At 40.6% G+C, this 124468-nt stretch overlaps 8 protein-coding genes across 18 annotated transcripts in view; 4 read left to right on the forward strand and 4 right to left on the reverse strand.

Moving 5' to 3' along the window:
- Positions 1-474: 474 nt before the first annotated feature.
- Positions 475-59103, reverse strand: satb2 (SATB homeobox 2). 3 transcript variants are annotated; one of them, XM_047601434.1, is made up of 15 exons: positions 59085-59102; positions 52984-53089; positions 39709-39921; positions 34869-35054; positions 22324-22450; positions 20526-20649; positions 19983-20085; positions 18751-18801; positions 17798-18393; positions 16449-16661; positions 15766-15852; positions 14944-15096; positions 12800-12994; positions 3087-3293; positions 475-2678 (listed from the first exon to the last, which is right to left on the reverse strand). In XM_047601434.1, exons 3-15 carry the CDS (start codon positions 39875-39877, stop codon positions 2202-2204), a joined length of 2688 nt encoding a protein of 895 aa, XP_047457390.1. In that variant the 5' UTR covers positions 39878-39921; positions 52984-53089; positions 59085-59102; the 3' UTR covers positions 475-2201. The 3 variants fall into 3 exon arrangements, with proteins under 3 accessions (XP_047457390.1, XP_047457391.1, XP_047457393.1); XM_047601435.1 differs by lacking the exon at positions 52984-53089 and having other exon boundaries at positions 59085-59103; XM_047601437.1 differs by lacking the exon at positions 59085-59102 and having other exon boundaries at positions 3087-3272; positions 52984-57219.
- A 15693-nt stretch (positions 59104-74796) lies between these two features.
- On the reverse strand, positions 74797-81900 carry dnajb11 (DnaJ heat shock protein family (Hsp40) member B11). Its single transcript, XM_047600999.1, has 10 exons — positions 81717-81900; positions 81235-81391; positions 80238-80335; positions 79890-80022; positions 79625-79767; positions 79365-79447; positions 79225-79282; positions 79011-79122; positions 78328-78487; positions 74797-75726 (listed from the first exon to the last, which is right to left on the reverse strand). The coding sequence occupies exons 1-10, from the start codon at positions 81788-81790 to the stop codon at positions 75662-75664; spliced, it is 1083 nt and encodes a 360-aa protein (XP_047456955.1). The 5' UTR covers positions 81791-81900; the 3' UTR covers positions 74797-75661.
- On the forward strand, positions 81280-87727 carry tbccd1 (TBCC domain containing 1). 3 transcript variants are annotated; one of them, XM_047600998.1, is made up of 9 exons: positions 81280-81418; positions 83222-83286; positions 83374-83640; positions 83913-84071; positions 84192-84308; positions 84762-85011; positions 85095-85281; positions 85683-86216; positions 86503-87727. In XM_047600998.1, the coding sequence occupies exons 2-9, from the start codon at positions 83224-83226 to the stop codon at positions 86699-86701; spliced, it is 1776 nt and encodes a 591-aa protein (XP_047456954.1). In that variant the 5' UTR covers positions 81280-81418; positions 83222-83223; the 3' UTR covers positions 86702-87727. The 3 variants fall into 3 exon arrangements, with proteins under 3 accessions (XP_047456954.1, XP_047456953.1, XP_047456952.1); XM_047600997.1 differs by lacking the exon at positions 81280-81418 and adding an exon at positions 82106-82302; XM_047600996.1 differs by lacking the exon at positions 81280-81418 and adding an exon at positions 82997-83057.
- Positions 87728-89704: 1977 nt separating this feature from the next.
- On the forward strand, positions 89705-91292 carry crygs2 (crystallin, gamma S2). The gene is made up of 3 exons (XM_047601912.1): positions 89705-89713; positions 89817-90071; positions 90898-91292. The coding sequence occupies exons 1-3, from the start codon at positions 89705-89707 to the stop codon at positions 91168-91170; spliced, it is 537 nt and encodes a 178-aa protein (XP_047457868.1). The 3' UTR covers positions 91171-91292.
- lcmt2 (leucine carboxyl methyltransferase 2) lies at positions 91276-101352 on the reverse strand. Of its 2 annotated transcripts, none has more exons than XM_047601784.1 (14): positions 101142-101352; positions 99254-99378; positions 98967-99048; positions 98575-98758; positions 98352-98502; positions 97630-97819; positions 96189-96296; positions 96027-96114; positions 95723-95938; positions 95407-95643; positions 93392-93489; positions 92692-92879; positions 92490-92625; positions 91276-92415 (listed from the first exon to the last, which is right to left on the reverse strand). In XM_047601784.1, the coding sequence occupies exons 1-14, from the start codon at positions 101193-101195 to the stop codon at positions 92251-92253; spliced, it is 2022 nt and encodes a 673-aa protein (XP_047457740.1). In that variant the 5' UTR covers positions 101196-101352; the 3' UTR covers positions 91276-92250. The 2 variants fall into 2 exon arrangements, with proteins under 2 accessions (XP_047457740.1, XP_047457739.1); XM_047601783.1 differs by having other exon boundaries at positions 98352-98511.
- A 1198-nt stretch (positions 101353-102550) lies between these two features.
- On the forward strand, positions 102551-107813 carry rab5b (RAB5B, member RAS oncogene family). 2 transcript variants are annotated; one of them, XM_047600767.1, is made up of 6 exons: positions 102551-102690; positions 104305-104577; positions 104697-104848; positions 105335-105457; positions 106598-106691; positions 107354-107813. In XM_047600767.1, the coding sequence occupies exons 2-6, from the start codon at positions 104412-104414 to the stop codon at positions 107467-107469; spliced, it is 651 nt and encodes a 216-aa protein (XP_047456723.1). In that variant the 5' UTR covers positions 102551-102690; positions 104305-104411; the 3' UTR covers positions 107470-107813. The 2 variants fall into 2 exon arrangements, with proteins under 2 accessions (XP_047456723.1, XP_047456722.1); XM_047600766.1 differs by having other exon boundaries at positions 102582-102690; positions 104308-104577.
- A 913-nt stretch (positions 107814-108726) lies between these two features.
- Positions 108727-112829, reverse strand: dbr1 (debranching RNA lariats 1). Of its 3 annotated transcripts, none has more exons than XM_047600765.1 (9): positions 112687-112829; positions 111797-112011; positions 111589-111713; positions 111416-111496; positions 111253-111338; positions 110939-111163; positions 110770-110847; positions 110547-110686; positions 108727-110381 (listed from the first exon to the last, which is right to left on the reverse strand). In XM_047600765.1, the coding sequence occupies exons 2-9, from the start codon at positions 111991-111993 to the stop codon at positions 109706-109708; spliced, it is 1608 nt and encodes a 535-aa protein (XP_047456721.1). In that variant the 5' UTR covers positions 111994-112011; positions 112687-112829; the 3' UTR covers positions 108727-109705. The 3 variants fall into 3 exon arrangements, with proteins under 3 accessions (XP_047456721.1, XP_047456720.1, XP_047456719.1); XM_047600764.1 differs by having other exon boundaries at positions 111797-112041; XM_047600763.1 differs by having other exon boundaries at positions 111797-112089.
- Positions 112830-113091: 262 nt separating this feature from the next.
- armc8 (armadillo repeat containing 8) overlaps positions 113092-124468 on the forward strand; it is an 18024-nt gene continuing 6647 nt past the window's right edge. The window contains exons 1-17 of one of the 3 annotated variants that reach the window (XM_047600729.1): positions 113092-113361; positions 114721-114797; positions 116255-116326; positions 117529-117671; positions 117761-117858; positions 118163-118255; positions 118670-118750; positions 118819-118894; positions 119433-119523; positions 119619-119679; positions 119757-119957; positions 122538-122633; positions 122733-122815; positions 122989-123070; positions 123452-123538; positions 123978-124070; positions 124284-124433. In XM_047600729.1, coding sequence (XP_047456685.1) covers positions 113317-113361; positions 114721-114797; positions 116255-116326; positions 117529-117671; positions 117761-117858; positions 118163-118255; positions 118670-118750; positions 118819-118894; positions 119433-119523; positions 119619-119679; positions 119757-119957; positions 122538-122633; positions 122733-122815; positions 122989-123070; positions 123452-123538; positions 123978-124070; positions 124284-124433 — 1629 coding nt within the window. In that variant the 5' untranslated portion in view covers positions 113092-113316. Of the gene's footprint in view, positions 113362-113716; positions 113998-114435; positions 114496-114720; positions 114798-116254; positions 116327-117528; positions 117672-117760; positions 117859-118162; positions 118256-118669; positions 118751-118818; positions 118895-119432; positions 119524-119618; positions 119680-119756; positions 119958-122537; positions 122634-122732; positions 122816-122988; positions 123071-123451; positions 123539-123977; positions 124071-124283; positions 124434-124468 lie in introns of those variants that run through there. The other 2 variants (XM_047600731.1, XM_047600730.1) reach the window with 2 other exon arrangements.

The raw sequence follows: 124468 nt of genomic DNA on the forward strand, positions 1-124468 counted from the left end.
CAAGGACTAACAAACTTTAAAACTAAAGCAGTGGCTCCTGACACAGTGACAGAAGAACACAACCTTGAGGGCCCCCATAACCCCATAAACTTTAAACTACAGCAGTGGCAGTGTTTTAAGTTTCTCCTTGATTTTACATGACTTTAAATGACAGCAATGGCAATGAGCTAAATGTGTAACAATAGTAGGAGAACTCCTTAATGGGCCCTAAGGATTCTAAATTCTGTAAGAGGCCCCTACCAGAAATAACAAACATTATACTGCAGGAGTCAGGGGAACACCCAACTGATGAAAAATTAAAGAATGAAAAGAATGTAAATGTGCTAAAGCTTTAGTTGTAGTATGAGATGGCCCTCAGCGGCCCCCCATCTGAAATGATAAACACTGAACTACAGCAGTGGCAATGTTCTAAGTTTTCAGTAACCCCAGAACAACCACTTGTCTTTGTGTACGAATGAATAAGGGTAAAAAGTGTAATAATTAAAAAAACCAAAACAGGCAAAAATTTAATTCACAAATTTTAATTCACTTCAACACTGGATGAACTAAGATCTCATTGGAACTGCATTTGAGTCAAACCCTGATTCCTGTCATACAGAAAAGCACAATATCGTCATACAGAGTGCAATCACTAAAAGGCAGGTCATCTGTTCGAGGATAGCAGCCGATCAGGACAGTCAGAGATGCTATCCGTGCTTAGATATCATTTCAAACATACGGTATACTTACATGACGGCACCAGACGTGGAAAATAAAAATAATAAAATAAAAAAACGACTGAATTCTCTTTAAGTAGTCTTGTAATTGAATTCGCCTGGCACAATAGACAATGAGCTGATTTCTCCAGGTCTCCAAACTGGCTCAAACACTTGAAAGTCACTCAGCAAAATAAAAATAAAAAGTATATCAATAACAATTTTGCCCATGTTGGGATATTTACAGACATTAAAAGTGAAGAAGATTCTTTAATGGCTCCAAAAAAGTAGATTGTCATCAACTGCAGCAAAAAAACAAAAACAAAAAAACAAACAAAACAAAACAAAACAAAACAAAAAAAAAACAGTGAAGCACAAGTTTGCTTCTTTGTTTAACTATTTCTCTTTTCTTATTTATATTTTTGGGAAACAGAACTATAAAAAAAGTTATAATACAACACTTTCCCCCCCTATTTTTATTTTTTTATTTTTTATAACACTCAGTAACTGCTTCTTTTTATCTTCCAAACAAGTTTGCCACCGCCCTTGCTGCCTGGTTCTGAAAAACAATATTTTAAAAACCAGAGAAATAAAGACTAAAAAACAAAAAAACATAGCACGCTTTGACAGCAATACTAACCACAATAACAACAATAATAACAATAATGATAATAATAATCATGGATAAAGATAGCAATAAATAGGGTTGGTGAAGGCTAAGTGCGGGCAGGTGTGGTGAAACACAAGACTGTGGGCACCAGTTAGAGAGATAGGAGGTGGACCACTGCACATAAAGTGACCGATTGTTTGGCTGTTGAATCTCTGCTCTGTCTTTTAAATGTTGTAGGGCGGTGTTCAGCCACATCCGCTGTCCTTCTGCCAGACTGTCCACCTCCTCTGTCGGACATCAGTTTGAAACCTCGCCCTAAGAGGGAGACAAGAGTGTGGCATATCCACATCTTGGTGAAGAGTTAAGTGCTTGATAGGACTGGTGGTGATTCTGTGGTAAAATTAGCATTAATCAGTGTCTGTGTCCTGAGGATTTTCTTTCTTTTTTTTTTGAGGGTTGTACAGGTCACTGGTTTGGTGGCTAATTCCCCCAGGATGTAGGGATGAAGTTCAGTGTGACTGTGCTGAGTTTAGAGAGGATGAGCAAAAATGTCTGACTCTTCAGGACAATTAGAGGATTGTTTCTGTTCGTAGTTTGGAGGATTGAGCAGCAAACGTCTGCTAATTGAATTCTTTTTTTCTTTTTCTTTTTTTTCTTTTTTTTTTTACTGGAAATCTTTCACAGTTGTACGACTACATGCTGCCAATCTTTTACTGAGGTAATTTCACTCATTGTCACTGTGAACATTCTGTCTGTTCATTTGTCAGGGATGTACAGCATGGTTTATTTTATTCAATGTGCCTGAAACAATCCAGCTCTCACACATCATTTAGTTTTTTTCCAGTTTCTTGTCCTTCCTTCTTCATCTCTATCCTCTCCTCTCGGTTTGTCGGTTTCTACCTCTGGTAGTCAGCTTGCTCTCTAGGACTGGATGAGGAACTTCCGGGCCCCAGAGGGCCACCAAGTCGGCCATGGCCCTTGTCCTTGCTGTCCTCTTGAGCCTGGTTGTTCCCTGAGGATGACTGGCTAGAATTGGAGGCTGGAGGTCCTCCTGCACTGCCGTTATTCCCCTCTGTGGTCTGGTAGATCTCCTCAGCTCCGTCCTCGCTGGACTCTGGGTCCTCAGAACCCGACAGCAGCTCTTCTTCTCGGTATTCGCTGACGTCAACACCGCCGCTGGCAGCAGCCCCCTCACCCAGCTCCTTAAGGCGGCCGTGGTGCTTGACGTGGTAGCGCTGGTTCTGGAAGAACTTGATGATGGTGTGTTTGGGGAGGTCAAGCTGGGCCGACAAGGTGTGGATGGCCTCCTGGTCCGGGTACAAGCCAACATCCTGGATGAAGCTCTGCAGGATACCCAAGGCCTCTAAGGAAATCTGGACAACAAAGCCATGATTCAGGAAGGAAAGACCCAAAGTATGATGCCATCTTCAACATATCTTGTCTGTATCTTATCGGTAACAGACACTAGTCCTACCAGTTTCTAATGAGTACAACCCACAGATGTAGCACTAATGTAGCAACTGAAGCAGTTTTTTGTTTCTTTCAAATTCTACCATTGCACATTATAGAATCCATAAAAAATATCAGTATTACTCTCTACATGGCTGTTGTACACAAATGTAACTTTTTTGCTAAAATATTTCCCATAGTTTTAAAGATTGGTATTTTGGAGATATTAGCAAAAAAACACTGCACACCCTATTGTATGACCTATCACATGAAAAACAAAGTATAATGACCATTTCATACATCCTGAAAGAGAAAACAGAGTGACAAACTACCTTAGTACGCGATCGTGGCTTCTTGTTGCTCCCAGCGTTGCTAACCGTGCCAGGTGGACATCCTCCTGCAGCTCCAGCTCCGGCCGTCTGTGACCTCTCCTCGTTCACTGTGGCCGATAACGAGTCCTCACGCATCGGAGACATGCGATGTTCCTTCATTGGGGCTGGGGGTGGTCGATGAAGCGCCTGTCGAGAAAGACAGAAGAGCTGATTAATGGGGCACAGTGACCCCTGATCAAGACTGCAGACAGGAATGTGTTATTTTACTTTAAATTATAAAACAGCCTACCCCTCCCTCTAGTACACAGTGGCCAGGGTGAACTGAAGGAGAGAAGTGTTTCACAGTATCACAGTCTATTAACCAGCTCCAAGGCTGCCGTTCCAACTGCTCTGTGTTCAGTAGACCTTTGACTTGTGTGTCAGGTTAGCTCTAGTAAAACACCAGTCTGCCGGGAAATTTCTAATTTACAAACTTATGACACTCGAATCACTATTTAACCAGTCCATTGAAGACCTGGAAGGGGACAGAAAGTGGAAGAGGCCGAACACATTTTATCCCTCTGGATTAGCTCTTGGATATGATCAGAGACAATTGCTGTGGAGAGGAAATATGATATATATTTTATTTAAATCAACACTGCTGAAGATATGGTGCACACAAAAAAGGCACATTTTTCCATCCATCCATCCATCCATCCATCCATCCATCCATCCATCCATCCATCCATCCATCCATCCATCCATCCATCCATCCATCCATCCTCATGGAACTCCATGTTGGATTTTTGTTTGGTTTGACATGTAGGAACTTTTGGTGTTGGTAACAATAGCAAGTATAATAGAATTCATAGGTCTAATAATAGCCTCTGTTAAACAATATGCACTGATCAGCCTTTTAAATGACTTATTCTGTATTTGGATGTCTAAACATAAAGTGCTAATTTGTGTATTAGTTATAATATTATTGGACCAATAAGTTAGAGGTTCTTTAAATGTAGTTTGGTTGAAGAAATACAATCAATTCTTCAAAAAACCTAGTCATGGTAAGCTTCCTGAATGTCTTACTGGTTATTGGGTTGTTCCTCTTAGTGTGATTAGTCTTTCAGGAGAAACAAAGAAGGACTGGTTCAAGAGTATCTGAGTTTGAGTCAACTCGGATTATTCAGTAATCCAGGTTAGAACACATGGAGCTCAATGTTTACCAGGATTTATCCACATGTGAGAGGATCTGTGACGGTGTACAAGTGTTAAGTTGGTGGCTAGAGCTGACGGAGAGGCTTGTCTATGAGCAGGACGAAGTGTTGGGACGAGAAGTGGGGGACTCTGGTTGTTTGTCGAGAGGTAGTGGCTGTTGTGAGAGCGTTGCGGTCGTGTCCCGCCTGATCGCTTTAAGAGCAGGGAGGGGCCTCCCCGCTGGAATGCCCAGCTATAAATCTGTGGGGCATTAAAATTAAAGGACCCACATAAAGATAATAGTCATTCGCTCTTTCTCTCTCTCTTTTCAATAATAACAGGGTATTACTTAAATAATATTGAAGGCAGGCCAGACCAATGAAAATTGCTCTGAAATTCATTCGCTGGGGATTTATTTTCAGGAGTGAGTGAATGACCAATTTACAGGAATAATGCAAGTTTTTCCCCTTTAAGATATTAACTTCTAGAAACTGAAAAAACACTGTAAGAATGCAGGCAAGCCAACAATGAGGCCAGAAAAAAAAAACAGATATGTGTCCCCACTGTAATGAGGACCACACAGCCACAAACATGCGTTGTACAAACTGACTGAGACACTTAATAGCCAAATTGGGGGTAAACCGTGGAGGGGATTGCGAAACCTACCCCACAACCCGACCTCCATCCACAGACCTTCATCATCTCTGAGCTTATTCGGGCTGACAGCAAGGACTCTTGGATCAATGGCTCTGCACACATGCCTGCATCGACAGCGAGGCCTGGTCTCCTTCATGCACTAATGATGATGTTAGAGAGCATAACCAAAACACTCAGGACTGGTCGGCCCCTTCAAACTTCATCTCAGTAGACTTCTTGTCTCTTCGACTCTTTTCTTTGACCTTTCTTGTCTTCTGCCCCCCACTCCACTATTTAATACATCAGAAAATTAAAGACATGGGTGCCAACACCTCCCTGCCCTCTATGTATTTGCAGTTCGACATATTTGCTAAAAATATGAAAAAAAGAAAAGAAAAGAAATCTGTTGCATAAATCTCTGGCACAATCACTTTCTTTTACTGGAAGTGTTGCAGGATGACTGGCGGTAATCAGTGTCTTCTTACGGGGCAGGCAGAGAAACAATGTCTGGGTGTGTCAGTGCATTAGAGTCCAGGTGAAAATCATTAAAATGATCAAAGCTTTTCAATAAAAAAAAAAAAAAAAGACTGATCTGAATGCTTTCACTGCTTTCCGATCTTGTTTCCTCTTTTTTACACCTTCAGAAATCAAAGGACCAAGTTAAATCCAGATGAAAATCATTAAACTGATAAATTATTTTTAATTAAAACTGAAAGAGCTTTTTTACGTCTTCAGAAATCAAATTGACAGTCAGAAAAATTATTCATGGTGAAGATTTAGGGACTAAAACTTGTCAGTGACATGTTGGTGATAGATCACGGTTTGGGTTTAAGCTCAGGAAAAGTTCACGGTCACGGCTTAAAGAAACCAACGTGGACTCTGTCAAAAAGCAGAAACATATGAACGTTGGTCTCAGTTACAGAAGAATCTAACTCCCAGTTACTCTCAATTTTAATGTTTTTAATAATTCACATAACCAAGAAGTTCTTGTCCAGTAAAACCTGCTGTCAGTTCAATTATTTTAACAACTACACATTAAACCAAACAAAAAATCTAACATGGAGTTCCATAAGGATCAATCATGGTCAAGTGTAGTTTATACTATGTTAACAAGTGGCTACTCTTCTGTAGGACTTGTTTTTAACAAAATTAATAATTAACATGACCAAAAAGTCCTTGTGTGATAAAACCTGCCGTCAGTGGAACTATTTTAACGACCTATAAAACTTCTCATAGCTGCTATGTTGACTTAAACAATATTTGCCGTATAATTAGCCTGAGCAACATAATATTAGCCATTTAATTAAGGACTGTAGTCTCAGTTTCCAGTTCTTAGCTGACAGGAGTGGCACAACAGTAACGAGTGGTTATTTGAGTTACTGTTGCCTTTCTATCATCTCCAACCAGTCTGCCCATTCTCCTCTGACCTCTCACATCAACAAAGTATTTTCATCCACATAACTGCTGCTCCCTGGATATTTTCTCTTTTTTGGACCATTCTCTATAAACCCTAGAGATGGTTGTGTATGAAAATCCCAGTAGATCAGCAGTTTCTGAAATACTCAGACCAGCCCGTCTGGCACCAACAACCATATCACGTTCAAAGTCACTTAAATCCCCTTTCTTCCCCATTCTGATGCTCGGTTTGAATTTGATTAGCTATTTGTGTTAACAAGCAATTGAACAGATGTATCTAATGAAGTGGCCGGTGAGTGTAATACCTGAAAAAATAAGATTCAGACGTTCAGAAGTTCTTACACTGACAGCTTTACTCATATTCTAATCCTGAGAAAAATATTGATTTTATAAAAATACTGATTTTTATCAGGATTAGATGTTACTTCATCCCTCTTTCATTCATCCCTCTTTCCTTTACACTTTGGAAGAGACTTCATGTCACCTCAGAACAACACAATACAGCCCTGCTCTCCCAAAACCACAATCCTTCCTTCAGGCCAGAGCAGCTCTTCTTGTGATTCAATATTCCTGAAAAACTTTGCCTCACTATTTCCCTCCCTCCTTTCTCTCTCCCTCTTCCCCTCTCTCTCTCTGGCAGCGTTGTGAGTGCACTGCAGTAAAAATGAAAAAGTTTCTTTTAAACGTAAATCAAGGCAAATTACGATGCAGAACTATGAAAGAATTATAGAACATGAAATATTCATCTTCTCCTTAATGAGCTCTGGTCCTCCAGGGCCTCTAACTCTAACTCTGTCTGTATTTCTGTGTGACCACCAGAGACGGCATTAACACAGAGATAAATATGTAATGAGGGGCAATAAAAAAAAAACACTTTTCTGTTAGTATTTTGCATGACTTCACCTTTCCTGTTAATCAGTTTTTTATATATATATTTTCCCTCTCTGCTTGCGTCACTCTTACATTTGAATTAAAGTGTGGTTTCATAAGGACTGGTCCAGGATAGAAGAACAGTTACGGCAATGCACATTCTCTTTTTTTTTCTCTTTTTTTTTTCTTAAAAAACATTTTTAGTTAAACGGTGTTTCTTTGATTAATAACTGTAAACACGTACTGTTACCAAGGCAGAGTGTTGGTTAAAATCGTGTGTGGTATTCATACCAGTTATCTATAATTAAACAATTAACTTAATTGTGGTTTTTCCAAACAGCCCAAACTCCACCCAGAGACGGGGAACAGAGGACGAGGCCACCGGGAGGAATCGAGGAGAGGGGGGAGAAGAGGAAGACGACAGCTTTCGCAGTCCTTTCCCTAAATGTAAGATCAGCCAAAACATTATGAACAGCTGCTTCTATTTATTTATCAAATAAATTGGTTCAGTAGAGGAAGGTGACTAAAGTGTTTTCAACATTTTCAACATTGCTGTAGACATGGATTCTTGGATGTTGAAAGAAAATGAGAACAAGAAGGATGAGGAAGAGAAAAAAGGGTTTTCCTTAACTTATTTGACAAGTCTGTTTTTACTTAATAGAAGAAGACGTTTTCAACATTGCTGTCAGTGTGGATTCTTGGATACAGACAGAAGGAGGAAGAGAAGGAAGAGGAAGATCAAGAACAAGAAACAAGTTGGAGAATAATGAGAAGAGGACAGGAACCAGAATAAGAACAAACAGGAGGAAGAAGACGGTGGAGAAGACATGGATTTGTAGAAGAAGGAGGACTAGAGAAGGAAGGAATTTTATTTCTAACCTTGAATTGATAGGGTAGAAAATGATGATCAAAATGTTTCTACACTTTTAACATTGCTTTCTATATGGATTCTTGGACATGGACAAAAGAAGAAGAACATGGAGGTGTAGGAAAAAAAACAGAAAGGTCAAGAATGAGGGAAAGGAGGGGTACGAAGAAGAATAAGGTGGAGAAAGGAAACAAGGGAACACGTTTTTCCTGATGTTTTCCATGTTGCTGCTAACATAATTAACACAGAAGAAGAATGTGAAGGAGAGAAGGGAAAGGAATAGGATGGAAGGGAGAAGAAGCAGAAAGGCAGGAGAAGAATTAAAATATATTGCCCTCTATGTTAGCATCCAGTCCTGAATGTAGAAGAAGGCGACCAAGATGTCTCCATGTTCCCAACACTGCTGTCCACATGGATTCCAGCTTTGGTTCCTCTTTTCAAACACTTGTTTCAACACTGGTTGTTTTTCTAGCTCCATGTTTCTGTTCCTCCTGGAAACTCCTCACCTGATGTTTACCCCATGCAAACATTTTCAGAGCGAATGGATTTATTTCAGCACTGAGGAAGCATTACCACCAGAATCTATGATTGAAATTTCCTTCCATTCTGGTTTAGATTGTTATGTGGTCTATTTTTTATTAACTAATTAGATTATTAATTGTCTTCAGAGACATGTGCTGATTGAAAGTGGTGCTCTGCTGTTTTCATACATTAAAATCAGTCATCCTGGGATGTGCAGGATTAACAGTTAAGGAACTGCTCTGGTGGGAACTTTCCCAGTTCAACGTCCACTGATGTCACCATCAGGCTTTGAAACTTTTTTTGTTAACAGAAAGCTTGTATTTCATAATCAGGGTGTGGAGTCTAGATGACATTTACCAGGCAGTCTAGAGAAAATCACCATTACATTACAGGAAGCTTTTTAGGCTTGACCAACAGGGAAATAACATCTGTTTATATTATCTGCTGCACCAATTTGCATCACTCTAGTTCTGAATAGTGTTTTCTGCTTGTCTGATGCAGTAATACAACTCAGCCTTCATCTACTAAATTTGCTGGTAGGAACCTGGGATATCACCGTATTTAATTTAAAACCATAAAGGGCGTTATTTTTACACTCTTAATAAAAGTAACACTGTGACAGTAAAACTCTATATGATACAAGAATTTCAGAAGAATTTCAGTTTATAATCAAATGGGGTTGTGTTTAATGTATTCACTAGAAGAAGAGTCCATATGAACGGTGCCCTCTTGTGACACAAAGCGAGTGGGGGAAAGGTTCTCAGCTTCTTTTTCTAGTCCAGGACTCCTGGGGTGTTGGCCACAGCAAGCGGGTCACACACATAAACACCACAGCAGAAATCAATTTAGCAAAAACAGTAAAGGAACTATTTATAAGGCGAGGCTCTTGCCAAATTAGTTGTGGAAGGCACTTAAACTCTATGAGCAGCAGAGAGGGCAACACGCATGGAGAACTGAAGTGATGTTGCCTAGGACAAAGATATCAGACTAGATGTAAGACTAGGACTGTTAACTGTTCGTCCCGTTGATATCTTTTACGGCAGACACAAGGGTGGATTCTAAGCATTGTCCCTCTTTGACAGCAGACATTTTATGGCCAAGAAATTCAACTCTACTTCCAAATGAAAAGACAAAAAAAGAAAGAAAAAAAAAACAGGATAATGCAATTAGTAATTAGTTAGCATAAAGAACCTGTCATTACCATAAACAGCAGATTCAGCAGAATATGTTGGCCAAACTATGATAGTATTAGCTGTGATGTTAGCCTAAAGAAGTTAATATTAGCCTCTTAATTGGCCCAAACAAGACTACATAATGTTAGTATTTTAATTAGCTTAAACAAGATAATGTTATTTGCTACATTAGCCTAAACAAAATAATCTTACCTTCTTTGTTAGAATAACCAAGCTATCGGTAGCCTAAGAAAGATAACTAAGCAACTTAGCCTTAACAAGATAATATTGTAACGGCTACAATATTAGCCTTAATAGCATAATGTTAGCCGCTATTTTAGCCTAAACAGTATTATAGTAGTCTGAGGAAGATAACAAAGCAGTTATGCTAACCTAAACAAGATAATATTAACCTTTTAATTAGCCTAAATAACATAATGTGAGCTGCTATGTTAGCCTAAACAGGATAATGTTAGCTGTTAAGTTAGCCAAAACAAGATAACTGTAGTCTGAGAAAGATAAAGGAGCTATATTAGCCTGAACAAAATAATATTAGCTTTTAATTAGCGTAAACAAGATAAAGTTGCCAAATTATTACACAAACCGATACTAGCTGCAGAGTGGGCATCATGCATGAAGAAACAAAGTGACGCTGCTGATGATACTGAAACACACACACCTGCAGGTTTAGACACAGATCCTCTAACGTGCAGGAGTGGCTCATACTGTCATCGTAGACCAGACACATAAGCTGGTGTGTGGGCTTCACTGTATAGCTTGGCCTGAGAAGGCAACGCCACATTCATTTTTCATGTGTGTCCTGTGGTCGTAGTTGTCTTATTGTCCAAAACACAAAATAAAGAGCGCTCACATTACCAACTATCAGTGTGAGAGTCTGTGGATGTGTGGCAGATGGGACACATGTGTGGTCTGTGGTGGCAGGCTGGCTGGAGCCTGAGGTTGGTGGCACAAGGAGGCGGTGGTGGTGGAGGGGGAAGACGGCAACACACATGTATTTATACACACACCTCATTTCCCATTAATAAATCACCAGTGTTTCACCACAATCCATCCCCTGATGCCTCTTGAAGTGAGGTTACTGTATTTTTAGACTTGAGACGAGTAAGAGGAATGTGTTAATGCTACCGCGACCGTTTCCTCCTCCACTTCTTCCCATCGGCTCTGAACTGTTCTCTGAATATCGTGTTCTGAACATGCTACTGGTGGAAGGGGAGGAGGAGGTGGAGGGAGGAGCACCCATGTACGACTCATGTTGGGAGAGGAAATGGGAAGTGTGAGTATTTTGTTTTTGATTTATATCATATGATGTATAGTTCATGTGGGATATAATAGGAGGAGGACGGCTGGTGGTTTAGACACCGAGAGACAAGCAGTGGATTTGGTCTGACCCTTACCTTCGACCTCAGTTGATTGTTGTTGGTGTTTATTTGCTTGATCTACTCTTTGTACTCAAATTGAAGCTCAAGTTATTTTAGCTAAAGATTAGCCTGAAAGACTAACTGACCCCCAAACAAACCATTTTCTTTTTTCTTTTTTTTTTTTGTGGCAGGAAGTTGGTGTAGAGTCTTCTGCATCACTTCCTCAATAATATAAACTAAAGGCAATAAAAGTTAGATGAGTTCCTGTAGTTACAGATTTACAGTTTATTTGTCCAGTTTCACCTTTATCTTTAATCTGGAAGCAGGACCAACTTCACCAGCCCACATTTTCTTTTGCTTTTTTTGTTGCTGAAAAGTTGTTCTGAGTCTCTCTGTTGGAATCTGATTATGTTCCTGCAAAGAACTTCTGGACCAATCAGACCTTGGTTGGGGCTTTATGATGATGATAGACAGAAAAGTAACAGCAGTCATATGTGTCATGTGAGCACCAGTGGGTTGAATTTGTTTACAAAAATATGGTTGGTTGGTCAAATTGCAGATGCAGGAGTGTGGATGAGTAGACTTGATTTGTTGCAGCGGTAATTTCTCTGTTTAATGCTACATGACAACCTAAGTGATGTCCTGTACAAGTCTGATAGAATATATATGAAGAAGGATTTTATCCTTATATAAAGGAAAACCATCTCTGCCAAATACCACATCTAAAGCTCACAAACATTATATTACAGCTAATTTGTTCAATCTTTCAGCTGTTACATGCACAACGTTTTTAATCTCAAGCTTTTAGCTATTCATACAGAGATTTCTAATTCAAACCTTAATCTGGGACGTTTGCCTCCCACTGGAACGAAATGACAAACCCAGACAGAACCATAGACATGGCGGCTTCAGCGTTAAAGTGATGAAAGAGGCCGACCCGTCGCTGTGTTTCCTGCATCGATCTCCCTCAGCCCTCCTCGGCCTCCCTCCTCAGAAACTAATGGGGCATTTCCTCCAGTGCCACACCACCCAGCAACACTGTTTACCCTTTGTTCCACTGGGGCACGCAGGGACACGCAAACACATGTGCACGCACAACGAGATCAAACGTAGTCGTTCACACTGAGACAGAATAAATACGACGTGTAAATAATAATGACAGATGTGGTTTCTGAGGGTGGACACATCCAGTACCATCCTCTTAGATGTATGAAGTCTGTATTCCCACATGAGACGCCATGTTCAGTCACAACCATCGCTATCATTGTTGGTTAATCAGTGTGAGTTCTCCAATTCTGACTGAACTTGTGGTGGAATTGCAGTCAGAGTGGATGTTTTAAGATTATTGTTGGTTATTGCTGGTTATTGTTGGTTCCAGAGATTTGTGGTATTTCCACAATATTTTCTCTCTAGTTTCTCATCTTTGATCTTTAGCGTTTTTGCTTTTGCCCAGCTCTTCTCTTAGTCACAAAAATCCCGTAACAATCTTTGAACAATAATTATACATTTTCAGGATAATTGTGTGTGGAAATGAAGAAGGGGTCAATTTAAGAGATGTTTAAACTCTAAGATAAGATTATTTGTTTCACCAGAGAAGCCTGTTTGAAATTCTGTGATGTAAATAATATGCACTGTTCATCACATCTGGACGAATCATCATCTGCTGTTAACATTTACCTGTGGGTCTTGTGGCAGGTGGAGAACAGTGTGGAGCCTCTCGCTGTGGTGGTGTCTGGACTCCTCCTCATATGCCAGGTCTCTGTCGGGCTGTGGCAGCGCCAGGAACCGCCGGATGGTGCACAGATTCTCCCACAGAGTGCGGTTCTCCGGGCTTGGGTTCTCCTTCCACCGAAGCAGCTCGCACAGCCAACCCTGGAGAGGAGGAGGAGAAGAGCAAGGAGGTGAGGTGGTTTGATATTCATGTCAGGCACTTAGTTTAGCATAGACAGTGGAAACAGAGGGAGTAATTCCTAGGTCAAGGTCACTCATTAAGATAAGATAAGACTTTATTGATTGCTGTGGGGAAATTAAGGTTACGGCATCAAGACGGTACAAAAAACAAAACAGACTAAGGTAAGAGTAAATATGTTAAAGGTACAGAGTAAGTAAGTAATGCTACTAACTACAGTACAACTCAAGCAGTGGAGTGTGAATATACATTATTACATTCATAAATATCATAAATAACTTCCTAACTTCAACAGGAGGATTGCTCCAATAAAAGTATTGCGCCAATATGAAATTACATCAGTATAGGTAGTACACTAGAGAAAAGCAAAAAAGCAAAACAGTATGACGCAGGAGGAAGTATTGTGTAGCAGTTTTAACAAACTAAAAGACTTCCTGCATGATGAAGACGGGGAATAATGAGAACAAGTTAAAGGATGTGAAAAGATGCATATAAAAATAAATGCATCAGAAAAATGTTGTAAAAGTTGGAACTGTGCTGGATGTGTGAGGTACAGGAAGATGATAAGGGGAGATGGAAGGAGAGCTGGTGAAGATTCAATTATGTCTGCTAGACTGGTTCGGTTTGTGACACCAGCTGTTGTGTTCAACCAGCCACCTCGGGCAGCATGCACCGCTAATAGCCTGATCGTCTCTCTCTGCCTCGCTCTCTGTCCTTGTGGCCAGCTGCAGCAGATGGGTGCACTGAGCCGTGACCCCCACCCACCCCCAGACCCAGCGACATGGGGGACCTTGCCCGCCCATACACAAAGCAATGCATACACTGTATACACGATGCATATACAGCATATTACCTTTCTCCTGGAACACAGTCATTTAGCTCCATTCCTCTCTAATTTAGCCTGTGAGACGCGCTGAAGGCATTATTTACAGTTTTCTTTTTTTTCTGGTCCAAACCGTTACTACCCACCTCTATCACAGGATTTCATTAAAAGATGGTGAAAATCAGGTAATGGTACCCTAAGAAAGATAACATAAGCTGCTTTGCTGTCCAAACTATGATCACATTAGCTGCTATGATAGCCAAACAATAGACTGTCAGCCATTAAATTAGCCTGAACAAGAAAACATTAATTAGGGTGACTAGATGTCCTTATTTTGAGACCTAAAAATGTGTCAAACTCAAACTTTGAAACAATTTCAAACTTTTCTACTAGAGCCTCAAACATGTTTACATAGAATTTGCGTTGTGTTTCTCTGGTCTCCTGTCCTCTTTTTCACAAACTTAAATCTGGCCACTAACTTAAGTAGCTATGTGAGCCAAGCCAAAACTGTTGGCTTCTTTAGGCCAGCCTAACAGCTAACATTATTTTGTTTAGGCTAATCAAATGGGATAAATGAAAGAATCAACTTCTCTTAAATGGCAAATATTATCTTGTTTGGGCTAACATAGCAGCTAATGCTAATTAAATGACTAACATGTAGTTGTTATGTTGTTTAGGCCGATTAAATAGCTAGCAGCATTTTCTTTAGGCAAACAAGATAAATAAAACAGCTTAAGTAGCTTAAGGCAAACACGATCTTTTGCAAGGGCAAGATTCTGAATGGAGGAACACCACATCTAAATCAACTAACTTACCCCACTAAAAGTTTGTGGACAGAAAAATCTGAGCTGGCATCCAGGCTAAATAAAAAATCAAATTAACAGGAAATACTAAATCAATGCATCATGTAACCTGACAGTCCTGAAGCTGACTGTCTGTTTACACTGAGTCGTTGGCAGTGGTCCAGATTTACATTTGAGGGTTTCATGGTTTTTCCGAGTTCCTCAACAGTTTTGAAACGTGGGTGTAATATAATCCTTTATTCTAAACCTGAACTGACCACTGCCTCGTTCTTTATAGTTCCCTCACCTGGCTCTTGTTGGCAGCCACCTTGGCGAAGAGAGCTTGGGACACCTTGGCTCTCTTCATCTCCTGCTGGATTTCGTCATAGATGCCTGACGTAATGTTGACCAGAGACTCCAGCTTCAGGGGGAGGTCGGGTGCTGGGCCAGGAGGCTTAGGCTGGAAGACCGATGAAAAACAGTAAGTACAAATTACAGTGTTTTAAGAGCTATCAGATGAGATTGGCTAAAAGGAAAACATTGTAAGGTTACTCATTTACTGTATGAATCAAATCAGATATGAATGGAGTGTGTGTAGTGGAGGTTATCAGCTGATGATCAGGGTCTGAGAGCAGACATGCAGCGTTTCCTGTATGAACATCTGCAGCGCACGTCTCCACATGAACTTTGTTTACAGATCAAAGTCATTAAGTCCTTCTTCTTTGTCTTTCTTTGTTGTTTCTGTTTGAGCGAACATGTATTGGCTCTTGGAGAGCTTGTATACACAGCGTTTGAAGTCGTCCACAAAACATGTACAGACCGGCAAGCTTACATTCCCTCAGTGTAAACGATGCTGAGATAATTTTACATAGCCATAATAAGAAGAGCTCACAAATTCACCCACAGCCATGAATGGGCATCGGGGGGAGCCTCTTATCGCTGACATTGCTAAATAGTTATCTGGAAGGACATTTCCAAATGCATTATAATGTCCTTTATGTTTACAGTGTGTTGCTTTGATGGCATTGAAGCTGTTTTTCCTTTATAAATGGGTTAAGATAAATAAGATCCTGGTGCATGTTTGAAGACAATGTCTACTTTGTGAGGTTAAAGATGGTTGATAACTCACAGAGTTCGAGATCTTAGTCTTGTTCCTCCAGATGGAGGCCCAGGTATCAGGAGTTATCTGCTCGTCCAAGCTCCTCTCCCACACTTTCTATGCACAAACACACACGACACATGGCATGTTACAATCAAACCCCTCCCACTATTACGTATGTTGAACTACCATGGTGACCATTCAAAAAAGTTCAGGCTAAATAATGACTAACATTATCTTATTTAGGATAATTAATGGCTAATGTTAACTTGTTTAGCCTAACATTGCTGCTTATGGGCATAGTGGGGAAAATTTAGGGGAAATGATACCGCTAATAGCAGTAGTCATACAGTAGTCATATGTCTAATATTTTCTTATTTAGCCTAATTGTCTAGCTCACTTGGTCTAGTTTAGCCAAATTAGATTGGTGATGTTAGCTTGTTTTGGCTACTGTGGCAGCTATTATTATTTTGTTTAGGCTAATTAAATGGCTAATATGCCATATTTTGGCTCAAATGCTTTATTCATGCAGAAAGGGTTATTCTAGAAAACATTCTATAGAGTGATCTGGAGCAATAATAATTTATTCATCCCAGCTTCTATCCTACACTTTCATGCTACAGTCAAACCCATCGCACTGTTATTTGCTTAGCTGATGTGGCAACCACTAAAAAAACAAAACAAAACAAAACAAAACAAAAAAAAACCCCAACCTGTGAGAGGCGTGGAGCTCCAGGGGTGGATGAGTTGGAAGCAGGGAGGCCAACAGACGGGTTCATGGTGCGCTCTCTTTCCTCCTGGTAGATTCGATCTCTTTCACTCTCCGGCAGGTTAAGAAAGTTCTGCATGGCCTTCAGGTTGACCAGCAGAGACTGTGAGGCTGTGCGAGGGTCCTCCTCTTTCCTCAGGATCTCGGAGAGCAAACCCTGAATCAACACAAACACATATATGCCGTTAACTTTGGTGGACTACCATCGCACCGCAGTTTTTGCTTTTTATTGTGAAAAAATAAAGTCTTAATCAAATTTCTAATTTTTTTCTGCAAAATGAACTTAAGAAAAAATTAACATACATTCCTTTTAAGGTCAGGTTAAATGTGCTATTAATCGACATTGCCATATTGTTTGGAAAATGGAAAAACGATGCAGCAGAAACAAACCTTCTTGAGTAGAAATTGACAAAGAAGATCTGCGGATCCACAGTTATCATTTTTAGTCTAATAAAATAGCTAGTATTAGCTTTAATAAATAAGCATTTAATTTGCCTTTTTGCTTTTTTTTTAAAAAAAAGGTTGTTTTAAAAGAGATTAAATATTTACAAAAATATTTTTCATTCATATATTGGTTTGTAAAAATATTGCATGTAATCTTTATATTTAAGCAGCTGGAACTAATTAATTGTTGGTTAATTGATTCATCTGCTCATGTTTAATTTACAGCAAAGCTTCACATATAATATAATATTTCCTTGTGAAACACGATGGATGACAATGAAAGGAAAAACTCTTCAGTTAAGTAATTATTGCTTCTGAGGTTTTAACGTGAAAGGGTTTTTAGACAGCCTCCTATTTCTGGTAAAACTTTGTAAATCCCTGAAAAGGGGATGGTTCAGATGCACAGTATTCGCATCTCACAAATCCAAACACAAAAGAGACACACAAAAACTCTGTGAAACACACCTGGTCTCTAGACCAGTGGGCCTACGAGCCACCTCCCATCACATTGATCTAATGGGGCGTGTGGTGAGCAGTTTAGCACAGCCTGAATGCATCAGGTGTTTGTGCTGCTGTGAGGGCGGGGGGAAGGAGACTCAATGACCCAGCGAGCGAGCAACCCTGCCAGGCTTCTGCTAATCCCTCCAAAAATACCACTGCTGTAAAACTAGAAATCAGCGTTGGTATTTCTATATCTCAGACGATAACGCTGTGACCAGATATTTTCCTGATTCTAAACAATGCTACATCTTCGTCTTAGTGCCAAAAAAAGTGTTGCTTTCCCCTCGTCTCCTTCCTGATTTCACCAACACACTATCTCCTAACCTCTCCAACACTCGTTGTTCCTACCTGTGTGCGGTTGAAAGCCACACGGGCGAACACGGCCTGGGAGACACTAGCTCTCTTCAGCTCGTCTCTGACCTGCTGGTAGATTTCAGAGGAGACTTCGGCAGCTGAGGGGTTGCTCCCGGGATGGTCACCCCCGGCTTTGGACGAGCCCCGAGGAATGGGTGGATGGTTGAGGAACTGCTGGTTGAGGGCTTGTGGATGCTGGTGGGCAAGGAGGCGACTCACAGCGAGCTGCTGGTTGATGAGGTGGGCCATGGCTAGCTGTTGGCGCACCAACTGTGGGGAGAGTTGAGGAGAGAGCAGCCCACCTGGACCCAGCAGGGGCTGCAGAGCTCCAGGTGGAGGTGGAGGAGGTGGAGGCGGCACCTGCCCTGTTCGGAGGGGAGGGCTGTGGTGGAGGGGGCCGTGAGGCGAAGGCTGTTGCTGGGGAGGAGGAGGTTGTTGCGGAGGTTGTGGCTGGGAGGATGCCTGCGGATCTCCAGCTTTGAGGAGGGGGCTGCTGGCTCCCAGGTGACTGAGCTGCGCCAGACTGGCCAGATGAGGAGGAGGAGGTCTCTGGCCGAGGACACAGAAATCGGCCACGTTGTCCCTCTCAACTGGAGAGGAGAAGCAAACCCTTTTATATTCACATGAAACTTCTCAAGGCCAAAGTATGACCAAATAAAGCTGGAACAAGGGAAACTGGACTTGTAGGGTTTGTTGACGATGTTTTAATTCAACTCCTTAGTTGTAAAAGACTGGTGGGGGGTTTTGGTTTAAACAGGAACATCTGAAAGTTGCATGACTAGGGTCTATTAACAATCAGAGACTCATCTGTAGTTCACATATTTTCTTTCCCCAATGAATTGTACTAACAACAACATTACTGCACAGAGACTCCAGTCCCAAGATTTGAAGAAGCTACTAGAATGAAACCCTAGAAATATGTCAGAAATATTGATTACGATCCTTACTTTTAATGTCAGCAGTGTCTCGTCCAGACCACATCTTCTCCAGATAATCTACTGCTCAATAACACACACAAAAGATAAATAGTGAGGTTTGTATGTTGTTGTAGATGCACATGTCAAAGCAGAAGTCCTTTAAGAGTTCAGAAAAGATGAAGATCATGACATGGGAATGAAACAGAAACTTTGAGTAGCAGGCACTATATAATGTAAAACATTTACCATTTATCTACAATTAAGCTTTGGCTGGGATATTCAGTGCAATTCAATTTATATAGCATCACTAACAATAAAATTGTCTCAAAGATGCTTTACAAAAACCGGCCTGAAGCCTTGGAGCAAGCCTCAAGGCGATGGTGGCAAGGAAAAACTCCAGTTTAACAGGAAGAAGCCTAGCTGGCCTGGAGTTGTACAGGTCTCACTGCTACTGAACAAAATCAAACAGCTAGCATTGCTCAAGAGCTTGTTGATGCTAGATTTTGGCTACCAATATCAAAAGTTAATTGGAGCAAATGCATTTGATTGGTTGGTGCTGCAGCTGAACTTTTGTTGAATATTATCATTTGGTAAAATAGATACCATGATGGTTATGTTATGAAAAGTTCAGTTACATTTTAGCAGTTAACCAAAAGATGAATCTACTCCTCATAAAATATCCATGAAATAAATAAATAATAAAGAAAAGGAAATAAAATCGTGGACAGGTAGATGGAGGAAGGTAATTTAAAGTCTTTCATAGGTTACACTATTATGTATAATGCAGCACTCCCTTGTCCCATGTTTTACATTCATGATTAGCTGATAGTTAGTTCAATATTTGGTTGACTGAGTCAATATTTCAGTCATATTTCTGAATTTTAGGTTGGACAAATTATTCTTAGCCTTTGTTTTTTTTTTTTAGCATTTTATTGAAAAACAAAAGCAGTTACATTCCCTCCAGTTACCGGTATTTGCTTTCATTTTTCGGCTGCATGGTTCAGATTGGTCAGAGAGCTGCATTTTTACAGCCTTGTCTCTACTCCATTCAGGCTGCAGTTGCCCAGATCCTGTTATTTTCCACACATGTGACTCAGATTTGTTTCTTTTAATTTTTGTTTCAAACAGTACAAATCACATGGAATCTGGTCTTTTCTGTTCTGGTTTAAAACAGATGCAGGTCTGGTGGATTTGTGTTGGTTTTTTGTCACTCTAAAGCAACATCTCTGCAGTGAAAAAAAGATATGTAATCGTGGCCTCACCTTTGATTTTCTTATACTTCTTGTACCAACGGCCAAACTCTTGACATTTGGCAGTGGAGACGTTGGCATAGTAGGAGCTGTTCACTATGGAGGAAATCATACTCTGACACAGAGAGAGAGAGAGAGGGGAAAGATAATTAATAACCAACGTAATACGAAATGCTCATGCGACAACCACATGGCACGCACGCGTAAACACACACAGAACACACACAATAGAAATAGACAAACATTAATCATGACTGGAAGCCACCCATGGAAACCCGAGCCAGCACAGCGAACAGAGAAGAGGGAATCTCCAGCCACACACACATATGCTTGCAATTGATGCAGCGATCAACACCCACCACCAACGCTGTACGCAAACACATCTCACTCAGATTATAAGACCTGGATGGAGGGTTAATCATATAGCTGGGGAATTTAACGAACATGTAGGGAGGTTTCAAGAGATTCAAACAGATCTCATAAGGACTGAAAGTTTAAAATAACATGTAAGGAGCATCTGAAAGAGCAGATGATTGGATTTTTTTATCTTCCTACCTGTGACAGAGGACACTCTTTGGCCAGAGTGCTTTGGTTCATCTCCTTCAGCAGCTCTTTGAGAGCATTCCTGACAGTGGCGTGGTTCCACTGCTCACAGGGAAGATCCTCTAGCTTCGAAAAACTGCAACAAAACCAAAACCATACTGAGGCATCAACTTCCACATCTTTAAAACTAATTTAATAAGTCGAGACATGAAAAACACTTTAAATTTGTCTTACAGTATTATACAGAATGTTTCTGGATTTCTGGATAACTACTTCAGCATGTTCATTTAAGTAGATTAATGTTTTTGGAATGCATAAGAAGATTGATGTATTGAAGAAAATGAAGCTGAATATCTTAGCATAGAGACCAGCTAGCATGGCTTTGTTACTAAAGTAGATTAAAATTTTGGGAAGGTGTAAGAAGATTGATGGGGAGCAGACAAAGCTGCAGTCTTAGCATAAAGACTGCAGCTAGCTTGGCTCTGTCCAAAGATAACGAAACATGTGCTGTCTCTTTGAACTTTATGTTAATCTAATTAGCTCTTCAACAGATTAAACTGTGTGTAGCTTCATATTTATAGAAGGAGTCAATTTTCTTATCTTAGCAATAAAACACATAATTCTTCCAACCATAAATTTTTTTTTTCTAGATAACCAAGATAACCACTTCACCATGTTCGTTAAGTAGATTAACATTTTGGGATTCCACAAACACATTGATTAGTTGAAGATGAAGAAGCTGGATAACTCATAAAGGCTACAGCTAGCTGGACTCTGTCAAAAGATAACAAAACGTGTTAGCTGTTTAAGCCGCAGGTGTCAATACGGCCCGCGGGCCTAAAGCTGGCCACCAGAGGGTCTCATCTGGCTCACAACGTGAATTTGCGAAAAAAAATGACACTGACGACTGCAATTTTTCAATGAAGATAAAGATTTTAAAGGATAATTTATTAAATGTAAACAGTCTCCCAATTTTCTCCCACTCTTCCTCGCACTAAAACAAGTGGGAAAAGTCTGGAGTTGTCATTACTTACAGGTTCTAATGTTATGTTAATGATCCTGCCCAGTTGAGTTCAAATCTGGCTGTATGTCCCCCTCAAACTAAAATGAGTTTGACACCCCTGGGTTAAACTTTATGCTAAGCTAACTGGTTAACTGTGTCAATTGATAGGTGTCAGTCTTCTTATCTCGGCAATAACATAAACACATTATTCCTCCAATCATCCAAACATCGTGTATTAACCTCAACCATAAAAAACTAAATCCCTTTCCCTCCAATCTTGCTGTTCTTATTTAATTTTAACCTCAAATCATTTCAGCTTGGTGCATGCATGCCAAAGCTCTGCCATTGCCGTGGATACGCACATAAACACGTAAACAGACCTGGCTGGTATGTGCCAAGACAATAACAATAATAACCCTCTCATCTGGAGTTTATCTGTTTTATCAGTCCATCAAGATCCTGCTTCACTCACTTTTTTTCTGGAGAACTCTGAGTTCCTGGCACATGGAGTCTTCCCCCCGATGGAGACAGATAATAGATAAATCCCCACCGGCTTGTTTAACTCAAGCCTTAGTGTTTCAATATTGCTGCTTTCAAATGTGATAGATATGGTAAATTCTCGAGCTGCAATCTGCAGCAATGACTTCAGCTGCCCAGTAGACTGGAGTGTTTGATTAAATGCAACCACACACAACAGTCCATAAAAAATCTTACTGTGTTCATAAAATATGAACATACAGGCTTTCTCTCTCAGCGAATGCCACATATGTTTCCCTCTGAAAACTGGCTTTTAGAATTGACTCTGACCTTTGTAGCTGGATGCGTAACGTGACCATGTGGTAAACCTCCATCAACATGTCGGCAACGGTCGCTTCTGGAGCATCCGTCAGAAAGTGGATGGGCAGAGGGTTCCACCTTCCCACCTTGATGATACCTGGAAGTATACAAAGACAATTTCTGTTATTTTTAATCTACAGTATAATACAGACGATATAAATGAGGCATAATGAAACAGATAGGGGCAAAGAAAGCCAGGACAATTATACCTCCACCCTCTCGAAGATGATGTATTATTAATCAAGCCAGATTAAAGTTCTACTGCCTTGCTGTGTTGCAACCAGTACAGAAAAAGCAAGTACCTCTGGACCATTATCAGTTCCCAACGGAGAGACTCCAGACCAACTTTCAGCATCAGAAAGTACTTAATATGATCTTTCCCCAGCATTAAACAAGAGCGATGTACGTACATATCTGCATATCTACGTACCTACCTCATCATAATCTTATTATTTTGTGGCTCTACAAAGTGACAATTAATAGAGGGTGAAGTGACAGTTGAACATGGGGATTAGCAACATTAGTTTGAATCATAGGATTTAATAGAATTGTAAAATTTATTCAAAAAAAATAGGGAAGAGCTGTTGCGCGATTTACTGTAACAACAGATAGCAGTCAGTCACAGATGTATTTTTACAGATATCTGACAACTGGAAAAAACTGACAACTGACAAGAAAAACAAACAAACAAACAAAAAAAAAATACTGATACAACAGATCTCTTCCGGAGTGGAATCGGTTTGTAAGGAGAGACTCCAAAGCAACTTTAAACTTCTGTATTTCTTCTAATTTTGTAGGCAGGCAGAAGTTGGTTTGGCTTCCAGGCTAGCATAAAGCTACCGTACATTAGAAATATGTTGTTTTTTTTTTTTTACAATATTTCATAAACATTAAACAAGAGCAGCAAGCACCTGAATGTCACCTTTTCAAATTTCAAATGTTTGTTTGCTGAGTGGTTGTTTTTAGAAAGATGATTAGGCGAAAAATGCTGATACATTGAACTTTTTCCAGCTTTGCGGTACCTTCATTGAAATGTTTCTTAATCATTACTAATTCAAATGTGGTTTGTCTTTTTAAGATATTCTATTCTATTCTATTCTATTCTATTCTATTCTATTCTATTCTATTCTATTCTATTAGCTGCTCAGCCTTCAAATACAAAATACGAAAACTGACAGAAAGACAAAGAACTGTTGATGTTCTCAACAGATATCTGTACTAACTACTAGTGTCCATCTTTCTTACTGCTTCAGTTTTTTTGTTCCTCTGTCTTGCTTCAAACAATCTAAAGATGAATCTCTTTAAAGAGAATGAAAGCATATATTTAAACAACATCATACACACAAACCCACCTTTACATACAAGAAAACACACACACACACACACACACACACACACACACACACACACACACATTGTTTTTTCATGCGGACTGACTGGAGCTGTGAAAACTAAACAAAGCTAATCGCATTACTATCCTCTAAATGAGATCCAGACGGGTCCTGAGAACTCTCTCTCTCTCTCTCTTTCTCTCTCTTTCTATCCTCTTGTTTCTCCCTCTCTCGACTCCTTCCTCCCTCCCTGTGTTTACAGATCAGTCATATCTCTGACTGCACTGCTGTGTTCTTAATTATTTGCTCGTAGAGACGGAGCATCATTAAAACACCATGAACAGGATGGGCCGTGCCACTTTAGACCACCATGGAGGTTTCAGAGAACCAGAACAGAACCATCACATATAGCTATTTAATAGAAGAACAGGTCACACGTAGTTCATCTAGGGCAGGGTGTCCAGCTCACATTAGTTCAGGGACCAAATACAGCCCAGTGTGATCGCAAGCATAATAACTTATAAACACCTAGAACTATATATTATGAAAATATATTTAATCATTCTAGGAGTTGTGTTCTTACTCAAACAGAGGACAAAGTAGGAGGAGCAGTTATTTTTATTTAAAGATTCAAGTTAAAGTCTTCTTTCTAATTTTCGCAGGGCCAGATTAGACTCTTCAGGGGCCAGTTCTGGTCTGGGGGCTCTATGTTTGACACACACGATTTAGGATGCAAGAAAAAAAAGCTTGGAGACACTAAGGCACACTTTTTGCATATTAATTCATGACTTTTTATGAGATTAAACAAAATTTAAACTATAGATATTTGCAATCTTCACAAAACAGAATAATTAGAGTTATAGCAGGATCCAACAACTACGGCTAATGGAGAGAAGAGAAAATACAGCGATACAATCTTTCTATAACTCTGTGGTGGCCTCTGCCATCTTATACGCAGTGGTCTGCTGGAGGAGTGAGAGCTCAGAGACACAGGAAGAAACGGAACAAGCTGGTCAGACGGGCCGGCTCTGTCCTGGACTGCTCTCTAGACTCCATCGAGGAGGTATGTGAGAGGAGGATGTTGGCCAAGCTGACGTCAATCATGGACACCCACTACATCCGACTGTAGGGGAGCTAAGCAGCTCTTTTAGCAGCAGACTGTTGCATTCACGCTGCAAGAAGGAACTTCTTTGTGACCTGATTTACAGATTCTTTTGCACAATAATCTGCTTTTTTTTTTTTTTTAGCATTTTTTGAAATTCTCTGCCCACACCGTGTATACTGTCAGAGTACAGGATATTCTTGTATATTTTGTACATTCTTTCAAATTTGATACTGTCTTTTATTGTTTCTTGTATATATTTTGTACCTAATTCTGCGCTACTGTGACAAGCTAATTTCACATACATGGGATAAATAAATAAATGTTGTGTCTGTTATGTCTTAAAAAAATAAAAATAAAGAGCGAAAAAAGAGCTAGTTGTGAATATTTCTGGTGATGAGAAATGAGGATTTAAGAATGCATTCATGTTGGAGTCATTGCGGAGCAGTAAATATAGATCACGTTTAATGATTTTGAAATTTTTTAATTATTATTGTAATTCTGAGTTACAATATGGACAAGTTATGTAAAGAGTTGTATTTTGGCAGTGTGATTGGACATATGATGTCAAGTGATTCAAATGTTATTAGCAGCTTATAAGAAAAACAAAGCTGTTGGGAGGAGATGGCAGAGGTCACAGCTGAAACTAGTGAGTGGAATACAGGTTATGAGTCCGTGCATTTGTTTGGTTTTCAAGTTTCAGGTATTCAACTAGTTCAAGTTCAACAACCAAAACTTAATTCTCTTTCTACTAATGTGATTTAAACAAAATAAAAGTCAACAGCCAGATGTATCATCCTTGAATGAAGCAGGAAATAGTCTCATGGTGAACATTGGTCCAGGTCATGGATCATTCTGTTCAGCACTAAATAAACCTGGTCCTTCTCTAGATTCTCCAGATTCAGAGAGAAATTCAGATGCCTTGTGTCAGAAAATCTAAAATGACATCTGAATACTGTTCCAACGTCATATCTGTGCTCCATTCGGACCAACAGAAGAGTTTTTAAATCACTGACTGAAGGAAACTTCTTCTGAATCAAATAACCACTGGTTTCTCCTTTAGTTCTCTTTTTATTTTCAGTTTTCACAGATTAAAGGACGAAAAGGCCAATTTACTTGTTAAGCCTTTCTTTGATTTTTGCTTTAAAATCGCGTCTAAAAACAGACATGAAATACCAAAAAGAAAACAAACCAGTTATGAAGCAGTTGATTCACAAGAGGAGTGATGTGAGGTGAAAACGGAAAGAATGAACAAAACACATTAGTGACAGGACGAGGACTAATATATACATGAGAAGAAGAAACAAGTCAAGATAATTACTTTTTCAGTGTAGTACGTTTTGTATTCTTAATTTTGTGACAGTGCACTAAAAACATTTTTCAATATTGGCCAGGTTACAACATGTAATTCATGGACAAAGTTTGTATGTTTTGTATGTTTTCATGAGAAAATATCCAGCCTCCCAACATGCTTCACTGTTTTCCTTATGTGTTTCACCTTCAGTGAAAATAACAGCTTCACCAGTGCCAAGCTGGGCGGAAGCAGACGCCTGGATGAGCAGACAAACACAAACTCGCAGAGGACACATGACAGCACGCAGAGAAACGGACGCATTACATGAACTCACTGGCATGCAAAAGCCCCGGCACACCCTCAGTACGATGGCAAATGCATTAATAATGGATTCATCATTTTTAAGTCTGTCGTTCGATGGTCTCTGCTTCTTGTCCACGTTTAAAAGCAGAAATCATTGTTCCCATTTCCACATTAAAATTCCACCTCCCAGAGACAGGCTTTTATGTGGCCGGTTTGGTGGCTTGGCTCATGTCTGAGTGCGCCCATCCGCACAAATCCACACAAATCCACACACAAACACGCGGTGACGCGTCTGACTCCGCCTTGAACGCTGCACGCATGCATGCCAGCCTGCAAACACACACTCCTGTGCCCATGTATGCACAGTAACCCCATTGTTTTAATGGTCACAGCAGCCTGCACTCATGCAGGGCTCCCTCCAAACGAGTTCCAGGTTCCACCCCTGGCACACGCTGAGGGAAACCCCACAGGCCTGAAGCTTCACTATCATCACAACTGAATAAGTGCTCTATAGGAAAGCCTGCTCCTTTCCACTCAAACAGGATTATTGTCCACATTTTGTCTGGTAGAAGAGAAAAGCTTAACCTAAACACTTAATTTAAAATTTTTGATCTGAGGTGAACCTTGTTCTGTCTTTTTATTACAAAAATCCAGACCATCTAGAATATACAGCTGTAAGAGTATCTTGACTAAAATCCAAACAATAATTCCTCCAGATTTCTCTACTTTTAAAAATAAGAATTTGTGTCTGACACGGTTTACTTATTTGCTTCCTTTAAAACAAATCAAATGTTTTTCGAATCAAAACCTTAACCACTCGATACATCATTTTAACTTTTCGACAAATAGTTGTGACAACACAAATCCTAGTACTGATTTATTTATCTTTTTGTCCTATAAAAATAATACAATACATTTGGCCAGTCCGATCCGGCATTTAAACGACATGTAGAAAACAGTGTTTATGTATATGCACTTGAAACCAGAAGTTTATATACACTGTGTAAAATGACACATAAACATTTTTTCTGTGGAGTTAAATCAAACTAATCAGACTCCTGTTTTAGGTCAGTTAGGATTACCAAAATTATTTCTATTTGCTAGATCCTAGAATAATGACAGAGAGTATTTCTTAGAGATTTTTTTATTATTCTCTTTCAGAAGCCAGACGTTTACATACAAAAAGATTGCTATGTCTTCAAACATTGAAGGAAAGCCCAGATGATGATGTCATGGCTTTGGAAGCTTCTGATCTTTGTCCCAGAGATGAATGTGTTTTGGTCTGAAATGTGCAAATCAACCCCAGAACAAAAGACCTTGTGAAGATGATGGCTGAAGCTGCTAAGAGAGAGTCACAGTGAAACGAGTCCTGTACCATCATGGGCTTAAAGGCCACTCAGTGAAGCCAAGATGCCATTACTCTAAAAGCAACATAAAAAAAGCCAGATTACAGTTTTCAAATGTACATGGGGACAGAGACATTAATTTTTGGAGCCATGTCCTGTGGTCTGATGAAACTACAATGGAACTGTTTGGCCATAATGTCCATCGTTACATTTGGAGGAAAAATGAAATGCCATCCCAGCTGTCAAGTATGGGGGGTGGTAGCTTCATGTTGTGGGGCTGTTTTGCTGCAGGAGGAACTGGTGCACTTCATGAAATAGAGTGCATCATGAGGAAAGAACATTTTGCGGAAAAATTGAAGCCAGATCTCAAGATATCAACCAGGAAGTTAAAGCTTGGGCGCAAATGGGTCTTCAAAATGGACGATGACCCTAAGCTTGCTGCCAAAGTACTTACAAAGTGACTTAAAGACAACAAATCCAATGTTTTGGAGAGGCCATCACAAAGCCCCGTTTGCAATCCCATAGAAAATTTGTAGGTAGAAATGAAAAGGCGTGTGGGAGCGAGGCAGCCTACAACCCTAACTCTGTAACACCAGTTCTGTCAGGAGGAATGTACCAAAATTCCAGTAGATCATTGCAAGAAGCTTGTGGAAGGATACCCTAAATGTCAAACCCAAGTCATACAGTTTAAAGGCAATGCCACCAAATACTAAGGAAATATATGTAAACTTTAGTATTCAAAGAAAATAATAAAAAAGTAAGAAAGAAAGGCTTATGTGTCTTTTTACACATGTAAACTTAAGTATGTATGTAAACTTCTGGTTTCAACTGTATATGTATATGTACAGCCACAACAGACCACTGACAGGAGACGTAAATAACAATATATTGGGAAACCTCTGGACGTGGTATTTATGTGGATGTTACTTAGAATGTAGCACCCACCTAGACCAGACCAGGCACCCCCACCCCATAGTAATGACACTCCCAGCAGGATGCAGCCTGACACAGACACACACACAAACAGTTTAGGAACAAGGTGTTGACCTGGCCTCCAAATTCACTAGATCCCAAACTAATCAAGTACCTGTGGGGTGATCCACAGAGGCCCCTCCCCTCAACTCATATGATCCAAAAGACCCCACAACAACAACAACATTCTGTTGCACCATCAGACACCACAGGACACCCTCCGAAGGCCCATGTCCATTCCCTGATGAGTCACAACTGTTTTGGAGGCACAAAGGAAACCTAGACAATATTAGGAAGGTGGTCATAATGTTATGCCCAATCAGTGTATATAGTATATAAACTGTATGTTTTATTATATCAGCCCAGTCCTCTACAGGTTCCTCAGTTTTCTAGTAAATTAGAACCCTCAAACCTTTACCTGAGAAATATCAAGTCACAGTCAACTCATAATCATCATCCTCGTTCTGCACAGCGAAGCTCAAACACCCAAGCAACATCAAAGAAAAACACATTTTTATGTGGAGGGGGTCTTTAACATTCATCAGTCCAGATGTTGAATTATGTTTTATTAATGACTCAGTTAATTAATGATAAGGTGGGTCTTTGCTAAGATCTGGATACAAATGATAGAAAGTTATAAAAAGTCAACATTTCTCAGACCCTGTTCAGACCCTCACATTAATGTCTGTCCTAATCAAGCTAATCACATCTAGCCATCTTTTAGCTCCTTTGTTGACTCCTGGCATTAATTAAAATGTGTCTCCACATGTGTCCCCAGCCAGCACTTGAGATCTGATCTCTGCTTGTCTGTCTGCTAATAACCAGCGCCACCATGTAGTCAGTAGAATAATGTAACAACTGCTGTCTCTGATGGATCTGTACCTACTGTTGGATCAGAACTATGAACAGCTGTTTGACGACTTGGGGAGATGATCAATATTTTGCAAGGTCTCTGCCGTGGTGTTAGTTATTTTAGAAACTGCCAAGATGTGCACTTTGCTTTATTCTGGTACTATTTAGTTGCCAGTTTATGCAGTTACATTGTTGTCTATGTTCCGTGTATGAAATAGGTTGAGGTGATTGGGGTAGATAGTGAGCGCACAAAGGTTACAGCAGTCACAGCAGAGACTGGGATTCACATCTATAGTCTCGTCAGTGGTTTAGGCAACAAAAGCACTTTGGTTAAAGTTCGAAAAAGACAGCAGTTCGTGGCTGAATGTAAAGAATCACGTGTTTGTGTCTCTGCATTAAAGATGAACAGGGGAGGATATTGACCTCTTATCGCACTAGAGATTATATTCTTAAATTTGTCTTTTATTAATCTGATCTCTACACTGGATCGGAACCATGTTGTCTGTGCATCATGACTTAATATGATGATACATATTTTGGAACAAGCTGGAAAGTCTCTCACATGTTCAGATCTTCTTTATTTATTGATCTCTGCCCTGACGTTATTTTGGTACTATTTAGATATCAGTTTCATGTATTTAAATTGTTGATTATGTTAATTTTATGTTATCTATAATATTACTAAATTATAAGGATGGGTTTTTCTGCCTCTTCCCACAATGCAGATTATTGGTATTGATATATATATATACTTGTGGATATGATATATATACTTTTGTTCTTTTTTAATTTTGCAAAACTAAATCAATTAAAAAGATCCCTATAAAATATAGTTAGATCATTTATTTATAATTAATAAATAAAGTTTGCTTTCAATTCAAATGAGGGCTGGAGGCTACAACTGAGTTGGTCTAAGCTTCAGCGGTGACCCTTTGTGGCCTCTTAGACGTGGCACTACAACAATGCTGACCACCGTTAAAGTGTTCGCTGACTAAAGCCGTAAAGTACAGGTCTGCTCCTATCCACTATATGGAAGCCTTCAGACCCTTATAATTGAAATAAACAATATCTCCCAGTTAATTACTGGGCTAAGCTAATTAAAGAAAGACTGGGGACTTTAAATACACCGCTGGGACTCAAGAATGCAGGACACAATTCAGGCAGGGAGAAAATAGCCGGGACTCTGTGCAATTTTGGTTGTGGACCGCAGGGGAAAAAATGTATAATTTAGGCCAGAAATTATTCATTTAACATAAACACTTGTTTTAAAAAACAAAAAGTATTCATTTGAGAGAAGCTGGGCGGTGGGAGGGGTGGGTGGAGTGGGTCAGGGGAGGGAGGAGGGGTGTATGTGATACTGCATGACTACACAGGATAGACATGTGTGTTAAAAGCATCCTTGCGTGGGTTGAACAGAGTTTAAAAGTGTGTCGAGCGGGTTTTGTTTGTGTCGAGTGGTGACGTCCCGTTCGGCCTTTGAAGCCCCTGCTGTGGTGTGTTTTGAGAGGAGTGCATTGATGTGGACGGAGGGGACCAATGTGGCTCACTGTTTTCCATACACTCTGATGAGACAGACAGACAGAGACCTCCCCTGATACTTGGCAGAAACACTGAGGCTGAAAAGTACTACTAATGGCATTCATCTGCAAAACCCACGAAAAACACTCGCCATAGCATTTAGAGGACTATTTCAGGCCACCACGGCAAGATAATGTGCATCTGAGCGTTGTTTATTTTTCTAACTCACTTTAAACGGGCTGTCAATTACAGCTTTGGATTTAACAGCCCAAAACTAGAGAGATGTGCAGCGTAGCCGGCTCACAACAACCAGTTAATACGTGTTTTTGTTTAGACGGCAAGAGACAATAACAGAGACATCTGAGATAATCAGAAGAAGAAAAAAACGGCAACAAGCAGCTAAACTACGAAGTTCACAAGAAAACATAAAAAAGGCTCATTAAAAGATAATCTCTTGCATCTCGTTTCCCATCCCAATATCCTGATAGCAACAAATGGATGGGATGTAAACAATTCTTCTTTTGTGAATAATATTTGTCCATTTCCATTTCCCCATCACTATAAATAAAGTTTGGTTGTAAACAGCTGTAAATCAGGTCATAATTCATTGTGGGATTATTGGTTTGAAGCTCTATTTCTCTTTAACAATAACCACAAACTGAAAATGGATTTACGTGGTAATCCTGTAACCTTGTCCTCAAATAAAGCAATTCTCTTGTCCTCTGTCTTTGTAGCTGATGGTGGGTCTCTAGTTGATGTTCAAGGCTTTAGTTTGTCGAGGTAACAATTTTATATTTAAAAACATTGATCTATTTGAAAAGAAAACAATGCTTGCCCAACTTGGTTCACCTGAAGCACCCCGCCACTATCAATACAGTGGACTTAGAGGACCCAAAGTGGTGAACCGTGTCTCTTTAGGGTTAAACTCTGCGTTTGCATCATATGTCAATCAACTGTTTAATTTGAACCCATTGGTCGAAATTAGTTCAACTTGCCTACAAAGTTTTGTTTCTCTTAGAACTGCTACAACTCTTTGAATTTCCTCTAAATTCATTATCTGTGGTCACCTAATTGCTGCCAGTCTCTTCCTTAAGTTAACAGGCAGCTAGTTGTAGCTTAGCATATTTAAAGTTATCTGCAACAACGACTGTGGATAAACTAAACTGTCAAGAAAGTAAACTTTCTTAACAGTTAAGAAAGTAGCCGTGTCCATCAACTGTATCGGTCAAAACTGACATTAGTTATTGGTATCATTCCATCTGGATTTCATTATGATAGATCAAGGTTACTCTTCTGTCCATCGCCACATTAAGCCCCACCCACATGATCTGATTGGCCCAGCAGGTCTTTGCAGGAGCAGAATCAGTTCCCAATGAAGAGACTCCAGACTAACTTTGTGTTGCAAGCATTATTGTAGGAAGGGGATGTTGGTCTGGCTTCCAGGTTAGCTTTTTATGGAGGAAAAGAGGAAGAAGCTTCTTTCTTTGCAGCGTTAAAACCTTTTAAAGGTTTTATTGTATCTTGAACAGACAGATAGAGGATGACTTTAGGAAGCTGGAGCATCCAGGTTTCTAAATGATGCAAAAACAGAAAGCAGTCAAAATATCAACCTCTTTAATCTGTAGGTTAGAGGATGCTTGTTTCCCAGAACAAAAACAACTCAAGTCATCAATTAAACTAATACAAGATTAGCTATCACAGGAATAACAAACTAATCTAAATATTCATCATGCTTAAGCAGATCCCTCTTGAGTCCTGGATGCCAGGTTGCAGATGTCCATATAAACACGCCGATATACATGAGAACGTGTCTGCAGACTGAACTCAAACAAGGCCTGATGTGTATGACACAAACACATTTCAAACAGATGGGGATCTCCCACCATTTTCACTCTGCTGCTGCAGCCGAGTAGCTCGCTGTCTGTTGTTACCACTTAATATCGACGTGAGGCAACTTCCCCAGATGGAATATTCTGCATTCTTGAGAAAAAGACAGCAGTAAATGACACTGTCCTGCTGCAGATGACTTCCATGTGTGCGACGATAAATTACTTTTCTTTCCCCCCTGCTTCATAAATGTTCTCACACGTACTGTACACTCGCGCTCACACACTAACAATGTATTTTTGTCTCGTGGAGACATTCCTGTCCAGCTCTTTGTTGTGTTCTTTAATGAGTTTTACAGCCTCTGTCTGTGTCTTTGAAGTGTTCTTGTGCTTATTGCCACTGTAACAGAACAGAGTCAGCTCCAAATAGACGACCTCGCATCCAGTTTTCCTCTAAGACCGCTGATTAGAGGGAGAGTCTCCTTTCAGAGGCCGATCTTGCCTTGACCCCTGAGCTGCGAGGCATGATTATTAATAACGGCCTTGGTTAAACTCGTCATCCTAACAAACAGAGGTGGTCTGACCTCAGATATTTAAGCATTTAAATAAGGCATCGTAATTTACTGATATGGCAGCGTCAGTGTTGAGTTGTGTTCACTACTTGGGTGTCTTCTGCCGCTTCAGCCTGGACAAACGTTCAAGTGAACTTTGGTTTTCTGAATATTTGTAAAACATATAACTCAGTCCAACACATCATGTTTTAATGTGTGTCTAAGAATATTTTGATGAATGAGGGTTGATAAAATATATACCACTCTATTGTCTTTATGGTAAACATGCAACTTTGTTAGCTTAGCAAAAGAGCTGAAAACATGTAGATAGATAGATAGGGTTTCTACAAAAATATACTGTATTATAGTTTTGTGCAGATAACACAAATTAAATGTACATTAGCTTGTTTATTAGTTTGATATAAAGATGCTGTCAGGGGTAATTCTTTTAGATCTAGACTAGCTGTTTCCAGTCTTTATGCTAAAATAAAGTCACATATTGATTAATTCTATTGTCTATCCTTCCATCCGTCCCTACAGTTGATCTCTAATGGATGTTTTGTTTAAATGTGGTTGATAAAACAGACAACACTCTTATGATAAATGAATGAATGAATGAATGAATGGATGAATGTCTTAATGGTCACTGTTGTGGAAACAGTGAAATTGTCAAGCTTGACTCGTCAGTGCTACATAAAAACTACACACAATGAAGTCTTCACGGTAAACATGCAGCTTTAGCCTGAAACTGGTCAACTTGGCATAAAGGCTGGTGACATCAAAAGAAAAACATTTATGTTTTGTGCAGATAACACAAATCAGATAAGTTTGTTAATTAGCCAGTATTTATGCTAAGCTAAAGCCACATATAGATTGATTCTCCAGTAGTTGTTGGCCTCCAGTAGACGTTCCATGCTCTGGTTGCCTAGATTCACCAGAACATTGCTAATATAAAATTTTTATGCAGATAACACAAATAAGACAAACATTACCTTGTTAATTAGTTTGATGTAGGTGCTAGGTGGAATTGGGTGCTTTTAGATCCAGGGTAGGTGTTTTTAGTCATAATGCTAAGCCACATATAGATCAACACCCTATTTGGTCTTGAGTGGACATCCCAAGCTCTGGTTACTATCTTGTCTCATTCCCGGTGGCTACAACTCTGACAACATCTCAACATCTATGGTCTTTGTTTGCTGCTAGTCTCTTCCTTGAGCTAACAGGCACCTAGCTTTAGCTTAGCATATTTATAGCTATCAGCAACATGAGGTATGGTAGTAAAGATCCTGAATTATACTTCTCTGTACCAGATTGTTTGGTCTACAATATGTCTAAGGGGTGTAATCAAACGTTATTTTGAAAACCTGGAGTTGATTTTTATGGAAACAATAAAACGAGACTGCGGTCGTCTCCCACTGACCATGAGCTTGTGCGGCTGAGCTGTGCGAGTAGCCGAGGGCCAGCAGAGCCGTCTCCACCAGCTGAGAGAAGAGAATATCCTTCCTGACCAGGACAAACTCGGCGTGCTCTTCTCTTCCTTCGCATCCATCTGTCTGGATCCCTCCATCCGACTGCTCCACCACACAGAAGACAGGAATCATCAAACCTGTGGAGGTCGACAGAAAAGAGTCTGGCTTTAATTTAATTGTCCGGTTTATCCCTGACAGACAGCACACATGTGGATTGGATTTTTTTTTAATGCTGTTGAATGTTGCAACACCTGAAATTCTCAATGCGGCGCAATCAACCAGGAATGTGAAATAACTGGCACACACTCCTAAACAGACTCATTCTCAGGCCTTTAATCTAACGGCCGCTTAGATAGGCAGCCATTAGAGTGGCTCCCTCACAGATATGCAAAACAATATACAAAAGACCTACAGCAATAACTGGCAGTTGCTTTTATTAGAGTATTAATACCAGAGAAACAATATGAGATAAGCATAAATTTGTTTAATACGATTGTAAAAGCAAAAAGAAAACTCTGGGATTCAACTACTTTAAATGAATTCCCTTTAGAGTTAAGCATCTAATACTTGTGTACCTTTAGCTCTTGCCCTAACCTTAAACTCATCTTCACTCAGACATTTACTGATTTGTCATTACAGAGGAACTCACGATGTGACTAATAACACAACACGCTGAATTAGTTTTAAAGCTTTCAGAAAGTTTCTTTTAACCACTTCACAGCAGCACATGTGGAACTTTAAGTTTTTATATATTAATAACGGAAACAAATAAAGTAAATCCAGATAAAACTTGAAGTGGTGACTCTGAACATATGGTTCATAGCAGATCAGCAGCCAAATGGTTTCCAAAGCAAATGGTTTCATACATCTGTTTTCTGGTCTTTTGCAGCTACAGTTCTTTATTTGGTTTAAAGAAACCAAAGCTGATGCTTTTTTTTTTTTTTACAGTGTTAGCATCAATGACGCCTCAATCTAGTCTCTCTGACTATTTGCTTTTTATTCTCTAGTTTTGAGTGTGTCTAAGGACATGTAGTTTAGATATGGTTGATAAAATCCACACCACTGTAATTTCTAACCCCAGAAAAGGGTTAGCTTAGCATAAGGACTTACAATTAGCTAGGGTCTGTAAAAATGAACAGGGGATAGAATTAGGTAGGGACACGTCCCTACCACTACTGGGTCGCCACTACCAGTACAACTGCTGTTAATAATTAGGGAATACAAAAGGTTAACAGTTGGCCTCTGCTAGACGGATTTAATGTAAGTGGTGGTGGTGGTGGTGGTGGTGGTGTGTGTGTGTGTGTGTGTGTGTGTGTGTGTGTGTGTGTGTGTGCGTGTGTGCGTGCGTGCGTGCGTGTGTGCGTGTGTGTGTGTGTCTTTTTCTAAAGGATATCAAGGTAAAGAAAACTTCTTTTGGAGTGAAAGTGTAAGTTACTAACATATATAACTGTAGAGGCTCAACAATACACATATTGACTAAAAGACAATATTTAATGACAAAGAGATAACATTTTTATTTCTATATTTACTTATTATTTGTATTTGTGTGGAAGAGAGCAACTTTTTAAACCAGTATCTACAATCTGATGTTTTATTACAGATTACATGTAATAACTGTGTGAAAGTAAAAGCCTTTTTCAGTCAGGCAATAACTGTACCACCAAACTCGATGATCATTGTATCCCTAATCTGTTCATATATCATGCATCAACATATTCTTGTCACCAGACAGAGAGTAGAGAGGCTGAGTAGTAGAGCAGAGTAGTAGAGTAGAGTAGTAGAGTAGAGATGGAGGAGGAGAAAGCTAGAGGAGATAGAGGAAGAGAGGCTGGAGGAAATGGAGGAGGAGAAGCTGGAGGAGAGGCCGGAAATTCACAGGTGAGGTCAAATAATGATGGATATGTTAGTCTTGAAATTCATCTTTGTGACAAATGTTAATGTGATGATGATCTGAATAACAACCAGATGACACTAATCTACTTGTTCAAAGGTTCAAATGTTACTTCATTTATACCCCTGTATTCTTTCAAGTTGCCTCCTTGTCTTTCATTATAATAACACATCATTTCATTATTTCATGCTTTTACCTATAACATTGCAGAATGCATTTTTCTGAGTATGAGCATTTGCTTGATTGATCAGCTCTTCATAATGTAAAATAATGTTTGCAAATGCAAAAAAGCATCAACTTTCAGCAGTGTTACTGTGTCCCAACCAATGTCAAAATCAAACCTACTGCCTTGACAATAAAGAAAAACACTAAGGCTTTGTGCAGATAATACAAATCAGATATACATTATTTATTCTTGAAAATTAAGCCTGCTAGTACCATGGTGAATTTAATTGGTAGGAACCAAGGTTGTATTCATGGTTTCGCGTCATGTGTCAATCAACTGTTTAAGTTGCTCCAATTGGTCAAGGTTAGTTCAACTTCACATCTCCAAAAAAATGTTTTCTGTCATCAACATCCATCGTCTGTGGTCAGGACAGCGCTACTAGTCTCTTCCTTAAGGTAACTTCAGCTACAGCTAACTTAAGTGTAGCATATGTAATGACAGAAATTAAGGTTATAATGGACCGTTTGTATTATCACTCATTTCCTGTTTATTTTAGCTCTTTTTAAGTTCCTTTACCAACAATTCATTCTTTGAATATTCACATAGTTTTAAGTGTCATTTTATTTACATGTCTGAAGTTGTGTTGTCCTGTCTGATCCTTCTCACTGTTTTCTACTTACAGTAAGAGTCTAATTCCTAAATTTCTTGGCGCTCAGTACTGATATCAATCCTTCCTCTCCAATATCAGCCGTTTTCCTAAAAGGTTTTTGGTTTTGGGCCACCTGTCAACTGCCAATTAATTAAAAGGCTCTGAAGAAATGATGGACTGAGAGCATTAGGCAGCGTCCCAGCACAAATAATAAAGGACATGGCGGTGTGTTCTTTTACCGCATGGCCACCACACAATACCAAACACACACACAAATGTTATCCTCGGCACATATCCATGAGAACGCTCCCCCCAATCCGTCCCACCCCGTTGTTTTAATCAGTCAATTCCTATATTTCTATTTCCTCCTCATTAATCACTCGGCTCCCAGTCCTCCAGGCTCTCATGGAGTGAATTACACACTGGAGCACTGTGCCAATTCAAGTAAGTGAATTTCCCCCAACAGGGAAATATAACTGTCAACACAGAGCAGCTCCCTGCGACCAGCTCCGTCTCCACCTCAGTCTGTCTTCTCTCATATCCAGTGTCCTGTGATTTGCCCGCTGACTGTATATGATCTGGTTTGGATGATGTGACATTGCCTCAAACCTCTAATCTCTCTAATATGTATATGGGGGAAGTATTAAAATAAGATGTGTAACTGGGTGCGTTGGCAGCTTTTCTTGGGTGTCGCAGCATCGGTGGACATATGTTGTCTGTGAGCATTTAAATCAGTGTGGTTTGGATCGAGACACATTGGGTTTCCTGTCTTCAAAGACAACCCATCATTATTACAGACCAACCATCCGATCAAGCCCAGGAAACACTGTCCTCCTTCCTCCTTCTCTCAATTCTTCTTCTTCTTTAACATCCATTCTCTCTTGCTTTATTTTCTCTTCATTCACTCTCTATATTTGGAATGAAACCTTGCAACAGTGCTCAGTTCAGAAATGTTCCCGCATAGATTTGTATGTGTATGTGAGTTTATAAGTTCCGACCATGCATGAGCAAGACACCCTACTAATAATAACACATGCTGATAAACGGTTTAGGACTTCGATAAGTAGCAACAATGCAGAACTCATCGATAAAACTAGAGTCACAGATGCTGGTGAATCAAACCAACACACAAAACAGTTTTTAAACCAGATTTGACTAAAATAAATAAATAAAATCATCAATCAAATAAAATGGCCTGACCCATGCTGCATGGCTCATGGCCTGACCCATGTGGAAGAGATAAGTAAAAAATAAATAATTTAAATTATACATCTCTACCACACTGCCACACCCAGAAACAGAGGGGCGACTGCACACACACACATCATTAATAAAAAACTTCCACAATGAATGCAGGGATCGATAACCCCAGAGTGACTTGTATAAATCTTGTTTATATGGAGCAATCTCCTTTATTTGGTAAGCCTGTGTTATACAGTTCCCCCCAGACTTATAGATTAACAGTTCTCAAACAGCTCGGGGATTCTCCCAGCCGGCTGCCACGCTACGACATGTCACACCAAGCCACACCAAGCCAAACGCAACCTGTGGCCAAAGGATGTGGCTCGTTGCAGAGCCAGGGGATTCTCTCTGGGGTTTGGAGCATAAGAGCACGAAACCTGGAAACAAGTCATTCTCTGCTTTTACAACACGCAACAAGAAGAACTACAATTCAGAACAGGCTGCAGCACCACTCAAAAGGTTTGATCAAGATTGATCAAGTAAATTGGCAAAAGAAATGTTAAATTAAGGCATCTTTTTTTAAATATTCATCAAGGTTCATCTGTTAAAACTAAAGCACACAAAGAAATCAAGTGAAATTGAATGATGGAAAACATGATGGAAAGGCGTCATGTATATTAAAAGCTTTATGATTTTTCTCGTCACTGCACTCAAACCTGATTTTTTAGGCACTTCCTGCAAGACGTGAGGTCACATGCTGTGTGCTGTAAGTTGTCACATTTTGTTTGTAGATAGACCAAATGTTCCAAAATAGTTTCTGCTTAGTTTTCATCTGCAAACTAAAAAATCTCGATGACAGCTGTGCTTCCCTGGCCTCTATTCCTTCACTGTAGTGATGCTTACCTCCTAGAGGTCTTGGTGGCGCTCCGTTGTGGCGTATGCGTGGCCCCGTCGGGCTCCCATTGAGCTCCAGGCGGCCCTTCTTCCCTGGTGGAGGGAGGCCGAGATCAGGGCTACTTCCCCTCCGCTCGGGACTGTCCTGTGTGATGGGACTCTCCCCTCCTCGCTCCATCCTCCTCCAGACCCCCAGAGGAGCTCCAGCAAGAGAGAAAGAGTCTGGAAAAAAACAAGACTTGTAAGGTTTCTTCAAATATTCTCTGTGTAGCGTCATCTCATTAATTTTTATTTTGAGTCAAATACGTCTGAAAGACTTTCACATCTCCAGCAAATGTCATGTCTTGCTGTTCTTTGAGTCATCTTAACTGAAAAACTGCAGTGTCACAATTTTGATGACTCAAAAATGTACTCAAAAGGAAGGGGACACTAGTGCACATCAATGGAGTAAGACATGTTTTTCACTGCACATTGTGGTTTCCTCCACTTTATGACAGAATTACTACACCCTGACATTTTGTCATGTTGTTTTGGAACTTGTGCTGAGCTGAAACTTATCAGCACTGATTTCACTCCATCCATCAGAAAAGATGACAGTCAAAGCCAGAAAACCACTTCTCAAGGTAGTGTCACTGCTGTTAGCCACAATTACGAAGCAATGTCTCTAAATTCATGGACAAGCTGAGGTAATCATTGGAGGGACACCTTGACTCAATTGAAGACTATTTGTCCACTTTGCAAAATGAACATCATGAAGACGAGCGTCACATAGGTGACATGGACGGGGCTGTCTCATCTGCCAACCACCACAGTACCACCTTGGAGTCTATTTGCAAAGAGCTACAAGTGCCATTGCAGCCAAAGTAAAGGACATCGAAATTGTGGGGATTAAAGAACGGGGAGACATTTGTTTCTCAGTTAATTCCGGTGATACTCAGGCAAGATAACTTCCCGAAGCCTGTTAAAATTGATAGAGTATACCAAAGCCTGAGACCCCAACCACTTGCAAGTGACAGTGAGTCATCACCGTCAAGGTTCACAACAACCATAATGTAAGCAGAATCCATCAGCAGGCTCCATTGCCCTCCCATAGCAATAAGGTATGGATATTCCTGGATTATATATCAGAAGTATTGACCCAGTGACAGTCTTTCAACGGTGTGAGGGAGAGACTTTTTGATGGTGGTCCCAAGTGCTCCCTGCGTTTTCCAGCAAAGCAGAGTTTAACAATAAAGTCAGCATCTTTGAGACAGCAGCTGACGCTGAACGGTTTGCCAACTCCTTCGCAGATAAATCCTAATTTGTGAATTTAAAGTGTCCTTTGACAACATTCTGCTATAGGATTCTAAGGATTCTAAATTGAGTTTGTACGGCTCTTTACTTAAGCTGAATTTGTTAGCTCATCAAGAGTAGTATCTGGCTGCCATTTCAGTTGGAGGGACACACAGTACAGTAAGTACAGTACAGTAAGTAGTTGAGGTGACCCTGTTGCACAGCAGCCTCCATAGTAGCTGCCATAGTTGTTGCGATTTGGGGAAGTTATTTCTGTTTTTGTCTTACAAAACTGCCATCTTGCTGCTTATTTTCACTACTTTTATTTTAAATGCAAGACTAACATCCATCAGTGTTAAGAATCAGTCCTGTTACTTTTACTTGCTGAAATTGTAGAGCCACAGAAATTGTAAAGCCCACATTCAGCCAACAGAACACAGGCGATTGAGATCATTGTGGGTTTTCCAAGTGTACCAATCTACCTTCTTAAGCAAGGCAAAAGGGGTTGCAAGCTCCTTATTATTATTGAAAAAGAAGATCCGCAAGACTGTTCCATTTATTTTCAACTCAGTGATTACTGATTCAGGTGGGAGATATATTCTTATTATTGGCTTGATTAATTCAGAGGATGTGGTGGAAGAGTAGGGATGAAGACACCCAGGAAGACAAAGAAGGAACAAAAGTTTTCTAACCGTTAACTGATTCAGTAGAAGACAAAAGAGGAAAGAGGAGAAGAGGAAGTATATTCTCCTCCTGTTGGTGTTCAGTCCTGAATGTCTGGAGTAGAAGACGATGAAGCAAGATGCCTCCAGGTCTCCAACGTTAATGTCCACATGGATTCCAGCTTGGTTCATCTTTTCAATCACTGGCTGTTTTTCTACCTCCTTGAAATTTCTCACCTCATATATATATATATACTGTGTATATATATATATATATATATATATACATATATAATTTGTCTTCTTTTTTTTTATATATATATACACACAGTATATATATATATATATATATGTGTGTGTGTGTGTGTGTGAATTTATTCCAACACTGAGGACACATTATCATCAGACTTTTTAGTTTCATTCTGATGATCAGAGCCAGTATTTATAGGGAGTTTGCCATAAACACTGCTACACACTGAGGCCCCTGAGGGTTGTGTCTCCTGATGATGGAGCTGGAGCCAAACGTCTAATATCGGGGTAATGCCATTAGTGGCGCTGCCAGGTTTGACGGTGGAGTCATGCCAAAGTATCAGAGAGCAGCCGGCTTTTATTTACATACGAGCCCCTAGATGGTGTTGAAAGAAAGAAATGAGAATATCTTTCTGTTTTTATTCAGTAGTTCATGAGCAGATTTGGGCGTGAAAAGAAAACATGGTTATTGTTTGAGCGTGACATATTTCTGCTGCTTTTACTGCTCCAGCTGTCGTAACTGTGAACAAAAGACGCTGGCTTTTCTTTTATTTTTTTGTGGTATTGTCTCCTCCTCCTCCTCCTCCATATCCTCCTCCTCCTCGTTGTTTCTCTACCTTCTCCACCAACTCTTACACAACAACAAGAGCTGGAAAATGCACCACAAAAGAGCAAATAAACTCACAATCTGAGAAGTATTCAGAGCTTGAGTGAGAGAAAAGAAAAGTCAAAATGAGTAATAAATTAAAAACATTAGCTTTGGTGTAATTAAAAAGTGTGGGAGGGCAAAGGGGGCTAAAAAAAATGTGAGTGGCAGAGTTTAATAAAAGCGGCTTTAAAGAAGAAAACAAGTTCAAAGAGCTGCTCTGAGTGGAGAGCAATGGGTTTAAATGTGAGTACAGTGGTGGCTGTAATTCACAATTGGAGGCTTTGCAAATAAAACTAACCACGAGCAATGTTGTAGCTTCAATAAAAAAAACAAAAAATGAATATAATACAGGAATTCGCTCCGACTGCTATTGGGTGAACTTTACAGCCCGTTGTGATGCTAAGCTACCTGTAACCTCGACGGGAAGCTAAAGACTAGTGTCTAAAAGTGTTTAAATTTAAAAAGAATCCTACAAAGAATTTGACAGGTCCAGTCCTGCTCCTGGTGATCCCAGTCGAGAGCCGACATCTCACCAACCCCCTGCCCCCGTCTGCCCCTCCCATGCACATCCCAACACATCCTGCGGCAGAAACATTTTATTCAGCCTTCAACAGATAAAGAAACGTTCCAGATAAGACGTCCCGCCTGAACGGCAGCAAATATTACCTGTGGTTGCCAGGGTGAGCAGGGTCACCAGGTGGAGCTTTTATTTTGAAATTCTAACATCTAACCCTGCAGAAAGCGTGAAAGGTTTTAAGAAGTTAAAGATAGTAAATACTGAGACATGTAATTGATTTAAAAGGACAAGTTACTCAGAACTTTTCGGGGCCATATATAAATTGCTAAATTAGTCTATTTGGTGATATGGAATTTGAAACAAGTTTGCTTAAGATTTTCACACATCTAATGTTATTGGTTCCAGATATTTGTGCCTCAGTCTTCTCCTAGCTTCTCATCTTTCAGGTGTCTTTGCTTTGGTCCGGCTCTTCTCTGTTGTCATACTTTTCAAATCCACTTTAAGGTCTTATGTTGTTATCTCTCTATCCATGTTTTGAGTCTCAACGAGAGGATGCAGGAAACTTTTGGAAAAACTACTGAGGCCTGTATCACAAACTGAGCTCAACTTACCTTGGCTCAGTAGGTAGAGCGGGTTGTCCATGAACCGAAGGGTTAGTGGTTTGATCCCCTGAGTGTGCCATATGCACAAACCCCCGTTTGCTCCCAGTGTAACTGGCACTGGTGTGCGAATGTGTGTGCTTGTGTGAGCGAATGGGTGAATGTGTCTCTGACTGTAAAATCGCTTTGAGTACCTTTGAGTAGGTAGAAAAGCGCTATAGTGCTATATAAGAGCAGTATAAGAGTATAAGTGCTATATAAGAGCAAGACCATTTACCATTTACCAACCTATGCAGCTTAACCTATCCACAACAATGACAATCTGGATAAGCGGAATCACAACGCTGGTTATCAACTCGGTAACTCAACTCAGCTCATGTATAAAGGTGAGTTCCAAGGCAGCAGGCCAATCACAATCATGAGCGGTGATCTGCTGGCGGTGATACGTCTCCTACGAGGAGCAAAGACTGATTCTCCTCAAATATGAAGAAGAAAAAGTAAATCTCACTGAAAAGTCAAACACCGTGGGTGCATTGAAGAGACGCCATAAGGATGGCAAAGGATTGCAGATTAAATAAATGCATAAATTACACATCATTGGCTCAGTTAGTTTACATTTAATGCAGCCATGAATCCCAATCAATGTGTTGCATAGATGAATCTAATGTATGACAATTAGTGTCATTCCCCCAGATGTAATCCCTCTGGAGTAAAAAGAATGTAAACCAAGATTAAAACAAAGCTCACTCCTGAATTCCATAATGTTACATGGGCTACAATGAAGCTGGAAGCTAATGCCACAATTACATCATATCAATACATCAGGTTTTTAGCCTGAATGAAATTATCCTGAGTTTGAGCTTAGCGGGGACAAATGGCAAAAATATACTCTTCTTTGTATGGTTATCTCCTGGAAGATACGTTCACACTGTAACGCTCTTCTCACGATTCCGAACAGCTGATTGGCCGGTGGGTGGAGCCTTTTATCAGACTCAGATCAGTCCTGAAAGCTACCCTGACCTGAAGCAGGTTAGCCGCTCAATAAGAATGAATCCAGCTTTGTGATCTCCTGCCGTCCTGCACACGGGTCCCATATCTCCTGCAAACCCCGACGGTTACATTTACACTCCACTAGGATTTAATTAAGGGGTCACTCTTAACATTTCAGACTATATCACTGTAATTCAGGTGCAATGATCTCCTTTTGCAATATTTAGTTTTTATGCATCTTACATTTGTATTTGTATTTTCTTCCTTGCATCTGTCACTTTATGGGAGTAACTGCAATGGGATGCAAGTAAATACCTGGAGCCCCTTTAAAGGGGCTCTAAGGAGAAAGTTGTTCTGGAATCTCTCTGTTGGGAACTGATTCAGGTCCTGCAAAGTCCTGTCAGACAAATCAAAATGTTTGGGGTGTGGCTTTTTGATGTGATGAATGGAATCTGTTTACAACTGAATGGCTCTGATTGAATGGAGAACAACTGATTTAATGCTGAGGTGTTTTCTTCCTCTGTATTGTTTGAAACATTCAACCGTAATGAAATGTAAATGACGCAAGGCTAGAGTCCCTAGAATCGCCTGTGGGCATAGATATCTCAGAAACATCCACTGATAAATGCTAATCTGTTTTATGTAATTATTGTGGGCGTGTTGAGCAACAACCTTTTGTTCTGTCTTTAAACCCATGTCTTACATACAATGAGATAATAATTCATCAACTGCTGCTAAAATTATGGACACCGTAGCTGATTGTTGTTGTCTGCATCCTGAACGCTGCTCAGTGTGATAAGGACTGAGATAGTCAAAGCCGTTAATAAAGAGGCGATAAGAGGAGCTGTTTCATATCTGCTGTGGAGACAGGGACCGAGTTTAATGTCTTTTTTGATAAGGAGAGACACATTTACCAATTTACTGCTTCTCTGGACAAACTGTCACTCTTCCTGATCCTGTGCAGGTAGATGTTAGGATCTAAAACATGTTTGTACCGGATTCTGTTTGATCTTATTACACATCCTAGACATAACAAATACACAACGGAGGGCCAAGGAGACAAGATTGCAGAGGAAAAAAAGGAGGAGGAGAAAACAAACACACCTATAAACAATGTGTCCGGCTCAGAGACGTAAACACAAACTGAGTCTTAACACCAGCATAAACACTAAAAACACACAGTCCATCTGGAAGACAGGGCACCGTTTACCTCTCTGTGTTGGGCTCACCTGGCTCCGGTCTGGTCTGGTCTAGGTGGGTGCTACATGTCTAAGTAATATGCACATGAATGAATAGCAGGTCCAAAAGTTTCCCAGCAGAACACTGAATTGTCACAAGATGGTCAATGTCATTTACTTCCCCTGTCAGTGTTCATAATATTGTGGCTGATCTGTGTATGTGAACACAATATCTATGAATAAAGAACCCATTTTAAACCTGAATGTATTAGTGAACATACGTTCAGATTTATTGAGTGTAATTAATTAAGATGTTCTTACTGTATTCTGTCCTTCATTAGCTTATATAGAATATGATGTAACTTCAGTGACTTGTGCTGATTGTAATTGGAAATGCATCTATATTATCTTGTAGCAGAAGTTCACTATTCAGACTCATATTAACCCAACATGCATGTCACAAGGAAAACATGTGAACTCCACACATAAAGACCCCAGTTATCCAGCTTCATGCTGTGATGCTAACCACCAATGGCTGCTAACACCCATTTAGAGCAGAATGTCCATAGAAGTCTACCTGTTTTTTAGAGGTCTATATGTGCAGAAACAACCTGGCGGGAAGCAGCGCTACCATGCTAGCCATTCAAAATCACCATTAGCATCTCCATTAGCATCTCTCCTGAGGGTCCAAACGTTCATCTGGTCAACTATAGCTGGGAGTTGTTTACGTTTCAGTGAGTGTCCAACTTCTTCATCTTCTTTTGGTGTTTTTGTGGGTTTTAGCTACTAGTCATGTTACATTACAGGATAAAACTGTTAACAATAAAAAATGTCTTTCAGAGGTCTACTTGGTAGTAAAGAGATTTTTAGAGATTTTTTTGTAGTAAACACTGTGACACATCAGTGTATTGTGTAAGAACTAGTTGCAGGCCTACAGAAAACAGAATGTTAAAGCTGAAAGCAAAAAATAAAAACCAAACTTACAACACATCCAAGTGTCTCCTCTGGCTCTAACTGCCTCTCCAGTATCCATGTCTGTTATGACGCCTCTAACGAAAGGTAGTACTTTTAACATGCAAACCACACTGACCGAGAAAGAGAAAGAGAGAGAGAGTAACCTGTGAGGCCATTATTAGCCCTGATAGCAGGGGTGGGGTGTAGGTAGGCGTCACCTATAGGAAAATATCCAGAGATACAGCTGTGCCACTTTTATAGCAGGGTAATCAGGCTATTGGTTAATGCTCGGACCTGCTCAGATAAAAGGAGGAGAAGGAGGAGTGATAGTAAAAGCCCAGCTGTCAATGGAAGATGCAGAACGTGAAGATAAATGTATGAACAGCGATGTTTGACAGACTGCAGCTGCACAATAGTCCTGATTAATGCATCTGACTGTCATTTAACTAATGATTTACTATTTTATTTAAATGACTAACATCAAAGTAAATTATTTCAGGATCTGGATCTTTAGGACGTTTTTTTTAAAGTCTGGACATCAGAACCTTTTAATCAGGAAGACACAGTCACAGTCAACGTTTTTTTTTTTTTTTTTTTTTGTGGTGGAAATGATTAAAAACTACTGACAGAGAAGAATGTGAAGTGAACTCAGATCAGTCCAGATCATTTTATTTTTTGACCTCGGGCAAAAAGTCTTCTTCTCGGAATTAGTTTTATTGATTCATAAAGTGCTTATGTCGTTATGTCTGATGTTGGAAATAAGCATGAATCCTGTTTTGTTCTTTAAAAACAAAAGCATTCATTATTAACAGAGTAATATAAGCAAAGAAATGAAATACATTCAAGATCTGGACCTTCAAAGACAGAAAGTCTTCTTCAAAAACTAAACACTAGATGTGAAACATTCTTCAATAAACCTCAAACCTAGAAAATTATGGCTGTTTTAACATCCTGATCTGAGCATATTTCATTTTCAATTTAATCAATTAAATGACACATTATGAACAGAGTTTTTCCTCCATTTGGACTAAAAAAAAAAAAAAAAGTGCCGTCATGTTAAAGCACAAACTGCTTTTTGTTCTTTTAAAATGTCAGCTAGCTAACGTGTGGTTCCGGCTTTGCACAGTCGACCGGTTTCTGGTGCAAATAAACAAGAGAACGTAAACTGAGCTTCAGTCCAGATCTGAAGACAACTACTCTGCTTCAGCTTTGGAAATATATGTCAGGAAGGCAAAAATACTTTTTGGAAATATTTACAAATTAAAGCTTCATTCCAGATAAAAAAAAAAAAAAAAAAAAAAAAAAAAACAGCAGTACTGCCATAGAGAGCAGCTTAGTTTGACTCAATGTTTAACAGGTTATAAAAGGATGTTTGTAATAATCTGAGGATCATGTGACAGAAATATACATGAAGGAAGACAGAGGGAAATTTAGTGACTACAAAGAAATTCACAGATTTTATTTTACTCCTTCCAGACCTCATAGAACGGACCTGAAGAAGGATTTATTATGTTGGCGCTGAAGCAGGTTCTGAGCTTGTTAACACACTTCAGGATGAAGCTGTAGAAGTGGCTCGCTAACTAAATGACTCCTGTGGGATCAGAGGGAACTGAAGGATATGTCAGAATAAACGTGAAGGTCATCACTGGTACCGGAATGAAGCTCAGATTCTGAATTTAAAGATGTCTTGATGACATAAATGTTAGAGAATCGATGGTGAAACATTTAAGAGCTTTAATGATGAGTCTGAGCTGAGGTTATCCTCTGCTTGGATTAAATCTGCGAAGCGTTGTTCTTTAAAAAATGTTAACTGACTAATGAATGAGTCCAGCTCTGCACAGTCGACTGGATTCTGGTGAAAATAACTAAAATAATTGAAGACGATGTGCAAAAATAAATGATTTAAACTGAGGTTCTGTTCAGATCTGAAGAAGACACTTGAATGTGAAAAGTCTTCAGAGTCTTTTTTACTTCCACCAGAATCCAGTCGACACGGCAGACCTGGAATCATTTAATAGTCAGTCGACATTTTTTAAAGAACCAAACTTCTAGATTTAATCCAAGCGGAGGATAAACTCAGCTCATACTCGTCATTAAAGCCTCTTAAAGGTTTCAACATTTATTTCATCCAGTTCTTCAAATTCAAAATGTTGTGCAGAAATGTTTATATATCTGTGCAACATCAGGAAAAAGACATAACCAAACAATCCATTACATAAAAAGATTTTAACGTCCAGTCTCAATTCAGAGAAGAGGACTTTCTGTCTGTTAGCGTCCAGATCTAGGAGCCGTTTCACATCCAGGTGTCTTCTTCAGATCTGAACTGAAGCTGTGCACAATTGGAATGATTTGTCAGGTAGATGATGTTTTTTTTAAGGCACAGATAGTGTTTTGTATTTCTGTAAATGTATTTTAAATATTCAGACGATGTCTCCAGAAGACTTTTTCTTTGTGAAGATCAAAACTAAAACAACCCCAGACTGGTGTGAGATTCCTTCACGACGTTTCATGCGTCGTCTTCAGACCTGAACTGAAGCTTAATTTATTTGTTTCTACCAGAAAACAACTGTGCAAAGCTGGAAGCAATTTTTATTTAGTTATGTTATTTAGTTGATATTTTATAAGAACAAAACATGTTTTATATTTCTGTGCAATATCATAAAAAAATACATCCAGTTCCATGAAAAAACACTTGAACGTGAAACGTGATCACAAGTTCTGGAAGTCTTTTTATCAGAATTGTTTTTTTGAACTTGTGAATGGATTAAGAGAATTCGTGAAGTGATTATATTCTGTTAAATTATTCAAAATTCCATCTAACTAACGGCTCTGCACAGATGATTGGTTTCTGGTATGAACAGATAAATGAAGCTTCAGTCCAGATGCAGATTTACAGCCGACACCTGAAGGAACCTCAGACCAGTCTGATGGCCGTCGCTTCATTAGTTTTAATCTTCACAAACACAAAGTTTTCTTCTGGATACGTCATCTGAACATTAAAATCACATTTACAGAAATATAAAGCAACCTTCTGTTCTTTATAAAATGTCCTCAATCATTCCAGCTCTGCTAGGGAGGTTGAAACTATTGACAAAAAGAAAAATCTAAACTAGGCTTCAGCTCAGATTTGAAGAAGACTCCTGGACATTCTGGCTGTTCACCAGACTCTAAAGTCTAAACATTTTAACTTTTTATGTGACAGGATTCATGATGTGTTAAAACAGAAATATAAAGTCTAAACTTTTTCTGAAGACTGTCGGTTGTTGGGGAAGGAGGCTACATTATTGTGGAATCTGCTGTTTATGGTGATGGTAATAACGGCGTTTAACTATTTAACTACACACACGCACGCAGGCTCTCTCTCTCTCACACACACACACACTACAGTGTGTGTGTGTGTGTGGGGGGGGGGGGGGGGGGGGGGGTTCGCTCGGTCTCTGGGGGCTTCTGGCAAACATGTTTGTGACTCTCGTAAACATCTGATTTGATAACGAGGGATGAGGAGCGTTTCCAGCCTCGCCCCTTCCAGATCCAGAAGACGACGACGACGATGATAATGACGCTCGTGCTGCACACAGACAGACACTACAGCCACACAAACCACAAGCCGGCATGCTACACACACTCTCTGCTTTAACACATCCAGGGACCACACACTGACTCACGAGCAGCAGGAGGAGGAGGAAGAGGAAGAGGAGAGCATCCATCCAGGCTGCCTTAAATCGTTTCTATTATTTTGGCCACAGTAAAAGTGACCACGGTTTGGAACTGTCCACCGCAGCTCACACCAGGGTGAGAATAAAACACACAAGAGGAACAAGAGGAGGGGGTGCAGGAGGAGGAAGAGGTGTTTTCTAACTTGCACAAGGCCTAAAGAGATAAATCTATCACCAGCAACAACCACTGTGAGTCCATTATGAAACATGCACCAGGCTGAAAACAGACAAATGTCCAAGTTTAGAGAGAAAGATAGAGAGAGAGAGAGAGAGAGAGAGAGAGAGAGAGAGAGAACAGCATCATTAGAGACTTATCTAATCTGCAGTTTAATAGCAGAAGGACACACCCTTATTACGTGTGAACAGATAGCCCAGGGAATACAGAGGTCCTCAAATGTCCAGATTTAAAGGTGGAAAAGTAACACCAGATGAAGGAAGTGATTTAGCTTTAAAATAAAAAGTCTTAATTTAGGAGAAATTAACAAACGTCCATCCATTAAAATCTTAAACCTTCTACGTCTCTGAAATAAATAAATAAATACTAATCCCTCTCGCTTATTATTATTGTTTTAATGTTTTTGTTGTTGTTTGTTTTTGGATTCTCTTTACGCACCAACTCCACCAACATCTGAGCAAACTTTAAACAGACAGGCAGAAAGCTGGGGGCTGCAGGAAAACTCTCCCATCAAACCGACTGAAACGAATTACTTTCTCCTCGCCTCAAAAAATAAAATGAATAAATCCCTATATTTTCGTTTTTCTTTTTAAATATATTTGTCTTTCGGCTGAAGTCTTGTGGAGAACGTGTTTTCTGATTACGCGCCACAGTATTTTAGCTATTTAATCTATTAGTTAAATCCGCATATTAACTAAATGATAAGTAATCAGATGACCTGCTCAGGTGAGAACAAACATTCAAGTACTTTCAAATAAAATTTTTAAAAAGCGATATTTCTGTCATTTTGTGCCGCGTTGAACCAACATGAGAAGAAGTGAGTAAACAGGAACGCTGTTTGGATTCCTGGTGGTTTGGGCAAAGAAGAAACCGAGTGAGCCAAAAGTTTTTTCTCTTTTAAAATAAATAAATAAATAAATAAATAAAGGTCACGGGGGACGAAAAGTTTGAGGCTTAACGCACTAGCTGTCTGAATGAGCCTAGAGGAAGAAATAATCATTTGCGCGTAAAGTTCGTTGGAGATGCGTAAAAGTGCTTGATTTAAAATGTTCATTTTTAAGATTTTACGCGAGGTTTCAGGGTTGGTTTCTTGGCAAACATGTCATGTTTTAGGAGGAATGGTGCTCATTCCAGGTTCTTTTTTTCAGATTGGAGCATGATCGGGAGTGGAGGCCTCGGTCATACCTGAGCTCCAGGTTTCTGACTTCTTTTTTAAAGAGATATTTTAGAGTCGAGTGTCTCCGAGGTTAAAGGCCCCCGAATCTGTTCCCTCCATATGTTTTATTAATGTCTTTGTTGATCTCGTTTTAAAGCGAACCAGCGGCTGCTTTGAATTTCAACTTGTATCAATGCGTAACGCCTGTCGGAGTAATTGGTCACTATTTATTTATCTATTGTTTGTCCGCTAAATGCTAAAAAATTACACACAGAAATGTAGATTCAGACGCATTTTAAGACGCTCACTGTTTCTAACAAAAATGTTTTCTACACACACACACACACACACACACACACACACACACACACACACACACACACACACACACACACACATACACACACACCTCCTCCTTCCTGCAGTCACGGCATTTAAGTAAAATATTTTGAACATCTGCCAAAAATCCAAACATAATTTAAACCTGTGGATATTTTTTCTGTCTCCAAATAGTATACTTAGTTATTTATTTTTATTTACGTATATTTATTTAAATATTTAAATCACAATATTCTGGTAGATATTTTATTTTATTTTATTTTATTTTATCTTTATTTTCTTAAAACAGATTAAAACAACCTCTGTGAGTTTACAGATAAATCTATAACATCTATAAATATTTAAATTTAAAGCTGTACTCTTACGTGAAATAAACCTGTCATTAAAAAATAAATCCAGATCAATGGAAATAATTATAATTTAGGCTCAACTTCATCTACTTTAGTGTATAAGCGTATTTATTAATGAACGTCTTTTATGAGCAAATGTGTTTTTCCACTAATATAAAAATAATTAAAACCCTAGTTATTATAATAATATATTTTATTGGCATTGTCATTTTTAATTTGTAATAATGTTAATAAATTAAATTAATAATAGGAGAAATTTAATGCATTCGACATAAGGAGCAGAGAGACATTCATTGAAAGTTTCCTGGATCAGTTGATTTATTTGTAACATGTTGATTTCCCTTTAATCTGATCCTGTTCCAGACCTGCAGCCCCAATCCCTCTCACTCTCTCTCTGTCTCCCTCTCTCTCCCTCTCCCTCTCTCTCTCTATCTCTCTCTCTCTCTCTCTCTCTCTGAGTGTCCATGGTTGTACTCACTGTTTACGGCGTGTCTGTAGCGCTGCTGGCCGCTAAGGAGGCTCTGTCCATTGATCAGGAGTATTGAATCCAGGGCTGAGCTTTGGTTCGGCTCCTGGATACGAATCTGGACTCGAAGTCGGAGCGGAGATCCACAGAGGAAAACAAAAAAAAAAAAAGAAAAAGAAAAACAAAGTTGGCTGTAAGCGTGGAGAGGAAGAGTAGGAGGCAGGAGAGGAGAGTTGTTTAAACGGAGTTGGTGTTTTGTCCTGGAGCCATGGGACCGCAGCCTGCTGCGTCTTTACGCGTTTGTCCGTCTCTTAGCTCAGAATTAGTTCGAGTCTGATCTCCTCTGAACTCATGGCTTCATCCTCGGAGCAGAGAGGAGAAGAAAGAGAGTGACGCGTAAAATAAGTGAAGGTGGAAACGTGGAAACAAACGACGGCGACGAACGAGGTTCCGATCAGAGTGTGTCACTTTCAATCTTCCCTGTGCCAACGGGCGCACTGACTGACTGACTGATAGAGGGAGGAGAGAAGGGAGGAGAGACAAAGGCGGAGGGGAGGGAGGGAGGGAGGAAAGAAATGAAGGAGGGACGGAGTAAGAAAGAGAGGGGCGTTGGAAAACTAATCTGACCCGTTTTGAGTCTCTGGACCTGAAGAGTCCAGCAGAGCCGCTTGGAGAAGGTCGTGACCCGTCTCCTCCGACACAAACTGTTGCGTATTAATCCAAGTCACTTTAACTCCACAAGAGAGAGAAAAGAGTGCCGCTCTCCCTTGCTCGCTCTACCTTCTCTTCTCCTCGTTTGTGCTTCTCGCAGCAGGAACTTATCGTCCCGCTATCAGCGCCGCAGCTTCCCTCTGACACCCTCACACAAGTCCGTATCATCCCGCAGATAACCCCCCTCACCACACACACACACCCGCTCAAGCTGAAGTCCACCTCCTTGTGCGTGTTAATAAGTAGCCTAATAATGAAAGATGGGTTGCTATTAGACGGCCCCTGTCAATGATAAACTGGGACTTGATAGACAGATGTCACTGCGCCGTGACTGATAGATAAGGAAGCCAGAGAGGGTCACTAAAGCCTGACAACGCGTTCTGAGATAACATCCGAAAAGGAATTCAGATTACTTTATGTTTTAATTAAGTGTTTATTTCTGGAAAGCCACAGGAGAAGTTTCGTTTTTAGGAAACTTCTCAGTTTGATCCACCACCTAACACTCCGTATGCACATTTTAAAAACGCAAATGAAGCCATAGGTTATTTTTATTTTTCCAGCACTGCGCGTAAAAAGCGTCCAAGAGGAACCGCGGCTGGCACCGGTGAGAAGTAGCTTCCCTCTGCCTGCACAAATTAAAAAGGTGGAACAGGACGGCGCGCACGGGCCTGAGAGTTCTTGTTCCCCCTTGGTCCAGATGTTTAGTTGTATATATATTTTTGCACATTAGCACAAAACTAAAAAATGCCCTGAAATCACCTCAAATCTTCACATTTAAGTCTCTACACTGGGGGACGTGGATCCTCGGTAACTCCGGCCGTGCACTCACTCCTCTGATAAAACAAGGCCTCGTCTCGGTGTCACCTGCAGCTCAGCGGCTCAGACAAGAAGAAGAAGACGAAGAAGAAGAACCAGAGATTCAGTCCTCCCCTCCTCACTGCTCATTCGTCAATATTATTAACTGAGACAATTACGCTGATGATGGTGTCCGTGTGGTGTGGGAGGGTGTGTGTGGAGGGGGGTGGAGGGTTATAAACTGTGATAACTTGGAGCTTTTTAAAAAACGGTTCGCTAAAATGAACACAGAGGCCGCTGAGGTCCTGGAGTTTTTTTTTTTTTTTTTTTTTTTTTTTTTTTTTTAAATTTAGATCGCGAAGAGCTCATTCCAGGATGAAAATGTGTTAAAATCCATATAGAGCTTTACGGGCCTGTTAGACCCGAAGGAGATGGATTTTTTTTTTTTTTTTTACGCAGGAACGTTTTCCTTTAAGCTCCTTTAGATTTGTTTAATTTATAACATGGTATTATTTTTGGAGATTAACTTTGTCACTACTACACTTTCCATTTCTTTTCAATTCAGTGAATTTATTTTGGATTTGTTTAAGTTAAATGATTCACCAAACAAGTCCGGGCTGCAGATGTGAGTGAAATATCAGGATAAATAAATGTTTCCTTTCTCTGCCTTTGTCTGAATATTTAAATCAATTTATGTTTTACTTAAATTGAGTTTTATTTTTTATTTATTTATTTTATCCTGGAGAGAGGATGGGGGAGCGTTGCATTTATTCAGAGAAACGTTCCGCCAACTATCACTGCATTATTTCACCTCCTCGCGAAAGACTCTCGGCTGCATCAGGAGAAGATCTGAATTATTGAAGCCCGGCAGGGGAACCACTGCTCTCCGCTGCATCACTCACCGGCTCCACTTCTTCCCTCTGTCTGTTTTCCACTTCTTGGTTGTAGCTGGGGAGTCCAGGAACGAGGCCAAACAAGCGTGAAAAGCTCCGCGGAGCAGCGAAGTAGAACGAAACATTGATCCCCGAAATAAACCCCGATGGAAACAAATTCAGAGGACTGGACTGAATTATTGATCGCGCCGCGTAAAACACGAGAATGATTGGAGAGTAATGTGCACCAGGTACATTGGAGACACAGGTACAGGCCTCTCTGTCCCACTGAACACCCCCCTCCCTCCCTCCAGCAGAAATAAGCCGCTTTTATTTACTTCACATGCGGGAACCAGAGCGATTTATAGAAAGTGATCCTGTGATTTTACGCAGAGCTGACCCTCCGGCACAAAACTCATTTCAAATTCAAGAAGTCAGCGGAATCGTTTAGAGAAGAATGCGCCTGGTTTGGATCAAGCAAAATGAAACATTAATAAATAAGAATATTCAGTTTTTAGGATTTAAATCTGCAAACTGGGGGCTTCAGAGGAATTACTGCACATGTGAAGAGGAATCTCACTTTTAACTTTCGTGCTTTCAGAGCTGTTTCTGAGGGATTCGTCTGATCTTCCCTGACATGTTTCACAGGTCGTGCCATGTGTCCACATTTGCCATCTTTTTTTCAGACGCCTGTTTGTCACCTTGTTAAATGTGCGGCTGAAAAAAACAGCGGCATCATCTGTGCAAACAGCGCGGCTCTGTGGTGAAGAAGAAGAGAGAGAATCACCAAAAACAGATGAGACGAGGCCAGACTCTTCAGGAAAAATCACCCGATGTTTTTTTTATTTATTTATTTATTTATTAAGATCGCACCTGCGCGACTAAATACGACTCAGTTTAGTTTTAGTTTGCGTGAGAAATACTTTTGGCTTTATTCTTGTGTGGTGGCCCAGAAACACTCACCGTCTTATTGGAGCAGGGAGCTGTCAGAAATGTGGGGAGGTTTAAACCCGAAGCACTCATTAAAGCAAATATAAGTAAGAATATGCAAAAGAGATAATTTTATTAGATGCGTGGAAGGAAATCTGGAGGAAATAACAAATTTCCTATGTTTGTCCTTAAAATATGGAGCGAAATTTAGTCTTTTTGGTGCGTAACTTTGTATTTTACGTGCGTAAATATTTAGGGTGCCTACATTTGTAGTTTTGCTGTGCAAATGAGTATTTTTGCTGCATACAATAGTATTTCGGTCTTGTTAGTGCGTAAAGTTGCATTCGTGGGGTGAAAATTTGGATTTTTCGTGGCTAAATTGAAATGCGTTGTTGTTGTTTTTATTTCGCCTAAATTACTGTTTTAATATGAGCCACGACACTAACGCCGCCAGCCCTACGAAGACTATCCACAAACAAGTAAAAACCGACCACAGATCAGACATTTCTTTATAAATTAAGTGTTTAGAAAAATAATCTCCACATTGTTTTCTGTTGTTTTGTTTTGTTTTGTTTTTTTTTTATTATTCCTGAAGACAACGGCACTTGTCTCATTTCACTCCACACAAAAACATTATTTATTCATAGCAGTTCTCCGCTGGCCACAAACTCACATGACGAGAGAGAATTTACCCTCGATGCATAAAAGAAGAATCAGATTCACAGGTGACACCAAAAGAGATTTAGATCCATGTGATAATAATGTCTACAATACAATAAAATCAGACTTAACTAGCAAATACTACTACTACTACTACTACTACTACTACTACTACTACTACTACAATAATAATGATAAGAGTAAGTCGTCTAATAGTAGTAATGACACGAAGAAAAATGAAATAAACTTAAGGTTAAACAGATTTTTAAGAGTTTTTGTTCATCGTCATTATTATTATTATTATTATTATTATTATTATTATTATTATTATCATCATCATTATGGGGTGGGGGGTGGGGGGGGCTTCTCTGTTGACCATCACCTCTAATTGGAAACGAAAGTAACGAACAACAGATTCGTGACACGAAACAGACGATTAAACAAAAAAACCACAAGCAAAAATAAATCCATATTGCAGAGCAGCCATTTTACTTTTCTGTTTGTGGTTCTTCTTGATTGGGAGAAGAAATTACGATGTGAAACTGAATATTATATATATATATATATATGAATTATATATAATTCAGTACATACATATATATACACACAACACACATATATATATATATATATATATATATATCGTTTTTGTTTCGGATATCTCTGTGCTGCTCTAATATTCTGCTCTGCTCCGACATTAAAGGGCCACAGGGGCCCAAATGCCTTGTTTTTTTAAGGATGTATCTCGTTTCCGCCAACGATTAATTTGTCTTTTACGCCACTTTACAGCCACTTTTTCTTTTCTTTTTTTTTCTTTTTTTCTTCCTCTAAATTGCTTCCATGCACAGGTCACGACTCGGAGTCCATTATTGCTGGTACTCACAATTCTTCACCGGATCACTGCTGCTGCACAGAGCCCCTCACCATTAAAACCAGCTTAAATCAGAAAAACAATAAACATTAATATAATTATTATAATGTGATTATTTTTGTAGTTGTAGTTAATAACTAAAATATCATGATGAATCCAATAACTACGTGTTGAAGACTTTTGAATTTATTAACTGCGCATAAAACAATCACCTGAAGACTCAATTCACAACTAATCAACAACTAACTATAGGGGTATGATAGGGAGTTTATTTTGGTTGCCAAGTTGGAAACAATCCCAATCAACAAAAATTAATAATAATCAATCAAAATATAGTTTCTACTGATTCCAACCAACCTGGCAACCTCAGATTTGTTAAAACTAAATTCCAAATGTTTTAATTAGATATTCAATTTATTTCTTTAAAGATTGAACTCTGCAGCAGTGAACAAACTTGGTCATAAACAATTTTAAGCCCCTCTGAGCTCCTGGTATCTGAGCAGCGTGTCCTGCAGGATTGTTTTCCTCCTTGCTAACAGGCCTCTTAGCTTACGCTTTTTCCCTCCCCCCGCCGCCCAATAAGTTCTTACCTGAAATCAAATCCTCCTGCTTAACGAGGAGGAGAAAGCCAGAGAAAGAAAGAGAGAAAGAGAGAGAAAAAGAGGGAGAAAAGGCGGTTGTGAGCGTCAGCCCTCTGCACTATGTCATCGTGGTATTTGACAGTTGGAATTATCTGTAAATACTTGGTTAAAGTGTGTATGAGTTCCCCTCTTGTGCCCCGCGGTCCGCCCCGGTTAGATTTACAAATGATAACATAAACAAGAAAGAAAGAAGAATAAAAAAAGAAGAGAAATTTAATTCTCATTTGAGAAGAATCAGGAGGAGGCCCGATCACGATTGGGGCCCCACCAGGTAAAAAACTTTGGAGGTCTCTGTAAATGAAGGTTTGGAAAGTGCGTTGACCCTTGACCTGCAGAGAGGACTGCCTTCCTGCAGCATCGGCCCTACAGATCCAATTCAGAATCTGAGGGCCTGATGCTGCAGGATGAATTCGAAGGATAAAACCACAGGAGAAGAAGACTGATGTTGTTCTTAGCGACAAACATTTAGGTTGGTCCACATTGCTCTGAGCGCAAACACAAACACTCTTCTGTCCCCCTCACCAAGGGCGTAAAGCGGTCTGCGCTAACAAGCCAGCCTCATGCACCTGAAGAGGGGGGGTTAAAAGACAGAAAAGAGGAGAGGGCAGAGGTCACGCTGCGTCTAGGCCCTACCGTCAAAGACAGACGTCCTCGTACATCTCCTCGCCGCGTAGTTGAGCAAACCACAAGCCTTGTGGGTAAACAAAACTGGTGGATGGTGGATGGTTTCACTTTGCAAGCTGCCCCACCTCTGCTCCCTCTTCACCCTCTGTGTGGGCGGAGCCAAAGCATTCAATGTATATGTCAATCATTTACTGTCGGACCCCAATGAGGAAGCATTTGTCTCTTTGATTTGTCTGCAGGGAGTCAGTCAATGATTGAAAACACGCATAGATGGACGCCCAGAGTGTTCAGAGAGTCTCTTTTTTCTCATTTTTATTTAGTCGTAAGAGGCCTTGAGCAGAGCGCTAACGACGTCAGGCTAAAATTGAGATGCCAAGACTTCAGATGGTTAGGGAATGCATGGTGTCAATGCAAGGGTCCTCTCAAAGGTAGAAGGACTTTCCGTGTTTCTGTGTCGGCTGTGTTCCTGAGTGCCTGAAAGCGATAGAGATCTGTAGGGTGCAGAGGGTCAGAGGTGAAGCCTGGCGCTGTGATCTTGTGTTTGTTATTGCTATTTCTGCCCTTGGACGGGTTAACATAGCACACACCGCATCAGCTGCTTCGTGCACTTCCTCTGACACTCAAGAGACGTCTGAGGGTCACTTCCACATGTGTTGATGGGCCCCGAGTGAACTAATCTAAGCTGCTGAAATGTTATCCCACTGCAGGGAGGACGGGAGCAGAAATGGCCTCAGTGCTGCCGCTGCTCTACACTGTAGGAAAGGCAGCTGTATTTAACATCCATATATAAAGCAGAGAAAGATCAATAATGATCTAAATAGTCATTTAGTAACAGTTATCACATGATTAATTAAGTGAAAACTAATTCTTTATCGAATAGTAGAGCCTCTAGTGGACGTTAGTGGAACTGCAGTTTGGTACTTTGATTTTGTCTTTGTACCGCGCTTCCTTGTGTTTTGTGTGGTAGGGAGAAAATATATCCTGCAGAAAGAGAGAGAAGGAGGCTGCACATCAATAATTTGTCAAGTTATGAGAGTAACCGTTGCTGCAATCAGCTGCAATAACCCAGCTACACTATTTATCTAAAACATGCTATAGAGTACTATTAAATGCTAGTGATGGTGCTGAGTTGCCGCCAGTTTTTATACCAGCTATACATATCTGCAGCTCACAGTATGTAGCACATAAGCAGATTGTTCTCAGCATATGTATTCAGGTCATGATTATAGATTTCATTTACAATTCTACTTTCTGCTATTTTTTTTATTAGTAACGTCATCAGAGATTAGTAGGTGTCGACTTTAAAAGATCAGAAATCCTGCAACCTCTTGTGTAAACATAGATATAGATGCAACAAAGACTTGAATCAGCTGAGAAGGTCATGTTAAATGTGAAGCAGTATTGAAATGTTTAAGGTGTTTATGTATGTCAAATTAAATGAAAATCTCCCTGAGTCGATTTCAACACCAACATATTAACATTCGTAGTCCTTAAAGCAGAGCCACAGACCTCTGAAGACTAAACTGTCGAACCTATGCCTCCAGATAAGTCTCCAGTTTTTTCTGTTTTGTTGTTGATGCGTTGAAATACAACAGCAGCCACATAAGAAGAAGCAGAGGTATGCTAATGAAGTCAGAGGATTGTTCTGTGTGCATCATAGGCCTCCTCTGAGTACGGTGGTCGGCTGCCCGCCCACCTCCTTTGTTTTCATGCTTTAAACGCTCAACAGAGTCCCACTAATATAGAACATACTGGGGGAGTAGTAATGTAACAGAGAGAGAGAGAGAGGAAGAAGAGGGAATCCACTCCATCAGTCATTATTTATGGTTTGGAGAGGTTTAAAATCAACACGTTCAGGAAGCAGGTCCACGGCCTTATGGCTTTATAACTGCTGTTCAAACAATCACAGCACAGATACCAGATATGGATCAATCCTCAGACCTTTACAAGGAGCTGGAGCTGTGGCCTAGTGTTACAGAAGCGCTTTGGACCATCAATGTTAAATGGTCTTACTTTTATATAGAAGGGACAGATCAGCATGGCACCCTCTGGCGATCGGACTGCTAAGCCTTCAGTTCGTGGACAACCTGCTCTACCTACCTACCTACTGAGCCACAGCCGCCCCCATGTCCTGATATTTTTGCCCTCCATTCCATTCCTGATGTTTTTTATTATTGTATGTTGAGTACAGAGCCCCAATCTGATCTGTATCTTTGTCATTAACATGTTGTGAAAGTGACAATAATGACTCAAATTTGGACCTACACAACTGAGAACCTTCACTGACAGAAAGAAAGTGTCCTTGGTTCGGTTCTTCTTTGTTTATTGTGACCAAACCAGTCTCTTAAAACTAAAGACAGTTGGACAAAATTTCTTGAAGAAACTCAACAAGTCCTGTTGTCATTCGGTGCGTTTACATGCAGAGCTTAATTGAGCTATGCTCAAAATTCGACTTCTGACTACAGTCCTTGTCCCAGTTTACATGCAGCATAGAAAATCGAATAACTGTTCTCCTCTACACTAGGTGGCGATATGTGTCATTTTAGTGGGTTAATACCACGTTAATACGGCTCACTTTCCGGTTGATGTATTAATAATAATAATAAACAAGAGTCGTTCATGCAGCAGACCAGTGTTTCAAACAACAATCAGACGGATTTTTAATTTTTTTATTTTATCATATATGTAATGTGCGCACTACTTCTGGTGCAAGTAAGATATGCGCTATCCCTCAGACAGTTCTTCTTCTACTGCGACCAGCTTTCTTGGATGGTTTTGTTCTGGGGTCACACGCCAGCACAGGCGGGAGCAGGTTGTGGAGCATGCGTACCTGCATTATCTAATTGAAAAATGCGATTCACTGTATACATGCGGGAGAAAATCGAATTCCAATCACATTATCTGGGTGTCTCAATCAGACAATGACAACTCCGATTTTAATCGGAGTAACGTGTTTACATGCACTTAAGTTCTCCTGTCATAGCCCGATTAAGCAATAATTTGTTTTTTCATGTGCATGTAAACGCAGTGTTCCAGCTTTGGTTTTTGATCACTGAGAACCTTCAAAGACAGACTATGGAAGGAAGTCTCTGTGGTATTCAGAGGCCACGTTTACACAAATATGATTTTTTGGTAAAACATACATGCAGGCGCTTGGAAAAGACAAATACAGAGCCTGTGTGCTTTTTTTTTCTTTTTCATCCGCGTGGACGACTTGATACGAACACGATGATGTCATTGCCTCGACCCTCTAGCCCCCAAAGTCTCATAACTACAATGACAACATCAATCACAGGCTTGTGATGGTGCTGCATCAGACATTGACCCTTGTTGGGTGGCCAGAGCAATACTGTTGCTTCACCACTACACTGAGCTAAAAAGGATTAGGGACTGTATGTTTGTTTATGGAGTGGAGGGTTGATGTGCATGCTCAGCCTCTTCTTCTTTTTTGTGCTGAGCTCTGAAGCAGAAACAATGCCACACAAAGGGCTGTCGCCATAGCTACGGCATCAAATTGACACAAAGGTCTAAACTGCCTAATAGTGCCTTCAAGAAACTGTACAAGTCTAGTTGTCCTTATTTTAGCTTTGGTTTTTGGATATACGATGACCTGAATGACTGACAGCCTTTAACGACAGACTGAGGAAAGTCTTTATAGTTCTTCATCTTCCTCGAGGTGTGTCTGGGCTCATTCTCTATCCACACTCTCCATGAGTCATTTAGATGTGAATAAGCTTCTCGGATGAAACACCTTCAAGAAACCCTACAAGTCCAGTTGTCTTTGTTTCAGCTTTCTTTTTTGGATATATTATGGCCTTGAAGAATGAGAACCTTCACAGACAGAATGTGGAGGAATGTGTTCTTCTTAGTTGAGGTGCTCATTCTCCATCCAGTCATTTAGAACTGAAGACTTGAAACGTCCTCAAAAAACCCAACAGGTCCAGTTTTGGTTTTGTCTTGGTTTAGTTTTTTTGATATTTCACATTTTTGTTTAAACACACAGATATTTGTTCATCCGGTGTTTTGTGTGAGAAATGAAAACAAATGGGAGTCCTAACTGAGGTGAACATGAGTGATGGAGCTGCTAGGGTGTGTATGGCGAGTGGTCTGGTTTGGTTTATATATATTGGTATATGGAGTGGTAATAGAAGAATGGGAATGACAAGGCAGATGAGGGGAATGGTGGGATGGAGTCAGTGAATGTCTGACATCGCCAAAACCTGCCATGTGTCATTGATTAACCGGGTAGAGTTGCAATGATTTAGTTGACAAAGCATCACGTTAGCGGGTCCAAGTGTGTGTGTGGGTGTAGATTAATGACCCTGGGACGAGCCAGATACTTGTTGACATAAACCAAGGTGCCAGGGTGATATCATGACATTGTTTTATTTCTCACGGTGCTATTTTTCCTCTTTATTACCAGGAGATTATTGAGTGCAGCTCTGTCTTGGAATGGCGCTTGCTAAAAAATGATTCATGTAGAACTTTCTTTGCAGCAACTGTAAATATTAAAAACTGAAACTAGCAGTCAAGGTGCTCTGAGCTAAAATAACTTCTCACCAGCAGGTGGCAGTAGTTTGCATTCAGTATTCAAAAGGGGAAACAGGAAGACCTACTATTAGAAAAGTTTCCGTTAGCTGGGAGGCTTGGAGGCTAAGAAGAGTTACAGTAAGGAGAGCTACCATTAGCTATGAGGCTAGGAAACTATGAGGAGGTACTATAATTTTTTTAATTGCTAAAAATCACCTGCCTTTCTTTCAAAATTGATGCAACAGAAACAAAGAACCACATGCCCTATTTCCCTGCAAATTAACGTTGTTAAATAAAGAAGATATCTTTTTATATTTTGGAGATATCGACTTCATTCTTAATTTTTAAATAAAAATCCTATTTAAACGTCCACCTTCAGGTATATAGATCCTGAAACTATGGCCATTGTTTCTAGGGCCAGTATATGTGTGTGAGGAAAAGGTAAAGAAGCCAGGTAGAACAACAGTCAACACTATTCTCAAACCGAAGCCAGACCTGTTTTATCTCAGCGAGGTCTTTGCAGGGGCAAGGCCAGACCTGACACTGTGTAGCTGGGAAAGAAAGAGGAGGAGGAGGGTAAGATGAAGCTGCTGCGGGCCTGGAGGTCTGACTGTCTGTGGAAGGCTCTGCTCTGGGGGCTAACTGATTAGGCTATAATTTGAGGGGGTGTCTTGAGGGAGCAGCCCCGTTTTCACCCACCACCCCTGCCGCCGCCACCACCATCACCGCCGCCGCCGCCACTCCTGGGAGGCTGGGGCTGGTGCAACAGGACCCCGAGCATCAACACACACACTTGAATGAAATGATGGATAAGCAGACGTGGGGATTGAGAACAGGAAGTGATGGTTTAAACAGAGACGCCAGCAGCAGAAACACTCCCTCTTCTCTCTCTCTCTAACATTAAAGCTACAGCACAGTGGAAGAAACAGGTAAGATTTGAGTTATGTTTCACAGTCATGCCACCAGCATAGACTCATTTAACCTGGATATAATCAGCATCTTGTTAGATCACATGACTGCCTGTATGTGAAAGAGACTGCTGGAAGTTTCCCTCCACTCTAATGAGCTTTTTATCATCTTGGTCCAAAAAACAAACACTTTTATTTGTATCATTCAGGTAAGCTCTATGTATCCAAATACAGTAAAAGGGGATAAACAGGTACATGAAAATGTTCCAAATGCTGCTGCTTTAATTTTACTTATCAGCACAATTGTTGCACAGTTCCTGATTATAGGACTTTGAGGGAAACTTTAAAGAATTTCGGTTAACGAAGGCTGACTGTGACATCATCTCTCTTCTGTCTGAGCCAAAACGTTTCACTTGAATGACCCACAGAGACTAGAGCACCTGAGAGGACATAACTGAACACCAAGAAGAGCTACCACTAGCTCAGAGGCTAGCAAGCAAGAAAGAGCTACTGTAAGGTTTAAATTAAATTTAAGATGCAAATATTTTCCCTGACAGTTTATAGAGACCAACCATGGAGCCAAAGATAGAAAACTTTAGGCATATGATCATCAGGTGGGTAAAAATGCTAAAGGGATAAATTATTTTGAGAAATTTAGGTTTCTTTCAGAGAATAGATTTAGCAGAAATCACTATCATGTCTGCATGGTCTATGTTAAACTAGCTATTTCTGCATAGAGTTATATAACAAACTTAAGACATGCCAGAAAGCAGGTCTGTTGCCTACGTTTTCAAGAAGAAAGGTTCAGTCAGTCTCCTCCAGGAAATCCTGCCAGGAAATGTGAAAACGTCAAACTATACATGAATAAATTTAACAATCGATGCATGGTTAAATTAAAATAATAAAGATAGCAACCCGCTGTGGTGTTGTCTCCATATTTTAGTCCACGCAGACAATATAACACCCGTAATTAAAGCAGTGTAATATTTATTGCCGCCAGTTTTAAGCAAAGAGGCTGATATTTATCCAGTGATTACAGGTACTAAAGCTCAGGCCTGCTTTGTTTCCCCGTGCTGTTTGGCCATTGCCATGACGCTGCGTGGGTCTCCACTGTCAACAAGCAGCTTGCAATCTCCCATTAGATCAGATGCTATTAGAGCAGAGAGGAGTCGCTGAGCAAACACTGTTCCTGCCTTTAAAACCAGGTTATCTAATCTCCTCAACGGGGATGAGCTGGACTTTGGAGTTCATGGACAGACGGGGCGGTTCGTCCACAAGGGGCTGTTTGAAGCACCACTCAGCCTCAGACGGGCTCTCATTGGTCGATCCCCATGACGGGCCTCATACAAGGCTTTATGAGCAGTGATCAGATAAGAGATCATGGAGGTTCTTTGTTGAGGGTCAGATAACGTCTGGTGCTGATGATCAGAGATGTTGCAGTGTCAGTTGTTTTGTTTGGATGGGTTCACATTTTGTTTTTAGTCAGAAAATTACAGTTGAAGTGTTTATTAAATGTAAATGTTCGCTTCACTGTCAAATATTGGGTGCTTCTGTAAAATCCATAGTTATTGTGAGGTTTGACTAAAGTCGATAACTTCTAAGTATAAAAATACATCTTTATTCAACCAGGTTAATTGGAAGGTCTGCAATGTAAGGCAACCTGGTACAGATGTGCTGAAAATGGACATAACTTCTATGAGTCTTCTTTTTTGTTGCTTTAAATGTGGTAGAAACACATTCAAAAGACTGAATGGATTTTTTAAAATATTGCCAAAGGTTTAAGGGGTTAGGATCACGATGTCAACGCTATGTTTCCAGAAGTTTTGAAGCTCAGCATGGCATTTCCAGTCATCGCCATCTTGGCCCACCTAATTCCCAAGTAACGCAAAAATGGTCAAAGAGGTGGAGCTGAGTAGGCTTGACATAATTTAAACAAGTGAGTTCTGTAAAGCTTCACCATTAGAGTTGATGTCAATGGAGGAATTGGCTCTAGAGATCAAAATTTCTTGTAAAGTTGATATTATATATTTGACTCTTATTTTTTTGGAAGCTATGGGCAGCAGAACTATATGTATCTCAAATTATGTCAAATTTGACGTGATCTTTTAAGACTTATTCTGGTAAACTTGGTCTTATTCTCGTTATTTACTCTTATTTTCATGCCTGTTAGACTCTGAAACAAGATCAGTTCTCTGTATTATTCCCTCCCTCTTGACTCATTCACGTTCCCGTCTTCCAAACCTCCAGAAGCTCCTTTCTCTCTCTCTCTCTCTCTCTCTCTTCTCTTTCTGTCTCTACGCGTTCATGGCTGGGTGCTTTAGCCCAGGCTCAGGAGGCAGCCAGCCCGGGACCCGGCCTGCCTAGCATCAGGCTAAGTGCCTCTGACAGCCAACCGCACAGTTATTAACTGTGATCTGCCACCACAAGGCTTGGGCAGCCCCGCATCGAGGGGAGGGTCCACCAGAGGGCTCTGCTCTAAACACAAAGACCGCTTTCACCGTGTAGCCTTCCTGCTCTCTCTAATACATATTTACATCATACACTGTGCATGTACTTTGTCTAATATTACTTATGAGGAGCTGGAGCTGCTGGGACGCCGCCCGCTGACGTCTGTGAACTTCTTTAACATGTACAGCATGGTGAGGAATGCTGTCCATAGTCTAGAAGCTTTCATCCATATAGGTGGTCTGCAGCATTGTTTGTCCTGCGCTCGCCCTCCTGCATCCCGGGCCGCCCCTCCTCACAGGATGTGGGAGACCCTCCAAACAACAACACAACACGGGTCATTAGACGACAAAATTGGGAGAGAAATAAATAAATGTTAGCAAGTCAGAGAGACAGAGAAGGAGAAAGAGAGAGAGAGAAAAAGAGTGAGGTCCATAATGACAGCTGACTATGTTTAGCCCCCAGAAAGGCGCTGGGATAAACAGCAGCTAGTCCGAGCTAACAGGAGGGCTTTAAGTCGCCGGATTGAAAACCCCCAAAGCCACTTTTTTCCTGCCCACACCGGCCATAATGAGAGCCCCACCATTCAATTGTTGAATAGTTGAGGCTTTTCCCTTTGAGGTGACTGGCTTTAATATAGCAACGCGACATACACAGTGGAGCAATGGACGTCCCCAGCCGTGTTCAAAGCTGTGGCGGGATAAGGACACGGCTGACATGCATTATTCCTTACAAAAGCTGCCCTTTGTATGCTTTATGCTCAGATCCCACAAATTGTAGGCTTTGTCCGTCAACATTTCTTATTTCAGGCAGAGCTTCCCTCCCTCCCCTTCCTCGTCCTCCTCCTCCTCCCCACTGCTGTCCTGCATGGCCTCGGCTTGTGATGATGCATTACGGTGTTGATCTAGTCCAATGACTTCTTCTGTCTGCTCTGCCCTCTGTGGGAGATTCAAAGGAAGGAGGTGACTTCTACAGACAACTTTTCTCTGGGTTTATCTGGTCGCTGTTTTGTTTTTTGTTTTTTAAAAGAAAATGTAGTTTGGTTTCCAGTTGGCTTCAGACTCTAACAGGTCAACCCCGTGAAGCCTGACAGACAATGTTTCCACATATGATTATTGTTTTGTATCGTATTTGATACTTCAGTCATTTATATCAGTTTACGGGACAACTTTTTTTTCTTTTTTACATTAACTTATTATAGAATAGCCTTTTATTGGAAAACTAAAACATAGGCAACGATGGACTAAAACACTAATCTTTTCTCTGAATTGAAAAGTATATATTACATAGATTTAATTTGTTAAGAGAAATTTATTATTATATTTACCAAGTGAACTTCTGTAACATATTGATATACCTCAAAATTACACTGTCATGGAATAGGTATATGCATTTTAACTAGTTTAGCTTAAGAATAACTGTTGCCATTGCATTTTTTTGTATCTTTGTTTGCTGTTTGTATCTGCCAAGCTACTGTGCTAAGCTATGCTAGTTAGGATATCCATCATCCTAAATCAGCAATTTGTTAACCTGGTATATTCGGCACTCTTTGTGGTTTTTAGCACAACTGGCACAGCTTAGCAAAGTAAGTGTAACTGTAGCCATGGCATTATCCTGTATCTCTCTTTGCTCTCAGATCATATCTGCTTATATGCTGCTTATGCTTAAGTACTATGCTAAGATGGGGTAGTCAACTGCTAACTTAGATTGTCCCAATGAGTTCTGTTTAGAAATGTTTTATAGGGTAGTTTGTTTGGCTCAAAGTTGCCATATGGTTGAATTGAAATTATTGACAAATAGATTTATAGATGTCAGAAAAAAAAATGTTCTTTTTAAAGGGATGAATATTTCTTGGATTGATCTGCTGTGACCCACATCTTAAGTCTACCGTAAAAACATGGCCTCCAGCCTGGGCCTCTCTTAACCCAGCAGTAACACTTAGAAGTCATTACTCTCAGGGTCAAGTGTGATCCCTGTGCTTATCTGCATCAGCACAAGCGCCAGTGTACTCACACTCAAATCTCCCAGAGCTCTGGTGAGTGTACTAATAAAAAGTGATTTAAGTGAGGGAGGTGATTGAAGAGGCAATGCTGCCCCCATGTGCTCTGCAATTTGTAATTACAAGTGGTTAAAGGATATTATTTGTGGACGACTGGTAAATCCCCGACATAACTCACAGTGGACTCTCTGTTTAGAGCCACATGTCATGGAGCAGGTCATCATACAGCTTCTCAAGAGACGAGGTGAGCAAACTATGGAGATGCAGCAGGTTTTCTTTCTTTCGGTATCAAGACAAAATGTCAGTGTGTAAAAGGTTCTCAATCAAATGTATACAAAAACAAAACTCGTCATATTTCCTGATTCAAATTTTTTTTTTTTGTCAACATCATGTCTGAAACATCTCGATTTGGTTTCTTGCAGACATTTCTCCCAAGGGGCTTGTTTTTGGACAATCTGGTTTATGTTCTCTTTAGAGAACTCCTACTGGACTTGTAGGGTTTTTCGAAGCTATATCTCTACTTTTTGCCATTCAGAAAATGTTTTTTCAAACATACTCTTGCCTAAAAGAGAAAGCTGAAATACAGGCAAGATTCAGGGAGATTGTTGAATAAGCTTTGCCAAGTTTCACCACTCGAAGCATCTTTTTAAAATCAGTGTCTGAAACAAGTGCAACTGGACTTTTATGGTTCCAAGAAGACATTTCTGCGGTGGCTCTGAAGGTCAAAACACAACAACAATTCACAAAACACGTTTCAGAAAACACAATGACATTACAGCAAACACAACGACATTTCACAAAACACGACAAATAGAAAAACAATGCTAGAAACGTTGTTGTGTATATATATCTATATTTTGAAATGTATTTTTGTAAAAACTGCTTTGTCTAGAAACCAAGCTGCACTGTTTTGAAAATGTTTCACCAAATTTGATCATGTTTTTACCATTCAAAACTTACTTTTAGGCAAAATCTTCTCTAAAAGACAAAACTTGAATAAATGTAACTGGTCTTGTAGGGTTTCTTGAAGACATATCGTCATTTTTTGCTTCTCAAAACTTCTCTTTAGACATGGTCTTGTCTAAAAACATTTAAAACGAAAACTTTACAAAGACACCTGGACTTATAGGGTCCTTGGTCACTACTCAAAACTGTTCTTTTGTGTCCAAAAGACAAAACTTAAACAAAACCAATAGACTTATAGGGTTTCTTGAAAACATAATGTGACATTTTTCAATTTGAAACATATTTTTTAGTCAGTATCAAAAAACAATACTGAAATAAAGGCAACTAAACATCATCTTTGTTTTTGTTTTATTATGACAGGAGCTGTTTGATCCAGCTCTCTCACTCTCTCAGGCTTTAGGTCAGAGGAGTTTTATTAATTAATGTAATAGCTATGAACTGAAACACTGCGACATTTTGTCTTATTCTAAAGCTCCTCTTCTCCTCCACGGAGCCTCTTCAAGTCTGAAAATGACTAAGGGATATGTGGTGGGCTGAGGAGGAAACTCCCTTTACCACAGGCCTGCTATCTCTGTGGGAGTTCATTATAAACACACAGGACGGCCACACACATGAATGCACACACACAAGCATTCATAAGCAGAATTCACAGTGGGAGATTATTACACACACATACTGTATATATACAGTCTGTGACCTGAACACTGGCGGGCAGATGTGCACACCATTCACCGCACTATAAACTTACCAGCATGAATATGTTTCTGTGGACATCCCCTGCTCCACCCATGCAGACTGGCTCCCCACCCACGACATCTCCACCCACGGGCTGAGGATGGAGGCAGGCTTTACCGGGAAACAAGGAAGGGAAGCCACAGAGGGGTCACAGGGTCAGGACATGCTACTCTTCTGTCACATGGACCACACACATCTGTACATTGACACTAATCCATAAGTTCTGAATGCTCCACTGTGTTTTAATAGATCTCCTCCATGACAGCAGCACCAGAGATGCATGGTCTTCATTGCTGTTGACGCGTCTTTATCGAAGCTTGATGTGATGATGACGTTGGAGAAAACTCATCCATGTAGCTTATTCAGATCTAAATACCTGGGCATAAGCTGGGATGCTGAATGGTATCAAATACACCTAGGAGAAGAATAAGAACCAAGGAAGAAGGAGAGGTTCCTCCAAACCTCAAAGTCTGTCTTTGAAGATTCTCAGATTCTCTTGAAGAATAACCTGTTTAGGTTATTATGAGTTTGTTAATGTTTTTTTTTTTTTTTTTTTTTTTTGACTCTGACTCGTTGTTTTTCTATGCCTTGAACCAGTCAAATGGTTTTAAGTCATTTTTGTTGTTGTTGTTGTTTTTTATTTGTCTTTTTGTGCTGTCTTTATTTATTTTTTTCTGACTTTTTGTTTGTCGCAGTGTCGTTGGTTGTGGAGTTCGGTTGAGCAGCCGTTGTGTTCCGTTGGTGTGTTCCTGTTAGCGCTGTCCGGGTCCCCTGATCTGTCCGGAGTAAGGCCTGAGAGTCCCGCTGAGTTTTAGGAGAAGAGCACTCGGGATGCTGGACTGGAGTTGGTGCCGTCTGTCCTCAAGGGGAACGTGAGGTCTTTGGCGGCAGAATGGATTGACTGTGTGCTCTTGATGGGACCCAGAGGGAGTGTGTCTTGAGAAGAGCTTTGGAGACCTGGTTCATAGGACCACAATATGTCTGTGCCTGGCTTCAGACTCTACGGGCAGACACACTGTTGGCGTTTACATCCTTCCCTCAGTGGACAATGACAAGGAGACACCATTGACGAGAACCATGCAATGACACGATCCATGCAGCTGTTGCTATGCAACTGACCAAACAACCACTGTTTTTGCCAACCTTTTTTTAATATTTTTTCATAATGCTAACACTGTAAATGTTTTGATTACACTTTTTATTTTTATTTTACGTTAATCTAATCTCATTTTATTTTATCTTTCTTGTGTTTAGTTTTATGTGCAATAAAGCTACCGTGACAAAGTGATGTCCTTTGTGGATCAATAAAGTCTGTCTAAGTCTAAGTCTAAGGTCGTGGTATGTCCAAAAAACTGAGGTGAAACAAGGATCCAACTGAACTTATTGGGTTTCTTGAAGACATTTCATCCAAGTCTTTTGGCGAGTTGAGATGGAGAATTAGCATGTGTACGTGTGTCTGTATGTGTGTGGGTTAGGGGTGTTTGTTTTTAATGCAAAGCACTTTGCATTGCATTTTTTATGTATGAAAAGTGCACTATATAGTTTTGATTTTTTGATTTGATTTGATTAGAGTCTGTTTGTGAAGGTTTTCAGTCATCTAGGTCAAAACTGAGACTAGGAAAACTGCACTTGTGTAATTTCTTGAGGATGTTTCATCCAAACCAAATCCTGTGGAGAGTTGGGATGGAGAATGAGCCCAAACACACCTCAAAGAAGAAGAACCAAGGAGACTTTCTTCTACAGTCTGTACAAAGGTCTTTGTCTCTGAAAGTCTTTTGGTCTTCTTTAGTCATCTTCTTCTTTGAGTTGTGTTTCTCCTGATAATTCCTTCTCCACAGAGTTGCCGCTTCTCCTTGGTCAGGGTGAAGTCCATTAATTCCATACTTATGTTTCACTGTGGTTGCCACTAATTAAGACTGATCATCTCTATCGTCAGCCATGAAATGTTGCTCCATCTCACCACAGTGTTTGTACTTGTTTGCCACCTGAGAAATGGTTTAGACTACTAGTGTTTAAAGTCAGCAGTGTACAGGCATATCATACTGTACATATTTTTTAACAAAAAAATGAAATACACAATAATAATTAAAATCAAACAAAAACAAAAATAAAATCGAAAAACAAAAATCTATATACACAATATTTACAAGATAATTACAATAATTTAATATTAAGAAAGAAATTGTAATGACATTAATTCACAACCGAACAACCATGTGTAAAATGTAACAATAAGTCCAATATGATCTGCCATACATAAATAAGCAGTTGTACAAGCTGATGGTTTGAGGTAGGAAAAAATTTCCTTGAGACAACAAAGTTGTCTGAGCCTTCTGGAGAAGGTGCTCCATTGGAGACACACTCTGATTGGTAACAGTTTGTTCAGAGTTCTCCACTCCACCACTGATTCAAACGTTTCCTGTCTGCAGTCAGTGACATAGCCAGCCTTCCTGATCAGTTTATTCAGTCTGTTGGTGCCACTGGCTGCAATGCTGCTCCCCCAGCAGACCAAGGCAGAAAAGAGGGTGCAAGCCACAACAGAGATTTGCAGCATCTTGCTACATGCATTGAAGGACCTCAGCTTCCTCAGGGAGTAGAATCTGCTGCAGCCTTTCTTGTACACAGCTGTACTGTTGGTCCTCCAGTTCAGTCTGTTGTTGATGGTCACTCCCAGGTATCTGTATCTATAAGCTGTTCTTTCCTCCTGAAATCATCAGAATCATCTCTTAGGTTTTGTCCACGTTAAGCAGCAGGTGATTCCTTCCAGCCCTCCCCACAAATCTGTCTTATCTGCTTATACACCCAACAGCTACAGAGTCATCAAAAAATTTCTGAAAGTGACATGAGTTGTGCTGATAGTCAGTGATGTATAAGGTGAACAAAGAAATCACAGTGCCCTGTACTCCCACACAACTCACCACCACATCAGACAGCATACGACCCAAACAAATGAACTGTCTATCAGGTAGTCAGTGATCCAGGATACAGTGGGCGCAACAAAGGCTGGATGGTGTTGAAGGCACTGGAGAAATCAAAGAATGTGATTCTCACAGAGTCCCTACCACCATCCAGATGTGAGTGAGCTTGCTGTAGCAAATAGATGACAGCATCATTCACTCACAGACTCAGCTGGTAGGCAAAATGTAGGGGGTCTAAAGACAATCTCCCCTGTGACCTCAGGTGGGCCAACAACAGCCTCTCCAGCACCTTCATCACATGAGATGAGAGGACAACTGGACAGTATTCACTGAGGCTAGATGGAGACGACTTCTTGGGCACAGGAACACAGCAGGAGATCCTCCAGAGCAGTGGTACCCTCTCTATGCTGAGGCACAGATTGAAGAGATACTGGGGAACAGCTGACATCTGGCTGTCGACGTCAACTCGACTTTCACCCCATTAGTCGACCTGAAATATGGGAAGTTGTTAATTTCTAATAGTTGATCTCCATGGCTGCAGGTTGGTCTAGTCCAACAAGATGCCAACGGAAGGAGATGACTCAAGGCAGTCTGAGCTTTGACAAGATCAGTGACACTGATAGAATGAACTAGAAATGAACATGTAGTGATGGGACAGGATCTGCAACATTTGCCTTTATGTTTGTTGAATATAAAATAAATTCAATCGTAAACATAAACACACTCAAGAGAGATGAGCCAGATGAGGGAGGTGTCATCTGCAAACTTCAGGAGCTTGACAGGCTCATGACTGGAGGTTGGAGCTGTTGTTGTAGTGAGAAGAGCAGAGGTGACAGGACATAGCCTTGAGGGGAATCTGTGCTGATGGTACAGGAGTCTCAGATGTGGTTTCCCAACCTCACTTCTTGAGTTTTTAAAGTTTCTAAAATTGCAAACTCTCTGACAATTTTTATAGGTTTTATTTTTTTCATAAAATATAAAGATAACCCTTGTAAAGCCTTAGTTTAGCAAATCTTGGCATGGATTGATTAATAGTTATTCCATCAGAAAAATCCCCTAATGTATAATAAATCATCTCAAAATACTTTGTCTTGTTCAGTCAGCTGCCTTCTCCTATATGAAAGCTTCTTCCCTACAGAAGATTAGTGGGTCGCTTTATTTTATGGCCATCAAATACACTCTGCTATCATCTAGTGGTGACTTTGGGGTATGACATCCAATCACAATTTGTAGAAATCTTTATTCATCAGTCAAAAGTACACAATCCCCTAGAAGAAATAAAATGGCCAAATTCACATACAAGGCCACAACACATTGTAAAACCGGGAGGCAGCATTATAAACCAGAAACAAGCAGGGACGCCTATAAATGATGGTGTGAAATCCCTTATTAGTCAAAAGTGTCTGAGAGATAATTGTATAGTGGCACTGGAGGACGTGCACGCTGTGTAGAATCCAAACAAAAAACCTTCACTGTTCAATTTAAGAGGTCAACTCTCATCACAGTGAGAATGGAGGTTGTGTCAAATGCAAATAAGACATAAATTAGGAAAACTAAAATGCAAACAATTAGCTTTGTTCTTCCCTATTTACAAAGTATTGTTGAAGAGGAATCTGACCAGAGCAAACACAGGTACAGAGCTCAAATGCTTAACATTAGAGAAAAAAAAAAATCTAAAAAGGAAAAACAAATGATTTATCATTGTATCATTGTTCAACAGTAGATTCTTGTTGTTCAGCTGATGTAGTCAGTGGAGAGTGTCTTCTCCAGAACAGGACAGTCAGTGGTAGACACATCAGTATGTAGTGATGGTGAACTTAAATATTTAAACCTAACTGTATGACATAATGATTGGACAGAAACCAGGAAACCAGAGTTCGACATTAGTTTATATGCTTGAAATAAAACAGTTGACAAGATATGGAACCGTAATAGTAAAAACTAGTTGGATTCAAGCCATCCTGAGAACGATCTGAAAATAATAAATACACGCTGGCCAGGATCACGGAGCGAGCTCCCATTGATTGAACGTGTTTTGTATTTGTGTGGCTTATAAGTCAGTCCAGGCTGTGTTGCTTCGGTGAGTTAATATCCCTGTAGTCCGTTGTAAACCTTCTGTACGGAGCTCTGCTTCAGGAGACCCCGAATACCTGAAAACGCATAAAAAAAAAAATTAAATAAAAAAAATACATCACATCATAATGGATACCGATTTAACTGTTGATCATGGTTTGTACAGTTAAGTTTTTAGGCACACTTTAGTATTCTTCTTATTTTTATTTAGGTGACTCAAAACAATACATATTCAAGTTCTGAGACTAGACAAGCAGAACCAAAAATATTATATTTGTGCATTTGTATTCAGGAAATTGAGCCAGAATTACAGATCAGCAGGGATGGCTGGACTAAATGGACTAACAGGGCTAAGGACTCCCAAGCTAACACAAAAAAAGATGAGATAATATTTATTTAATAATAACTTACAACAGATTGTTTTACGTTTCGGTGAAACCAAGGGTAGCAACAGCACCAAAAAGTCAAAAGAAAAACATTGATTTTTTTTACAGCCCCAGCACCCCTTGGTCCGCTTAATTATTTAATTCTTGTAAGTGATTGACAGGTGTCATGTCACACCCCGGTCATTCACTGATCATTTAGGCTAAATCCAGTCAGCCCTCAGGCGACTGGTCATTGGTCAAAAGTGCTGCTGGTGCCAGAGTCGAAGGAGGCAGAAGAAGTTCAGCTATGATGGCATTAGCAACGAGGTGGATTACTTCATTTCTAATCTATGTCTTTGGAGGAAAAGTTGTTAAGACATTTGGATCACATTGACCAAACGATGTTCAAATAACTCAAAATTACGGAGGTTTCGTGTTTCTTGGTTTGAAAGAAATGACTGGCTAATGGCAAGTGTAGCCAAGACTTCACTTTTCTGTTTTCCATGCCTGCTTTTTGGAGGAGATACGGCATGGACTCAACAAGGAATTGTGGATATGAAACATGTGTCGGAATTAGATTATTAAAATTAGAAAATATAGATGCAGTGCAAATCACATCGGAAACGGCGTTAAGCTGTACATGTTCATATCCATGATAATGCTGATTCAGCATTACAAAATGTACAGTGGTTAGTGACGGGATGTTGAGATTAAAGTCCTGTTGAGGATCTTTAGACTCGAAAGTAGATTTTCAGTAGTTTCAGTAAGTGAAGATTTTTAGCTAAAGCTATATAATTAAAGTTACTTAATTGTTTTGTTAATATTTCCCAGAAGTTGCACTTTTTTTATTTCACATATTTTGCTTGAAAACACCAACTGAGTCCGTTAAAAATGACTGTTATTGAAACTGTCATGTCAGCCTTCTGATTAATGCTTGAAGAAGTGACTGAAGAGAACAACACTTGCAGCTAATTAAGGGGATAGTTCCCTCTCTAGCATCACCACTTCATTTCATTCATTTTGGTTTATCATTACATTAGTTCTTTTGTGTTTTCATACTGTGATATTATATTCTACTGCCTCAGCTTCAAACTACACAATCTTTTCATTCAATAAATTTGAGAAGTTGAACATTTACGTTGACTTGGGTCACAACTTGTCATTAAGGGGTGATTAAAGGGTCTTGAAGCCAGACCAGTTGAGAACCACTGATGTAGAACACCTGTAATTGTACCTGTAATTGATGTAACTGTGTGTATTGTAGGTGATGTTCCTTTTGCTGCTGTGTTAACTATTTAATCAGTATTAGGCGTTTGTTAGCCCACTCACCAAATTTCGCCACCAGCTGCCACTGCATATCAGTGAGGTGCCCCTCCAGGATTACAAGTTAATGTCAAGGCCAAATTAGAGTCCATCTGCTCAGAAGCATTTCCATTCAATGTGAGACTTGGGTGTCGTTCGTTTCCGTTTAGTTAAAAGAAATCAACAGCATGTGAAGTAGGCTAGTTTGGTTTAAATGGGAGGTGGCATGTTTGGAGATGAACGAACACTGTATTCCAGCATCAGAGCCTCATCCCTCCATGAATTATGGGGATGGTAATGTCCTGATTTTGACCCATTGCTGCATTTGGACTAGGATGGCTTGTAATCATTAATGAATTCTACCAGTGAACTCAATAAAATGTCAGGACATCTGTCCATGAGCTGAATGTGAAAAGAAACTTGGTCATGCAGGAAGACAACAAGCCCAAGAACACAAGCCATTCATTTTTACAAATGAAAAGTTAAAGAACAGCAAGATGATGTGATGATGAAGGTGTTTAGGGACGGCCAAGTCCAAGTCCCGATCTTAATCCAACAGACATGTTGTGGAAGGGCCTGAAGCATCAGTTGAAACCCACCTGAAGTGGTTCTCTTCTGAAGAATGAGCTAAACTTCCTCTACGATGCTGTAAACCACTGATCAGAAGTTACCAGAAACATGTATTTAATGTTAATGCTGCACAAGGAAGTCACAGCAGGTACTGAAAACAGTGTTTTACTTACTTTAAGAACTCACTGATTTGGAATTCTGATGTATTTTCCCCAAAAAACTAAAACCACTGTATAATATTTCTCTTTCATGTGTCTGACTGGGTTCTCTCTGTCTTTCAGGCTTAGTTTTATTCGTATGCAGAAATAGTGGAAAATTACTGTAATAGAAGTGTTGAAATGATACACAAAAAAAAGAAGCCAAAATTAGCAACTTTTTCAAGAATTTGTGCTGAGATTTAACCTGGAAGCCAGACCCACTTTCCTACAGCCTTATTCTCACCATCTTTCTGTTGGTCGTCCAGCTGTGTCTGGGGAAACTCCACATCAAAGGTGATGATGAGGGACCCTCGGATATTGATGTTATCAAAGTTTGGCAGACCTTCTCCTTTCTTCCACATTCGAGCGCCGGGCTTAGTGATCTTATCTCTCACAATATGGACCTGCAAAGACAGATATCAGTCACATGATTTGCTTTACCAATATAAAAAAAATAAACAGCCTCAGCTGGTTTGTGCATTTTTAGGTATTTCAAGTTCAATTAAGGGCTTGGTATCAGGTGAGTCAGTTCAATTTAAATTAAAGATCAATTTATTTAGAGATAGAGATTGTGTTGTCTTTGGTTCTAGAGGATTGTCACATCTCTGTACTGTTTCTCCTCTAGTTCCTGATCTTTCTAATGTCTTTGCTTTCGTCCTGCTCTTCTCTGTCGTCATACTTCTTTAATTCAATCATCTTTCAAGTCTGACGCTGCTCTCAGAGTTGGAGCTTCTGTCAAGTTTTGGATCTTCATCACAAGTTGATGAATGTTAATCTTATAAGGTTTGTTTTGTGAAACCAGATTTCTAGTGAGATAATGCCTAGATTAATGAAAGAGCAATGAATCGATTGGATTTTTAAAATTTGATTAACTTGAATGCTAAAATCTTGTTTTTTTTTTTTGCTTTAAACAACTGGATACCAAACCTTGTGTCCATCCAAATGTTCAATGTCCATCTCAAAGCCAACCAGAGCCTCAACCAGAGAGATGGTGACGTTTGTGTACAGGTCGTCGCCTCTGCGTTCAAAGACAGGATGTCTAAAACAGAAAAGCGCCCAGCATCCCGTTATCACCTTATCTCAATGAATTCCCTTGATATTAAGTGTTTTAAAGCTTTGTATTTCTTTTTTTATCTCGTACTTCAACACTTTGATGCGGAATCGTAGATCTCCAGGTTCGCCGTCGATGTGAGGTTCCCCTGAAGACATGAGTGAGACGTCAGGAAATGCACAGAAACTAAATTTAAAAAAAAATGTTGAACTAAGTCTGAGAAAACTCACCCTCTCCAATGAAGGGATACTCCATCTCGTCTCTCACTCCCTGTTCTATCTCTACCTCCAAGGTCCTCTCTTCATTTACTAGTCTGTTAGAAAACAACACAGAGAACATAATACTTACACCACTTTAATTCTCTAATGCAATAAATCCATGAAGAATTAAACTGTTATAAAAGTTATTTATGATCACCGTGTGCATGGCTAATTTTCTTTACCAGAAAAATGATTAGGCCTTTTTTTTTTTACTACGAGAACCGACTTACTTGACATTGGGGCATTCGTCGCACACCATCTCCTGAGTCATCTGGAAGCGTCCTGGTCCAAGCTGTGTTGTCCTCATCTCCTGTCTACAGTTACACTTCCTCTTACCAGGAGCTTCTTTGGCTACAGGCTTGTTCCTAACAACCTGGCACCACAAAGCAGTTTCCCAAAAAAATGAATTAATTGGTGGAGAGCTATTCTGGCTAATCTGCGAAATCTGCAGCTTGAGGATGTGAAATCAGAAAAATGTCAATTTAGAGAGCTGACCTCCACAAAGTTCCCAGAGTACACCTCTTCGAGTGTGACCTCCAGATCTAGTATTATGTCGTTCCCTCGTGGGATGTTTCTGTCCTGCTGCTGCCGGTTTCCTCCAAACATGAACCCAAAGTCGCCAAAGAAGCTGCCGGGACAGAGGAACGAAAAGCATCAGAGAACAATTTTAGAGGACAGGTGAATTTTCTTGGAGCAGGTCTTGTGAAAATATTCCAGAAGAACATGTTCAACTTGTCGGTTCCATAAATGGACAGTTTAAAAACGCAACAAAATCCTCCAAAAGTGTTGTCTTTTGGGTGAAACAGTCATTTGAGTCAAAACACCCGAGGCCGTGAAACCGACCTGGAGAAGATGTCATTGTGAGAGCTGTGGTGACCTTCTTTGAGTCCATCTTCTCCATATGCATCGTACTGCTTCCTTTTCTCTTCATCAGAGAGGACCTGCGAACAAACACAACAACCTGTCAGCCAGAAAATCTACAGTCGCTGGTTTGGCACCAGTCGATGGACACACACAAAAAAAAAAGTCAGCAAATGAAATATCTTTCAAGTCTGTACTGTTGAAACACAAATAATTAATCACTAAGAAAACAACAACCAAAAATGTTGCGACTGATCTACACTCCTTTGCCACTTTATTAGGTACACTTCATGACTGTTCTGTTCTTATGTTGAGTTGATGTAGAAATGGAGTCAGAAAGGTGGTGATTTGAGTAGAGGATAATTTTTGAGGAAGGAGTGTGTGGTGCTGTTAAACTGAAGTAAATTGAACAACTAAAATGTTTCTATTATTTGGATTAAAATGTCAAAAATAATAGGACCATGTGTCAATTCACCAGTTCTACAATCCAAAGCCTCCAAAAAGGAAATTTAAGCCTTAATGTATATGTCGAATCAGTGCTGATGCTAACTGTAATCAATTAAAGCAATCAAGTTTTGAGTTAAAAACTGACCACCACATTCTAATGTACACTGCTAATAAGCACTTAAAGTCACTTTTTTTTTTTTTTAGTAGAATGACACGGAAGCACCTGGGACTCTTATCTGGATGTGAACATCCACGTCTGGGGTTTTCAGAATGCCAGCTGTGCCAAGCAACAGCCAATCAGATGCAGCCACACAGTCTAATGGACCAATCAGAGAGCGCGCAGCGTTTCCAACGACAACCAAATAACAGCCGTTTGAAAGACTTTTTGTATTATTAAAGCCTCGGGCGCTTCCGGGTACAAAATACACATATAGAACCTTAAATAGAATTTACTGATCGTGCGTCAGCAGGTATATTTTTAAAATTAGAGATAACACAGACATCAGGAACACAACTATAGCTGCAGACCTACCTCATAAGCTGCCCCCAAGTCTGCAAATTTGTCTTGAGCTTTCGGGTCGTCCTGGTTTCTGTCGGGGTGTAACTGCAGAGCCAGCTTTCTGTAGGCCTTCTTAATGTCCCTGATGGAGGCACTCTTACTCACCCCCAAGATCTTATAGAAATCTCGCCTACAAGGGAGCCAGAGAGGGGAGGAGGTAAGTTATAGAGGACATCGAGCCGGTTAGCTCCAAGCTAACTAAGCTAGCTCTGAGCTATCTGAGCTAGCTTTGTGCTAACTGAGCTAGATAGTCGTTCAAAACACGACGTTACGACTTTCAGTGGAGATAAGTGAACGTAAACGGTTAATTAGAAAACTGTAAAACATTTATTAAGAAGTTAGCTCCGTGTGTCAGTCCAGTCCACACATGCAAGTCTTAGACCAATCACAATGAAACATGTGTACCACCAGCTGGCGATGCTGTTTCACCGCTGTCTGCAGCACAAGCGACTTACCCAGCCAGCACCGCCGTGACTGCGTAAAGAAGCAGACAACACACGTTGCAGAGATTCATCCCTTTAGCAGCCATGGATCCCGGGGTTTAACGGAGGTAGCGAAATACAGAACCAGCCGGCTTTTGAAGCTTGGGTCCCCTCTGCCAGCCACAAGCCTTCTTCCTCCTGTCAGAGAAAGCCACGCCCCCTTTGGTGTGACGCAACCACATAAACTCCGCCCACAGTTAAATAAACACCTCTTAAATTGAATTTAGACAGATTATATCTATTTTTCACACTTTAATTGGATGCGTTTAACATTAAAATGTGAATAAACTACAGAGAAAACATTTAGTTTAATTTCTTAAAACTGGGTCACAGTCTAAAGCGCGTCCCCGACAGCTGCGCGCAACAGATGACACTGGAGAGGAGGGCGCCAAATAGGAAGCACGGCAGATGTGTGTCCCACACTGACAACAAACTGCCTCCTCAACCACCGTATCTGTACTGCTGTACTGTCACCCATAAGGTCTTGATTAGTCGATCCCGTGCGGAAACCTGATCCAGACAGAACAACCCCCTACCTGGACGAGGACGAAGCCCGAAAGTAAGCGCGAGAGCCTGATTAGCTTTGCTAGTGATAGGTAGCTAAGTTAGCAGTTTGTGAACTTTGAAAAGACAACTCCTTTTCCTCCTGTCACCCTGCGGGGTTTTTTCCCAGCGACACAACTAGAAATGCGTGTTTGTTTATTTGCTGTGGACAGGGTTAACTTTAGGCCCGTGTTTAGATCCTGTTTGGTTTTGTTAGCTTGGTGTAATGATATGAGTGCATGTGTTGACGGCAGGATTTGTTGTCATGGGAGCGTTATAGGAGAGATGTGTCGCCTTGTTTAGTGTACGACGCATTATTGACATCTTTTCAATGATTGGATGAGATTCATTATATTATTGTTGTTCAGAGTGCCACGGACAAACAAGCTAATGAAATGCAGTGAGCATAAAATGTTAAGAATTGAAATACATGTATGAGTAAAAGTAGTGTAATAGTGCAATATTTATTGAGTTGAAGGTGATGCAAAACTACAAAACACAATTATAGCTGTGCAGTTGTATAAACAGGCAAATTGCAGCTGCTCTGGTCTCATCTTTATGTACACTGATCATCAGAGGTTAGCATGGACCCTGAATGGAGATCCACTGAGTATTCTGACTCTTTTCTATAAGAACTCTTTTCTAGCCCTGTGATAGGCTGGTGACCTGTCCAGGGTGTACCCCGTCTCTCACCCGATGCCAGCTGGGATAAGCTCCAGCAACCCCTGCAACCCTAGTGAGGATAAGGAGTAGGAGAAGATGAGATGAGATGTATGACAGACATATTTAATTAATTCTTTGAGTGCCCTTATTTACATTGAACACTCAAAGAAATGAATATGTGAGATTACTGCTGGATTTTATAGCTCGCCCTCTGTGTTTTGTGAGAGACCAATATCTGTGTTTTAAAATGTGCATTTGTGATTCTTCTTCAGTCATGGAGGCAGACAGCTTGAGCATATGGCCTCGTATGGAGCCCTTCTTACTAGGTGCCCTGCAGGTAAATATACTCTTCTCTTCTCTCCATTCAATGAAATGATGACATTTAGTGATTGCACAAAAATGACTGTAGTTAATATTATTGCAGGTGTCTCCATCCTCCAAGCTCAGCCTGCATTACCTTCGGAAGATGGCAGTCTACGTGCGGACCCGGGACGGCTGCTTCCCTGTCCTGGGCTGGCCAATGTGGAGACATATCGCCTGTGGAAAGCTACAGCTTCCAGAAGACCTTGCATGGCTCTACTTCGAGACCTTTGACCTTTTGATAGGACACACTCCAGAGAAGAGGCTGGAGTGGGCCGAGTGTCTTTCACAGTGTTCCTCCAAAAGTGAGCTGGACCAACAGAGGAGCAAGGTTAAAAACAAAAAACAAAACAAAACACATTAACATTTTATATCAGGGGTGTTCAGAGGTTAATGTTGTTTTAATTCTGCGCTCAGGTCTCTTTCAGACCTCACATTAATATCTGTTAATAACAGTAATATTTCATCCTAGTTCACACCCGGACTTTAAGCTACTTGGGATCAGATCACTCAAGTTGGATGTTTGTGGGAGGTTTGACCAAGGCCTCAGACTCAAAGATGAGCTTGATGTTGATGTCTTTCTTTGTCTCCTTCATTTTCCAGTTGTCTGTGGACACACTACAGTTCCTCCTCTTCCTCTACATCCAGCAGCTGAACCGCGTGTCTCTGCGTACATCTCTGATTGGAGAAGAATGGCCGAGCCATCGAACTCGCTCACCCTCACCGTCAGACCGTGAGGCCAAGACAAGCTCTCAGATAAAGGTCCTCTTTCTCTGAAATTACAGAAAACATTAGTTTACGCTGTCATTACCTGTTGAAAATCGCAAATATTATTGTCACCTCTTTGTGTCATGCTGCTGATATTCTGCTTTTGTTGATCAGAACTGGGATGACCAGGCCCACTTGTCATTTGTGCAAAGCCATTTAATGGAGATTCTGGAGCTCCTGGTGGAGCCGGGCCAGCTGTCTCAGTCCGGACAGGCCCTCAGAGACGGTCAGGTCTGTGCACGTTTAACACATATGTAGCTTTATGTTATATCAGTAATATATAGTTTAAGGCTATAGACAATTATCACATGGATTTATAGCTCTCCTCTGGTTTATAGAGAGAAGAGATTTTTTACCAAATTGTTGAGTTGCTGGGTGCAATTTTACTGTTTCAGTTCACCACGTTCAAAGCTTTGATCTGAACCACAGCAGGAATCTGGTTTTACTAAAAAAGCAACTTTTATTTCAGCAACTGGTAGAGATGAAACACAGCTAAAGGAGGAATTAAAATGTAACTTTATTTTTCTCTGCTCTGGATCTTTAAATAATTTTGCGAACATGGCTTAAAAGGTAATCTAACATTGTTAGAAGTATGTGTTGTATTCAGAGGTTGTTTCCACTGTGATGTGGCTAAATCAGTTACTGCTGATGCTCTGGAGCTTATTTTGCTGCCATGTTTTTCAGATATCTCTGGAAGTGGTGCAGAGCCTCGACTTTCTGCTGGAGGGCTCAGTTTGTCCAGGTAAAGCCGTTCAGCCCGTCCACTGGCTGCTGACCAAAGGTCCACTCCAAACACAAGCTGGCTACTCCACACTGAGCCGCTCCTTCCCTCTGCACAAGCTCCACACCTGCCTCCAACACTGCCTCACTCTCAATCCCTTTGGGTTCACCGCCTGCCTCCGCTCAGGCAAGAAACTGGCCTGGGCTCAACAAGGTGACCTAAAATACTGTAGCTTGTACTATTTTGTCATGTTTCTGTACCTTTCTCTAGATCTCTTTGCTTCTTGTGCATTCTAGTGGAAGGTGCCATGAAGAGAGCCAAGATAGCTAGGAACACTCACATGGCTCCTCCCGGCAGTAAGATGGTGCTGATGTCCCAAGTCTTCAAACAGACTCTGGCTAAAACATCAGACAAGCTGACGGGCGCCAACATCAAAATCCACAGATGCTCCGATGCCTTCATATACCTTCTGTCACCTCTCCGGTAAAGCTCATTAATATTAGGGATCAGTATCAGGGTCCATCCAGGCAGTTTTAAAATGATCTTTTGTAGTTATATATATCAGACATATACCAGAACATCTTTGTAGTGTCAAAACGTCTTCTTCCTCTTCTATATTAGTAGCAGTTGACTAGCGTCAAAGCTCCCAAATATCAAAGTAGAAGAAGAAGAACCAAAATCACGAGACTAAACATGTTAGCCAGACATCATTTAGTAAATAGTTGACAATAGGACAACTTTAGTAAATTTAGGATCAGATCAGGACTCAATATTAAAACATCAGTATCAGATTGTGAAAGTAAAAAAGTAGGCCGGGACATCCCTAATCAATATTAATTGTGTTACTGGGCTTTGCGGGGTTCATTGTCCATGTTTTTTTCTAGCTCCGTCAGTGTGGACAAATGTCGTGACAGCACGCTGGTACTTGGTCCTGTTGAGACCAGCGTCCACATCCACGGCTGCCAGAACGTACGGGTGGTGTGTGTTGCTGGCAGGATCGCTATCGGCGCCTCGTCGCGCTGCACCCTCCACATCCTGACACCCACTCGCCCTCTGCTCCTGCCTGGAAACACAGACGTCACCCTGGCTCCCTTCCACACCTTCTACCCATCCCTGGAGGATCACATGGCCACTGTGGGGCTGGCGGTCGTCCCCAACGCCTGGGACCAGCCATTGCTTCTGGGCACCGAAGGCCTTGCCAACCCCTCTCTCAATGCATCGGCCATCTCAGACCCTGCCGCCTGCTATCGCCTGCTGCCTCCATCAGAGTTTCACACCCTGGTGGTGCCTTTCCAGATGGAGGGAGACACCTGTGAGGTGCCTGGTGGACTTCCCCCTCCATACCAGGCAGCGCTAGATGAAAAACAGAAGCGGATCCAGAACTGGCAGAAGACTGTGATGGAGGCCCGGCTGAACAAGTGAGTGGTCATTAATAATCTGCCATTTACATATGCATATGAAATGTATTATTATTTCATTAACTCACTGACCCGTCGCATAAATCAATACGATGCTGCTGACATGATGTGATGGACTTTAGTGATGGCTTTGGGGTCAGAAAACATTGCTTGAGGGGCTCCACACTCTGCCTGACCCTGACAGCACAGCAAACCCATCCTATTACCCCTGATAAAGAGTTGTAACACCAATCTCAGTCAGTTTGTTGCTGATTTCGTTCCTTTAATCTTCCCTTGTTCTCTGTAGGGAGCAGAAGCGTCAGTTCCAGGAGTTGGTGGAGCTCAAGTTCCACGAATGGCTCCTGGAAACAGGACATAGGCAGGAACTTGACAGCTTGATTCCACAGACGATCGCCTCCGTGGAGGTGACAGACAGCGTCCAAGTTAACAACACCAAGCATGTTAGGGCTGGACGGGTGGTGGGTCAGTCACCTATGGCCTGTTGAGCTGTTGGGTCAGGATGATTGAACTAGACTTTCTGTAAAGTTGTTAAAGTTTGCTCAGCCAGCTTTTAGAGCAACTTAAAGTTAGGTCAGGCTTTACAGTTCTTCTTAAAAACAGGCAGCTGAGTTCTTCCTACGTCTAAGGTAAACAAGGAGTGGATTGGCATGTTGTAGAGCAACATACTCAAGTGTCACTGTGCAGTTCAATAAACACAGGTGGCGCAGGTGTAGGCTTTGAAAAGGGACGTAAACAGGTAGCGAGTGAAAAAAAGGAACAATGATATGTCAACATTTTTCATTTTGAAGAGAGAAGTGGAGACTTGTGGAAACAAAACACAGTCTGAGACATTTAAGGGATTTGATTCATGATCCTTTATGTAAAATATTCCAGTAAATGAAGCGGATGTACGTTTAAAGATGGAGAATAACAAGTAAATTTAGCACTTTAGGTGTAGAGGACATGTTACTGAAGCTCAGGTCATAATAAAACATTACTAAGTAACATTAATAAACATTGTTAATATCTATCAAGGGTTCCATCATGGAGGTAAAGGAAGGGGCATTAAAGTAATTTATGTGTGATGACGTCATTCAAACACAGAATAAGTCGGCGCTGGTGCTCGTACCTGACGTTGCTTTCGGATTCATTCTGGACTTTTAACTGACGTGCCAGTTTCTAAACGTGTTTTTTTTTTTTGTATTGGTATTATTATTACATATATATTTTTTGCCTCCCGAACAAGTTTTAGTATTTAATTACCTTCAAGTGTACTTCAGGCTGTCTGCTTCCTCTTTGCACATTTGCATTACAACATGTTCCACAACATTACAAACAACTGAGCTGCTGTACGTCTTCAAGGCAGCATTGATTTTTTATTTATTTTTTTTTTTGCAGGATGAATGTGGACTTTAAAATAGTACTGTAAAAGTATTTACACTGTAAAAAATCCTAACATTCCTGTTAATCTGAGCACAAAATGAAGTTTGATTGTTAAAATGGAAAATAATAAATGTTTTGACTAAAAACAATGAAGTTCACTGCGAATTTGTTTCCTCGCGCACACATTTTTAGTGACAAAAAGTTGTCTCTCCAAACTGATCCTTCATGTTCTCATCATTCATCTAACCTTGTGATTGGTCTGCCCAGTCCTGACTTTCCATGTTACTCTTCCTGGGTTGTGGAGGTCCATTTCCATATAAATGTTAAAAACCTTTGTAGATGTAGCATGGGTGCGAGACAGTTAGCAATGGCCAGAGCCCACACTTGTCAACTCTCAGTCTTTTTTTTCCCATTTTTGAAGAATCACATTGAGTTTTAATGCCAACTACTGTATGTTTACAGGTTTTCAGTGGTAATAAACCTTCAAATTAGCCTGGAAACTAGCCTGAACTTCAAATATTCAAATATATTATGAGATAAAGTTGTTCTGGAGTTCTGTTGGGAATTGATTCGGCAAAGATCTGCTGGGCAGATCGTTTGGGGTGGGACTTTATGTGATGATGGGCAGAAGAGTAACAGTAGCCATACCAAAGGAGTAGGTTTGATTTTGATATTGGTGGGCACACAAAAGTTCTCCAAGGCAGCACTCCTTTTTTTTTGCATTTGCAAACATTATTTCGCATCACGTAGCGCTCATCAGTCACGCAAATGGTCACGGCTAAAATGATCATAATTGTTTCATTCACATCTGAATATATAAGGAGAATACAAGAATTAATGCATTCTGCATTGTTGTAGGTCAGAGCAGTGGTTCCCAACCTTTTTTCCCAGGTTGGGAACCACTGCCCTTGACCTTAAAATGTCCAACATAAAGCTGAAATACTTCTCTATGGCTTACGGGAAATGTTGGGAGCGAGATCCACTTGTAATCATTCTTGGGGCAACTACCCCTTTTGCCAGTAAATATGAAAAAAAGGCTATCCTATTTGGAACTGTGATTCGCAAAGAAGTTAACCTTCCACCTTCTAACCAGACATGGAGGTCAGACATTGCACCCGCATATGATCTGTGGTTCAGAGAATTGGCAAATATGCTTCACCTGGAGAGACTCAGACTGCATAATGACGACAGGGGAGACATGTTTAAAAAGATCCGTTGTTTTCCATTTTGAAAACAACAAACATATTTGAAAACAAACAAACAAAAAAACCCCACTGAAATAAACATTTACAAGGTGGTATTAAAACTGTTTTGGGTTCTAGGGCTATTTTTCCATTTAGGACAACTCTACTTTTTTGTTATAAAATTCACCCGAATAAATTACAAGGGTGGGGCTGCTTTGAGTGTCCTAACATGTTGATAGCTGTCTTTAGATTCCATTCACTCTCAAAAGTATTTTTTGAATCAGCTGTGAGGAGTCGGACACTGCTAAGATGGCGACAACCACACTGAGCTTCAGAACTTCAGGACACATATGGTTGAAATTCTTTTTTGTAAGTTTATTTACTTTTGATATAAAACACAATAATATGCTTTGAATTTCAAAATACCTTTGAAATTCATAATCAGTCACCATTAATATTGCAGTTGTACATTTCCTTTTTGAAACTGAGAACTGTTGTTCATATTTTGCTGTTTTGTCTTAAGAACACTCACCACTGAAGCCTGCTGTGTCTGGATGAATCCAACAGGCAGAAATAAGTCATGAGTTGGCAGGTTCTTGCCAGGTGGAGCTGGCATGTGGTGACGGTGGGCACTAGACCCGGCTGGTAGATAGTGGGGTCAGTGGGCGCTTACCCACACCCCTGGCCATTATGCCATAATCCTTCCTCGCTTTTCTGGAAAAACTGAATAGCACTAGAATCACTGACTCAATTTTTGGATCTAATTTTCATGACAAAGCGATTGTTACCCTAGCCACCACTGACGGTGTTTATAAATGTGGGAACACAGTGGGACAGGGGTATAAAAGGAAGTGATTGAAAGCACAGTGCAACATCGAGACCTCAGGGGAACCACCAGCATTGCTCAGCATCACCAAGGCCAACCAACACTTTAGATCCAAGATGGGCAGGGTGAGCTAAGACTCCTGGGTTAAAGATGCCGATTTCTTGCTGGCTTTCCATTTTCATGAAAGCTTTTCCAGATGTGGTAATCAAGCAGACAATCTAACTCATAAATCTTTTTCAGATCGTCTTCTACGAGGACAAGAACTTCCAGGGCCGACGTTACGAGTGTGACAGCGACTGCTCAGACTTCCACGCCTACCTGAGCCACTGCAACTCCATCCGGGTGGATAGTGGCGCCTGGGTGGTGTACGAGAGGCCCAACTATTTGGGATACCAGTACGTCCTGACCAGGGGGGAGTACCCGGAGTACCAGCGCTGGATGGGACTGAACGATCACCTCAGCTCCTGCAAGATAATCCACTTTGTAAGTCAAACTAATTCGAAAAGTTCTGAGCGTTGATAAATCTTTTGACTGTTCGTCGGACTAAGTGAGAACAAGGCAGAGTAAAACCAGCTGAATTTGAAGAGAGGTCATGACTGTAGGGCTTTGTCAATGGAGACCAATACACCAATCAATATATTTCTATGATTGGGCTTCAGTCCAGCAGTGGGTCAGCTCTTTCATGCAAGAATCAATACTTTCAGCATGAGCTGCATGTGGACTGTTGTATCTGGTTGTAGAGGCAAAAGGAAAATGGCAATGAATGAAGTTTGATTAGTGAGAGTCTAATTGACTGTACCAGATACACCAAGCATACAGTCAGTACAGAGGCTTGTTTACTAGGTCCAGATCAGTATCAGCGCTGATCCGTGCATGTTTGAAATGATCAGATTGGGTTGAGCCAGATAAAAGTCAGATCTTTTATTGTTATAAATAATAAACCAAAACCATGTCCATGTACCCTCAGAATCTGTTCTTCTTTTGTTTTAATGGCAGTTACCGAACGTCATAGCTGCCAAGAAAACTAGAAGTCGATATTGAATTTGGGGCAAGAAAACTTGATCGGGGCATCCTCATTTGTGCCAAATTACTATTAGGCACATCTAGTTAAGACTAATAAATTCTTATTTGGGAGGACTGAAGTTTGACAGACAGGTTCAACCAGTTTCAGCAAAACTATAATTTTCTTGAAGGAGTTTTTGCAGGATGAGGGGATTAATTGTTAGTAGTAAGTCCTTCTCTTTCCCCATATCCCCATCCTCCCTGCATCCTTTTCCCAACCCTCTCCTTTTTCCTCCCCCATCACCAGACCAGTGGGGCTCTGTACAAGATGCACCTGTATGAAAAGGCAGACTTCGGGGGTCAGGCCCTAGAGGCCACAGACGACTGCCCCTCACTCTTGGAGAAGTTCCGCTGGAGGGAGGTCAACTCATGTAAGGTCTTCGAAGGCTGGTGGGTTTTCTATGAGCACCCCAACTACCGTGGACGCCAGTACTTCCTGGAGAAGGGGGAGTACCGCAAGCCTGGCGACTGGGGAGCTGTCAGTCCTACAGTTCAGTCCTTCAGGCGTTTCAGTGAATGATTTGCAACCAAAACCTACCCCAAAAAATTCAAAAGTCGAAGTATGCCTTTCATTGATTGACTTTGAGCTTTTTGAACCGAGGTCTCAAAAATAAAACCTGTCCAGTCAGTAGAACACGTTTCTTTTTTATTCCTTTTATTTATTTATTTATTTTTTAATATAATTCTAACATTCTTTCATAGTGACATGCTGTATCCACTAAGGGCATAAAGACAGATTTTATCTCACTATAAGGTACAAAAGTCTAACGAGACAGGAATTAGCTGCAGTATTTCAAGAGTCTTCAAAACAGTCTGTGAGTCCAGCTTCCATCCACAAAGGACTATAGTTCAGGCTGAGATGGGACATTAGCTGATAGGACGAGTTCCTGTAGGCTTTCTGGAAACAACAGGACGTTTGACCACATTTCTGATAACATCAAAAGAAAAAAAATAAACATTCATAAACTCTGTTATATGAAGAGAAAGACAACACACCAAATGAATTCACTGATAGTTGCTGGTACCTTGAGGGGTAAAAAGCAAAAGTGAGCTGATTTTGTGTTTTTCCCAGAAATAAAAAGTACAGTTTGGACATATAAAGGGTAAAAAACATGGACATGAGCTCTAGTACACCAGGTAACACAAAAGAGTCCATGGCCACTGTACAACCGCCTGAATACTGTCTGTTTCTTTGTTCATTCTGGTCAGCTGACAACTGGAGGGCTCCTTACTTATTTCAACATCTTACTTCCTGTGTTACTGTTGTAGAGCAGTTGTCACTGGCAATAGTCAATCATCCTGTTTTTATAGTGTCAAATAACTAAAACAAAACTGATCAGAAAAACTCATTCTTGAACAAACATTATACTAACTATCTAAAGTGACAGAAATCTTTAAAAAAAAAAATGTATTTGACATGTTTTTATTTGGGCCCAAGTCCAATCCACTAAGGTGGATATGACCTATACTTTATACCACATGCTGTGGCTTCACTTTTAAAGAGTCTGTCATGGCATCCACTTTTTTTTTTGGCACCATGATGTCCACCTACTTCATCATCCAGCAGTAATTTAGTCTCAAAGAAGCACCTCAGGCGGCATCACGCCATTGCAGGTCTGAGGTCCACGGTGGCCAGCTCCTGGTTCCAGTGGGTTCCAAATGAGAAGCAGTTCCCTCCTCCACCAATCAGGAGCAGCGCCGGTTGGTCTGGGTCAGTCAGCTCGGAGCAGAACGAGTGGAGCATCAGAGGCCAGGGCACCGAGGTCTATAGACAGCACAACTCTCCTCAGACAAACACCACAACAACAGCCAGAGGTGTCTGATGGAGGGAGAACTGACCGTGTCCAGACTGTACTCCACGCTGCAGCCGGTGGCAATGTCGATCACGACGACACCCGGGACACCGTCTGGATGCAGCCAAACTCCCCCTACCACAACCAGCTTCTCACCGGACACATGGGCTCGGTGGGAGTATCTGAAACACACCACAGGTCTAAGTACAAAGCTTTCTCAAAGAAAACAGTTTTAGTTTGTAGCAGACCTGGGAACAGGTGGGGGCGTCATGGCTACTCTCTCCCATCTGAAGCCTCCGTCCGTGGGCCTCATCAGCACTGTGTCACCCAGCGGGACCCCCCTTCTGCTCAGTCCTCCAAACAGAACCACACCTCCCTGATAGGAACAGACTGCATGGGAATGACGAGCCTCTGGAGATGGACCCTCGACCGGGATCTGACAAACCAAACATAAAGGTTCTTAGAGCGACTCACTTCTTTCTCAACAGTGACTTAATCAGTGGTCGAGATCCAATGTCCTCTCAGTTAACTCAGCTGTTTCCATGGAGACAAAACTAAATGTGATCACATACATGAGTTACATCAAGACATCAATCACTGTAGAAGTTTAGTGATGAAGAGGAGCATCACATCTACTGGAAACAGAACTGAAGAAGAAGAAGAGGGAGAAGAAGGGGAAGGAGGAGGAAGATGGTGAGAATAAGAGGATAGGGGGAGGAAAAACTGGAGAATGAGAGGGAGAAGATGAAAGAGGAGGCAAAATAAAGGTACAAGGAGGAGAGGAGAAAATGGTGTACAGGAAAAAGAATGGAGATGGAGGACAGAAAGAAGATGAAGGAAGAACAAAAGAATAGGGATAAAATATAATTGAGGAGAGGAAAGATAAGGAAGAGGGGATAAATAAAAGGAGAAAGGAAGTGGATGAGAGGAAGCCAAAAAATAGCCAACCTCAGTCCAGTGCTGCTGGTCTAAACTCAGGAAGTGACTGTCCCCCAGGGCAGCCTCTGATTGGTTCTTCCCACCAAATACAAACAGGAAATCTCTGCCTGCAGAAACAAACATTAAAGGGACGTTTATCAACACTAAATACATCTCTTATTTGGAAGTTCAGACTTAACAAGTTTGACTCTGGAGTCTGCAAGTTGTTCATTCTGTGACAGGAGCAGCAGTGTACTCGATAATGCCAGTGAAATGCATTCTGGGATATACCTGGCCATATACAGTGGGGGAAATAAGTATTTGATCCCCTGCTGAATTTGTAAGTTTGCCCACTTCCTTAGAAATGATCAGACTCTGGTTTTTATGGTTGTTTACTGGTTATGGGTATAGACAGAATATCAATCGAAAATGCATAAAAAACACACAATCTAAAAGTTATAAATTGTTATGTATTTTATTAAGGGAAATAAGTATTTGATCCCCAACAATTCACTTAGAATTCAGGCTCCTACAGATTGGCTTGTGTGCATGTGGCACACAGCTGTGCTCAGTCAACTAATTACCAATACTCCTGATCTTAACTCGTCATGTATATAAAGCACACCTGTTCTAAGAATCAGTTTCTTACATTCCAACTTCTACAGCACCATGGGCAAGACCAAAGAGCTGTCAAAAGATGTCAGGGACAAGATTGTAGACCTGCACAAGGCTGGTATAGGTTACAAAACCATCAGCAAAAGGCTTGGTGAGAAGGTGACAACTATTGGTGCCATTATTTGCAAGTGGAAGACCCATAAAAGGACCATCAACTGTCCTCGGTCTGGAGCTCCCCGCAAAATCTCGCCTCATGGAGTGAGGATGATGATGAGAAAGGTGAGGGAGCAGCCTAAAACAACACGGCAGGAGCTTGTTAATGATCTGGAAGCAGTTGGGACCTCCGTCACCAAGAAAACAGTTGGCAACACACTGCGCCGTTATGGATTGAACTCTCGCAGTGCCCGCAAGGTCCCCCTGCTCAAGAAGGCACATGTACAGGCCCGCCTTAAGTTTGCCAGTGAACATCTAAATGACTCAGAGAAGGCTTGGGAGAAAGTGCTGTGGTCTGACGAAACCAAAGTTGAGCTATTTGGCATTAACTCGACCCGCCGTGTTTGGAGGATGAAAAAACGTGAGTATGACCCAAAGAACACCATACCCACGGTTAAGCATGGAGGTGGAAACATCATGTTTTGGGGCTGTTTTTCAGCAAAGGGTACAGGGCAACTTCACCGCATTATGGGGCCAATGAATGCAGCCATGTACTGTAACATCTTGGACAAAAACCTTCTTTCCTCAGCAAGAACACTGAAGATGCCTCGTGGGTGGGTTTTCCAACATGACAATGACCCAAAACATACTGCCAGGACAACAAAGGAGTGGCTCAAGAAGAAGCATATTAAGGTCATGGAGTGGCCTAGTCAGTCTCCAGACCTTAACCCGATCGAAAACCTGTGGAGGGAGCTGAAGCTCCGAGTTTCCAAGAGGCAGCCAAGAAAACTTGAAGGATTTACAGACTGTTTGTAAAGATGAATGGGCCAAAATCCCTCCTGCGCTGTGTGCAAACCTGGTGACCAACTACAAGAAACGTCTCATCGCTGTGCTTGCCAACAAAGGTTTCTCTACAAAGTACTGACTTGTGTTGTGCTTGGGGATCAAATACTTATTTCCCTTAATAAAATACATAACAATTTATAACTTTTAGATTGTGTGTTTTTTATGCATTTTCGACTGATATTCTGTCTATACCCATAACCAGTAAACAACCATAAAAACCAGAGTCTGATCATTTCTATGGAAGTGGGCAAACTTACAAATTCAGCAGGGGATCAAATACTTATTTCCCCCACTGTAAGATAAGTTCTGAAGAACACATCCTGGTATTTTAGTTGGAGCAACAAGTGATGATATTTCATGAGAACAGACAAAAGCGCACGTTGATAAACACTGAAAGAAGAATAAGTGAAGAGACTTCCTGTTCCACTCACCTTTGTGATGGACCACAGCGGCGGTGTGCCTCCACCTGGGAGGAGGAGGATCACCTGAGCAGACCAGCTGCTCCACACAAACCTTCACCTCATCTCCTTTCTCTGACTTTTCAGGACTAGGTGAAGCACAGGTGACTCTGACAATGCTCATGTTTGGGCTGAGCGGAGAGGAGCGCCCTCCAAACACCAAAGCGCCTCCTCCGGGAAGTGAGGTGATAGTGTGGTAGAGTCGCACACCTGGTGGGGCATTTTTGTAGAATAATAAAATGTAATTTTTTTTTTTTTCTATAAAATCTGAAGCAGAAAACTGTCTTACCCAGATCAGCAGATGGCATGCTGATGGACCTCCAGCCTTCCCTTCCTCTGAGGAGGACTCTGGTCACCGCTCCCCTTCCTCCTCTACTGGAGCCTCCTGTTAGCAGCACCTGGCCTGTCCTTATCCAAGTGGAAGCCATCCCTAAACCCTCCATGCTCAACGGTATGCTTCTCACAATCAGGGCTGTGGAGCTCCAATGTGGGATCATCGACGGCACTGAAGCAGCAACAACAAAAAAATATGTTCGGGAAAATGTAAAAAAGTTTTGCTGGATGACAGAAGTGGGATGTGAAGTGAAATCTACCTGGAGGATGAGTGAGTAAAGCTTGAGTCATCAGAGATCCTTGAGATGCTGTGAGAATGAAGTAGTGGGAGCATTTCTGGTGCCATTCCTGACAGCAGACAGATGTTAAGAGCCGTTCTGTTCTTTACTGGAAAATGGGATTTTTATGAGACGACAACTAACCTCGTATTCATCAAAAGGCTCCAGACTCTGCACTCGGTCTCTCTCCTCTTCAGTTACCAGACCCAAGTAGAAGTCATTCATATCCAGACACACACACCCCTCCCAGCCCTGAACATATTTATATATTTAGATATAGTAAAAGTTTTTGCATCCTCAGAATTCTTTTACATTTCCGCATAAAAGTGACTCAGAACAAATTGTGAAAGTAGATAAAGAGAATCAAACAACTAAAACTTAAATATTATACTTGTGCATTTGTTTATTCAGGAAATATTACATATCAATGAGTCATGTAAGCCCTTGTTTCAAGCATCTGCTGTGAGCTCATTGTAACCAAATGTTTCTGAACAGAACCACTTCAGCTCCAAGATTAACGATGGGTTTCCTCACAAGAAGCGCTCGGTTCAGGTCCTTCCACAACTTTTCTATTGGATTAAGATCAGGACTTTGAATATTCCTACACATCATTTTGTTTTCCTTAAACCATTCTTTTGTAGAACCACTTGTGTTCTAGAATTCACTTGGACCACCCCCCTTGAGTGGCAAAAACATGGTGAAATGTATCAGTAAATAAAGCGAGACCGTGAAAATTTTTTATCAACTTCAGGACAACTGGACTCAACAATGATCCATACGAACTAGTATGGATTTTTAAAAGTGGATTAGCCCCAGTTTCAGTTTATGATAAATGCAGTTAAATAAAAGATGATAACGCTAAGATCTTTACTGAGAAGCAACGTCCGCCATACAATACTGTAGCGTCTGACTGGATGTTAAAAGGACGACGAGGAGTGATCGCAAATATTCAGTTGATTGTTTTATTGTTATTTATTGTTGGAACTGAAATAGTTACTGTCGGCCGTAAATACGCAAAAACATCCACAAACTTATCTGACAGCTCTCCAGAACGCAACTTCAGAAGTAACTGTATGGTATGACTTCATCAAAAAATACAGCATATATTAATATTACCTGACATTAAATGGGAACCACAACACCAGGTTTCGGTGCCTGGATTCAATTTGTTTCTTTGCAATGCAGCGATACATTTACTTCTCTTTTATTGGGCTTTCAGAAGTCTGTAAAAATATATCTCGGACTGCTTTTCAAATCTGTTGGTACAATCAATCAACAGCTCTTCACCTTTTTTAAAAAAATTAGTTTGATACTTTAGATGCTATTCAAACTAATGCTGCTAATCTCCATGCTCAAATGTCACTTTCTGCCACTCAGTGGCCGTAACCACGTGACGTCACGTGCATACCCTTTATTCAGAATTCATTGGTCCATCATTCATCTGTAATATATCATTCAATTTATTTGATTTGGTTCTCTTTTTCTACTTTCAGGATGTGTAAAAATCATCATTTCAATCATTTAAAATTCTACAGCACCAGTGAGAGGAAGCATTAGTCATGCTGTATCTGGTCTGTGTACTGGCCTTGTCCAGGAACCTGTTTGTCTGTGCAGTGGTGTCAGGATATTGTTGCAGCGCGTGCAGAGTTGAATTCAGTTTTAGGAAATGCTCTTGCATGATCCAACCGAACGGATCGTGTGGATGAATCTGCTCGTACATCACAAAGAGTGACTGAGGTAGGAGCTTTGCTGCCCAGCTGATCACAGCATCTGACCTGGAAGAACCACAGCAGCTTTAACACAGAAGTTTCATCATTAGAGCCAATGACAGTAACAATAGCACATTTATTATGCACGCAGGTCGGGCATAACATTACGAACAACTACTGACTGGTCATAGCTGCTGTCAGTGGGTAAGATATATTAAACTTTGTTCTCAGAGTTGATGCTAAAAGCACTGAAAGAGTTTGACTTGTAGACATGTAGACGATTGAACATCTCCAGAGAGAATGGATGCAGAGGAGAAGAAGGAAAAAGAGGTGGAAGGCAAGGAGGAGGAGGAATAGGAGAATCAGAAGAAGGATTTGGAGGAGAAGGAAGTCATAAATGGTCAAAGGAAAAGGAACCAGAGACATGGTCTTGGAGCAAGGATCAGTGAGGAGGCAGGATAATGCTTCCAGGCTCAAGAATGGTTGGAGTTCAATTCCAGATTCAACCAGATCTCAAGATCAGATCCATGGAGGCTACACCTCTCAATTCAAAGCAGAGTGGTGGTCATAATGTTATGACTGACTGCACCAACTGTACCATTGTGTTTCCATGTAGGTGAGTACGACCTCAGAGAGAATCAGAGTAGGAGCCGTCCAGTCCAGCCCAGCTGCACCCAGAGTCTCCTTCACCTGGGCCTCGTCTCTAACGTCAACTCCTGAGAGATGGTACTGTGCACTGGACACAGGTCCTGGGGAAGCTTCAGGAGTCAGAGTGAGAACCTCATCAACACGCATTTATCTGACCAAAATAAAAGACGAACCTGCCGGAGTAGATTGTAGTGGGGAGTCTAACATCCCCCTCAGTGTTAAATTAGAGCTGATCAGAGCTGCTTTACGCTGCACGACGTCAGGAAAATCCACCTCAAACACCACGGCCTCATCCAGAGCGCCGTTTGCACGCAGACGGAAATACAAAGAGTCGAATCCGGCGCCCAGAGACAAGATCTGGAATAACAGACAAGACAGAAAAAAATACCTCTGCATCAATTGGATAGTCCTCCAATCAATCAGAGCCCACGTGTGTGACTACTTCCATCCAACATCCCCAGCCCCTCCCCCAAATGATCTGATTGGCCTGAGTGATCTTTGCTGGAGCAGAATCAGTTTCCAATAGAGAGAACTTTACACTGCAGGATAATAAATGGTACCTCACCTGTCTTTTGGGGCATTTTGCAGTGACCTGAAGGAACTTCCTCACACAGTGTTCCACAGCTCTCCAGCGAATGAAATAACCTCTAAAACATGCAGAGAAACCATCTTTAATTTATAGAAGTCATTACTGCTTACATCTACCCCTAACGGCTTCAGCTAGTTTAATTATTTCAGTTTCGATTTGTGCATCATCTCATCCCCACTCTCTTTTTCTCTGTATAAATACATACATAAAGTGCTGCTGTCCTGAAAGTACTGTTACACACAGAGTCCCACACAGCTGCTGACCTGTTGATGAGCGGTGCTCTCCTGCTCACTTTGCACACAAAGTGTTGGAGGAAGTCGTCCTTGAAGTATCCCTGTGCTGCAGCAGACGCCTTGCTCACCACACTGCTGTCATTAGTTCGCTGCACCTGGTTGAGTGAAATCAAATCAAGAATCAGAAAATACTTAATTGCCAAGTATATTTGTACTTACAAGGAAATTGCCATAGTGTTTGCTGCATAAAAAAAATACAGATAAGTAAGTAAGTAATAAGATAAAATAAAAAGATAAAAACAAATAAATCATAAACATATACATAATAAAATATACAAAAAATAAATTCCCTGTACAATACAATAAAAGGAACAGTTACAGTGGGATGGTGGTGGTTTCATGTGTTCATGGGGGGCCCTGGCATTGTTCAGCAGGCGCACTGCGGATGGATAAAAACTGTTGGCCATGGGAGTGGTCCTGCACTCAATGGATAACAGCCGCCTGCCAAAAAGGGGTCTGTTCAATAGTCTGTGTCCAGGGTGAGAGGGATCAGTCACAATCTTAGCTGTGGAGTCCTGGAAGCGCACAGCTCATCAAGAGATCTCAGACCGCAGCCGATCACCTTCTCTGTAGAGCAAATGACTCTGCTGTCTGCACCTGTCCTTAGCAGAGGCTGCAGCATACCAAGTGGTGATGAAGTTGAGGATGGACTCAGTGATGGCAGTGTAGAAGTGCTTCACTGTTTTTGGCAGGATAAATTGTTGAGCTGATGTTCAGCTCCCATTTGAGGTCCTGGGAGATGATGGTGCCCAGGAACTGGAATGACTCCACAGTGTTGACTGTAGAGTCACACAGGATGATGGGGAGGAGTGGGGCTGTGTTCTTTCTGTTGTCCATGATCATCTCCACTGTCTTGGAAGCGTTCAACTCCTGGTTGTTGCAGCTATACCAAGTTACCAGCTGGTCTATCTCCATCCTGTAGGTGGTCTCATCAGAGATGAGCCCGACGAGGGTGGTGTCATCCACAAACTTCATACGTTCTGGGGGAGTTCAGTTGGAGGGACAGGTTGACGCCGTCATCCACAGATCTTTATGGCCTGTAGGCAAACTGCAGGGGGTCTAGGAGTAGGTCAGTTAAGTCCTTAAGGTGAGAGACTACAAGACACTCAAAAGACTTCATTACCACCGATGTCAAGCTTTGATTTGGGTTTTGTCTCATGCGAGCCGACTGCAGTGGCGCAGTGATGGAGGTTTAGCTTCGTGTTTGTGGGAGAGAAATTAGATGCGCAGCATCACGCACAGAAGTCCAGATTTACAGCTGGAGGCCGGATAACTGACGCCTGTCAGTACAGTAGGTAAACTAATCAATGCATTCTAATATAACCGGCTTCACGATTGTTCTCAAATTCAGTATGTATTCCAAATAAGTCAAAACCGACGTCAAGGTTTCCGTTCAACAAACAAAACTTAAAAACCTTCTAAAAAATCTTTTCACAGTTGCACAAATTGAAGAATGACAGAATACAAAAAAGGAGAAAAACAAATATTAATTTAATTATATTTAGATGATTGCCCTTCAATTAACATAAGTCCGATTAACTGGTTCCAGACTGCAGCACCATTACACCACAAGCTGTTCTTGAGCTCATCATTTTGTCAGGATGACTTTCATAAGACACTAAAACAGGTGTCATGTGCACAATAGAGCTCTGTTTCCTCATTTAAATGTCCCATTCTTAACAAATTATATTCATTTAAGATATAACGTGTATTTAACATTTCAAATTCCCGTTTTAAAATAAACTTGGAGTAATGTATGCTATTAAAATAATGATAATTCTATGATTTGTAGAATAATCGAAGTATATAGTTTATTTACATCCAGTATTTATAGCTAGTTAATAAAGAAGCGACTCACCGCTGTATCCCGCTCCTCCTCCCTCTTATTCTTCTTCTTCTGTGTTGTTGGCATAGTGTCGGCAAGTTATCACATCACCTCTTCAATAAATGTTAACTATTTTAAGCTCTGAAATTAAAGCTGAAAGTTTTCATTTTCTTGCGGCAATCCACTAAAACAATTCAAACATCTTACACATGTAGACAACTTCCGGGTTCCTTCACTCAGCTGCGCCCCCTGCGGCCTGGAGCCGGCACCCCACCATAAAACACGGGGCTCACTCAAAACTGTATTTGGATTTTTTTTTTTTACACTTAAATACGTCTGGACTATAATCATAATTGTTCATAATTCGAATTCTATTATTCGAATTATTTGCACAAAACGGGTTTGCCTTTCATATACGTTTATTAAAATTAGAAGAACAATACAATTGAGAAGTAAGCAAGGTTTACTTTTATGTGCAATGAAGTTACTGCGACAAAGTAATTTCCTTCGTGGGTCATTCAAGTCTGTCTAAGTCTATGTCTAAGTACAAAAAATGTATGTAAATACAAAATCCTAAAAAATATTAAAAATTCTTCTAAATCAAAAAAGTAAAGGATTCAAATGCATCTTAAATTATAAATTAAACGTTATTATTATTATTATCATTAGTAGTAGTAGTATAGTAGTAGTAGTAATAGTGTAAATGAAATATGACAATGATAATATGACACTTTTAGACCTTTTGACAAAAGAGTAAATTACTTTGTAATTATTGTATGACATCACAACACAGTGTCTTATATATTATTACATATTTTCCAGCATAGCTAAGTGATTTATTTTTGACACTAAATGAATTATTAATTTACAAAAGTCGCAAAACACAATTTCTTGTAAATTTGTTGATCATAAATTTTCAGAAATTAAATTCATTTATTTTAAAACAATAAAAGATACTTCAAATCAAATTTCAAACGTTTACAAAAACCTCCCAAATGTTTCAGAAGTTCTAATAACATATTCAAATAATAATATTTTAACAACAACAACAACAACAACAATAATAATAAAACTTCTTGTATATTAGATCTTTTTTTAAAGCATAACTTTCTGTGAGCCCTCAGGAGGTATGCGTTTAGTTGAAAAGTCGAAAGAAAAATATATATATATATAACTAGATTTTTAATAAATACTTGTAATACTAATACGAATACAATAAATATTAATAGAACAATGACTCCATACTTTGTCTCATATATACTTTAATATATTTTTTTAATTATTTTATTTCCTTTATTTTTTCGTTCTTTCCATCTGTAATTCATATTTTTAAATGTAATTTTGTTGGTATTTTTCTCCTTTCTGTTTCATGTTTTTTATTTAATTTATTTTTTTTAATTACGTATTTATTAAAATAAAGACAAAGAAAGAATGCGGTTCCTCACACATTGACTATGCGGCACTCAGAGCGCATGCGCAGATATCCAGGAAGTGTTGCCGTTTTTTTCCTCTGCCAGCTGATAGCCAAATTGTCAACAGTGAAACCCTCGACAGCCGCACCGGTGAACCGACGGTATTCACGGTAAATATTCCTCTTCTTCTCCTCTTGTTGTGTCACTAAGAGTCACGTAAATTTGGTGCCGTTACTGTCTTTAATCTGGCGTCGAATTAAAAAGCTTTGATTTGGGTTTTGACTCGTGCGAGCCGACCGCTGTCCCGTTAGCACATAACGCCAGAAAAGAGCCGCTGATCTGATCACAATTACTCAGGGAGGAACCGCTACAGCAACTCTGACCGAGAACCGGGGCTGATACTAGTGAACTAGTGATACCAGACACTCAACAGCGAGGCTGGAGGTTTGAGGGGGTCCGAGGGCCCCCCCACATGACTGATCAGTGGCGCAGTGATGGAGGTTTAGCTTCGTGTTTGTGGGACAGAAATTAGATGCGCAGCATCAAGCACGGAAGTCCAGATTCACAGCTGGAACACAGCTGGAGACAGGATAATAGACACCTGTCAATGCAGTAGGCACACTAGTCAATACATTCTAATATAACCGGCTTCATGATTGTTCTGTATGTATTCCAAATAAGTAAAAATAACAGTTTTTATTTCAGAGACCCTTGTCATGACTCAGAGAAATGATACACTGTAACATTAACTGTAATGTCTCTCTCACTCATTAAGTGCAAAATTGGTCAAGACACTGGCAATACAATTTAAATTTACACTGCCTTGCCAGTTCATTAAGTATACCAGTGCAAACATTCTCATATAACAGTCCTGCTCTAAATCCCGTGTTCATGAAGGTTCTGGTATTCAGCATTAGTGTCTAATAACTCAGAGAGATGTTGATTCATTTAAATATATATATATATATATCTATATATTTTAGAGGTTGGGGTTTGTAAAACTACTTAAAACTGATAGATGCACCTAATATTCTGACAGCCCCATTTAGTACCACAAACTACATGCTTCCAAAATGATCATCCAGTTAAAATCCAGTTTAATACCACCTTTCTGATGCTGCTTCAGCATCAACTGAACACTAGAGCAGTCATGAAACTAAGTTTTAGTGCAGGGCTGTTATATTAGAATACATTTCTCTGTTATACCTACTGTTTTGGAGTGTATAAAGCAAAGTCACATTTTTAAGAAAACCCCCATCCCTTCTGCTAAAACAATACTCATTATTGATGCACCGGAGTGTTTCTTTCTTTAAGAAAGAAAATAAACTTTGTTACATTGGAAATTTGTCCCGTCCCTTTAAACTTTAATCATTCGACCTTTGTCATATAAAGCGAGATTAACCGCAGTGGACGTCCAGTGGTTGTAAATATGAAGCTGTTCAGTCGTTGTCTTTGATTAAATGTCGACTTTGAGATTAGATCTGGTCATAAATGCAAAGCAGTCTCTAGTGTTTTGCAGGAATAGTTTTGTTGCTTTACGTCAGGTGAGATGTTCACACTGTAGGAGGCGTTTAATGTGACCCAGGACTCTTTCAATTGTATGTTCACACCAGCAAAAGAATGAGGTCAAATGTGTCCCAGACCACCTCCTCATGGGACTGAGACCAGATCTCATCTGTAATTTACGCTGGTCACTTGTGATCAGATTACCCAGGATGGATGTTTAATGCCAAGTATGAAATGACTGCGAGTTTAAACCATGATGCAACATTCACTTCTTCAAGTAGACAAAACGAAGAGAGGTGAAGACATCATCAGCGCCAGACTTGACTGAAGTTGGTTTGGGAGTGACTGAAATCCCAAAGGCGTCGGTCTCCCTTCGTGGGTCGGGATGAGCTCCAGGGGGAGCGGAGGCCGCTCCAATGGCACTCTACCACAGACCAAGATCTGCCAGTTCAAGCTGGTGCTGCTTGGGGACATGGCTGTGGGCAAGTCCAGCCTGGTGCTGCGCTTCGTCAAGGGACAGTTTGATGAGTTCCAAGAGACAACTATTGGAGGTGGGCATTTATGCAACTTTAGGACATTTAACATCAGATCAGGCCTCAATATTTATTTAGCAGTAAATCAATTGATAATAACCCCTGGTGCTCTGTCATTTGTCCCTGTCTATGCTCAGCTGCATTCCTGGCTCAGTCGGTGTGTCTAGATGACACCACGGTGAAGTTTGAGATCTGGGACACCGCGGGACAAGAGCGATACCACAGCCTGGCGCCCATGTATTACCGTGGAGCACAGGCAGCCATCGTCGTCTTTGACATCACCAAACCGGTACACAGAAAGAGACCGAGAACATTTAGATGTCTAAAAGATTTCATATCTTAAAATAACCAAACAGTAAAAAAAAACAAAAAACAAGCTGTGTTGAGTTTCTTGAAGTAGTTTCTTCAGTTTTAAAGGTGGAGAGATGGGTTTTAAATCAAAACATCTGTGGGTGTTGAACACAACCTGTATGATCGGTGTCTTGCAGCCTTATACAAATGTTGGAGGACATCAAGGAAACGTGTTTCAGCCTTGTTTTTTTTTGGTTAAACTGTGACCTGGGTCACTGAGTACCTTCAAAGACAAACAATCTGATATTAAAATAATCATCATACTACCCCACTGTATATCAGGTCTAAGTGGTGAATAATTTGTCCTCTGATGAATTAAGAAAGATATTTTAATCTGTTATTTATCACCATCCTCTGCTTTCGGCGCCTGATATTTGCATTTGTGCTGAAGGTTTATCTGACCTTGGTGTTTGTGTTTGTGCAGGAAACTTTTGAGAGAGCCAAGGCCTGGGTGAAGGAGCTGCAGAGGCAGGCCAGTCCTAACATTGTTATTGCACTGGCTGGAAACAAGGCCGACCTGGCAGAGAAGAGACTGGTGGAGTACGAGGTAACACATGACTATGTTGGTATACAACTTAGTAGGTACACCATGCTAGCACTAGGTTGGACATCCTTTGGTCTTCAGAACTGCCTTAATTCTTTGTGATATAGATTCAACAAAGAGCATCATCAAATATAAGGAATGGGTAAAATCTGATCGCTAGGAACTTTCATAGTGGCCTGCATTTTGGTTTGAGTGTTTCTGAAGCTGGTACTTCAGACCTGAGCAGCAGTTCAGTGGGTTGAAATTCCATGTTGATGAAAGAGGTCAGAGGTTACGCTGGTTGATGCAGTGGACAAATGGCTCACCAACACTGGAAGAGCTGAAGTTGGACAAATGTAGCCTGGTCTGATGAATTTGTGTTTGTGCTGACAGCAGGAATCCATGAAGCCAACGTGCTACTGCTGCTGGTGTACTAGTGTGAAACCAGTCAGTCACGGTCTGAATGCTGCAGTCTGTTTGAGTGCTGCTGACCATGCACATCCTTTTTAGCCTGGAAACCAGACCACCTTCACCTTCCACCCAAAAATGTTTTGGTGTGGAGTCTCTCCGTTGGGAACTGATTCTGGACCTGATATGTCGGGACAGTCAGATCATTAGGGTGGGGCTTAATGTGGTGACCGACAGAAGGGAAACAGTAGTCATACACGTCATCTGAATTACTTTAGAACTAAATGTCTCTGATTGGTTGGAGGATGTTTATTTTTATATTTTTTTCTCTCTATCAATTAAAAACTCGCCCAACAATGGAATCCAAAAGGTTTCAAACTGGTTTCAAGAACATGACAGTTGGCTGGATCTAGCAGAATACCTCTGAGAGACTGACAGCATGAATGTGAAGCTGACATGTCTGCAGGCATAAAACAATAAATCATGTCAGCAGAATCTCAGAAGAATGCTCAACCCATAGACTAGAATGCAGAGCGGGATTAGCCACTCACTAAATCTGATATATCTCTTCAGATTGTGGTGTTGGTATTTCATAACCATGAGTTACCTGCCTCTTAATAATGCTGCACTCGAGATCAATTTACCACAAATTCCTGTATACAAAACATTTTATTTCTTCAGATTGTTGGTTGTATTTGTATTTTTAGTTTTTAAGTGATTATCAGTGTTGTATCTGTGTGTGTTTGTGTGGTGAAGGAGGCCCAGACATACGCTGAAGACACTGGCCTGCTCTTTATGGAGACCTCTGCTAAGACGGCCATGAACGTCAATGAGCTCTTCCTGGCCATTGGTGAGTTATGTTTAAGAGAGAATTAGATTTTTGTTGGGAAGTTAAGTAACAGGAGATCATATCCTTGATACAGATTTAACAATCCACAGCTTTACAGCTATAGGATTATATAGGTGTTTTTTTTTTTTTTTTACTTCAGTTCCGCCTAAAATATTTTGTTAGTTTGATTTAATAATTTTACACGTCTCATGATTGTTCACCTTTCACAAGCTACTATTAGTTGTGAAGCTAGGAGGAGCTACTGTTAATTGAGAGGAGCTGCAAACCTTTGTACAGAGCTGGCTTCTTGTGAATCAGTTTATTCATCGTAGATGTTGTTGAAATATTTGTGGATTTAAGTGTCCAGGTGAAGAATGAATGAATGAAAACTGTTGTGTGTGACCTTTGAACTTTTAAAGGTTTAAACTTCTAAAACAGGAAGCGGTGCTCATGAGAAAAGAACCTCCTGAAAAACACCCAATTGGAAGAATGTAGGGCATGGCAGTCTTTAAGAGACATGAGCCAATATTCTGAGGTCCCAGAATAAAGACAGAAAGCTTTAAATTATTTCTTCACAATATTTTTGATAATTTCTTTAATTCTTTCTGACATCTTTATGAGACTGGCATGTTGCTTTATGTCCGTAGTATGTTACACTACTTCCCCTTTTCTTCTTAACGTAGCAAAAAAGATGCCAAAAACAGACACCCAAAACCCGACACATGCAGCACGCCACCGGGGAGTCAACCTCCAGGACCCAGACGCCCACTCGACCCGAGCCTGCTGTGGTGGGAACTAGACACCCCCCCACATGCAAACACCCTGTACTCCACCACCATCCACACCAACTTCAGTCATCTCCTTCGACCAACTTACAGCGATGAGACTCGATATGGTGGGAAACAAAAAATTTAATTAAAAAAAACACCCAGAATCCTCTTGCCCTGCATCCATCCCCTTGTCCCCGGGGCTGACAGAAATTCAAAAGGAGATGATCAGAAAGAAGCAGAGATGGACGACTACAAGTGGAGGTATAAAGACTGTTGTAGTATTTAGCACTAATTGTGTAATTTCTTTGGTTTTCACTCTGCCTTGCGCCATTTTCAGCCCTGATTGTGTAAAAAAACAGAAAAAAAAAGAAAAGGCACAAACTGAGCAGTGCACGCTGCAGACTGGCAACAGACACAGGGCCAAATAAAGATCAAGGCTGCTGCTTCTTCTTTTGTCCCAAATCCATCAAATCCTGCTGTGAATAATGCCACATGTTGAACCCCTGGAATGACGTGTAACCAACCCCCTGATGAGACCTTTGTATATGTATTTATTGTCCTGTGTATTTTCCCTCTTGACTGCTGGCTTTAGTCTAGGTTGAAGTCAGTAATTAAAAATGTCTCTCCCAACCCCTCCCCAAAAAAGATCAGATTTTAGCGACAACATTTAAATAGAAATCATATTTGGCTGACGTGCATTGACTGCAGTATTGCTTTGTATGAGCAGAAAACCTAAAGACAGCAGCTTTGGATCAAATACAAGATTCACAGAGTCCATTTTAATTCAGTAGTCGATAAGTTGACAGGGCTGACTTTAATGCATCTGTAGATTCTTGATATAAATGATTTATTGGGGTCGGTGTGGAGGAGTTGCTAAAATCCCCCATTTTCTTCCCAGTTTGGGTTTAAATAAGACAACTTAAAGCTGCTTGTCTCGTAGTGCTCTTAGTCCAAGTATTAACTGAAGAAAATGGAGGAAAAAATTACTGTCAACACACAAAACAGAAGTGCCTACTCCTATTTTATTTCTGTGAATCATGTTTTGCTTCATACTAAAAAAAAAAATTTAAAAAAAATAGAGAATTGTTTCCCCCTGTAAACCAATAACCCAGCACCCTGTGCTTTTACTGCTTTGGCTCTTTGTATGTATGGATGTAGAGAGATCATGTCGGACACACTGTATGTATGTTTGTTTGTTTGTTTATATATATATATACGTATTTATATACGTATATACATATATACACGTATATATACATATATATGTGTATATATATATACGTACATATATATATATATATATATATATATATATAAAATGTCTTAAATATAAATTAAAATGGATGTTGATTTTTAGCAGAGCACACCTGTGAACCTGGAATGCATTGTTTGAAGGACTCTAATCAATGTTATAAATCTAACTGATTTAAACAAATATCGGTGTCCAGAGAAATCTTTTCTTTATTTGTCATGCATTTTGATAAATTATGTTGAATGAATTAGAGCAATTTTAATTAATACACAAATGAAAGCTAAAAAATGGTCCCTAGACATTAAAAACTCACAAGGTTCAGATGACAGAAGTTAAATGCTAAATAAAACCGATTATTTTTCTTTCTGAATTCATTAGAAAAAGATCTTTCCATCTTTTCAGCTTCTTTAATCACTGTCATTATCTTGAACACCACCTTTACAGATACTAAAAAAAAATAAAATTACTGAATGTATAAATTAAATCTAGTGTTGTATACAGCTTGCTTTTAAGGCCTTTTAATAAGAGTGCAGCAGTGTTTAATTAAAGCCTCTAAATAAAGTAAAGGAGAACATATATCCAGAGAAAACTTTTCTTTATTCACCATGCATTTTGATAAAAAAAATATGTCGGGCAAGTTAAAATCATTTCTATCAGAATACAAATGAAAGCTTAAAAAAAGGGTAGTTCCCTTTCTTTGTCTAAGTCTGAATTTATGTTTAAAAAAGATCCTCCCATCTCTTTAGCCTCTTTAATTATTGCTGGTATCTTGTAATCAAATGTACAAAAAAATTAAACTGAACTCAAATATTTTTTCCTAACCTTTTCTTAATTTAAAAATATAAAAAAGAAACTGAATGTAGAAACAAAATCTTTTGTTGTGTACAGTTTGCTTTTAGGTCATTTTCAATAAAAATCAAATGTCTGTGTAGCACAACTCAGGTAGGTAGCTGTGTCTAATTAGAGCCTCTAAATAACTAAAGGAGAACTGTACACCCATCTTATCCTGACCTCTAACTCTCACACTCCTCGTCCTCCGCCGCCGTGTAGATGACCTGGTTCCTGCGCTTGATTCTGGGAGTGGTGCCTCTGCTTCCAGGATCCACAGTCTCATTATTGGTTCGTTTAAGGAGTCGTGCAGATGTGACGTCCTCCTCCTCGTCCTGTTCTTCCCTCTCTGCTGTTGCTGCTGGGGTGGAGTGTGCTGGGGGCGGCAGGTTCATTGAGAAGGGCCGATCGGTTTTGGGTTCAGGTAGAACCATGCGGCTGGGTGTATGAATTTCACCAGCTGGAGCTTCTTTTGGCTCTGACTCCTCTTCCTCCCACTCGTCCTCTATAGTGATCTCATCGGGGTTGAAAGAACCTGACAACCCCGAGGTATCTGTTGGATACTCGCTGGGCTCATCTGCACTTCCCACACTGTCATCGTCCTCCACGTCGCCTACTGTGCTGCCTCCAACTCTGCCCAGCTCACCACTTACCTGGACAGCATAGATGTCCGTGAGGCCTAGCTTAGCACAAAGCTCCGTTGTCTGGGGGTTGGTGCTGCAGCTCGGGGCCGTGTAAGGTTGCGGCCTGTTGGGGTCATAGGATGGCACGGTCCGGCTGAAGTTGTCTGGAATGGCAAGTTCCCCACTGAGATCCTCCACCACCCCCATCATGGCCGCTTCTGATGCCCTGAAGTCCCACCTGACGGGGAGACCATCCTCAGTGAACCAAAACTAAAAGCAACTTCTTACCCTCCCAGCTAACAGTAGCTCCTCCTAGCTTCCTAGCCTCACAGTTCTCTGTGTAACGATGCTACTGGATACCAACTCAATCTGTCTTTCTGTCATGTTGTAATATATGCTTTACCGTTCATGCAAGCCGTTATTCTCTGGGGGGTTCCAGGGGTGAGGGGTGGTCCTCTGTAGACTGTTGGTGGCTTTCAGAATAGCAAGCCACTCTGGATCATATTCCAGACCCTCAGAGGATCTTTCTGAAATATCCACAATCTGAAACACAAGAGGATTTGTTTATCACTGCTAAGAACCATAAACATGTACAGCTAAATCTAGATCATCAACCTTCTTCTCACCTGTAAGAATTCCCTGTAGGGCAAACATTTATCCAGAGAGAGGAATTTGGTCACACGTGGAGCAGCATTAGCTTTAGGCTAAAGACAAGAGAGATCCTCCGAGTTAGTGAAACCAAACATTTAAAAGTATCAGACGCAAATATACCGACATTAAAGCCGTCACACTCACCGGATGCTGCATAATGGCAGCAAACTTGACGTGGAGGTGAGCAGAGAACCAGTAGCTGGGCTGGAGGTGAGCTAGGAGCTCCTCGGCTGCAGGACTTCCCAGAGTATTCGACTCCACCTCCTGACGCAGAAACTTTTTCTTCCGCAACAGTTCTCCCGTGCTGCCGTAGTAGTAGATTCCACGAGGCCAGTCATGGCTCATGAAAATGTCTATGGGCATCTGGATCTGAGTGGAAATCATCATTAATGACTCAACACACAATGCAGTATTTAGATAAATATTTTAAAATTAACAAAATAATCGATCAGATTTACCTGTTTCAGTTTGAAAACCTCAATGTTTCTGATGTGGTACACACTGCGAAGTGTTTCAGGATTGTATGGAGGGAATTCATGGTGACCTTTAAAGAGAAATACATATGTTATATATGTTGCAAAGTGTGTATAACTTTTAGGACAGTTTAAAAAAAAATCTTACCCTTTCTGTAGTCATGGGATTTAAAGATTCCAGATAAGCCACCAATTCTGATCCCTTTGTAGCGAATTACACCAGCATAACCTAAAAACATAAAGTTCTGTCAAGCCTGAGTATCAGAGGCCCTGTTCAGACCTGCATTAATATCCATCTATTTATTACAAGCTAGTTCTTACCCAGATAATAAATGTTGGGTGCCACCCAGCCTCCGTAAGGCAGCTCCTGAAGGTAGTTGGAAGCCTCATGGTTCCCTCCAATGAAGATGGTTAAGACTGGAGCCTTCTTCTCTCCAGAATAGTATCTGCAACAAAGCTACAATGTTTGAAATGCCCTGGCACTTGTGTATTGCAATATTTAAAACTATGAAAATCCCAAAGGACTGACTTGTAAAACGTTTGCATCGTTCTGTATTTGGCAGGCACGGCCATGCACTTCATGTCCCCTTCATTTCGCACTGCCTGGAAGTCTCCGCAGCACAGCAGCAAGTCAACTTTCACCCCTTCCTTCTTCTCCAAATACTCAATTGTCTCATAGATCTTGTCCAGCTCGCCATGGCAGCAGCCTTCGACCGCAATCTTCATTCTGCATCAACAGGTGTGCTGCAAATTTCCCGGAGAAATTCACATTGACTGTGAGGACATCAGTGTCCAGGCACACACACAAGATGGATTAGTGATCTGTAGAAGCATAAAACTAAGTTCAAAGCATTAAACATTAACTATTAACTCTTTAAGACAAAAGAGCAATGAACCCACTTTTGTTTAGTAGTGGCTGATAAGTGTGAAATAATAACCACATATACTGCAAAATAAACCAAATTTTCCTTATTTATTTCTAAAAATATGACTGATTGATCCACTTAAGTATTAAATATTATTGTAAACTTAATACTTTACTTTTGCATAAACAAATTTTTTAAGACACAAACATAAAACTCAGTAAAACAGTATCTACTTGAGGGGTCTAGTTTAATGTTTTCAGTCTAACTTCAGTCACTGAACAGAAGCTAATCTGGGCACTGAAGATATCAAACATATAACGTGCAGGCCAAAGTTGGACGAAATATGTCCTTTCTGGCTTCATCTCTACTCTAAAAATGATAAAAATATCCAGTCTCACGTTCTGTTCACAAATGAAATGCTAAAATCAGCAATAAATATGTTACGGCTAGCTAGCTATGCTACGTCTTTAATCTACCCGTTAACTGCCACATAGTGTTGAAACGACACCATAGCAAACAATCGAAGGGAATTTCTAAAAAAACAACTACTCACGGGAGTGAACGTATAACTAAAGAGTCTATGTGTCTCAGGTTGGGATCCATAAAGTCACAAACTTCTTCTAAAAATCATGTTTCTGTTACAGGTTCGTGGTACAAACCGACAGAACGAATTTTCCCACCTCGCGTCTACCTTAACACGCAAGCGCAGTACAACTCCAGCATGGCATTTTTGATCGTTGGCAGTAGATTCCACTATAAACACTATATATGAAAATGATTGATTAACTTTTGGTTTAAGCGCTATTTACTATTAATTAGAAACTAGCGAGGCTATTACTAAATCTTTATTTTTTTAATTTAATTAATAATTCGTTCGAGTCCAGTTTATTGTGTCGAATCTGTCGCAGACTATCTACGTCACATTTATAAACAACATTTACTTAAATGACAAATCTGTCTGACAGCTCGCCAAGTTAGCGGTGTTGTTTTCTGCTGTGTACCTGCTGCTGGAGATTGCAGCCGAGCTCAGAGAGAATTATACTCATTTGTTTTTATAATAAGGTTAGCGGGGAGTTGTGTGACTGGGTCGCAGTTACTTTTAAAGGCCGCTCACAGCTGCTCTGGGGGGCGGAGTGTTTGGAAAGTGCTGCGCCGATTGGGGCGCTCGACCGGGGAAAGAGAGATGGCGTGCTTGTTGGAGGCCCCTCTCCGCATCAGCGTGCTATCTGTGAGTGTCCCTCTCATTGATTCAAGTGGCGCTGCCACTTTTACAGAATGCTAACCCCAGCAGTGTGTGTCTTGTATCATTTGGTCAGTCATGTGAAGCTAGGAGCTGTCAAAGTATAAGGGCTCCGATCTTCTGTTAGCCTGGAAGCTAACTTGAAGGCTTTTCAACATGTAGCCGTGTAGCGAGCCGCCTACGTAGCTGTTGGTGAGATCGATTTATATGCTAGCATCGTCCGGGCGGGCGGGAACAGGTTGAACATTTTATACACGAACGCGCAATACATGCCCGATCGCCCTGTCAGTGTGAGAAGGAAACCAAATCAAACTAACAAAGTAACTGTCAGTGTCACTCGGATTGAAGTAGCAGCTAACTGCTAAGGGTGACAGCGTCGCCGCCACTTTTGTAAAAAGCGATTAATATGCACAGTACAGAGCAGGAAGTGACTCTTTTAATAGAATGTGCTTTAAACTGTTACAGTTTGTCACTAGCGATTACGCTCCACGGAATGTTAGCTAACCACTAGCACACGGCTAAGTTAGCCAAGCTAACTTGGTTAATTCACCGGTTTCCAACATTTTGAGGAGTTTCCAACATTTTGAGGATTGATTAACATTACCTGTTCGTGTCTACAAATTAGTAAGTTGTCGGGTTTATTGTAGCAGGCGAAAATGTCTGGCATGTGTAACTTAAGCTAAAGTTAGCGTACCATTAGTTCTGCAAACAGGTTAGCAAGAGTGAAACGCCCCCAACATTAGGAACAGACAGAAATTTGACTTTGAGTTTTGTGATATTATATTCCATTAAGCCATGTTTATATTTTAAAAGATAAATAGAAAAGGTCAAATTTGTTTTTCCAAATACTGAATTTATATGCTTCCTAAATGAATGTGTGAAATCATATTAATGCAGGTGCAGTGATCTGAGCACCTTGGCAGCTCTATGTTGGCAGCAGAGGTCAGTAGTATTAGTGTGTAGTCAGCTGGCGGACCTTTACCCCTCTGGGGTCGCGTGGAAAGTTCTGGTCAAAGCTGCAGCGGTATAAACACAGTTTTCTGTTGTCATACGCAAGTTCTGGGAGCAGCATAAACACAAATTATAAAGAATTTAAAGAGTCCTGCCATGGAGGACGCTGCTGTATGTTTTGACTGTGCATGAGTGTCCGTCAATATCTGCAAGCAATGGTGTTTTATGCTATATGCTAATATTTAGATTGTTTAATGTAGTTTTTTCCAGAGGAAAAATACAAACAAAAAGAATTAAGCACATACACTGGTTCTCTCAGCTTTGTGTGATGAAATCTTACATGTATATTTAGCATAGTGACTCAAATGTGAAAGTGTGTTTAATTTGTCCTTACAGGAAGTTACTGCAACCAGTCGCCATTATGTTGATAGACTGTTCGACCCCGACCCACAGAAAGTGCTGCAGGGAGTCATGTAAGTCCAACAGTGTTTGAATGCATTCTAACAGTCCTGCTCTAAATCGAGTCTTCATGAAGGTTCTGGTGTTCAGAATTAGTCTTAAATACCTGAGAGAGATGTTGATACAATTGTATTTTCGTTTTGGGGACTGTCATCATGACTTAGGACGATGACACATATTTCAAAACAAGCTCTAATGTCTATCTCACTCATTGAGAGCCCAGAAAAATCTCTCGTGATAAAAGTTAATAAAGACACTGGTCATTATTGAGGAAATGCATTTTAAGTTTACACGACCATGCCAGTTTATTAGATACACTAGTCAGTGCATTCTTGTATAACCGTCCTGCACTAAATCATTTCTTCATGAAAGTTCTGATATTCAGCATTAGTTTAAATTAGTTTCAACCATCAAAACTAGTCTTCATCAGTGACATTTAAAAATTATATGTCAAGATCACTGTTAATTTGTCAACACAGTTGTCTGTGAACATCAAGAGGATGATTTCCAGGAAATCTCATAATTAATCCTGGAACGTGTTCAGCCTTAATTCTAATATAACAATTGTGTTCTAAATGTTATTCAGCATTGGCTTCAAATAAGTGTGAGAGCTGTTGATTCATCTGTGTTTTCATGGTGGAAGCTGTGGTTTGTAAAACTGACACGTGTTCCTAATATTTTGACCTTTCAGTTAGTCAGAGGCCTAGGCTAAATATCAGAAACAAATGTGCAGCGCAATGTCAGTGCAAAGATAAATAAATAATAACTCGCTGTCTCATTGTCTTAAACGTTTGTGAGAGAGAGACTTCACAGCTTTTTCCAAAATATGCATAATTTCTCCAAGTCAATCCAGTTTAACAGCACCACCAACGACATCCTCCAAAATGACCATCAGGTTGAATTACCACCTTTGCAAGACTGTTAAATTAGAATGTATTTTTCTACATGAACGGTATTGTTAGCTGACCTTTGTTGTGTTTATTTGCTTTCATCTCTCTGTGCCTTTTAAAATGCATTTGACTCTGACTGTTACATCGTTATTTTTAACCTATGAGGAGACCTGCTCTGGTTACGACTCGTGCCGCTCTGCTAGCCTAGCACCTGACTGAACTGCCCCCCTGTACTTTTCCACGAGCTTCGCTTAGCTGCTATTCAATATCATATGGGCCACTCGCTGAAGCAGAAACTATGCAGCATTGGCGGGACTGTAAATTAACAGACTGTTTCCATGTGGTTTATCTGCTTCTTGTAAACATTGTCTGGAAGCTGTCAGCCCTCTGTAATTTATCAGCTGTTCAACCGCATGGCCTCACAGGTCTCTTATATCAAGAAGAGACGCCTCTGTGTGAAATGCGGTTCATGCGATTCATGTCATGTCTTAATCTCACCTTATGCCTGTGCACTTGTCTTGCTAATGAGACTTTGCTAACTGACTGTCTGTATGTTTATGTCCATATGTCTGTCTCTGCAGTGACATGAAGAACGCTGTCATAGGAAACAACAAGCAGAAAGCCAACCTGATTGTCCTCGGAGCTGTACCAAGGTATGTCTCTGCTCACCTATCCCTTAGCTGGTGTTTGACCTCTAATACCCCTTTCAAATACTAGGTTGACACAGGAATTTCAGACCCGCTTTCGACCCGTCTTTGGTGTGCTTTCACATTGCCAGCAGTCCTGGGTCTGACCTCCCGCTGTGAGAGCTGATTTTTTATCCTTCTCATACGTCATCGTGTCGACAATGTCATCACTTAAGTGCGCTGAATCTCCACGGATGCAGAGCAACTCACGGATCTCACAGTCTCACCAGGGCGCTGTGCTGAGTTGGGCTTATTCACCGATGTGCTTCCATTAACGATCATGTAACAACACATTTGATTTGTTTGATTTAAAAAAAAAAATGGAAATCTCTGGCCTAAAGAGATCGATCTCTTATGGGAGTAGACCAAAACTTTGCTCTGTTTTTGAGGTGCTTGCAGTCCTGGAGCTTCTGCAATGACATAGTCTAACAAACTCAAAATGTGACAGGCAGGTACATCAACATCATGGTGTAAATTAGCGGGTCGATGCGGCATTCCTGTTCACATCGAAGCCGAGCTGACAAAATCCTGATTGCTTTATCCTCATGAAAGGGGCTTAATAATTTTTTTTCTTTCTCACCGAGGTGTAGAATATTGCACCCAGTCTGTTTGATTGCATTAGAGCCAACTGTTGCATCACCGTACCACAACCCCGGTTGTTTCAGCAAATCACCTATATATATGTTTTATTTCACATACACACCAATCAGACATAACATAATGACCACCTACAGGTTAGAAAGTCTAGATGACTAAATCTCTCCAGAACTGCAGCTCTTGTGGGCTGTTCCTGTTGCAGTGGTCAGTACCAGTCAGCAGTGGTCCAAGGAGGTAGAGGAACCAGGAAGAAGAGGAAGAAAAGAGGAGAAGCAGGAGGAAGAAGAAGAGCAGGAGGCAGAAAAGGACAAAAAAAGGAGGAGGAGGTCAACAGTGTTCCGAGGAATGAGAAGAACCAGAAATAGGGTCATGGGGCAAGGATCATTGAAGAGGTGGAGAAAGATGATGAAGAAGAAGAAGAAGAGAAGGAGTCTAGAGACAAATACTTTATACCTAATTAAATACAATGAAATCCAGTGAACCCGCTTTACTTCCATTTACTCTTTGATGTAGAACATTTAATCAGACAGCGGTTGCTGATGAAGTGGATGCTGAACTGACTCTGGTTCCAGGTTGCTGTACCTCCTCCAGCAGAGCTCGTCCAGCCTGGAGCTGAGGACAGAGTGTGCTGTGGTGCTGGGCAGCCTCGCCATGGGAACCGAGAACAACATCAAGTCTCTGGTGGACTGTCACATCATCCCTGCCCTCCTCCAAGGTCGGGACGTACAAACAAACCAATGTAGGTCGTATACAAATACTGGAGACATGTTGAGTTAACGACTCACCTGTGTTCTGTGTTTGCAGGTCTCTTGTCTCCAGATTTGATCTTCATTGAAGCCTGTCTTCGGTGTCTCCGAACGGTCTTCATCAGTCCAGTCACACCTGTGCAGCTGCTCTATACAGTAAGTGGTTTTTAACATCCTGTTCCTCCTTTATTTCTTTATTTCTGATCCTCATTAGTCACAGCCTCAGCAGTAACTGTTCTTCCCGGGGAAGCTCCTCTATACAAGAAAACCACACAAGTTTGAACAGAATGTCTCTCTCCTGTCTTTCCTCTCTTCTTGTATTTGTCTTGTTTATTTTTCTCTTTGTCTTTTCTCCTCTCTTGTGTCATTCTTTTCAACTATTTTCATCTGGTCTCTTCTCTTTTTCACATTGTCTCTTGTATAATGTAATATTATCATTATTATTTGTTGTCTGTTTCAGGACCCCACTGTGATTCCTCATCTAATGTCTCTACTGAGCAACTCTCAGAGAACCCAGGAGTACATCACTCAGATCTTCTCCCACTGTTGTAAGGTATTTGCTGGTATTTACTGGTATTTGACAGTGGTATTTGCTGGTGGTATTTGTCTGTATTCTTGTTGGTATTAGTTGGTAGTTATTGGTAATATTTGCTGGTATTTGTTAGTTGTTGGTAGTTGAAAGTATTTCTTGGTATTTGTTGTTATTTGCAGGTAATTGTTGGTAATATTTCCTACTATTAATTGGTAATATTTGTTCGTAGTTTGTAAGTGGTTGTTGGTATTTGTCTGTATTTATTGGTATTTGTCAGTATTTCCTAGTATTAGTAGGTTATACTGTATATCTTTTTTTAGTAATTCCTAGTATTAGTTGGCATTATTTGTCGGGTTACTCCTTCACACTCTCATCCGTATACAGATATTCCTGGCTGACTATATTTCTTGCTGACTGAATGTTTTTGTTCTCCAGACTCCAGACCACCAGATGGTTCTTTTTAACCACGGTGCCATCCAGAACATAGCTCCTCTGCTCATCTCATCCTCCTATAAGGTATGGTAAGGTCACATTCAACCAGGCAGTAGATGTGACTGTCAGTAACCTCTTAATGTTGTCTCCAGGTCCGGATGCAGGCACTAAAGTGTTTCTCTGTCCTGGCCTACGAGAACACTCAGGTCTCCACGACACTGGTGAATGGTGAGCGCATCTTCTTGTCCTCTCGTTCCTTGTCCCCTTTCATCTGTTGTCTCATCTCTGTTCTTGCTTGTTTGTCTTCTCATCTAGTTTTTTCTTTTACTCTCCTTTTTTTTGCATCCCAATATGTCTGTTTTCTTCGAGTCTGTCTCCACTATGACTTTTCTTGTTTCTCTTCTCAGCTCTGCTTTTTTTGTCTCCTTTGTTCTTGTCTTTTTACTCACCTTTTTTCTTGTCTTGTATCATCTAATTTCTTTTCTTGTCTACCTTTTTGTGTTACTATTTTTCTGTTGTCTTCTAATCTCATCTCTTTTCATCTCATTTCTTGTCTCATCTCTTTTGTCTCTTCTCGTTTATTTTGTCTCTTCTCTTTCTTGGGTTTCATCTACATTCTTTACATCTCATCTTTTTCGCTCTCGATTGTCTCCCTTTATTTTTGTGTCTCCTCATCTTTCATCTCATCTCTTTCTTCTCATCTTGTGTTGTCCCATCTCGTCTCTCTGCATGTCTCGTCTCATGTTTTCCTCTGTTTTGTCCTCAGTGCTGGTGGACGGCGAGCTGCTCTCTCAGGTTTTTGTCAAAATGATGCAAAGGGATCAACCCATTGAAATGCAGCTAACAGCAGCCAAATGGTGAGAGACACAGTCAGCCTTAATTTATTATTGTGACCTAATTAATAATGTCCGTCCTCCTTCTGTAACTATGCCCTCTTGTCCTTGTGTCCCAGTCTAACCTACATGTGTCGAGCAGGTGCCATCAGAACAGACGACAGCTGCATAGTTCTCAAGGTCAGCCATGGCTATTGTTATTACAGTATTCTATGAGTGACTCTTCTTGCTTTTAACACAACTTCCTGTTGGTCCAGACGCTGCCGTGCCTCGTGAGGATGTGCAGTAAAGAGCATCTCCTGGAGGAAAGAGTAGAGGGTGCTGAGACGCTGGCCTATCTGATGGAGCCTGACGTGGAGCTGCAGAGGATCGCCAGCACCACTGACCACCTGGTGGCCATGCTGGCCGACTACTTCAAATACCCCAGCTCCGTGTCAGCCATCACAGACATCAAGAGGGTGGGTCAGTGGGCCTGAGCTGGTCAAAAAAGAAATTGACAATATAGCCTGATGAATGATTGTGATCAGAGAGGAAGTCTTACCATGGAAACGAGACAAAATGGTCACACACGTGTTACATCAGAACATCAATCACTGTAGGGGAGCAACACAAATACTGAAAATAGAACAGGAGGAGGAGGGGACGATGAAGGAGGATTTAATGATCGAGATGAAAGAGGAGATGGAAAAAAAGGGGGAACGAAGAAGAAGGACAACAAAAAGAACAGGTAGAAGAACGATAACAAGATGGCGGAGGAGGAGAAAAACGAAAATATAAAGATGAAGAAGGACTAGAAGAAGAAAAGGGGAGGAGAAGAAAGAGGAAGGAGAAGAATCAAGATGAGAGATGGTTGAAAAGGAGGAGTAGAAGTCTTTTTTACCAACAAATGAACAGAATTGATTCAGTTGAAGAATATGATCAAGATATTTTCAACTTGAAGGGATTCAAGGTCATAGACAGAAGAAGAAGAAGGTAAAGAGGAGGAGGGAAAAAACAAGAATCATGAAGGTAGGAGAAGAATGGAAGAAGTAGTGTCTCCTCCATCTTTATCTCCAGTCCTGAACTAATGGTGTCAAAGAAGATTGGCGAGATGACTATGGATTCCAGCTTAGTTCATCTTTTCAAACACTTGTGTCAACAACTGATTCTTTTTCTACCTCCATGTTTCTGTTCCTCCTGGAAACTCCTCATCTGATGTTTACCCCACATGGAGCCAAACGTGGTCAGAGAGAATGGATTTATTCCAACCAGAGAGAAAGCAGCACATCAAGAGTTTACATAGTTATTAGGAGATCAGATTTACATGTACAAGGTTTACGTCACCACCTCTACATCCATTCTAATGGAGGTAGGTGGTTTGATGAGGCTGTTATTGTGATCAACAGAGGAGTACTGGAGTCCACATTAAATGCGGCATCACTGAGAATCTCAAAGGATCACTGCATTATGGTGCATAATTCTCAAGTAATTTAAGAGAGAGTCCGATTGATATTTACAGTCCTGGTCACCACTATTGGCACCTTTTCATGTTTTGCATAACCTGTTTCAGAAATAAATGGAAATGTATCAAATTCATATGATCAGTATGTTTAAACTGGATCTTCATCCAGTTAAAACATTTAATTTTACCAAAAATATTATTTTGCCACTTGTAATTTCCAATAGGAAATAAAAAACCATTACACTGACCGTGATAACAGCAAAAACTTAATATTTGGTTTCACACCCTTTAGCAGCAATGACTCCCTCTCAATGTTTCTTGTAGCCATCTATAAGCTCAAGCTCTTGATTTCAGGATTTCAGCTCTTGCCATATGTTTTCAATGGGATTTAGATCAGGACTCATTGCTGGCCAGTTTAAAACAGTCCGTTTCTTCATCTTCAACCATTCCTGTGTGCTTTTTGGTGTGTGCTTTGGGTCTTTATCTTGCTGGAGAACCCATGATCTTTGACGCAAACCTAGTGTTCTTAATTCTTGCTAAAATTCCTTTTCAAGATTCCTGTGATACAAGGCCTCTAGTACGAGATGCAGCAAAGCCGCCCTGCAACATTATCCTCCACCATGCTTAACTGTTGGTAGGATGTTTGTTTCTAATGTGCTTTATTGCACCATCTGTAAACAAATTGTTGGTGTGCATTGCCAAAAAGCTCCTGTTTTTGTTTTGCCAGTCCACAAAACATTTTCCCAGAAGGATTGTGGTTTGTCTGGGTACTCTTTGGCAAAGATCAGTCATTCCTTTTTATGCCTTTTCTTCAGCAATGGGGTCTTCCTTGACCTTCGCCCATGAAGCCCTGCTTGGATTAGTGTGCTGCATATGGTACGTGTTGAAACCATTACTCCAGATTATTCGAGGCCAGCTTTCAGGCCTTTGGACCTGGTGTTTTTGCCACGCTTGGCACCAACCTTCGAAGACTTGTGTCATCAATTTTCCTCTTCCCCCCCACATCCAGGCAGGTTCTTGACAGTTCTATGCTTAGCAAACCTCTTAATAACATTGGTATCCCTGTGGAAACAGGGATACCAAGGTCTTTGGAGTTGTCCTTATACCTTTTAGAAGTCTTGTGTAGTGCTGCTAATAGTGCTGCTTCTGATGTCCTCAGATATCTCCCTTGTCTTCACCATTGTGACAAAGGACCAAGGAATAATGAGGCTTTTTAAAACATTAAAGTCATCATTCATTGGCCAATTTATGTCATGTGGGCACTGACAGTTTATCATCAGGCGATTCTAATTTCTGAGTTAAAATGGGGGTTTTCCCCACACTGATTTAAAGGCGCGATCGTCACTGTCTTTCATTTAATCATTTTTCCCCTCTCCTATTGCTTTTTTAAAACTGTTTTATTTTTCATTTGCTGTTCAGTGTCAAACATGAGTTTTCTATAGACCAAAGCTTTTCAATAGATTCACTTTTTCAGGAGATATTCTACATTATGCATTTAAATTTCCAATAATGGTGACCAGAACTGCATACCCTGTGAAGATGCTGAATCATATTCATTCCATATAAAACTCATTCTTCATGTTCCTGTTGTTTGCAGTTGGATCATGACCTGAAACACGCACACGAGTTAAGACAAGCAGCCTTCAAACTTTACGCCTCGCTAGGCTCCAACGATGAGGACATCCGCAAAAAGGTTTCCTGTCGTGTAGCTTTCATCCGCACATATTAAATTGTGAGCGTAAGTGTTATATAACCCATTTCCTCGTTCTACTTCTATTTTTTTCTCCCTCAGATCACAGAGACAGAGAACATGATGGATAGGATAGTCAGCGGCCTATCAGAATCAAGCATAAAAGTTCGTTTGGCGGCCGTAAGGTACGACACCTTTAGTCCTTTAATGTCATTCACTCTAAATCTGTTTAAATTACTCAATTAAATTGTTATTTAAGATGATATATTACACACTTTAGGACCACTCTGTGTTTCTACTCATACTTCATAAAGTCTCCTGCTTAACTGTGTCTAATCATATTTTTTTTTTTGTCCAGGTGTCTTCATAGTCTTTCACGATCTGTGCAGCAGCTGAGGACAAGCTTTCATGATCACGCTGTTTGGAAACCTCTTATGAAGGTCGTGGACTTTTATGTTAACTAGCTCTTTTACCTTGAACCCATCTGCTTGAGGCCAGGTAGAGAAGAGTGTTCTGCTTGAGGCTGGTGCATTAGAGTAGAGCATTCTGCTTGAGAAGAGTTTTCTGTTTGAGTCCAGTGGAGCAGAATATTCTTTGAGGCTGGCTGGGTATTCATCATTAAAAATGTTAAGAGTTACTATTGGCTGGGAGGTTAGGAGCCTAGGAAGACTTGAGGCAAATGAGGATCACAGACACAATGAAATGACCAGCCTTCAGCTCAGTGTGTCATAGCCTTTAGTGAGTGCATACAGTCATCACAAGCCTCTAAAGCACTATAGATAAATGTTTTTATTTAGTTTTTTGTTTGTTTTTGTATATAGCTGTTGCAGAACGCTCCAGACGAAGTCCTGGTTATGGCTTCATCCACACTATGCAATCTACTGTTGGAGTTCTCACCCAGCAAAGAGGTACATTCTTGAATACACTGTCACATGAAGAGAAGAGGCTGAATTCCATTAAGGCAGCTTGAAGTTTCCCTTGTCTTCCCCTTGATAATTTACAGATCTTCAGCTCGCTTCTCAGTAACTTCATTATTAAGATTCAACCACTGCTCTCAAAATGTATCATGATTCTTAGTGTCAGCTGTCTGTTATATAAAGCCACTGTACACAGCAAAGAGACAGATAAACTGGTCATCATAGTGGAGCATTTATCAGCTTTTTAAAGCCACATATAAACCCAGCAGAGTAGAGATGAGTTTTCTGGTCTAACCATTTGGTTTATTACAAGGCTGGGATTCTGATAAGGACTGAGGTGCTAGTATTAATCAGGACACAAGCATATGTTGAATATAAATGGGTTAATTGTTGATGTTATTGTGACATTGAGCTGGATATGTGTCTGCAGCCCATCCTGGAGTCAGGAGTGATTGAATTACTATGCAGTCTGACTCAGAGTGACAGTCCTGCACTGAGGGTCAATGGGATCTGGGCCCTGATGGTAAGAAGACATTTTATTTCTTGACATGCATTACATTTGAAGGTTTTGTCTGATCACTAAAATCCAGACTTAATCATTTGATTTGAATGCCTCTAGATGTTTACCTTCTTTTCCTTGTTCTCTCTCATTCAGTGTGATTTCTATATAAAGCTGTGACTCATTCTTCTAGGTATAACGCTTGAGTCTAACCTCCTTGTGTATGTTTGTTTTCAGAACATGGCGTTCCAGGCAGATCAGAAGGTGAAGGTGGAGATAGTTCGGTGTTTGGGCACAGAGCAGTTGTTCCGCCTGCTGTCCGACCCTGACGCCAACGTCTTGATGAAGACGCTCGGTTTGCTGCGTAATCTGCTGTCGACTCGCCCGGTGAGAGAGACGCAAACACAGCCATCAAAACAAAT

The sequence above is a fragment of the Mugil cephalus genome, chromosome 12 (assembly GCF_022458985.1).
Source record: "Mugil cephalus isolate CIBA_MC_2020 chromosome 12, CIBA_Mcephalus_1.1, whole genome shotgun sequence".
Classification (NCBI taxonomy): Eukaryota; Metazoa; Chordata; class Actinopteri; order Mugiliformes; family Mugilidae; genus Mugil; species Mugil cephalus.

What these genes read in the sequence shown, in the direction of transcription:
- satb2 (XM_047601435.1), bottom strand. Translation starts at nt 39,877, where the DNA reads ATGGAGCGAGGAGGGGAGAGTCCCATCACACAGGACAGTCCCGAGCGG. An exon ending in GAAGTATAAGAAAATCAAAG is followed by an intron (nt 18,802 to 19,982) that starts GTGAGGCCACGA and finishes GTTATTGAGCAG; the next exon opens with TAGATTATCTGGAGAAGATG. An exon ending in AGACACTGCTGACATTAAAA is followed by an intron (nt 18,394 to 18,750) that starts GTAAGGATCGTA and finishes TCTCCTCTCCAG; the next exon opens with TTGAGAGGGACAACGTGGCC.
- dnajb11 (XM_047600999.1), bottom strand. Translation starts at nt 81,790, where the DNA reads ATGGCTGCTAAAGGGATGAATCTCTGCAACGTGTGTTGTCTGCTTCTT. An exon ending in GTCACGGCGGTGCTGGCTGG is followed by an intron (nt 81,392 to 81,716) that starts GTAAGTCGCTTG and finishes GCTCCCTTGTAG; the next exon opens with GCGAGATTTCTATAAGATCT. An exon ending in ACTCTGGGAACTTTGTGGAG is followed by an intron (nt 79,768 to 79,889) that starts GTCAGCTCTCTA and finishes TTGTGGTGCCAG; the next exon opens with GTTGTTAGGAACAAGCCTGT.
- tbccd1 (XM_047600996.1), top strand. An exon ending in AGGCCCTCAGAGACGGTCAG is followed by an intron (nt 84,309 to 84,761) that starts GTCTGTGCACGT and finishes CATGTTTTTCAG; the next exon opens with ATATCTCTGGAAGTGGTGCA. An exon ending in TACCTTCTGTCACCTCTCCG is followed by an intron (nt 85,282 to 85,682) that starts GTAAAGCTCATT and finishes GTTTTTTTCTAG; the next exon opens with CTCCGTCAGTGTGGACAAAT.
- crygs2 (XM_047601912.1), top strand. An exon ending in CCTGCAAGATAATCCACTTT is followed by an intron (nt 90,072 to 90,897) that starts GTAAGTCAAACT and finishes CCCCATCACCAG; the next exon opens with ACCAGTGGGGCTCTGTACAA.
- lcmt2 (XM_047601783.1), bottom strand. Translation starts at nt 101,195, where the DNA reads ATGCCAACAACACAGAAGAAGAAGAATAAGAGGGAGGAGGAGCGGGAT. An exon ending in CAAACAGGTTCCTGGACAAG is followed by an intron (nt 96,297 to 97,629) that starts GCCAGTACACAG and finishes AAATATGTTCAG; the next exon opens with GGCTGGGAGGGGTGTGTGTG. An exon ending in AGCCTTTTGATGAATACGAG is followed by an intron (nt 96,115 to 96,188) that starts GTTAGTTGTCGT and finishes GTCTGCTGTCAG; the next exon opens with GAATGGCACCAGAAATGCTC.
- rab5b (XM_047600767.1), top strand. Translation starts at nt 104,412, where the DNA reads ATGAGCTCCAGGGGGAGCGGAGGCCGCTCCAATGGCACTCTACCACAG. An exon ending in AGAGACTGGTGGAGTACGAG is followed by an intron (nt 105,458 to 106,597) that starts GTAACACATGAC and finishes TGTGTGGTGAAG; the next exon opens with GAGGCCCAGACATACGCTGA. An exon ending in TGAGCTCTTCCTGGCCATTG is followed by an intron (nt 106,692 to 107,353) that starts GTGAGTTATGTT and finishes TTCTTAACGTAG; the next exon opens with CAAAAAAGATGCCAAAAACA.
- dbr1 (XM_047600765.1), bottom strand. Translation starts at nt 111,993, where the DNA reads ATGAAGATTGCGGTCGAAGGCTGCTGCCATGGCGAGCTGGACAAGATC. An exon ending in CCTACAGGGAATTCTTACAG is followed by an intron (nt 110,687 to 110,769) that starts GTGAGAAGAAGG and finishes CTTGTGTTTCAG; the next exon opens with ATTGTGGATATTTCAGAAAG. An exon ending in AATAACGGCTTGCATGAACG is followed by an intron (nt 110,382 to 110,546) that starts GTAAAGCATATA and finishes TCTCCCCGTCAG; the next exon opens with GTGGGACTTCAGGGCATCAG.